The sequence below is a fragment of the Notolepis coatsorum genome, assembly GCF_963971535.1.
Source record: "Notolepis coatsorum genome assembly, chromosome: 7".
In the NCBI taxonomy this organism is placed as follows: domain Eukaryota; kingdom Metazoa; phylum Chordata; class Actinopteri; order Aulopiformes; family Paralepididae; genus Notolepis; species Notolepis coatsorum.
Window position 1 is genome coordinate 133,607,714 of NC_140171.1, and position 144,179 is coordinate 133,751,892.

At 45.4% G+C, this 144,179-nt stretch overlaps 2 protein-coding genes across 3 annotated transcripts; one reads left to right on the forward strand and one right to left on the reverse strand.

Annotated features, from left to right (window-relative positions):
* Positions 1 to 18,682: 18,682 nt before the first annotated feature.
* On the reverse strand, positions 18,683 to 96,228 carry acox1 (acyl-CoA oxidase 1, palmitoyl). 2 transcript variants are annotated; one of them, XM_084319085.1, is made up of 14 exons: positions 96,027 to 96,228; positions 87,112 to 87,271; positions 76,201 to 76,361; positions 72,903 to 73,010; positions 72,465 to 72,584; positions 55,424 to 55,539; positions 54,431 to 54,600; positions 53,668 to 53,830; positions 52,281 to 52,471; positions 50,768 to 50,947; positions 50,056 to 50,161; positions 35,956 to 36,099; positions 24,956 to 25,162; positions 18,683 to 23,463 (listed from the first exon to the last, which is right to left on the reverse strand). In XM_084319085.1, exons 1-14 carry the CDS (start codon positions 96,133 to 96,135, stop codon positions 23,413 to 23,415), a joined length of 1,986 nt encoding a protein of 661 aa, XP_084175211.1. In that variant the 5' UTR covers positions 96,136 to 96,228; the 3' UTR covers positions 18,683 to 23,412. The 2 variants fall into 2 exon arrangements, with proteins under 2 accessions (XP_084175211.1, XP_084175212.1); XM_084319086.1 differs by lacking the exon at positions 76,201 to 76,361 and adding an exon at positions 79,212 to 79,372.
* Positions 96,229 to 125,003: 28,775 nt separating this feature from the next.
* Positions 125,004 to 138,076, forward strand: ten1 (TEN1 subunit of CST complex). The gene is made up of 3 exons (XM_084319374.1): positions 125,004 to 125,186; positions 127,557 to 127,714; positions 137,576 to 138,076. The coding sequence occupies exons 1-3, from the start codon at positions 125,098 to 125,100 to the stop codon at positions 137,725 to 137,727; spliced, it is 399 nt and encodes a 132-aa protein (XP_084175500.1). The 5' UTR covers positions 125,004 to 125,097; the 3' UTR covers positions 137,728 to 138,076.
* Positions 138,077 to 144,179: the final 6,103 nt, after the last annotated feature.

Below are 144,179 nucleotides of genomic sequence, written 5' to 3' on the forward strand. Positions count from 1 at the left end.
GTGTCATTTATTATCCTTTTAGCACAAGTGACAGCTGTCAGATCTATGCCGTGCTAAACTCTGACAGCTCCTCGTCACCAAACATTTTATCAATGACATTCCACCAGCGCGTCTTCTCTAAGCCCAACCCCCAAAACCAACCTCATTAAAGTGACAGTGCCCCATCAATACATCAAAACAATCTAATGGTGAATTATGTCCATAGCACCCACTACATACGTCCCCCCAGAATTCATCATAACAAAAGAAGTCAATGAACAGGAGGGCGGAGAACTCTGCCATAACGGCTCCGCCTGACCCCTGTAGCGGCCGGCGCCGCTGTAGGGAAAACCTTAAGGGCCCTACGGCCACTCGGGCACAGGATAGGTGGCAAGGGGGTCTCGTGGGCCTTACTCGGAAGACAGGGCAAGGTAGGGGGTCGTCCCCGCCGTGGGGGCTGGGCCAGTCCAACAGGTTTGCCCAAGTCCACATGAGCCGGTTTAAGGCGGTCTATGGAAATGTGTTCCAGCTTCCCGCCCATGTCCACAACAAAGTACTTGTCTCCAGCCTCCTGGACACGGAATGGACCATCGTATGGAGATTTCAAGGGGTCCTGGTGGGCATCGTGACGGATGAAAACATATTCCGCTGACTGCAGACTTGTAGGGACGTGCGACCGGGGAAGGCCGTGCTGTGAGGTGGGGACCGGTGTGAATACCTTAGCCTTCTCCAGAAGAGCTGTCCGCTGCTGGGCTGCACACCAGGGGGCAGTAATGTTAGGGATGAAATCCCCTGGCACCCGCAGAGGCTGACCGTAAACCAGCTCGGCCGAGGAGGTCTGAAGGTCTTCCTTGGGGGCCGTCCTGAGACCAAGCATGACCCACGGGAGCCGGTCGACCCAGCCGCTGTCAGTAAGGCTGGCCCGAAGTGCTGCTTTCATTGAGCGGTGAAAACGCTCGCATAACCCATTGTCCTGCGGGTGGTATGACGTAGTCCGGTGTAGCTTCACGCCCAGGCTCTTGGCGACCGTGTTCCAGAGCTCGGACGTGAACTGTGGGCCCCGGTCTGAAGAGAGGTCGGCTGGAGTGCCAAACCGGGCGACCCAGGTTCCAATAAAAGCCCTGGCCACCTCGGCGGACGTCGTGCCTGACAGTGGAACTGCCTCTGGCCAACGGGTAGTCCTGTCTACCATAGTAAAGAGGTAACTGAAGCCGTGTGAGGGGGGCAGGGGGCCCACTAGGTCAACGTTCACGTGGTCGAACCTCCTTTCAGGTACAGGGAAGTGCTGCAGGCGGGCCTTGGTGTGACGGTACACTTTAGCGCGCTGGCACTCCAAACAGGAGTCAGCCCAGTCTCTCACATCTTTTCTAAGCCCAGGCCAGACAAACTTGGCGGACACTAGCCTCTGCGTAGGTTTCTTTCCCGGGTGGGAGAGGCCGTGAACAGCGTCATAAACACGCCGCCTCCATCCTGTGGGAACGATGGGGCGGGGCTGTCCCATAGAGACATCACACAGGAGTGTGGTGCCAGCGCTGTCAAAAACCACATCCTCTAACCGCAGGCTTGAGGTGGCTGACCTGAAATCTCGCACTTCAGGGTCGGTAGCCTGGTCCGCCGCCATACCGGTGTAATCCAGCCCCAAGTGGATGGCGCCCGCTACAGCCCGGGAGAGGCAGTCTGCGACAAGGTTTGCTTTACCTGCCACATGTTGAATGTCAGTAGTGAACTCTGAGACATATGAGAGCTGTCGCTGTTGACGGGTGGACCATGGCTCAGACACCTTGGCCATGGCGAACGTCAGCGGCTTGTGATCCACGAAGGCCGTGAACTGGCGGGCCTCCAGCAGGAAACGAAAATGGCAGATGGCAAGGTAGAGGCCGAGGAGCTCCCGATCAAAGGTGCTATACCTCCGCTCGCTGGGGCTTAACTGGCGGCTGAAAAAAGCGAGCGGCTGGCAAGCCCCGCCTACCCACTGCTCAAACACTGCGCCCACGGCAAAATCTGAGACGTCGGTGGTGATGGAGATTGGGGCCTTAAAGGAAGGATGTGCCAGCATGGTGGCGTTGGCTAGGGCAGCCTTGGCATCCAGAAAAGCTTTGTCTCTCTCTGCAGACCAGTCGACAATATGTTTTGGTGCTTTACCCCTAAGGGCCTCATACAAAGGCAGCATAATCCGAGCCGCCTGGGGAATAAAGCGGTGATAAAAGTTGATCATTCCGAGAAACTCCTGCAGTGACCTAACCGTGGGCGGCCGGGGAAAATTCATCACCGCTTCCACCTTCATGGGAAGAGGGACCGCTCCCTCTTTAGTGACTCTGTGCCCCAGGAAGTCAATGGTCGACCGCCCAAACTGGCATTTGGCCGGGTTGATTATCAGTCCATGCTCATTTAGCCGCTCAAAAAGCATCCTGAGGTGGGACATGTGCTCAGCCTTAGAGGCGCTGGCTATGAGGATATCATCCAAGTATACAAAAATAAAATCCAAGTCTCGTAGCACAGAGTCCATAAGGCGCTGGAACGTCTGTGCAGCGTTTTTGAGGCAGAATGGCATGCGCAGAAACTCAAATAGTCCAAATGGAGTTATGACTGCTGTTTTGGGGACGTCCAGCGGTTGGACGGGCACCTGATGATACCCACGCACAAGGTCCACCTGGGAAAACATTAATTTCTCTGAAAGGCGGGCAGAAAAGTCCTGAATGTGCGGGACTGGGTACCAGTCCGGCATCGTAGCATCGTTGAGCCGGCGGTAATCCCCACACGGGCGCCACCCCCCTCCCGGCTTGGGGACAATGTGGAGGGGGGAGGCCCATGGGCTGTCGGAGCGACGGACAATGCCGAGGCGTTCCATGTTCTCGAACTCTGCCTTGGCAATGCTGAGCTTGACCGGGTCGAGGCGCCGAGCCCGGGCATAGACTGGAGGGCCGGTCGTGGCGATATGATGTTCCACTCCATGCTTGGCTGTAGATGATGAGAACGTGGGCCGCGTGAGGCCCGGGAACTCGGTGAGAAGGTGTTGAAACTCATCTGCGGCGGAGAGCATGCTAGAGAGTCTGATGGAGTCTGCACCCCCAAGCGCACCAGCATAAGAGCAGAACATAATGGCATCAATTAAGCGGCAATTTTTAACATCCACTAACAGTCCATAATCACACAAAAAATCAGCGCCTAGAAGAGGGACGGCTACATTAGCTGTGATAAAGTCCCAGCCAAACCGTTGGCCACTAAAACACATTTCGACATACCTGGTGCCGTATGTGCGGATGGGGGTGCCGTTGGCGGCCTCCATGGGGGGTCCGTGTCCGCCGGATAGGATGTCCACTCTAGAAGCCGGCAAGACGCTCCTCTGCGCGCCCATGTCGCACATGAAACGCCGCCCGGAGATGGTGTCCTGGACAAACAGTAGCCTGCCAGCCTGACCGACGCTCATGGCCACTAACGAGCGCCGGCCCGGGCATTTCCCGGCCCACTGAAGCTGCACGGCGGGCGGCACTGCTTGGCTTTAGGTCCAAACCGTGCATGATAATAACACAGCCCCGCGTCACGCTGCTGGCGAGGGGCTGTCGCTGCGGCGGCGATATTCCAGTCTCCCGGCGGTGAAACAAAGGCTTGGGTTGGGAAAACTGCCGCTGCACAATGCTGTTGACCAGCCAAAAAAAACGTATCAGCCTCCTCGGCCAGAGCGCGGCAATCGTCTATAGTGGTGTTGGCCAGAGCAGCCCGAACCGGAGAAGGCAGCTGACGCAGGAAAAGTTGCATGAAAAGGAAATCAGGCTTGTGCTCTCCCAATAAATCCAGCATCCTATCCATGAGCTCCGATGGCTTGCTATCACCGAGCCCTTGCAAAGAAAACAACCGACTGGCCCGCTCGGTATCGGAAAGTTCGAATGTCTTTAACAGATGAGACTTGATCATGAGATATTTATCTCGAGCCGGAGGGTTCTTGAGGAGGCTCACCACTCTGCTGGCTGTCGAACTTCCCAGGGCTGACACCACATAATAATATCTTGTGGTATCCGCTGTAATCTCACGCAGCTCGAACTGTGCCTCCGTTTGCGCAAACCATGCCGAGGCTGACGACTCCCAGAACTCAGGTAATTTCAGTGAAATTGCGTTCGTAGACATGTTGCCGCGGAAGCGTCTTCAAAACTTATAACAGGGTCACCAATGTAGAAATCGTCGGAAAGGAGAGACGCACAATTTCTATCTTGCGACAACACCAAGTAGTGTGTCATTTATTATCCTTTTAGCACAAGTGACAGCTGTCAGATCTATGCCGTGCTAAACTCTGACAGCTCCTCGTCACCAAACATTTTATCAATGACATTCCACCAGCGCGTCTTCTCTAAGCCCAACCCCCAAAACCAACCTCATTAAAGTGACAGTGCCCCATCAATACATCAAAACAATCTAATGGTGAATTATGTCCATAGCACCCACTACAATAGGATAATTTTTCGGATATGATAACTCTAACCTACATCATTTTGGATTTCAAAATGGCAGATTTGACAATTTTTCACCCCTTCGCAGGGCCGGACTGGGGGAATTATTCAGGCCAAGAAATATAGCCCAAGTCAGGCCACTTTTTAAGCAGGGGGTCTGGGGGTCCCCCACCAGGAAGATTTTTGTTACAAAGACTTAATTCCCTGCATGCTGGTGCAGGAAATTTAAAATGTTTACCCTTTAAATGCCATTGTTTGTGATGGCATCACAAATTATTGTTAAAAAACACACAAACATTTAAATATTTTCAATATATCAAATGCAAAGTGGATTTTTCTGGGGGGGATTATTACAGGCTAATAATAGTTATAATCATCATGTGTCAATGATTAGCAACAACACTGATTTTGATGGATTTTTTGTTTTTGTAATGTCAGACTTAACAACTCTTATCAGAAAAGTGAGAGTATTTTATTTTAAATCTGACATTACAAAAAAAAAAAAAAAAATTGTTATGATCAGGACTGAAGTTGAATAAAATATTTATGGAAAAAAAAGTGACATGGGATGATGATGATGCATGGTAACGTTAGCTATGTTAGCTAGTAGTTTTTATTTCTCTCTCCCTCTCTGCTCCACTCTTCCTCCTTTTTTCACTGTTGAAGTGTTGAAACATTTAATTTCCAGTAATTTCCATCTGACTGTTCTGTGAAATACAAACAGTCAGCAGTATGTATTTTTCTCTCCCTCCCTCTCTGTCCACCCTTCCTCTTTTTTCCACTGTTGAAACATTTCATTTCCAGTCATTTTCATCTGACTGTTCTGTGAAATACAAGCAGTAAGCAGTATGTATTTTTCTCTCTTTCCCTCTCTGCTCGACCCTTCCTCTTTTTTCACTGTCCATTTTATATAATGGTTATAATGCTTGACATTTTTTGTCTTTCGCTGTCTCTCCCTGTCATTTTGCACAAGTGCCTTCTGGAAGGATGCTCCTTTTCTCTCATTAACTTATAGGTTAACCCAAAGTCTTTAATTTGTTGAAGAAGACGATACTTTTTAAGAATCGTGCCTGATGACACACTCAGTGCTGCTTTTTTGGCGCCGTGGGCCAGGAGTTTGTTTGTTTGTCTTCAGATCTCTTCTGAGGATGTGGTGGAATAGAAGGGCCTTTTGGATTTTCTGATTCCTTACTTTGCTTCCTGATAGCATATTCTTTGTGTGAGGTTTCTGTCCTTGCTCTCTCACTCGTTCTGTTCCTTTAACCACCTCGCTCTGTTTTCATTTGTTTTTTCTGTTAATTATTTCAATTCCCTCATTCACACGCTTCTCCCCAGTGACGTCATCAGAGACGTCGCTGATTGGTTCTCTCAGGTCCGCACGCTTTTCAATCACATTCCCCAGCTGTCACTGCTTGTCAATCAATCAATCCCTTATTATTTATACCCCGTTTCTCCACTCTAAGTTTGTTGGATCGTCTTGATTTTTTCTCTGGTTGCATTCTCCGTTTTTGCTGCTGCTGCTGCTTTTGCTCTCTGTGCTATCTCCAGGATTTTTCCAAGAAGCCTTCCTCTTGGACACCTGTTCCCGTGGCGCGCGCTCGCTCCGCTGTTGTTCCAGCACCATTACGCATTACGTCTGGGTGAGTTTTTATTGACTGTCTTGATCTATTCCGTTTTTCGTGTGTTACTATTACACTGAAGATTACCACCTTTTTGTCAGACAGTCACTCACCCAGCGTTCCCTTTTGTTTGTTCCCTCTGGGATAATATTTTTGGGACTTTTCTTCTCCCTCTGTGTGTTGCTCACACCGAAGATATTATTTCACATTTGGATTGTTTTTGGACTTCACTACTGTGTGTATATTACACGAAGATATTCACTTGGGACTGTGTTTGGAATTTTGCTCACTGTGTGTATTACACGAAGAGATTCACTTGGGATTTGTTTTGGAATTGTGCTCACTGTGTTTAATTACACGAAGATTAGTTCACCCTGTTCTCCTGCTCGTTCAACCTGCACTGTTGTTGACTCGTTCCCTCTCTCCCTCTCTCGGTCTCGCAACACATCGGAGATTCTGCCGAGAGAATTCTGCAGAGCGGTTCTGACGTCAACATCTGCTATTCCCAAACTACCACCACGGGAGAAGCTGCAGAGCAGCAGAACTTTTGCCCCCTGGCCTATGTACCTGTCTTGTTGACTTGCCTATCCTGTCAAATAAACAAGCCCTTGTATTTGGCAACTCTGAATTCCTACTCTCTTGTGTCGTGCGTTTGGGGTCGGTGTCAAACCATAACACTTTGTTTCTGTGCCTGGAGAGTCCAGTGGTGATGTATTTGTAGCCTTTTTTCAGCACATTATTGTTTTTCTCAGGTTGTTTCGTTGCTTTGTTACATTTGTAATCTTCTCTTTAAAAGTTTGTATTTCTCTTGAATGCTTTTTTCACGTTTTACTTTGTTTCTGTTCCTGTCTGAGAGACTCTCTGCGCTGTCTGGCATTGTTATCTAGAATATCCTAATCTGGGGGGGTGTCTGCCTCCAGCACCTTCACGGGACCTTTTCTCTCTGCACCTTTTATGGACATCTCTCCAATATTTTCTCCGATACCTCTGTGCCCTGTCTCCCATCTTGTCTATTTCTATTACTTTTTTGTCTTGAACCCTCTTTTTTCACCCTTGTCTTTCCTGCTCTTGCAAGGTGTTAGGTTTTTCAGTTCATTGATGTCGAATATCTTATATATATCTAAAGGCCATAATGTATAATATGCCTGTGAACGTCTGTGTCTCTGCCTTCTCCCTCCCTGCGTGTGGCGTGACCTGCTGACCTCTGGCTGTAGGCTCCTTCCACACACACCCACACACACAGGGCCCCCTGTACAACCTGACTGTCTGTGGCTCCCTCCTCACACACGCACACACTCCTCCTCACACGCGCACACGCACACACACTCACGTATACACACGCGCACACATCTCCCCCACCCAGCTGTCAGGGCCGTGATTTGTGGAGATGTTGTTCGAGACTAGGGGTCTCTCCTGGTCTACATCTGGAACCCATTAGCCCCCCTTTCTGAAACAAGCACACACACCGACTAGCACACACACACACCACACACACACACACACACAAATACATATACACACATACACCCCTCCCCTCCTCCTCTGTATAAATGACATGTAGTGTGATGTACTCTCTCTCTTCTACTGGTGCGAGGAGCGGAGCCTGTGCGGGCTGCAGGAGAGTTCTCTTCTCTGTGTGACCAACAAATAAAAGCTCCGTTTGAAATACTCTGTGTTCCGCGAATCTTTTGGTCGACTGGTCCATAACCATATCAATTAAGAACTCACGAGGGACAGGTTATCCCTTTCAAATGGAGGTTCCAAAGTGAGAATTGATGTGGGCCAGCCGCAACCAAGGACGGGACGAGGAATGGAGACACGGAGGAGAAGACGATGCAGAAGATCCAGACATTCACTACCAGCTGTCTGCAGCGCGTCTGAACCAGGGGTGAGAGCAGCAGCCCCTCAGACGTCCGTGACGAGACCACCAGACGACCCTCGACGGTGACAGGCAGGAGGAGACGGAGGACAGGCCAGGATGAAGAGAGGCAGACCGGAGGAGATGGCAGCTGAGCAGCAGAGGCCGGAGATCATCGACAGCAGCCAGGCACCGCAGATCATAGGCACCGCAGATCATCTACGACAGGCAGATCATCCACGACGAGAACGGGGGAAGTGGCAGCAGGAGAGACACTGAGCTGAGCTGGAGTGACGTGGGCTGGCTGGCGAGAGGTGGAGGGGACAGTCCAGAGACACTGGGAAGGCAGCAGACCAGAGGAGACACGTTTGTCTAGGGGGCCGCACCCTGGGACGGGGACCAACTCAGGAAGGGGCCCTTGCCCTCTAGAAGACGGGGCCGACCCAGGTGGGCGGTGTACTGTAACAGAGGGAAGGTAGCGCCCTGATGGACGTTGTGTGTGCCTGAGTAAGGGGGGTCCCACAGGGGTTCCGTGTATCGTCTGAAAAAACTGCAAGAATCTGTGTTTCTCTCTTTCTTCTCTCTCTCTCTCCCGCTCCCCCCCTCCCTCTATATCTCTCTCTCTCCTCTCCTGATGTTGTTATCCCGTCTGGTATTAGATGTGATGCATGTAATGAGGTGACAATCGACGGGTACAGATCCATCAATGAACTGTTGTGTTGACATATTGATTTATATGTCAAAAGGGGGAATTGATAGGTTTTTCAGTTCATTGATGTCGAATATCTTATATATATCTAAAGGCCATAATGTATAATATGCCTGTGAACGTCTGTGTCTCTGCCTTCTCCCTCCCTGCGTGTGGCGTGACCTGCTGACCTCTGGCTGTAGGCTCCTTCCACACACACCCACACACACACAGGGCCCCCTGTACATCCTGACTGTCTGTGGCTCCCTCCTCACACACGCACACACACTCCTCCTCACACGCGCACACACACTCACGTATACACATGCGCACACATCTCCCCCACCCAGCTGTCAGGGCCGTGATTTGTGGAGATGTTGTTCGAGACTAGGGGTCTCTCCTGGTCTACATCTGGAACCCATTAGCCCCCCCTTCTGAAACAAGCACACACACCGACTAGCACACACACACACCACACACACATACATACACACACACAAATACATATACACACATACACCCCTCCCCTCCTCCTCTGTATAAATGACATGTAGTGTGATGTACTCTCTCTCTTCTACTGGTGCGAGGAGCGGAGCCCGTGCGGGCTGCGTGAATATTAAAGGCAACCAACTTGTGTTCGGCTTTTCTCTGATTGGCCGCGCCCCCCCGCCCCCACGCGCAGGCAAGCGCACGTCCCAAATGAAATCCAAGGAGCAAGCGAGCGGCAAGCGAGCGGCAGGCTGCTGTTCCAACCAACTTGTGTTCAGCTGCGGTAGCAGTGGACATACAGTACACCTCCTATCTATGTTGGGATTATGTTTGGTCATGACAAAACAATAAAAATCGCTGACAGAGCTCTCATATTTGCGAATGCATAAACTATATCTTAAATTATGGCGGATATAGTTTATGCATTCGCAAAATATGAGAGCGCGCCGCTGTCATTGAAGGGCTTCCTACAACAGAGCACCGCCGCCGCCGCTGCAGGAGAGTTCTCTTCTCTGTGTGACCAACAAATAAAAGCTCTGTTTGAAATACTCTGTGTTCCGCGAATCTTTTGGTCGACTGGTCCATAACCATATCAATTAAGAACTCACGAGGGACAGGTTATCCCTTTCAAAGGCATGTTTGCTCTCTTCGTCACTGTGTAATTCTTCTCTTCTTTCATTGGTACTCTCTATTTCTTCTCCTTCGCTCCTCAACTGACAATTTTTGTCTAGCCATGCTTTCCTATAATACAAAAGTCATGAAAATGTATTAGAATAAGATTATAAAATCAGGTGTCTATTTACTAAACATGATTGATTGATTGACATTAAAGCTGCAGTGCGTAGTTTCTACAACTAGATGTTGCAAACATCTTCACACTGGCTTGTGCAGACAAAATCCATGTTCAGTGGGAGAAAATTCAAGAAGACAGTCATTCCAATAATCCTAGGGTATATTACAACTGATAAGATTGTGACAACTGACTAGCAAAGAATTATTCTGATGATCACTCCATACCATAATGTATTACACTATGGATGGAAAGTCAGAGAAAGGATGATGCAGCAATCTAGACATGCATGAACCAGTCCTATATTAAGAATTATTATAAAGATATTAAGATGAAATATCCACAGTTTACCACCGTGCACCTTTGCTCTGATGATCTAAGTAAACAGTATAATAACAAGAATAACTGTTTTCTTCTGTCTTGTATCCCTTCTGGGATATGAAAGGGCAACATGGAACTCCTTCCCCGCTCTATAAGAGGCAAGAGTGTAGATGTTTGGTAGTGAAAACTACACACTGCACCATATTTTACATCAATCAATCAACGTAGACAAGTGATATATTTATTTATTAACACATGTGCTGGGAAAGTAAGACAATTATTCAATAAGCAGACCACAGCCTGCCCATGCTCTAAAAGTCAGAAGTGTATTGTAATGCATGATATTATATCCCCTGAAATTTCGTTGTATACTGTGCAATGACAATTAAAAGTCTATTCTATATATGCACTTCTGTGCAGATAAAACTCTGAAATAACATTTAAATCCTTTACCATGTTCAAAAATAGTATAATAATAGCATATTATGAGGTTATTGATGGATTTGTCAACTCCGTCAGCTTACACGTCAACTCCGTCAGACACAAAATCTGATGGAGTTGACGTCTGACAGAGTTGACAAAAGGGCACACATTTTCTCTCCAAGCCTGTATTGTGCACTGCAGCTAGCTAGTTTTTTGGCAGTTGCTAGCTGTCTTAATAATCTCACTGAAACACTTGAATTCAATCCACTATTGTTTTTTAAAAGTATAATAACGGAGAGACGGTGTTGACACAGCTGTGAGCATCGGAATATTGACATTGTTTGTCTAAAATATCAAAAAGTGTAAAACTTACCAGACCATGTGTGGTAGTGTTGCATTCACCACATTCAGGGGAAGGAAAATGGGTACTCAGGGATAGAGCTGGCCATGCTATTGCCTGATTTAATTAGGTTTATGAAAAGGTCTGACAGAGTTGACATAAACTGAGGACACAACTTTGATAGGTAGATTTCTATGGACTATATTATTTGAGTTTCATGGCATGCATTGTTTTATACATGTATAACCCTTATCTTTGATTTGATATGTATGTTTTCACAAGTGGAGAGGTCTTTCAAGCTTTTTTGGGCTGGTCAATAATGTGACCCCTTGCTGAGGACAAGTTATATACTCGTACTGGCAATCGCGTCTCGCTCTTCGCCATATCGAGATATACCTCATCTCCTGTACCTACTGTACTACATGAACGAAAACAAAACACCCTTGCACTTGACCAGGCCCCGCCCCAGTGACCTCCTATAAGTCACCAGGCATGGTCATACTCGCCCTTCCTCTTTTTTCGTTTTACATCATGGACGTGCTTTGCACCCTGTGTAACTAGTGTTATGAAATGCAAAGAGAAATTGAACAATGTGTTATGGTTTGTAAACAACCCCAACAGCATGATACAGACAGGTAGTTCAGAGTTAGCCAAAAACGATGGGCGTATTTATTTCACAAACAGAAATGAGCAAAAATAACGTAAATGCATTCAGGGGGAATGTCCTTTAGCAGAGTAGGGCTCTGCGGCTCTGCTCTGCAGCTTATTGATAATCCACTCGTGGAGAAAAAGAAAACGGAGAATGTCATTAATAGAAACGTAGGGATTATGAGGCAGTCCAGTAACAAGGCAGAGTCCAGTACCCAAAACAAAGCGACAATTCTTCAGTGTTAAGGAACACACAAAAAACAGATGAAGGTATTGAGTCCAGGAATAAAAATGAGGATATCAGAGCATCAAAAAATAGACTTCCAAAAACTCACCAAGGGCAAAGTGTAAATACGAGCCACGGGTCCACGGAGGCAGAGAGAGGTAACAGCGGCAACTTCCAAGGGCATTCTGGAGAAACACACAAGAGGAACAAGCAGTAGCTGGTGGTGACCAAAACGACCCGACACTGAATGTTCAGCAAACCGTGTATAAGAGGACTCCCGTCGAGCTGATTGGAACTCCTCTCAGGTGCGTGATGGTAATTGGCACCTGGAAGCGCGCAGTACTGGACCAGCCCTCACACAATGTTGGGTTTTCGCCGGAGATTTTCCAGCCCCTGGAATCTTCTCGGCATGTTCCAACGACGCGTCGGGCCTGTCCTGTGGTTTCATCGTCTTTTGACAGCAGATTGAGGGACGTCACGCGATGTTTAGCTATCGGGCTAACTCACGTCCAGGTAGGATCTGCGCCACTAGGCATAACAATGCTGGCGTTGGTGATGTTGCTAGAGTTGTCCCGGGAGACAACCGAGTTGTGTATTGGCGCAAGGGGCAGGATATCTGGGTAAACGTTGTTGTTTTCCCGGTTATCCTGAAGCGTGCGGCTAACGCTATGCTATATGCTGGGTTACTGTTTCTGTTTTGATTCCCCGCTGAGGGATGTCTTTCTAAAAGGTCTTCCCTCCTCTTAACCATTCATGCTGACGGTCAATCGGTGTCTACTGTTGGGAGTATTGTGGGGGCTTGTTTACCTTTTTTCATGGGTGAATGGGCTGAGGTCTAGGGCTGGTGTGATTTTTGTGAATATTATGAATGGTATGCAGGAATGGTTTCTCTGGTCCGCATCCCCTTAACGTTGTGTGTATGGGCTAGCCCATTCTACAGTGTATTGGTGGTGTTTCTAGTTCATTTATTCATTAACCCCTTCATGGGTGCACACCACAGTGGAGGTTGCTGGTTGCTACCACCACTGGTGCTCCGTGTTTATGAAGCAGGTGGCATCAGTCCTTTGCCTCTGGCATGTTGAAACAGTGCCCCGCCCGGCCGACGCTATGAGGTGAGTCGGCCCGGTGGGTGGCTGGTGGGCTGTTATGCCTATACCGCCACGGTATAGAATTAGCAGCGATTAGTAACTTTGTTCGCATTGCTGTTTTTTTCTGTCAAAAATGGTGTCTGGTGGCGGGGCAATGAGGGCCAGCCGACGTCGAAACATCGTGCGAGGTTGTTGACGTTATTAGCTTTGACCTAGCCGCAAGCTATAACCGCAGGGAGGGCTAGGATGCTGTCAACGCTTGTTTACAGACATCTTGGTTGGTTTAGTCTCCCTTTGAGGGGGTGAGAAGTTAGAAAGAATTTTTCCCTCCTCAGGGCTCCCCTCTCTGCAGAGGATCTTTGGTCTTCCGCTGGAGCGCGGGCGGTATTTGACCTAGGCCCCACACCGCCTCACGCCGCGCAGCCAGAGGTGAGAGCACGGCCTCGCCAGCGGCTGTGGCGAGGCCCTCGACCAGCGGCCATGTTTCCCCCGCCTGAGGTACCCTAGGCTCAATGTCAACAGGTGTCTAAAAGGCCGACAGCCTTGGCGGCCGAGGGATCGGCTACATTAGATGAGCACGCCCTAAAAAAACGTCGCCGTCCAGCTGTGTGCAGCCCGCTCTCCGGTCACTCCCTCCCCCAACACCAGTGGAAAAGGGGCTCTGATTTGTTTCCTTTGGCTGCGGGCCGCGTGGCTTCTCATGGGGACAGGGGCTGACACCCAGTTGATGGCTGAGACTGGGTCTGTCCGTGAGAATGTTGTGCTGTCAAGCGGCTCCTACACCATAAGCTGTGTTGGTTGAGCCTGGTGTTACGTCTGTCAACTACAAGGGTTGTCAGCAGGGGGGCTCGAGACCTTTTGAGGCAAACAGTGCGGGCTTCCCCGACCTCGCTTTGCCAGGCCGGGTATCACGTTGGTGCCTCCCACTCCTGCAAGATTGGCAGTGGTCTCGCAGGTACGTGTGATTTGGGTGGTAGTAATATCACTGCAGGGCTACAGTGTGTAGGAACCCATGGGGGCCTCACACCTTGCATGTCCAGCTGCAGAACAACTCCTCAGCATGTTCTGGAGGGGTGTTCAGTGGGGGAGCTTTTGTCACCTAGTATGATGTCAGCTTCCCCCGTATCAAACCGGCCCTTTCTGTCGGGGTCCCCCCTTGGGTGCGATTGCCTCGTGGGTAGTGTTAGGGTCCGGTGTCCCGACTCCACGGAACGCTCTGCTCGGACGGTTAGCAGGTCCAGGGTTGGCTACGCACAGCGGGTGGGACCGGGCCGCCTATCTACAGTTCCTAGCGGACCTGCGCCAAATGGTGGCGGGTGCGTTTGGGAGTATCATCACATATGGCTACAGCAGTACCATGTGTCGAGGTGGATGGAGAGAATGCTGAGGCGGGGACTTGTATTTACACAACCCCACCCGTTTTCAGGTTTGGTACAGACCCTATTGTCAGGGTCACCAGCAGTGACAGCTCTGGTCAACGATATCCAATCTCTGTGGGCGAAGCAAGCCATCGTCATGGCGTTTCCTCCCGGTATTCTCTGGTGCCCGAGAAATCGGGAGGGGGGGGGTGTCAGACCCATGCTGGACCTGTCCCATGGGAAGGTTCAGCATTTTGGACCGTCTCCTACCTGTTGAACACTGTCAGGCCTGGTTCTCCTCCATAGACCTGTAGGATGCGTATTTGCATCCCCGATCTTCCATCCTAGGGTTTACCTACGCTTCTTTTGCAGGGTTTAGCGTATGAGTACCAGAGGCTGCTGTTCGGCTTTTCTCTGGCTCCCCGCATCTTCACCAAGTGCGTGGAGGCCGCACTGGGGCCTCTGCGTCGTCAGGGGTTACGAAGTGTATTCTGCCCTGACGACGTTCTGGTCCTTGGCGGTCAAGGTGGATCGTCAGGTCTCATACCAGGCAGGTGGTGGAATTCCTCACCAGCCTGGGGTTTGCTGTAGACTGGAAGTAGAGTACTCCTCTTCCCAGTCAACGGGTGGAGTATTATGGGCATCCCTCTCAGAGCATGTTGTCGACACGCTCGGGAGGTTCCGTCCTAGGACGGTTACGCCGCTGTCCGTGATGCGCCTGCTCGGGATGATGGCATCTGCTCATTCCGTGGTCCCTCTTGGCCTCCTCTTCACCTCATGAGGAGGATACGGAGGTGGTTTTTCCAGTATGGAAATAGACCCGGTGAGAGGCAAGTGGAAGCGGCTAAGGTTCCTGTGTCAGTACTGGGGGACCTCGCCCTCTGGGGACACGTCGGGCCAACGCAGTAGGGGGCAGCTGGCAAGACCATGCTTCCCGGTCTGCGATACGTTCAATGTGTTGGTCCAAACGGTGTTTGATCAGGACGGACAATACGACGTCAGCGTCGTATATCAACAGACAGGGAGGAGTATGCTCCCCCCGTCTGCACCGGGCGGCGGGCGGCTGGCTATGGGCGTTCTCCATCTGCGCAGCCTGAGGGCTCTCCACTTCCCCGGCAGGGTGAATGTGGGTACAGGTGTGATGCCGCGGGGCGGTCCTCACCCTGACGAGTGGGGATTACGTCCGGACATAGTCGGGCAGGTCTGGGACCGATGCCGTGGCCGCCTGGGATTCTTCCCCCCATACATCTGATAGGTAAATTGTTGGAGCGGGTACGTTGGGAGCGCAGGACCTTGATCCTGATTGGAGCCGGACCGGGGCGCAGCTGTGTGGTTCCTGGTCCTGATCCAGCTCTTGGTAGCCCCGCCGTGGCCTGTTCCTTGGTCATCGCGGGCCCTCTCTCAAGCGCACAGGTCTCTGTGGCAGTCCCTGTGCTGGGCCAGCCGCTGATGGTTTGGCTGGTGAGAGGGTGAGTCTGGAGAGGATGGACCCTTCTGTGGTCGACAGCATCCGGATCGCGCATGCTCCCTCCACTATCGCAGGTTACGCGGGTAGGTGGCGTATTTTCCAAGAGTGGTGTAAGGTGGGGGGCTGGGACCCGGTGTCCTGCCCCCTGTCCTTACCTTCCTTCAGTCTATTTTTGATAGACTGTCGGCTTCGACGGTGAGGGTATATGCTGCGGCTATATCCTCGTCATGAGGGGTTGAGGGCGTTACGTCAGCCACCCTTTTGTGAAGCGTTTCCTGCTCGGCGCTCTGCGCCTTAAGCCGGTGAAACGTTCTGTCTCCGAGTTGGGACCTTCAATTGGTCCTCGGCCGGTTGTCCGAGGCCCCGTTTGAGCCTCTTGAGCAGGCGCCTTTGGAACAGCTGTCTTCAAGACTGCATTCCTGCTGGCCATCACCTCCGCTGAGCGTGTGGGTGAGCTCTGTGCTCTCTCTGTGTGGCCTGAGTGCTTGTCTATTCGTGTCAATAGCGGTGCGACTCTGAGGCCTAATCCAGTCTTCGTGCCAAAAAATATCCGGAGTTCTTTTCGCTCCAGGGATATTGTGGTTCAGGCGTTTCATCCGCCTCCTCACGCTGGTGAGTTAGAGGCGAGCCTTCACCTGTCGTGTCCAGTCCGGGCTTTGGGGGTTTACCTCAGCCGGACTCAGGACCTCAGGGCTACTGATCAGCTCTTTGTTTGTTACGGTGGCTCTCGCGCTGGTAAGGCGCTGTCGAAACAGCGCCTATCACATTGGTTGTGCGAGGGCATTGCCCTTTGCTACACGTTGGCTGGGCTGGCCCCCCCTGGCACTCCACTCGTGGAGTGGCGGCCTCTGCTGCCTTGTTAGGGGGGGCCTCGGTGGAGGCCGTCTGTGCTGCGGCCTCCTGGTCGCCTATTGCTTATTAACAGCGAAGGAGTGCGCCGAATGCTTCCGCGTTTTCCCTGATTGGCTGCGACACGCCCCGCGGCAGGCGCGGCAACCGCAGAGCGGAGCGGCAGAGCTTGCGGCATTATTTAGCCCTAAACCGCCATGATTCTCATTCGAAGCTTAGCTCACCTGGCAGCGCGGCAGTCCTGCGGTCCGTTGGTTTCAAGTTCGAATCCCATAAATTTTTTTTTTAACATGTATTCTTTCGCCGGTTAAGGTTAGGCATGGTTAAGGTTAAGGTTAGGCATTGTTTCGGAGTTGGTTAAGGTTAGAACGGTTAAGTTTAGGCGCTGTTAAGGAGCTGGTTAAGGTTAGAGTTTGTCTTAGAGAATGGCAATATTCTTTCTATGGTTAAGGTTAGGCATGGTTAAGGTTAAGGTTAGGCATTGTTTCGGAGTTGGTTAAGGTTAGAAAGGTTAAGTTTAGGCGCTGTTAAGGAGCTGGTTAAGGTTAGCGTTTGTCTTAGAGAATGGCAATAGACAGCCTATTTCCGCACTGCCGCTCTCTCGCGCTGCCGCGGTCACATGGTCACATTGTCACATTCTTGCACTCCTCCGCTGTTAAAAAGCAACACGCCTCCTGGTCCTCCCTGGGTCCCTTCGTTAGTTTACCTCATGGACATGACTGGGGGTTCTGTCTCCCAGGCGGTTCTGAGACCTACCCTGCGTCCCGCCCTTCGGTGGGTTAGCAGGGTTGTGTGGGTGTGTGCCACGAGGTGTTGTCACACGTGGTCCCTCCTGTGCTGTGCATTTTAGGGGTTTCTAGTTCCCTCTTTTTCGCACTTGGGTGGAGTTGACTGCCGCCCCCTCTTCGCTAGGAAGGGGGGGTGACGGGACTCCCCTCCCCCCTGGTGGTAGGGCTTGCGGGTCCTCAGGGGGTGTATTCCTCGGGCCTCGCGTCTGCTCTGCCCCATATCTCGATATGGCGAAGAGCGAGACGCGATTGCCAGTACGAGTATATAACGATAGGTTATGTACATAACCTAGTTATATGAGTACTGGCTGAGCGTCTCGCTCTTAGCGCGCCCTGAGGTCCCTTGAGGGGTTTTTTCCCTGATGGAAAACTTTTCCCGAGGAAGGGCGAGTATGACCACGCCTGGTGACTTATAGGAGGTCACTGGGGCGGGGCCTGGTCAAGTGCAAGGGTGTTTTGTTTTCGTTCATGTAGTACAGTAGGTACAGGAGATGAGGTATATCTCGATATGGCAAAGAGCGAGACGCTCAGCCAGTACTCATATAACTAGGTTATATACATAACCTATCGTTAATTAACATGGGAGCTTCTAACCACAGATTATACATTTAAACAAATATCCCCCAAAAAATATATATGTGCTAAAACATAACATCAGTATACACAATACCTTTAGATGTAACTTTGCGAGTATGTCAATCATTATGAATTTCTTAATTTTTTATATAAATTCGACTTTTCTATGTAGGACATGTTTTGTCTCAACTCTCAAGAATCAGTGATATACATTTAAAAAATAATATGTTTTGCCGACAGCAATATGTAGAGGACTAACGTGTATCTGTGGCACTGTAGACATGTTTTGTTGCACATTGGTTGGTCTAGAATAGACAAAGGGGGATCAAACCATAGATGTCTAGTATTAGCACTAGTAAACACCAAAACAAACTACAAGCCAAATAAACGAGTGTCATTCATTTGTATAAATAATATAGGTTATGTCACAAGTTAAATATGTCAAACTAATGTTTTGTATAGCCTATTTCTCCCTCGATTTCGTATTTTTTTTTAATAGGTTTCAAATGTCAGTGCACACAGATTCAGAGTTTTATTTGCCACATGGAAACAATACAATCATAGTTTTTCATACAAAATCATAAATACCATACCATGGGCAAAAGGAGCAGGAAGAAGAATCATTCTTACCTGCCCCTTATTCCTAAACTAAACAAGTATTACTTGATGGTCGGCGTACAATGTCAGTGCACAGGCACAGGCCTACATCAAATAACGTGCTTATGAAATTGATCGCTGGGGTGCTCATCTATGATTGCAGCAGGCCATCTAGTGGTTAAAAATACACTGAAATAATATTGTTATTTAAACTTTTTATTAGAATCTGCATGACAACCAATCAAATAAAATACATTTAATTAAAACCATTATCATTAAATTAATCGTTATCTTTACATTATTAAACAAAGGTCACAGATAAAACAAAACAGCTTAGTTTGTAAGTGGTAATAGTAATACAAGCCACAGTAGGCTATATCTACAACAAAAATCTGAACAAAATCGCAATAGAAACAAAAAGAAACGTGAGAACATTCTGTTAGTTACATTAGAAGAAAATGTTCTTGGGCATAAAATCTCCCAGAAATCATCTTTACATGTGTACTAAAGGCTAAATGACAGTGATAGTGGATGCATATAAAAATACATATTTTTTGACAAAATTCTTTCCATCAGGGAAGTTGATATGTGACCCTTGCAAGCTATAATTAAGCCCCACATAGTAGGGAGGATTCCCATGCGTGTATACAGTAAGCACTTAAAGATATAATCCACCTGTTTTCAGAAGCCAATCTGAATGATTACAAACTGGGAGTCATTACATTCAATTCCCATGTTGTTAAGTATTCTGACAGCTAGGAGGCTGTTTAAAATGGGCTACTTTTCCAGACGTGCTTCAAACCCCATTGACATCCACTAGCATTGCAAACAAATGCAAACAATTTATCTTTCCGATATCTCAAAAGCCAGCACACTGCAGGGTGCCAGTGCTTTATGGATTAAATATATATATATATTTTTTAAATAGCTTATAAAAAAAATCAAAGAAAATCAAATGGCTTCTTAAAGTGGGTGGAGCATCCCTTTAAATAGAAAGGCCTCTTTTTTTTCAAAATCACAAGTATTTTGTGTGCACGGCACTTTATTTCAGCACAAACATCCCTGCTCCTACCGACGGTACGTTGCCAAACACAGAGTCAGAGATTTGAAATGTACATGACCCAGAATTATTTCATCTGCCTTTACTTTGAGCACCTCCACAAAGCATTACATCAAAAACATGACAGGGATCAAAGTTGGGCAGATTAGTCCAGTCGAATGATTGATCACGTTAGCAGCACATTAGATGAGTTATTAAGGAGACAGGGGGAAGGGAAGGAATAAAAGCAGATTTGATCCATCTGTGGAAAAACAAAAGTAGATCATGTACAACAGCATGCTGCTTCAAGACATTTAATAGTGTAGACCAGCGGTTCTCAAACTACTGGTCGCGACCCAAAGTGGGGTCACGTGGGTGGGGTCGTGGGTTGCGCATTGGCAAGTAAAAAAACAAATCTAATTTTGTGTGCGTTTTTGTGTTTTTTTTTAAATTTAAAATTAATTTTTGCAACATATTTTGGCTAAATATGCCTCGTTTTATAAATGTGTATTGATAACATAGTGCTGTAATAAAATGTTCTAATAAACGTGTGCTTTTATATTTGATATTCCTTAATTCCATGTTGAAATTACGCGATACATTAACACATTCCCCGCCAACGAGTATACTCGTTATTGGGAGCCAACGCTTGAACGCCAACGAGTATACTCGTTATTTGATCGTTTTTCCTTTTTTTCGATTGTAATACCGTATTCTATTCAATGTCAGGGACCTGTATGTTGCCGTTAGAAGGCATACTGCGACCCTGAGGGTGCAGTACCGGCCAGATCCACCCAGGTGGCAGTATCGAGAGTGCAGTAAACGCTGTTCCGCGTCTATACTTTCCGTAGCCGCATTTCTGGCAGACGTTCTCTGATTGGCCGACGCCAGTTTCTACACTGGTTAGGCTTAGGCACTCTTCTAAGTTGGTTAAGGTTAGAGTTTGTCTTAGAGCGTGACGGCAAGTTCTTTCGACGGTTAAGCTTAGGCACTCTTTCGAAGTTGGTTAAGGTTAGAGTTTGTCTTAGAGCATGCCGATAGAACGCCAGGTAGTTTGCAGGCTGTTCGACGCGGAAATGGGCAAAGACACAGCTCGTCACGCTATTGGGCAAACATGTCAGTGGCCAATCAGAGAGCGTCAGTCAGTGCCAATCAGAGAACGTCTGCCAGAAATGCGGCTACGGAAAGTATAGACGCCCCTGTTCCAGACCCTGTGTCACACTTAATGTCTCCGGGCGCACTTTTCTAGTACAGGGAAACCTAGGGCTTCACTCGATCGCATTGAATCGTTTTCGGGGCCCCCGATCCATATGTTGTGGTGAGTTATGTCGTGGACCAAATGGACATTGGATGGACCAGATGGCGATCAAACAATTGGAATATTATTTTTGGAATACTCCCGATCACAGGTAAGGACTATCTGACGTCAATTCTGGCTTGATCGTGCAATGCTTTTATACCGATCGAGCTGATCAACGTCTTTAGTGTTCAATACGAATGCCGTTACTGGCAATCTAATAATCAGATAATAATAATCAATAATTCATGATGAAACATAATACCTATTATATACATTTGATTTGGGAATAGTAGCATGTCCAGGCAAGAAACGGCAACACTTTTAGTAGGATTCACGTTTTAGGCTATACAGTAACTCAGCCTTTCGGGAATTACCCCAGACCACTCTAAAACTATACTTATATTCACCACGGTATAACACGGTGAATGTATGGATGAAAAAAAAAAAAAAAATCACATATTGAACGATAGATAGTTGATGTCAAATGGGCCATAGTATTGTATCCATAGCTATAATATAGAATATAGTTATAGCTCTACAAACAAGGTGACGCACTCCTATATTTTAAAGCGTGGCATTGCTACAACGGGACACGTGTAATGGCTGGCGCCCAATGTGTTAAGTGTGGGGTCACCAAAAAAAATCCTAAATAAAATGGGCTTGTGGTATAAAAAAAAGTTTGAAAAAAAAAAAGTGGACACACTAGGCCCTTTTCACAGCAGCCATTTTGACAGTTTGTCACAGTAGGGTAAACACAGGTGTAACAGATATCGTTATTTCTGGCTCCGTTCCCGGAGTGCCAGGGCCCTGGTACTGTGCACGCTGGTCCACTGGAATGGCTCAGGCACAAACTAAATCCAATGGAACCATAACTAATGTTGTACACACAAGAATGGCAGCTGCTAAAAAGGGTCCATGTTTTTTGGACAATGTCTCGACCTCACCTGTGGTCTTCGTCATGTGCCAGGTTGCACCTTACCCAGATCAAGTGAGGTGTCCACACTGTTAAATGTCTACCCTATCAAATGTCTTGGAGCAGCATGTTGTGCAGATCTATTTTAGTTTTTCACCGTGGATTCTGTGATTGTAAGGCCAATGGAAATAAGTCTGACTTTATTGTGTGATAATTCCTCAAACAATGCAATGCATGTGATGGTTGTGGCCCAATTGGGTTTTAAATCATGTGTGTATTTTAACATCTGTTTAAATAAATTCATTCATTCATTCATTCATGGTACATGGTACATGGTACATACCAGGATTTCCATTATCTGGCAATTACAGTTTTTTTTTTTAAAGGAAAATCTTTTGAAATGCAACATATTTAAATCTCTCCGGTCATAATTCCAGAGTGGGCGAAAGTATCCCGCTTGATACCTGTCTCCAGTGTTTCAACAGAGAGGGGATTCTTCCTCGGTTTTTCTGCTGCTGTGTGTGTGTCGGGTCAAATGAAAAGAGAGACCACTTATTTCACTCGACTCAGCAACACAGGCAACAGTCCTAGTCTTCCGTCAACAACGTTACGGCTAAGCTAGTCTGACACTCAGACTTCAGGGGCGAGTTATGCCCGTCAGTCTATTGATGGGACTTATTCTATTTGAAATATAATTGTATAAGCAAAAGTAGCCTACTTTTCAATAAAGAATATGATAAATCGACATGCCTTGATGATCATTCATTGTATAGCCTATCAATTGTTTTTAAGCTCAATAAAAATACAGATAATATTTGACTGGAAGTTCTCCAATTTTGTCCGCGACATTGGAATCTTCCAGGACACAGGGACCGGCACCATTCCCAAGTTTAGTGCAAACTCTGGGGGCCTGAAGTGTGAGCCGATCCTTGGAGCATAATAATGGTAACGTCCAGAGGTCCAGTCCAATAATGCAGTGATATAACGATGGCCAGAGAGGACCAAGCAACCTTATTGTACAGAATAACCCTGGTACATACGCAACCTTTTGAAGCAATGTAGGCTGACAATAATTAGGATGAATATAATTTTGTATCTTATCCTTCCGCTATGTTATTCACATTGACTTTGTCCCAACAATTTGCTGAGGGCCATAGTGCTCCTCTACACTACTTCAACATGCTGCACACTTATCCGCATCGCGTTTAGCAGAAGTGGGGAGAAGGGAATGATCCCTAGTAGGTACTGTACTGAGGGCAGGGATAATGATCCCTAGTGAACACTGAGGGCAGGGTGAATGATCCCTAGTAGGTACTGTACTGAGGGCAGGGAGAATGATCCCTAGTGAACACTGAGGGCAGGGTGAATGATCCCTAGTAGGTACTGTACTGAGGGCAGGGAGAATGATCCCTAGTGAACACTGAGGGCAGGGTGAACTTCACATCTGAGAGAGACAGGAGGAGGAAGAACAGGAGGAGAGGGGAAAATGAATAGACTCTCCTGAATGGTGGATATACTGTAGCAGCTGACGGCAGGTGGCAGCCATTTTAGGGCCATGTGGCCCTACTGTGCTTCCCATCCCCATATACGTAGCTAAGGGGTCAAGGGTGAGCTCACAACTTGGACTGCAGGGGCTTCAAGTATTTGTAGTAGGACTCATGGACCTGGGGATGAGAGAAAGGAGAGTGTCAGGCTTAAAATCATGTATAGACATGCGTGAATGCACACAGTTTTGGGGGTGATAATTGAATCATTCTGTCCGTTTTGATTGTTAGTCCGATGTTTTCGAACCTGTCCGTCATACAACGGTACATTGGGAGTGTTGTACAGATTCATATTTAAAGTGACAGTGTGTCTTTTTCTTTTATTATTATTTATTTATTATTACTATACTATTTTATTTATTAAATATATTATTTATTTATGAATTAAATCAAGTTCTGGAGCGTGTACAGAGCAAATTGAGACTAGGGATGCACCGATCCGACTTTTTCAGTCCCGATACCGATACTTGGGTTTGGGTATCGGCCAATACCGATACCGATCCGATACCCATTGTCCAAATATATTTACCAAAAAAGTTAAAAAAAAATTCATTTAATCCAAGTTTATTTTTTATTTTTATTAAAATATATTTAGTTTTTAAGAATTGTAAAGGATCACAAGTGTGTTTTTGATTTGTTGTAAACAAAGACAGAAAATAAACTTCATTCATTCTATTAATAAACTGTATGCCTCACTGTCACTGTGTGGAAGAGACTGGGATCATTCTTTTGTGCAAGGCAACATCAGGCTTGACTTAAAACATTACTTTCCTAACTTAGTGAAACTAAATGTAACAAATTAACACATAGATATAAATGTACTGAATGGTTATTTCTTATTTTATTTATTATATAAAAAAATTAAAAAATATTAATAGAAAAAAATCTCATATATCGGTGCATCCCTAATTGAGACCCCCTGCACTTCAACACAGCACTCACCTTCGCTGTTCCAGCCTCAACTGCATGGCGTAGTGTTGTGTCTCACCAGACCGTTTGAGGCTAGAGCAGCGAAGGTGAGTGCTGTGTTGAAGTGCAGGGGGTCTCAATTTGCTCTGTACACGCTCCAGAATTAGATTTCATTAAAATAAAATAGAATAATAAATAAATATTAATCAAATAAAAAGTCACACTGTCACTTTAAATATGAATCTGTACAACACTCCCAATGTACCATTGTATGACGCCGGACAGGTTGGAAAACATTCATCTCAAAACGGACTAATCATTAATTATTATTAAAAATTAAAGATACATTGTCACTTTAAAGACAGTAGAGGTTCACTACTTGTATCACATTCACCCTCCCACTGCTTTCCATTGATTTTACAACTGCAAATACATTTTGCAGTCTGACATTTTCCAAAAATTAGTTAAATGGCTCTTCGTATCAAGGGTTCTTATTTTAAACATTATTTCCTGTATTGACTTTTAAAGATTGAAAAACAATTTGTCATTCTATTTATGAAAAGTTGAGACACACACACACGCGCACACACACACACACACACACACACACACACACACACACACACACACACACACACACACACACACACACACACACACACACACACACACACACACACACACACACACACAGAGAACAGACCTCTGTCTTGTTGAAGGGGGAGCTACGGGCCCATTCAAACATGTGCTCATAGATGTTTCCATCATATCTTCCCAGGACAGAGTTGAGCATCTGGTCGCGGTAGTCAAAGGCATCCACCAGGGCGACAGCGTTGGGCCTCAGTTGGGACAGCAGCTCCTTTAGACGGAGAGACACCTGCAACATCTGGGGCACATTCAGAAGACCGGCCTGGGGGAGGAAGATGGAGGAATTAAAAGAAGCAGTTTGAGAGTTCTCATGTCATACAGACGAACAGACATGTAACATCCATGGCACACAGAGATCACTAGAGAGAGCAAAGGAAGCTTGAACATTCATAGCCATTATGTGCACAGGGGATGGTGTGGTGGGCCAGGTGTGGGCCTCTGGGTTCTACTGGGCTCCTGTCGGCTCAGCGGGCCGGGCCGGGCCTGGACGAATGGATGGAGAGATGGAGGACGAGAAAAGTGAGTTGGGAGTTGTGTTCAGAAGGGCAGAGTCCGACAGCTTCTGAGCAGCCTGGGGAGGGAAGGAGGAAGAGACAGAGGGATGGAAGAGAAGGTGTGCTGCTGGGAAAACGAGAGGGAGAGAGGGATGGAAGAGGAGGTGTGCTGCTGGGAGACGAGAGGGAGAGAGGGATGGAAGAGGAGGTGTGCTGCTGGGAGAGAGGAAAGGCATCAGCCTTTTTGATCCAGTTATGAATGTGAATTTAACAGAGGAGATAATTAACTAGAGATTAGATTCAATCTACGGGGGTAGATGTAGCTGCTGCACAGTATTTCCCATACATCTACAGTGGAAGACAAGATTGAATAATATAAGACCACAAAGTAACCCATGTCATTATGGTGAATAGTATCTCACACAAACAAAGCCCCTGTATTGTCTACTGGAACACAATAAGGACATTCAGGCTAATGTGTAACACAGTTCAGTAGCTGCTTTCTTCCTCGAAAGAACTGACGCGGACAGGCTGTATAGGGTCAGGTATCAAGAACTGGTTCCAAACTGTAAGAAACGTGAACTGCATTGAGCCGAACCTGTTGCTCTGACCTAACATTACATCACTGGTTATGTGTAACGATATACTGACAGCTTTTATATGAACAATAATCCTAGAGGCAAGTTCACAGAGCAGCCTAGCCTACCACCTCCAGTTCATCCCCAGATACCCCCTATTAAAGAAAACTCCTTTCACTCTAGCCATGGAGGGGAAGATGAGCACAGAAATGAATGAGTGGATGAATGTCAATGAGCAGTGATTTATGGTGAAAAGGTTACATCCCTTGGCGACTGTTGTCTCCTTCCTTATGTACTACTAAGCAAGCAAAATGCATTATCCATAGCAATTTCTTATGAATTTAATAAGCCACCTCTGATATATTCCTGTCATAATGCATGAGAAATGATGACAATAACTAAAAGGGTACAGCAAATGAAGAGAAAAATATAGTTATAGATTGTATAGCTTTATGCTCTGCTCTATTGGAACTATCCCTTTATCCATTCTAACAATGAAAAACTTTCTCCACATGTACACACCTATTTACCTCCGCCTGGCCACACCCACATCCGCTCCTATATAAGCGGGGTCGTGGCCACACAATCAGCTCCTTCCCTACTTTCACCACGAAAGTGTCTGTATACACCACTTTAAGTTTAGTGCCAAAAGTAGTTTGTTGGAAAGGAGCTACGTTGACATTGTATCTTTGTTTTTTCTCTCTCGCTATTTTTCGAAAAAACAAAGAGATAATGTCTTCACCGTCGGAGGGTCTAGACCAGTGGTTCTCAACTGGTCTAGCCTCGGGACCCAACATTTTCCTTAGTCATTAAGTCGCGACCCAAATTTTTTAACCACTATGATTTATTTCAAATTTTCTTTTTTGCAGTAATACACAATCTTTCATGCACTGTTAAAAACATGAAATAAACACAAAAAAGTGCAACAAAAGTGCAACTAGGGCTAAAAACCCAATTAAATTAAATAATAATAATAATAAATAATATATGCTTCTTAGCAGACTTCTTAGCTTAACATAACAGACCTACAGTAAGTTTGGGGGAACTAATGGGATAACTGGGGTTGCAACAAAAGTGCAACTAGGGATAAAAACTAGTGCTGTCAGGCGATAAAAAAAAATCGAATTAATTACAGGATTTGTAATTAATTAATCTAATTTATCGCATTTTAATCGCATAACCATTTTAGGCCTGATATTCTATATTCTATAATCATATTTCAAATTGCATGTGTCCGGATGGCATAATTCAGTACTGTATCTACAAAACCTTCTGTTTAATCATCTTCCATTTATTCGTTTGCTTAGATTTTTCAGGTCTGGTCAATTTTAGCATGGTGTTATTCACAGTCAGAGATAAAAAAAAAATTATTGACATTCTCATTTGGTTCATTACAATTTACTCAAGCCTAGTAACATACACAGTATTTCTGACACTGGGAATACATTCCCTGAGATCCATAGATGTCCTTAGAATCAGATACCAAGAACATGCAAATGGACCATATTAAAAAAAAATAAGTCTGTAAATGTGTATTCTACGTTCTTATGGAAACATTTTTAATTTTGAGTTAATTTTCATAACGCGATAATTTGCTGTGTAATTAATTTATCTAATTAACGCGATAAACTGACAGCCCTAATAAAAACACAATGAAATAAAATAATAATAATAAATAATATATGCTTCTTAGCAGACTTCTTAGCTTAACATCACAGGAAACTAATGGGATAACTGGGGATGTTGTTTGCTTGGCCGATCGGCAGATCGGCCAAGAGGGAGGGGCGCGCCAAACAGGAAGTGCTCATCCATATGTCGTCCGGGCACTCGCGATCGGTAGCCGGACTCCATCTCAACACACTGGATAATCAATCGCTCGCCCTAACTCAATAAACAACGTTATTTGGACGTATATAGTATTATACAACCTGGAAATGGTTCATCAGGATCAACATCCCATAATCGAAAACTGTCTACTCCACGCTGATCGTCCAACGGCGCGAGGAAGATACGGTGGGTTTCAACGTTATTTTCTAACGTATTCTATACTAACTGATCTGATGATCATATGACCCACACTAGATGAATGGTATAACGTTGCCCACGGAATTATAAATGCCCCCTCGCCCATCCGGTCAATATCAGATGATACGTAGTAACTTCTAGAAGTACCTCCAGTTGAAATTTTTCATATGGCACCGATCGCTACCAAACTGTATTTGATCATCAATATAGTGCATTTGGGGCTATAAATCAAGTTCTGGAGAAAGCTGCAGAAAACGATAAAAACATACTTATACTTTAGACCGTATTTTAGTATGAATATGTGAATGAAAAAGTATAACATTGATACACCCTGAACAATACATATAGGACATTGAATGGGCCATAATAATGTCAATTTAGCAATAGAATTAAAAAAGTTATAGCCCTGCAAAGAAGGGGAACTTCTCCATAGACAAATAGAGCTGGCTAGGGATGGTAAATTATGAATTTAACTAATGGCGATCAAAGTGTTAAGCTAAGAAATTGTGCAATACTCCAATTCAGCCATTGGCAATTCAGCCGTTGGGTGGGGGGCGCTGTTGAGCGGGCCTGTGACCGGACCTGAAAGCGCCCCTGGCTCTGTGGCTCTGCAGCTGCATGCTATTCGCAAATCCAGCATGAGCCAGCTCCCGCTGCAGCCGTCGTTATCAGAACACTACACACATATCATAATGTTTACAGCAAACTGTAGTTGATCACCAGGTATGTTTTATTAACGTAGAATAATTCATATATATATATATGCGCGCACTGACAGTCGGCTAATTGACATTTCCTGTGAAAAAAATAAAATCCTCTCCGTCCCGTTTGCGTCCCAAAAAAGATTTCTGTTTGTCCCAAATCAATATTTGATCGTCCCCGGGACAACGGGACATCGTTAGTCTCGAGCCCTGGTTGGCGCAGCCACTGCCGGCACCTGTTCCCGATGACATGATAGGTCATCTCAGGCAACGTCGTCCTGTGAGAGACAGGCGTTGTCTGCCCATTCTTCCCATCGATGAAGGCTTACGTGGCGCGGGGACAGGTAATATCCTGCATCGTTGGCCTTACCCCCTCCTACGTGCCAGTCACGCGGGTGGTGGGTTTGGTCCAGGGGCTAAAGGACGGGGTGCCTCGACTTGATAGCCCGATGGCATCCATCCTTTGCCCCGAGATGGTGTGGGAGCCATTAAGAAAGCCAGTTCCCTAGGGGAAGTCGGCTAGGCAGTTGGCTTCATGGAGTGACCAGGTGTACATCGCCTCGACACAGAACCTGGCTGCAACCTCCAACATTGCGCAGCTGGCGCGCTACAGTACATGTCGGGGCTGATGGCGGGCGGGGCGGTACTAGATGACCATCAACGGTACCTCCATGCCCAGGTGGCTGGAGCCATCCTGCATCTGACCCAGCTGCAGGCGATAGCCGCCGGGAAGGTGCGCGCCATGGCCACTCTCATCCAGCGCCACCTTTGGCTGGAGCAGGCGCGGGTGCCGGACCAGAGGAGGATTCCACTGCTCACGGCCCCCCTCTCCGATGCTGGACCTTTCGGGTCGGCTATGTAGCAGATGACGGCAGCCTGCAGAGAGATGGAGGAGGAGCGTTCCGTGCTCCAACCCCATTTTCCCCGACCCGATGCCACCGGTGACGTGAGGAGGAGGCAATGCCGGCAGAGGTCTGCGGCCGTCGCCACCGTCACCACCGCCACTGCTGGGCCTTCTGCGAAGAAGGCCAGGAGTTGAGGAAGTGCCGCTACCGCTGCAGCCAGTCGTCCTGCGCCCGGGGGGAATGGTAGGGATCGACGTGACCAGGAGGCTCCTCAGCACCGTCCCTCCGGGCCGGCCTCCTCGTGGGGGCAAACGGCGTTCTGCACCCGGCAGGCGACGCTAGTGACTCCCCTGTTTGCCCCCCCCCCCCCCCAAAATATGATTTTGTTATTAAATAAAGGGTCCCTCCTGGTGAGGGACTGTTTTTTGTTACAAAACGTGTGTTTATTCACTATATATTTGGGGATACGGTGTGAACTGGGGTTGTGTTCTTGCTTAGGGAGTGGTGCAGTTTTCTCTGAAAATAGTTTTTTGGTCGCTATTATGTATGACTTAGCAAGGCCTGTAGCTAGCACTTGGTCGAGGACTTGTGTCTTCTCTCGTCATAAAAGACGGCGTTCTTCTTGCAGTAGTAAGAGTGAACTTTTGCCTTTTTTATTGTATGAAGGGGGTTGTGTGTGTTCATGTTCTATGTTTAAGTAAACGTGGCATTGAGTCCACAACTGGGTTGAGTGTTAGCCTGCAGAATTTTTTTTTTTTTCTTTTTTTTTTTAACATATATAGCTATTGTACCAAGGTCCTTTGGACCCTCTCTTTAGTCTGTTGTTTTTTCTTTACTTTAGGGTAAAGGTATAAAAATGCAGGTGGCAAGTTTTTCGCACATGAGCCTAAGGCCCTAAGCCTTGTATAAAAGCCAGTTTTTTACACAAACGAGGTTATCATCTGTGGCTGGCGTGCAGAATGTGAAGCTATTACCCTAACAGGTATATGCGCTTTCATATAGCGCGCTAAACAACTGGTGTCATGGCGCTGCTTTGTTGTTGCATCCTATCAGGGGTGAGGGGTCATATGGGGTGAACTGATAAACCCCTCCCCCCCTTTACTGATTGGCCAGGGGGTTGGGCCTCCTGTCTGTCAGTCTCCCTGTCGGGCTGTGGGGTCAGCGCGTCACAGGGAGGGGGAAGGGGGGGGGGTTCCCTGGTTCCACTCCATATTAGGATGGGTGGGTCACAGGATTTCCCCGGCCATGGAATACGTCACTAGGCGCGTTTTCTATTGGCCATGAGACATCCGTGAGTTTTCAGGCTCTGTGCTGCAGACCGCTGTCATTGTCAAAGTTGGATGATGCGATGCATTCGAAAACGGTTTGTTTTCTGCTCTGCTCTCTATTAACACTTTCCGTGCCAGCAGGGGGTGCCAGAAATAGGTGCTTGAGTGCCAACGCTGTAGTCAATGGAGGGCGGTCATATTTGCGAACGCATAAACTATATCTTAAATTATGTGTCTAATACGCCCGTCGCGTATCAATGACTTGTTTGCAGTCAACATTGTCGAAACGGATGTTTTTTTAATCGGTTCATTTCCGTTTTATACCATTTTGAAAAACGCTCGTTTTTTGAAACTTTCAAACAAAAAAAAAGATTCTGCAGGAATCGCGATTTACTGTAATACACAAATTTTTCTGCCTATTTATGAATCGTTTTCAAATAAACGCTAGATTATCAATAGTATATGTGTACTTATGCACGCTATAGAAGCGGGCTGAAAAAATCGATTATCTTATTTCCTGATCAGCACACACACACTCACAGCCACACACACACATATGGGACACGTTGATATATAGGTGAAAACAGCTCTGATTATCCCAAGACTGGTAAAATAGATTCCTTACCTCAGATCAGATGTTCTCCAAAAAGATTATTCCAATTCCTGGTCGCCATTCCAAATATCGATCGCGTTTATTGATCCAACACTGGGTGGTCGAAACACATATTCCACGCTGTTCTGCGGCTCGGCAAGTAAAATGTGGAATCCGGACTCTTTTTTTCCCATCCATTTCATTCAGTCCAATCCAATGGGGTGCAATACCATCCAGAGAGACGATAGGGGGCGGTATTTTCCCTGTTCAAGCTCAGACAGATCCCCACTGGTAACGTGAGGCTAGATTGATGAAAAATTCATGGAAATCGATAATAATTAAAAAAAAGATAAAAAAAGAGATTTCTCGTCGGTTGGCACTCAATGCATGGCATGAACTAACGAGATTTCTCGTGGCTGGCACTCAAAGTGTTAAAGTGTGTATTGGGCCTTTGGCAGAATTGACAGGGTTTACCCTCAGACGCGTCATATGAGACCCATGTCTGTGTCTTATAGACCGGCTTCCTGCTGCTCGTCTCAGACAGCATGGAGGGAACGTTGTCTGGTGTTTATTATTAGAATTCACCATTGATGTGTTTCGGGTTCTCGACGTGCATATAGCGCTGGCCCTGGGTGCTTTCAATGTGGAACCACGTTATGGGCTGGCGCGCCTTGGTTGCCCAATTCATAGAAACAGCGTTTTTTTATGCAGGCGGCTGGGAAGGAGATTTTATCTCTACCGAGCGCCAGTGCACTAGGTTAGACTTGACGGCTCGCGTGCATCTCCGGGGGGAGATGACGGAGTAGATCAATACATTGGCGGAGGGGTCTCACACCCATGAGGTGGGCCACCAGGAGCAGTGCATTTGCGTACTGACCGTCTTGGTGGCGCCCTCTGTGATGTTTTGGATCGACACGCGTACCTACCCCCCTCTTAGGACTGGGGATGAAGGCGTGACTAGGACGCGGGACTGGTTATGGTTGCTTAACTGACCCGCGACTGGTTCTGGTCGCGGGTCAGTTAAGCCGTTGTCCGCCGGGGCGCAGATCTGCTGTTCTAGTACCCCGAAGGACTTTGTGCTTTTCCGGGGGGAAAATGCCGGGTCGGGCCGGGCGTCGCGGGGATTGATGTCGTGGATGTGTGTGTCATATGTATGCCAGTATGAGTTGCCCTTAACAGTGACGTGCTTGGTCCATACTGTGTTGTACCTTGCGCTGTGTTAGGGGGCCTGGTCCTTCTCCATTTGTTTCACCCCTCCCTCCCCCTGCTGGGCGGGGATGGGAGGGGGCTGTCGGGGAGGTTGCTGTCAACCCCTCTAGGCATCCCTGTGTAGGTCCCGGTCCACCAGGCCCAGGTCCGAACTCGTTCTCGTCGACTTGTTGGCCTGGGTTAACCCTTTGAAAACTGAAACACTTGTACTGCTTGTATAGCCTGTGTATACACGGAGTTATGTTTCTGAGTTTTCTTTACGGGTTAAGGGAACAACCGCCTCCTGTTAAACTAAACATAGGGGGGTGGTTGGTTCTCCGGTGTGTTGGTAGCAGAGTCGACTCTCGGGTTGAGGCCGGGCTTGACCCAGTCTGCCCGAGAGTATGACCCCGCATCTTTCATGACGTCTGCCAATTGTGTCAGCCTCTTCTTTGAACCTCGACCCCGCTGGATTGGGGGGTCGGGTTTGTGGAGGTTATGACATGGTGCACAGCATACCTAACACCCCTTCCGCCGGGATACTGTTCTTGCAGTAGACCCTTTAGGCGCCTGTCTAGTCCGCAGTGCTCCAGGCACAGGTCGAGTTCTGCTCTTAGGGCCTGTTGCCTGGATTGAGGGATCAACCTCCTTGGGGGTTGTCTCCCCGGCACGCCGACTGGCCCCGCAGTGTTGTGGGGGGGTAGCCTCTTGAGGAGAGTGCTTCAGAGCGGCGTGCCAAGAGGGGAAGGGCCTGCTCTTGATTTGGGTCATGTCCGATACGCTGGCGATGTGGGGGGTGGTGTCACCAGTGACTGTCTGGTGGGGTCTCGATGCCGCGGCCTCGTTGGCCTCACCAGGCCCCTTTTTTCAGGGGGTCCTAGTCCTCAGGTTGTCCTAGGGCTGGGACCTCCTCCGCGCTCCGCTGCTGCATCCTTGCCACAGGGTTGGGTTATTGACCTTCGACCCCGTGATGTTGGGGGCTGTGACTTTTTTTTTGCTTCCCGTCCGTTCCCTGGTGGCATGTGGGATGCGCGCCCGAGTGGTCGCGGGTCCTTCTGAATGAAGGTCTGCTCACCCTGTGCGTTTGAGGTGCTAAACCCTCTTCGCAGAGTCGGATCCGATCTCCCTCCCATCCTCCACTAGGGAGGGCCGGGGGGCTCGGGTCCTCCCCGGTTCTGATGGTTGTAGGGGGCCTCAGCGGGTACATCTGTCGAGCTTTTCGCTCTGCTCAGCTCCTGTGTTCCAATAGAGCAGAGCGTAAAGCTATACGATCTATAACGTATGGTTATCCTATAACCCTAGTTATATGAGTATAGCGAGCGCTCTGCTCTGACTCACTGACGACACCATGGTCTTCGCCTTCGGTGGTGAAAGACTTGGGAAGGAGCTGATTGTGTGGCCACGACCCCGCTTATATAGGAGCGGATGTGGGTGTGGCCAGGCGGAGGTAAATAGGTGTGTACATGTGGAGAAAGTTTTTCATTGTTAGAATGGATAAAGGGATAGTTCCAATAGAGCAGAGCGCTTGCTATACTCATATAACTAGGGTTATAGGATACCCTTACGCTTTGTGTCATGGTTCACAATTTACTGACTGTTACGAAGGATCAGATTAAACCGAATATATATATTTATTGATTGATATATATTGCATAGGATTTGTATATCGTCTGATATCCCTTGTGTATTCTTTGTACATATACACGGAATATCCCTTTAACCTAGTACAGACCATAATATTTCGTTCTCCTATTGGACAGCGGTCCCTTAGGCGCCACTGCCATACCCCCAAGGTCTAGTTCAAAGTCACCGCCAAGGCTTGCCTGGACATGCCCGGTTTGGCGCAAGAATACGAGACAGGAATAAGGCTGGTACTAGATTATTCACTGTACGTATAAATACGTCGCAGGTGGATACAGCAGCACTTAGCCTAAAGTCAAGTTAACCTAGAAACGTGTTACCCTCAAAACGTAAAGCCTTCATCACGAGTCAACGACCAAGTGAAGTGAGCAACCGTGCATCTAAATAGAGCACTTATAACCGCGTGCGAATAGGATAGTAAAGTGTCAGAGCTTAGTGGAATAACGTCAAGTTCGACCTAGTTAATGTGAAGTACCGCGCACCGGAGAATCTACACCGGTGAATGCAGAGCCCTTTCCAGCTGGATTATTGCTTTGGTCCTGTGGCTGTTGGAGCGGAGGAGAATCGTCTACACCCACTACTGTGTGGGATTTACCCGTGAGGAACATCACTCGAGCCCGTCTCTAGGAGAGGCTGGCCGGCTTTCACCTATGCTGCACGCATAATTGGATTACAGCTGCTGCTTTCGTCTGCCGATCAAGGGAGTAATGTACCGTCTCCCGTAGCTGGAGTTTATTGATTCCCCGTTGATCCAGACTTTGCATTCGAACATTTCCTCCCCCTGCTGGCCTACAACCGGAGGGACCCTACTAGTATCTCCCGCTGCCCTACTAGTGTACCATAGATATAATTCCTATTGATACAGGTGGTATTCATTATCTCCTGCGTAATATGATAATGGACTTACGTTATTGATTTACTCACGCACATTCTTCGCCTTATAAGCGCGACTCTACGCAAAGTATTGTTATATACTATCATTGCTGCTAATAAATATTATTATAACCCAGATTTGTGTGGAACCGTGTCATTGTGGAGGTGTTCATATCATATACCTGTGTACTGTATGGCCAGTAGTAATGTACATAAGACAGTAGTGGTTTAATGATACCATACTTATTAATACAGTCAGGGAATTGTACCCCTCAGTTACACTGACTATAGCCTAAATCTGCCAAGAATAAATGGTAGACTAGTTTTTATTCTTGATATTTAATTATCTAACAGAATCAGAATCAATCAAATCCAGACGATACCCAACCATAGTTATGTAGCTCTTTGCAGCAGTGTAACAACTGTGTAACATTTTACCCCAATTATGATCATAGTAGTAGTAGTAATTGTAGTATTAGCAGTAATTGTTATAATAATAATAATAATAATAATAATAATAATAATAATAATAATAATAATAATAATAATAATAATAATAATAATAGTAGTTATGGTATTAGTAGTAGTAATAGTAATAGTTATAGTAATAATAGTTGTTATGGTATTAGTAGTAGTATTGAAATAGTAATTGTTATAGTAATAATAGTAACAGTAGTTGTAGAGTAGTGGTAGGTATGGTATTAGTATTGTATTAGTATTGTAGTAGTAGTAGTAGTAGTAGTAGTAGTAGTAGTAGTAGTAGTAGTAGTAGTAGTAGTAGTAGTAGTAGTAGTAGTAGTAGTAGTAACAACAATAGCAGTAATAGTAGTAATAATAATAGCAGTATTACCTGTAGGAAGTCACCAGAGTTCTGAACGATGCCGTGCAGGGCGTACAGCAAGGCCAGGGAGGACAGCACAGAGTGGATCGCTGTGTCTCCAATATCACCCATTTTGGTTGTGAACAACTTCACCACCACATAGTGACAGTGGGCCTGGAGGAGAGAAAGAAATATGGTGAATTGAAAATGGGGGACCCTGATGTAAACAAGACGAAAGTCTTTCTCTTGTCTGCATCCCCTTAACAATTGTCTGTATTGAGCCGTACTGTATTGTACCCATTCTGCAATCTGTTAATAAAGTTTTCAATCAATCAATCAATCAATAGAATGGACTACATGGAGGGATGAGGTCCAACAAATATTGAATGGATATCATTGAATGAATACTGAATATGATTTTCCATGTGCCCCTCGAAAATAAATCAAAGAGAGCATCCTTTGTGATATAACGCAAAATTTTTATGTCTTTTTACTGAACATTGAGAAACTCAATAGTCTGTTTTTTTTGTCATTATGCCCCTCATTCATATTTATAATCATAATTGATTTGGTCTGCCAACTGACTTGACAGATGATCAGATCAAAGCACATGTTGAACTGTTTATCCCCCCTGTGACAAACTGCAAGGTACACTTCCCCTCCGCTCCACAAGGAGACACCACCACAAAGTGTTCAGTGGCACCTGCGGTAGCACTGACCTCACTTCCTCCCTCACTTCCTCCCATTACACCCAGGACGCCTGTATTCTTAACCCAAACGGTGCATGCTTCCGCGTTCCCGTTTTGCGCTCTGATTGGCCACTGATGTTTCTGGTCGCACCAATCGTGTGACGGCAAGTTCTTTCCCCGGTTAAGCTTAGGCACTCTTTCGAAGTTGGTTAAGGTTAGAGTTTGTCTTAGAGCAGCGGTTCCCAAACTTTTTTGGCCGTGCACCCCCTGTCACCTCCCGACCTAGCTGATGCACCCCCCAATGGGTTTCTGTTAGAAAAAATTGTTGCTGGTCTCCGTGCACAGATTTTATTTTTTATTTGATCTCTTCCCACAGCGACTATGGATAGGGAATTTTTTTTTTTTTTATCCACTTGTTCTCCCATTTTTCTATATTTTCTCCCATCCCAATTTCGTATCATCCAATTCAACCCTCCCCTGTCACGGATGCTGTTTCTTGCCTCCCACAAGCCGGCTGCAATGTGGACTAAGTCATACATAGCACAAGTCCCCTCCGGTACTTGAGGTAACAGCAGTCGCATCTTTTCACCTGCGCAGCTCGATCTCTCAGTGGCGAGGAGTAACGCGTGGGAGGCTCACGCTGCCCCCGACACTTCCTGATTCTACTGCGCAGGCGCACCAACCGACCTGTAGGAGTCGCTGTTCACAACGCCCGATCCCCACCCATCAGTTTCCCACCCCCTAATACGGCCAATGTGTATTAGTACGGACGACCAGCTAAACTGAAAGCAAATGTGGAGCGCTGGGCTCGAACTGACGAGCCCAACGTCTCCAGCATTTCGTGGCGAGCGCCTTGCCCACTACGCCACGTAGCCGCACGGATAGGGAATTTCTTTATTTAATTAAAATGTTCACGACAACATGGATGCATGTACTCTGCCAGCATGTTTAATATCCATAATACTAAAGGTTTGACTAAGATTTTTATGAAATTTTATTGTAATTATTTTTTTTTTTTTTTTAATAATCATTTTATTTTCTTTACCACCATTAGCCTTTTTATGTCACGCACCACCTAGAGGGCGCTTGCGCACCACAAGGGAGGCGCGCACCACAGTTTGGGAACCACTGTCTTAGAGCATGGCGATAGAACGGTTAGGGTTAGGGTTTGCTGCTGGTCGAGGCGGAAATGGGCGCGTCACGCGATTGGGCGCACACGTCACATGACCAGAAACGTCAGTGGCCAATCAGATTAGCCAAACGCATGAACCGTTTGGGTTAAGAATAGACGCACCCAGGACTCTCTCTCTCATTCTCCCTTTGTCTTCAACACATGCACAGCAGGCCTGTGAGTTTGCTGTGTGTTGCCAGATGTCTGCCATGCGTCTGTTGAACTTTGTTAAGTCCCAGTGTTTTCTTTACTATGTTTAAGAACAGATGCATTTGTGTTTATATGTATGTTTTGATTTGTTTAATATTATGAAGTTCCTAAATATGTGGCTAATTATTATTCAAATATACCTAAATTATATACTATGATTTAAAGGCAATATTTATGTTTGATGTATTATCTGGCATGATATTTGAATCTGTTTCTTTGTCTTTACTCAGAACCAGTCATAATCTGCCCTTTGGACTCAGGAATTCTCTGAACAATAAACATTACCCTCTGGCACCACCTTTCGAACATTACCCTCTGGCACCACCTTGTGGTTTATCGGGGAGTGAACTCCTCCTGTCTACTATGACCTCAGTCCTTGTGTTGTTTTGTTTACAATGTTTAATTCCTGCCTGGCTCAAGACCTGGCTGCCTATTGGTATGTGTCCCTATTATCCCTGTTAGTCTAGTGTCCTTGTATTTAGTGTCTAGTTTGTTCCCTCTGTATATTCATGCTCCTGTGTGTGTTGTGCACTCTATTCCCCGGTCTGGTTTAATGTTGGTGTCACTGTTAATGTCAGCAGGTGTGTCGTGTTAGTAATCAGTGTGATTAGTCCTCCTATATATTTTGTGCTGTCCTGTTACTTCCCTGTCGGTTTGTAAACGTATCTTGTGTCGTCCGTTGTTGTCAGAACATTGTTATTATTATACCATTGTGGTTGTGATTCAGCACCCTTCCGTGTGTCTCTAATTCGTACCCTTTGTTATATAATCATTATCTGCCAGCTTAGGCTGTGGTACTCGTCTTTATTGTTTTGTTGTTGTAGTTGTACTCCAAAGAAGTGAAGTAAAGCCTCTTCTCAACTACACCCCGCTTGTGTCCTGTCTCTCTCTCATTCCTGTATTGCGCCTGGGTCCATTTACATTTACATTTAGTCATTTAGCTGACGCTTTTATCCAAAGCGACTTACAAGTTCTGTACGATAAGCCATCGGGTCCACACACCAACAACGAGATTCTTACAGAACCATGGCAATCAACCTGAAAACAGCATACCATCATTATCCAGCTAAATAAAATGGATATTGATTGCAACCCTTCTTCTCCTGGTGGTTTGTGGCTCCAGTCTGAACACCCCCAGTTATTAATCAGTAAACAGAGAAGCCTCGTTCAAATAGCATGCATGCCTCTTGGTCTTTTGAGTGGTTCTCAAAGTGGGGTCCTTGAGAGGGTTCCAGGGGGTCCCCAGAAAAATGTGGAATAGTTTAATTTCACAAAACCTTTATTCACAATAAGTCAGACTAATGAGAGAATGTATAAGAATGACTATTTTGATCATAGGTTTCACTGTCTCCTCTGTTATCTCCACACCTACAGTATAGACAGTTGTGCAATTCTGGAATAATATATTTTCTCAGATGCGGGTCCCTGGAACAAAATCTTATCAAATGGGGATCCCCTGGCCTATTATGTGTCTATTTGGGGGTACTTGATGTTAAATAGTTTGTGAACCACTGCCTTACAGTATGGGGTGTGGCTACTAGTTGAAATTTGAGATTTCTATCCTGTGTCATATTACTATACAAAGTGCACCTTCCCGGCCTTGTTGTGTGATTAACCCCTCTACTGTTGCTCAGTTCTCTGTTGCTTTTAATAATACAATCGAGAGTGTCTCAGAGTTCTCCGACTGTAACACAGATGAGATTAAATCCAGATTTCACTCCATCTGTCAAAACACGCTTGACATTGGCGCCCCAAGCCAAGAACCGAGCCATGGGTGAACGATATAACTTGGGCTGCCCGACAGGAATCTAGGAAAGCTGAACGGAAATGGAGGAAAGATAAGCTGCAGGTTTCTTATGATATTTTAAAGGATAGTTCTTGTAAAGCCCAGAAAAATAAGTATTTTGCTGACATTATTGAAAACTACAGTCACAAACCCTGTGTCCTTTTTAACTCAATCAGCGCCTAGAGGTCGCTGTTTACCTTGTGGTAAGAAGGCCAGCGCTTTAAAGAATAGGGGTACATGGCGGTGTTTGCAGGGCTAAAAACTATATTAAATATTATAGCTATGGATCTAATAAACACGTCGATTGTCAGTGAGTTTCTTCCGGTCAACATGCAAAAAACAGATAATTTTTTCATACATTTCCGTTTTATACCGTGGTGAATATGAGTATAGTTTTAGAGTGATCCTGTCTAATCTCAAGAAACTCCAGCAAACCGTGCTTCAATGCATTTCCTTAGAAATCGTGCCATTTCTCGCTTGATTTATGAATCATTCTGAAATAAACGCTAGATTATCTGTATTATGTTTAATCATGCACGCAAGAAAGGGTGGGGGGGGGGGGGTTATATGCTTCGAGCGCCACCAACGGCTTATATTACACAGTACATTACAGACACACGCTCCGATGGTGGCGAAAAAATCATCTGATCAACGCAAGATTGGTAACATATAGTCCGTACCTCATCTGATGTACTGCAAAAAGAATAATCCAATTCCTGATCGCCATTCCAAATATTGATCACGGTCGTCTTTCCAACGTTTATGCACCAAAACACATGAATCCACGATGCTCCAGTGTCCCCAATCCGTGTCTTATAACGTTAGTCATACCCAAGAAGGAAAAGCCGGACCGGACTTCTTAGATCGATGCAGCTCAACCCAGAGGGATTGCAATGATGTGCAATACCGGCCGCAAGGCGTTAGGCGGTGGTATTGGCCATTTGCGATCTCAGAGCCATTCCCAATGATAACATCAGGCTGGATGGATGAATTATGAATGGATATGGATACCATTTGTATGCTGATGACACAATTGTGTACTGTATTGCAGACTCTGTACAGTTGGCCTTTGAGAAATTGCAACTTTCCTTTTATGCTCTAGTCCAGTGGTTCCCAACCTTTTTCCCCCCAGGGACCCCCAAACATCTCTGATGAAATTCGCGGACCCCCTCCTAATAAGATACCATAAAATACTTTTTTTTTTCATTTTAATAACAAACTGCTTATACACAGGCATATGCATCACAATTAGACCCACTATGCTTCTTTGACTTGTGCCTTCAATCAACAAATCTCATCTTGCACCATATGCATTTCAAAATGTTTGGCCAATATTCAAATGCTGTATTCATCCTCTCAAATCAGGCCCTAATGGTGAACGGTTTGCATTTATGGAACAAATCAATGCAACAAATTAAACTAAATATGAGACAGGAAATTCCAATCAGTAGCAGAGAGAATCTGTCCTAGCTGGGTTTAATACCTTTTTTTTGTCATTTTAATAACAAACTGCTTATACACAGGCATATGCATCACAATTAGACCCACTATGCTTCTTTAACTTGTGCCTTCAATCAACAAATCTCATCTTGCACCATATGCATTTCAAAATGTTTGGCCAATATTCAAATCCTGTATTCATCCTCTCAAATCAGTCCCTAATGGTGAACGGTTTGCATTTATGGAACAAATCAATGCAACAAATTAAACTAAATATGAGACAGGAAATTCCAATCAGTAGCAGAGAGAATCTGTCCTAGCTGGGTTTAATACCTTTTTTTTGTCATTTTAATAACAAACTGCTTATACACAGGCATATGCATCATAATTAGACCCACTATGCTTCTTTGACTTGTGCCTTCAATCAACAAATCTAATCTTGCACCTTATGTATTTCAAAATTGTGGCCAATATTCAAATCTTGTATTCATCCTCTCAAATCAGGCCCTAATGGTGAACGGTTTGCATTTATGTTGAATGAAGTAAGAATCCACTGCAGTAAAAATATCCTCACCTCGAGTGGTGGTAGTAAGGTTGACTGACATGAGAATGTCCTGCTTCAGATCCTCATTTTCAATATATTGCACATAAACGATGAGCACAGCCTCGTCTGCGACAGTTGTAGTTTCATCAAGTTGTATGGCAAATGGACCCTTTCTAAGCTTTTCTGACAGCTGCTGCTCGCAATCACTTGACATCTTATCAATTCGGTATTTCAATACATTGTTCGAGAGTGGTACTGATTTTAGTTTATCCGCCACCTGTGGGCCGCACAGTTTCTAAACCATTTTGATGCAGGCTGGTTTGATGAGCTGCTCGCCAATATTGTGCGGTTTCTTTGCTTTTGCAATTAAAAGCGAACACTCAAAGGAGGCTTCGGTAGCCTTCTGTAAATCACTGCCACCCCTGCTCCACGCTACTCTAACATCAACAGGCTTGTTCGCCTTGAGAGACTGTTCTTTCCTCCGAAAAAAGTCTGGATCCTTCCCAACGGTTTCTGGGTGCTTAGACGCCTGATGTCTCTTCAGCTTGCTGGGCTTCAGGCTCGAGTTTGCCAACTTTTCTCCACAAATCACACACTCAGGTCGTTTGTCTGGTCCCTCAGTGAAGCCCATGGTGATGTAATTTTCACGATTGCTGTAGGTCCTAACTTTTTTTGCAGATGAGCTGCCATCATCTCCTTTTCGTTTGTCACACATTTTCGCCTCTGGCGGCTGACTGCAGACGAGCCGAGAAAGTTAACTAGCGTGCTAGGCTAGCTACAGAAAGTGATACAGTCAACTGATTCGCGTTTTAGCGGCTACCCGGTAGCCTACTGTTAATGTTCAAAAATCATGTCTAGATGTTTATTTATTTATCTTTATTTTTTTATTGTAGTGGAGAGACTATTCATGCTTCTGATGATAAAAAAAAAAAAAAAAAAAAAAAAAAAAGACCTCAAATCATCTGTGGTCTGGCGGACCCCCTGCGCCCCCTGGCGGACCCCCAGGGGTCCGCGGACCCCAGGTTGGGAATCACTGCTCTAGTCTACAGGATGCCCTTACTAGTCTTAAATTGGTTCTTAATGCTAGTAAGACAAAGTTTATGTTGTTTTCAAGAGCAAGGAATATTAACTTTGATGATGTGAGGATATCTACTGTCAGTGGCTCTTGTATAGATTGAGTCACTGAGTATAAATATCTTGGCCTGTGGCTTGACGAGAAATTAACATTTAAGTTCCATGTGGAAAATCTTGCCTCTAAACTGCGACAGAAAATTGGTTTCCTGTACAGAAACAGATCCAATTTTCCTCTATTTAGTAGAAAAAGAATTGTGGAATCAGTCTTCTTATCAGTTTTGGACTATGGTGATGTAATTTATAGGCATGCTGCAGCATCAACTCTTAAACCTCTGGATTCTGCATATCACTCAGCTCTCAGATTTATAACTGGTGACAGATATGATACTCGCCATTGTGTCTTGTATGATAGGGTGGGTTGGCCTTCTCTTGCAGAAAGGCGCAACAAACACTGGTATTTATTTATTTTTAAAGCCCTTATTGGTAAACAACCTGTTTATATCTCCTCACTGTTAGATTGGAATATTGGAACCTATTCAACTCGATCGAATGATTGGATGGATGGTTCCTCAAATTTGTTCTGAGCTAGGGAAGTCAGCCTTTTCCTTTGATGCCTCTAACTCATGGAATGTCCTTCAACTCACGCTGAAATTGGAGGTTCTCCCTTCCCTTGGAATGTTTAAATGTATGATTTCAGACCATTGTGTGAATACCTGTAACTGTTTTAGTTGATATTTTTTAATTATTTTGAAACGTTAAAAAAAATAACTTTTTATTATGTACTGTACAATCGTCGTTTCTGTAAATGAGGGAAACCTCAGATGCTTACGATTTTAAATAAAGGTTGAAATGAAATGAAATATAGCGAATAAAAGAAATAACGATTAAAACCCGACTGTAACTGAGGGGTACAATTCCCTGACTGTATTGATAAGTATGGTATCATTAAACCACTACCGCTTTATGTACTTTAATTACTGGCCATACAGTACATGATATATAAATATAATGAACACTTCCCACAATGAACCGGTTCTACACAAAGTTGTCTTTAAGTATTTATTGCAGCAAAAGGTACATAATACTTCTCGATTATACTTTGAATGCACTTGTAAGGCAAAGGAATGTGCGTAGGCAAATCAACAATGAATGTCCATTCTCTGGTTACGCAGGAGGTAATTATACAACCTGAATCTTAGGGAATTATATCTATGGTACACTAGTAATATATAGCGGGAGATACTGGAAGGGTCCCCCTGGTTGTAAGCCAGCAGGGGTAGAAGATCTGTCGGTAGTAGAGAGTCTGGTCAACGATGACTAAGGAGACTCCAAGTACAGGAGACGGTGCAATAGCCTCTTGATCCACAGACGAATACAGCTGTTCTCCGTAGACTGTAGCTCCACAGTGAAGAAAGCTAGCCGGCCTCAGGCTCTCTGAGGCGCCGACTCGACTTGGCTCCTCTCGGGGTAAATCCAACACGTGCAGGCGTCGGCGATTCTCCGCTCCATAAATCACAGGACCAAAGCAAATATATTCCAGCCGCAAAGGGCTATGTAGTCGTCGGGTAGATTAATCCAGTGTACATGTCCACACGGTTCTCGTCTAGGTCTCCTCGGGTGAAAGCGCCATGAAAGCAGCCCAGCCTGGATAAGAACTCTAGCTAATACGAGGAAGCGTTGGGGATGCTGGTCACTGTAGAACTTTAGCCGCACGATACACTATACACAAATAGACTATCACTGACTTAATAGAAATATGTCGCACTCGACGGTATAGCGCCAAACTCTGACAATTCAGTTATTAATTCGCACGCGGTCTCAATGCTCTATTCTGGGGCCAAACAGGCCATACTTCACCGCACGTTGTATCGTGGGTGAGGCTTCAACTTATTGGGTAACTCTTGACTTCTGACTAAGTAAGACTAAGTGCTAAGTGCTTCTGTATTCACCTGCGCCGTATTTATATGCACGGTGAACAAACTAGTGCCAATCTCATTTCTGTCGCGTATCCCTGGGCAAGGCCGGGCATGTCCAGACATGTCTTGACGGTGACTTTGAACCTGACTCCGGAGGCTGGTCCCTGGCGCCGGTGGACCGCTGTCCAATAGGAGAATGAAATATTATGGTCTGGGCTAAAGGGATATTCCGTGTATATGTACAAGGAATATACAAGGGATATCAAACGATATACAAATACCATGCAATATATATCAATAAATAAATATATATATTCGGTTTAATCTGATCCTTTGTAACACCGACTTTTCTCGTCATTGGCGCTGAAACAGTTAACACTCTCAAACTCTTCGTTTGAACCCCCCCCCAATCCAGCTGTAGTGTAGCCTCTGCCGAAACATGTGAAGCGTTTTTTCATTTCTTTGTTGACAAGATTGCAACTATTAGACTAACTATCATTGGTTCGGCCCTCCAACACAGTTACATTTCAACTGGCCTCGCGTCTCGCTCTGCTACTGAGATAACCTCTTATCTCCTCGCACCTAGCGTGCACACGAAACAAAAACAAATGCACCCACTTGCACGTGACCGCGCCACCCCCATGCGTCCCTATAATATATATATATATTATATTATATATATATTATATTATATTATATTATGACGCCGGAAGTGGTCACGCCTCACCCTTCCTCATTTCTAATCCAATGGGGTACAGTTACACAGGGAGAGACAATAGGGAGCGGTATTTTCCCAATGGAGCTCAGAGAGAGTTTGGAGCACTAACGTGAGGCTCGATTGATGAAATATGAATTCAAATCGCTAATAAAAAGAAAACGACAAACAAACGCTATATAGCGTTGCTGGCATTCAACGGGCGGCATGAACTAACGACATAAAGCGTCCGTGGCACTGTGACCTCCTGGGCCTAGAGTTCCCCCTCTGACAACCTTTTTTAGATACTGGGAACCCTGCTCCGTCGACAGATACTACACCAGGCTCACCAAACACAGATGCAGAACGTGTGGTGTGGGAGCCGCTTGACAGCACAGCATTCTCACAGGCAGACCCAGGCCTAGCTAGCAACTGGGTGTCTTTTTTATTATTTACATTTAAATATTTTGTTATCTCATTCATTCCATAAGAACGTAGAATACACATTTACAGATTTTTTTTTAATATGGTCCATTTGCATGTTCTTGGTATCTGATTCTAGGGACATCTATGGATCTCAGGGAATGTATTCCCAGTGTCAGAAATACTGTGTCTGTTACTAAGCTTGAGTAAATTGTAATGAACCAAATGAGAATATCAATAAAAATGTTTTTATCTTCGACTGTGAATAACACCATGCTAAAATTTACCAGACCTGAAAAATCTAAGCAAATGAATAAATGGAAGATAATTAAACAGAAGGTTTTGTAGATACAGTACTGAATTCTGCCATCCGGACACATGCCATTTGAAATATGATTATAGAATATAGAATATCAGGCCTAAAATGGTTATGCGATTAAAATGCAATTAATTAGATTAATTAATTACAAATCCTGTAATTAATTAGATACAAAAATGTAATCGCCTGACAGCACTATCAGCAATAAAAAAGCTTTAATAAGTCGCTTAGTTCATATTAGAAGAACAATAAAAAAACACCAACATGTTACGTCCTCTCTATCGGCCTTCTTCAGGGCATACAAACAAATGAGTGAAGTTGAACTGAGCTATAATGGAGAGAGAGCACTGAATCAACTAGAGAGTCGCTGGATATACAGACTCAAAGCCATCCAGGGATAAATGATACCATAAATATGGTTTCTTTTTTGTAAATATGGGAGTATCTTTCTACCTGTTTTTGTTGATGTTTTTTGCTATTCTAGTTTAGAAATGTGTATATACTGTAGCTTCCAATTGAAGTGTTATGTAACCTATAATGCAGGAGGTAGCCTGTCAGTTTTACTTTAGATGTTAGAGGACCTCTAGAGGCATATTCAATTATGACAGCTAGACCTCAGGCTGACTAAGTGCTCACACCTGAGCTTGTTAAAGTAATTAGCACAGCCTCCTTTAGATTATAGCTCAGTTAATTTCTTTGTATGCCCTGAAGAAGGCCGATAGAGGCCGAAACATGTTGGTGTTTTTTTATTGTTCTAATATGAACTAAGCAACTTATTAAAGCTTTTCTATATATGAAGAGTGCCTGGAACTTCTTTGTTTTTCACACTACAAAGACGCTGCAGCCCCCCTCTTGTTCAAACTCTAAAACCCCTGTTAGACTGTCTCAGTGACATAAAAGCTTGGCTGGCTCTCCAAGGTCAAGCCTCTTCTCTCTTTTAAGGACTTTGATAGAGTTATGCATGCCTTTGTGAAAACACGGCTGGACTACTGTAACGCGCTCTACGCTGGCGTTGGCCAGGCCTCGCTGTCGCGTCTTCAGCTGGTCCAAAACGCTGCTGCTCGGCTGTTGACAGGGACACGCAAACAGGAGCACATCACTCCTGTCCTCGCCTCCCTTCATTGGCTGCCTGTGCAGTTTAGGATACATTTTAAGATCCTGTTTGCATATAAAGCAATACATTGTCTGGCCCCACCCTACCTCACCGAGACACTGCACCCCTACACCCCATTACGGTCTCTGAGGTCTGCTGACCTCAAACTTACAAATAAGTTTGATTTGATCTGACCAGTCCCTCCTTGTTGTCCCCAAATCCAGGCTAAAGAACAGGGGGGACCGTGCATTTATGGTTGCAGCCCCCAAACTCTGGAACGAGTTGCCCCCTCCCCCACATTAGGCTGGCCCCAACGCGTGTAGTCTTTTACCAACAAACTTGCAGTTCCGCGTTCGGGTTCTGCGATCTGATTGGCCACTGACGTACGCTAGTTCTGCCCCCCCAACTCCGCGGCGGTAAGTTCCCTACGCTAGTTCTGCCCCCCCAACTCCGCGGTAAGTTTCCTAACAGCTGTTTCCGCCTATGACTTTATGTGCGGTAAGTTTATGTGCGGTTTATGTCTAATAAACTAGACTAAATATAGCCTATAGAACAGATTTTTACAGCCTAATCTAAAACAGATTTTTTTACACATTGGTTCAAACATGATCACGGAAGGTGACAACCCTAACATGTCATGTTGTGTCACAACAGAATGAGTAGGTGAGTGTTAGGCCTACAGAAAGTGTAATCTATTGATTGACTTGCATGACCTAGTCAATTCGGTAGAAGAGTCTGGTGGGCGAGATTATGCATGACCAGCCTGTGATCTAAAGAGCATATTACCTACAAATAGAATGCTCATGCGGTTTTTAGGCTACTGGTAGGCTATTCTTATGCCATGCTCACTCCGGCGTTAGAAGGTAGCCTAATAACTGGCATGTTTCAACACCAGTCGTCTGATGTGGCTGCCGTTCTTATGGAGCTCGATATTGAATGGCTACCTGTCAGCTGCTCAAACCTAGATACAGTAGAAACAGCTCGAAAGCACACATGGCTACACTCTGTATGCAGCAATGACCGCCTCCTGACCTTAGGCGGATTATAGCTACCCGAATAATCAAGATATTAACACATTCCCTGCCACGCAATTTGAGCATCTTATACCATTCTCTGCCAGCACTGTAAGTCTATGGAGATGTTCACCTTCTTTGCAGGGCTATAACTTTTTAAATTGTATTGCTAAATTGACATTACTATGGCCCATTCAACATCGATTATCTATCGTTCAGGATGTAGGAACGTTTTACTTTTTCATTCATACATTCATATGAAAATACCGTCTAGAATATAAATATGTTTTTATCGATTTCTGCAGTAATTCCTAGAACGTGAGATATAGGCATAAACGCATATATAGATTATCAAATGCCGTTTGTTGCCGATCCACGCTATATTACAAATTTCAACTGTACATGATCCTAAACGTTATGACGTTTATAATTCGTTTATAATTCCGTGATCGTCGTTAAATGCTTTATGTAGTATGGGTGATATATTGATCAGAGCAGTTTGCATGGATAATAATAAACAAACAGGCTGAAAGTAACGTCAGCGTCCTCTTACCGTTCGACGATGAGACTGGAGGAAAAAGATCCCACTTATTTGACGGCGATCGCCTAAATCCATTTCCGGTTTGTATAATCATAATACACGGCCAAATCGTATCGATTATTGCGATCGCTACACACGGACGTGTGTCTACAGTCCCGCAACAATATGCGAGTGGCCGGACGCATTTTGGAGACGCACCGAGATCGACTCGTCCATTTCCGGTTTGGCAACTCGCCGATCATCCACCAGGGGGCAGTATTGAAGCGTTGCAGAGTTGTGCCGGCTCACACTGCATCAGACCAGGGAGGGAAATATGAATAACATGGCGAAAAAATTTAATATGATCTCAATAACGTCGTACGTCGTGGATTGGCAGAATTAGCATGAACTTGAAACACGTTTTACGACGTTTTTGGCGCAGGATGTGTTAAAACTCACTGCTCGTCCACCCAACGTAAACAGAGCAGAGATAAGCTTCAAATCACAGCAAGATCGCGCAATAATGAGGTTGTGTTTTGAACATTTATGTTGTGTTGATGGAATCACGTTAATATAGAGAGATGAAAACAATACGTTATTTCGATTGATATGAATTGGATAATGCTAGCAGGCTGCAGGCTGTTAGAGGCTATATTTACTATATTATTGATTGATTGTGAAGCACTTTGGTCAACCTTGTTGTTTTTAAACGTGCTATATAAATAAAGTTGGATTGGAAAGTATGTACTCACATCTGATGCTCTGACCGGGTCGATGAACCACTGCCTTACAGTATGGGGGGTGGCTACTTGTTGGGTATGTACTGTACTCACATCTGATGCTCTGACCGGGTCGATGAACCACTGCCTTACAGTATGGGGGGTGGCTACTTGTTGGGTATGTACTGTACTCACATCTGATGCTCTGACCAGGTCGATGAACCACTGCCTTACAGTATGGGGGGTGGCTACTTGTTGGGTATGTACTGTACTCACATCTGATGCTCTGACCAGGTCGATGAACCACTGCCTTACAGTATGGGGGGTGGCTACTTGTTGGGTATGTACTGTACTCACATCTAATGCTCTGACCAGGTCGATGAACCACTGCCTTACAGTATGGGGGGTGGCTACTTGTTGGGTATGTACTGTACTCACATCTGATGCTCTGACCAGGTCGATGAACCACTGCCTTACAGTATGGGGAGTGGCTACTTGTTGGGTATGTACTGTACTCACATCTGATGCTCTGACCAGGTCGATGGCGCTGTTGTTCCAGGCGTCCTCCTGGCTCTTCCTTTTTTGCAATTCTTGCTGGATGCTCTGAGCTGCCAGCTCCACCAGCCTACACACACACACACACACACACACATTTGAATACTTTATTTAGTTCCACAAATTATATTACATAAACAGGGAATCAAATATATCGGGGCCAAGCAGCACTGAACACTTAAGGGTACACATAGCACCTCCTTCTCCACACGACTAAGCCGCCAATAATAGCTGAGACAGAGCAATAACACACACACACACACACACACACACGCACACACACACACACAATGCTATTAGTATAACCAGTGAGCAATTTAATAAAATCAACAAGGGAGACTGATAATAAAAGTCTAAAATACTATTTCCCCCCCCACGTATCCACTCAAATTAATCTATGGTTAAAAAGGAGCATGCATTCCATAATTTGTGCAAACAAGGGGATATAATTCCCCTTCATCCCTCCTGCAATTACCCCTTGATTATAACATCACTTGATACATTTAAAATGTATACTCTTTATTCCTTCAAAAACAGGATATCTCTCTCTCTCTCAATCTAAAGCTATAGAGAGAAAGAAGGGGCGTCTTGACAGCTCACCGTGCTAGTCGCCCTCCCACCACTACTGCCACAAACACACAAAATCGTCCCCTTTTTTGGGGTTGGCTGCTCTTACGTGGCAGCTCGTAGTTTGTAGACCTCCACCAGGCTGGCGAGGTCGTTGATGTCGACCACCGTGGGTCTGGCAGAGACGGGCTGTGGTTGGAGCCGGAGCTGCTCGGCCTCGTTCAGGTAAGACACTATCCCACTCAGCTGGTGGCCCGCCCGCGCCTGCCGGTAGCTCTTCAACAGGTATCTGTTCGCAGAGGTCAGAGGTCAGGAGCCGGACATGCACATATTATGGGTTGGGGGTTAACCCTTTCACTGCCACATGACAGCCGGTTAACCCTTTCACTGTGACAATACAGACGGTTAGCCCTTTACTATTACACAACCGACGGTGATGCTCCATTAGCATCATTAGCTCCACATCCGCGTATGCTGTATGTTGCTGTATATGGGTATGTTGTGTATGTCATAAATGCCATCATGAATAAAAAATGGGGGACCCTGATGTAAACAAGACAAACGTCTTTCTCTGGTCTGCATCCCCTTAACAATTGTGTGTATTGAGCCGTACTGTATTGTACCCATTCTGCAATCTGTTAAATAAAGTTTTCATTCATTCATTCACGCGAACCGCTTCGGATCCAAATTACTGGCAGCAAAAACAAAGTCTACTGAAATACACTTTTCAGAGGTCTCCCTAAAAAAACACAGAGAGGCTTCAGCTCATCCAAAACTCTGCAGCCTGACTGCTAACCAAAACCAAAAAGAGAGAGCACAGTAGTCCAGTCTTAGCTGCTTTACACTGGCTTCCTGTAACATTTAGAATTTACTTCAAGGAGGGCGGCTAAGTGGCGCAGTGGGCAAGGCGCTCACCTCTAGTGCAGGAGATGCTGGGTTCGAGCCCAGCTCTCGACATTGCTACCAGCTTGGCTGGTCGTTCATACTAACACAATTGGCAGTGTTAGGGGTGGGAAAGCTGGTGGGTGGGTCCTGGTCGTTGTAAACAGCGACTCCTACAGTTCGGTCGGGGCGCCTGCTCAGCGAGGAAAGGATCTAGGCCGCCTAGACTCATTACATCAACACTGATTATTGTATTGTAAATGAGGGCTATTTTATTGAACTATTTTAATCGCACTGCAGTACTGCATCATTTTACTGTCTATTCTATTTTATTGCACTTTTTTTTACTGTCTATTCTACTTTATTATTTGTATTATGATTTGCCTTACCTGCTATCTTTTTTATGCTCGTTTTATATGTCTGTAACCAATTATGTTTTATATGTCTGCACTTCACATGCTCATTTTATGCCTGTTCTTTTTTCTTTACTGCTGTGAAGCACTTTGAGCTGCAATTTCTGTATGAAAGGTGCTATACAAATAAGGTTTATTATTATATTACTTCATAGGATAGATATCAATAACATGTTGGAAAACACGATACATTGGTGTTCCTTTTTATTGTATTAATGTTTATTTGTATTTATTCTAGTGTTATACTGTATAGTGTTTTTTTTCTTTTAGCCAATAAACACCAGCGTCCACACGTTACCATGGATCCACTGTGTACAATCACATTACCTGGCCGTCTGCAGCATCATGACAGTGTTCTCTCCCTCGTAGGTGCAGGTGGGGGTGAAGGTGACGTAGATGTCGGGCAGGGCGCTGCAGCGGGAGTAGCCATGACCCCCGCACGACATGCGACACACCTCGATGCCAGCGTTGGTTGTCCAGGTGGTGAAGGCCTTGAGTCCTGCTGACAGGGCATGGAGCTGGAGGACAGAGATATCTCATAAGCCAATGGTATCTTCTCTTCTTCTTCATTTTGGTGAGTTATTGATAAAAGCTTTTAGTTGGGCTTATTTGGCGAGTACTAGGTATAATATTTACCGTAAGAAACGTCAACTATGTTACTATTGCTGCCAACAATGGTGCCATAAAAATGTGTATGAACTCGGCCAGTCAGTGAAGGACCTTGAGGTCAGTGAAGGACTGTGAGGTCAGTGAAGGACCTTGAGGTCAGTGAAGGACCTTGAGGTCAGTGGAGGACTTTGAGGTCATTGAAGGACTTTGAGGTCAGTGAAGGACTGTGAGGTCAGTGAAGGACTTTGAGGTCAGTGAAGGACTGTGAGGTCAGTGAAGGACTTTGAGGTCACTGGAGGACTTTGAGGTCAGTGAAGGACTTTGAGGTCAGTGGAGGACTGTGAGGTCAGTGAAGGACCTTGAGGTCAGTGAAGGACTTTGAGGTCAGTGAAGGACCTTGAGGTCAGTGGAGGACTTTGAGGTCAGTGGAGGACTTGGAGGTCAGTGAAGGACTTTGAGGTCAGTGGAGGACTTTGAGGTCAGTGAAGGACTGTGAGGTCAGTGAAGGACCTTGAGGTCAGTGAAGGACCTTGAGGTCAGTGAAGGACTTTGAGGTCAGTAAAGGACTGTGCGGTCAGTGAAGGACCTTGAGGTCAGTGGATGACTGAGGTCAGTGGAGGACTTTGAGGTCAGTGGAGGACTTTGAGGTCAGTGAAGGACTGTGAGGTCAGTGAAGGACCTTGAGGTCAGTGAAGGACCTTGAGGTCAGTGGATGACTGAGGTCAGTGGATGACTTTGAGGTCAGTGGAGGACTTTGAGGTCAGAAACACACAGCAGTGCAAGCGGTTATATTATTTACTATGAGAAGTTACCAAAACATTATTAATAAGCCAAAAAGTCAGTATAACCTTATAAATCCCACAGACAAGTAAGAAGAGGACAGTTATTTTGGATGGAAAACCAAGCGACCAATATTCAAATATTTGTTAAAATAATTTCTTTTCGCCTACAGTAGATGCAAATAAAGTGTGCAAATATATCCTTTGAACAGTCCAACACTTCGAGAAGACAGGGAAATTACCATAATCCAATCTACTGCACAACCCCGTAAATTCCTAAAATTATACACTGTGTCAGTATCTCAGAGAAAAAGCTTCTACTGTACCTCGGGCAGTTCACTGAAGTCCCCCTGGCTGATGTCCCCAGTGATGCGGTGGTACACAGAGTTCATGTACTGGCCCACGAAGTAGAAGGCATACGCAGTAGCCAGCAGAGGGAGCAGCTTGTACTGCTGGGTCTGGTAGTCCAGGATCTGAGGCTCAGGCTCTCTGCAAGAGAGGTTTCATTCATGACATTATTTAATGGGACAGGCTTCAGTCTAACAGAGTAAGGTTCCATTTACGGCTCGTTTAATGGGACAGGCTTCAGTTGTCATGGTTGACTCACAGCTGATTGGCTACCTCCGGCTGTCCATCTATAGGACAGGTAGATGCTAGTAAGTGCCTAGAAACATTCAACTATCAATAGGTCTGATGCATGTATTGCATTTCATTCTTCGATTTATAATCTGATGATCCAATGAATTATAAGTCATTTAAATGCCAAGTCAGGAAACAACCTTCTTTTTTAAGACATTAATTTATACATAAATAATGTTACCATAATGTTTTATAGGGCTATAACTCCTAGAAGATTATTACAATAAATGGTGAGAGATCCTAGGACATAAAACTGTGTGTCCATGTATGCATGCACTTATGTATGGGTCTTCCTGTATTCATTCATGTATGAATGCTTTTGTTTCAGTAAAGTAGGAGTGGACAATGCGGTCAAAGACCTCAAGTGTACACTGGTTGTTTGCTCTGTGTGTGTGTGTGTGTATGCGTGTGTGTGTGTGTGTGTGTGTGTGCATGTTCATAATAACTAACCCCGGACGGATCTCGGATTGGTGTCGGACGACGCTGTAGCGAATAGCGATGGTGCAGGATTTAGAGAGAGCCTTGGCTGACTCGCTTACGATCATGGACCGGATGAAGACCATGGTGCCATAGGTCAGCTTTGAACTGGGGGGCTTCACATAAGTACCGTCTGGCTCCACCTAGTGGATAACATAGACACAACACACAGTCACAAAACTACCACCCTAGTGGACAGAATTAAAGGAGACATTATTGTGCTTTTGGGGGTTTTCCCCTTTCCTTTAGTGTGTTATTTAGCTGGAGGTGCATGTAAAATGTCTGCTGAGTTACAAAGGGAGGTACTCTTTAGTCTTTTCTTCTGTAACACTTGTGCACACTTGTCAAAATGGCGACTCGCTTGTAAACGTTCTCTTTAACCAAAATACGATTGTGACAACATTTTAGGCAAGAAATAGGATATAAAATTGCTGGTGCGTGTGCACTCACACTATACATGATACAAATCAAATCAAATGTATTTGTAAGGCCCGACAACACATGTTAATGTCCCCATGGGCCGGTCACGTCTTCTTTAAACAAGTCAAGAAGAAACATCACAATAAATCAAGAAGAAAACAAAAAAACACCATGAAATCCAAAATAAAATGTAAAATAAATAAATGAATGCAACACTCCCAGACATACCCCACGCGAAGGTAAGGAAAAACTCACTAAAAACCTAGCAATAGGAAAAAAGCACCACAGGCAATGTGGAGGGTAAGTAAACTCAAGTAAACCTAATACACCTGCAGCATATAAGGACGTATGTCAACTGCACAGATAGTATCTCTTACAGGCTCACTTACATGATCAAAACCACTTGCAGAGTGATTATGCGACACTTGCGTGCAACGCAACCATGCATCGCTTCAACAAACGTAAAACAAGTTGTTAAAATAAGTGATTAAATACAAATGTAGCCTCAGTGCTGTGCCTACATTGAGTAAGTGAAGAAAGGCTCACCTTAGAATACTTCATCAGCATGTTGTCACGTGGGATTCGTACGCTCTCCAGTTTAAGGTAGCCATTGTCTACTTCATCAAAACCAAACTTGGGGCCAATGTCTCCCACCACAATGCCTGAGAGAGAGAGAGAGAGAGAGAGAGAGAGAGAGAGAGAGAGAGAGAGAGAGAGAGAGAGAGAGAGAGAGAGAGAGAGAGAGAGAGAGAGAGAGAGAGAGAGAGAGAGAGAGAGAGAGAGAGAGAGAGAGAGAGAGAGAGAGAGAGAGAGAGAGAGAGAGAACATGTAAAATAAAAGAGTGCTTACTTTATTACTAGAACCACATGATAAAGACTAGGGGTGCATAATTGATTATTGGAAGTGTTACGGACTCTGTCCTTATTTCATTCCTTATTTCATTATGTATGCATGTAATATTATATTGTATGGGTTATTATGTATATATATAATATGTGTTATGTATGTAGGCAGGTTGTAGTGTTTTCTTGTCTCCCTCCTATATAATCTATCTACCTCTCAGGGTCAATCACCATTCCACTCCAACCAACAGAAGAAGCAGCAGCAACCACAGCTGAGGCTCATCAGCCTAATTGGCCTCCACATCCCTTCATATAATCCCTGTGTATGCATTGTTAGCTAGAGCTCTGTCGGTGTATGTGGGTAATTATATCTGGTGGTGTTGTGGTAGAGCTCTCATTGTTTTTTTGTGTATGAGCTAGTTAAAGCTCTGTTGAGCCCATGTTTAGTGCATGAGCTAGTTAAAGCTCTGTTGAGCTCATGATTGGTGCATGAGCTAGTTAAAGCTCTGTTGAGCTCATGTTTTGGAGCATGAGCTAGTTAAAGCTCTGTGGAGCTGTTGTTTGTGTGAGAGCTGGTCAAGGCTCTGGTTTTCTAGCAATTCCCTATAGTATTGTACCGTTTTGTGATCCTGCCTGTTGTACATTTCTGTTTTACCCATAACCTGTTTCTGTATTTATGTATTCCTCATCACCCAGCTTATGGTGATTGTTTTTCTTATATATTAACCTTTTGTTTCGCACACAGGGACATTGAGGGCAGTGAAGATACCCTGGGGTCTACATCTGCATCACGTAGGAGAACTACTGTTAAAGACACCAGCTTAGAGTGAGCACCACCTCCTGTACTTTGGGCCGTCCGCGCCTGTAAAGGGGGGGGGGGCTTTTGTTTCATTTTGATATTATTTGGTGCTCACTGGTAGGTCCTCTTTGCTCTCTGTGTTGCTGATCTCATTTATGTAAAATAAATATTGTTATTTTACAATCTGTCTATGGTGTTTTGTGTCACTGCATCCTCACCTATCCTGTCTGTGGCCTAGTGTTGCGTCTCCCCACGGGGGCACGTAACATAAATGGGGGCTCGGTAGTTGGGCGACAGACATTTGGTGTTGGTGTGCGGTGGGCACGTTGCTTGGTTTTGGTTTTGGGTGGTAGTTTATTAGGTGTGTTTTTGGTGTGTGTGTGCACTGGTCTGGGTAGGGATGTCGTCTTTTGGGGTGGAGGTGTTCCTGGGTGATCCCTCGGTTGATCGTTTGGATCAGTGTAGGAGGGAAGACTTGTTTGCCATCGCCTCGCATTTTCAGGTCGCCCTTTCTAAAAGTTTGGCAAAGGCTGACCTGAGAGAAGAGGTGGTGCGCATATTGGTGTGGAACAAGGTGCTCGGTGTCGGTGAGGGAGCGTCTTTTGTTTCTTCCCCTCTAGTCACAGACGAGGAGGGCGAGGAACCTCCGGTGGTAGACCCGGTTAAAGACGGGGTAGAGGATAAGCCTCCCCTTTCGGGTGTCACGTCTCCAGTGCACGGGCAGCATCTTTCCCTAGTGGGGGTGCTGAGGAGGACAATCTTAAATTGAGTTTAGCACGGTTGCAATTTGAGGAGAGGAAGGAGGAGAGAGAGGGAGAATATAGGCATCGGTTAGCTATTAGAAAAATGGAGCTGGACACTGAGAACCGCCGGGTGGATGCTGAGAAGGAGGTTAAGTTGAAGCAACTGGAGCTCGACGCTGCTAAGGCTGGGAGTCCTGCTCAACCCTCTTCCACGGCTGTGGGGGCTTATGATGTAAGTAGGCTTATTTCTTTAGTACCTCAATTTCGTGAGGCGGAGGTAGACTCCTATTTTAATGCTTTTGAGCGGGTGGCTACGTCTTTAAAGTGGCCTAAAGAGGTCTGGGCTCTCTTACTGCAATGTAAGCTAACGGGAAAAGCCCAGGAAATTCTGTCTGCCCTCCCTCTGACTGACAGTTTGTCGTATGACTTGATCAAGACGGCGGTGCTTAGAGCCTATGAGTTAGTGCCAGAGGCGTACAGGCAAAAGTTTAGAACTCACAGAAAGTTACCTGGCCGGACTTTTGTGGAGTTTGCTCGGGAGAAAGAATCCCTATTTCATCGGTGGTGCAGGGCTTGTGATGTAGCTGATTTTGATTCTCTGTCGGAATTAATGTTACTGGAGGAGTTTAAAAATAGCCTAAATGACCGTTTAGTGACTTATCTCAATGAGCATAAAGTTGAGTCGTTGGCACAGGCGGCGGTGCTCGCTGATGAGTTTGTGCTTACTCATAAACAGTCATTTGGTACACTAAGACAGGAGGATAGAGGTTTTTATCCCTCTGCTCGGGCTCCAGCTAAAGTGCACACTAGCCCACCACGTTTGTTATCTCCCCGCTACAGGGAGGAGCGGGAATGCTATCATTGTCACCGGGTGGGTCATATTAGAGAGAACTGTCAAGCGTATAAACGCACACAGTCTACGCCAAGTGGTCGGCCAAAGGAGGTTGGTTTGGTGCAGACGGTGATAGTTCCACAGTCAGTAGTCCCCACAAAGATGTGTGGTGACCTGGAGCCCAGTTACGAACCGTTTATGTTGGACGGCATGGTTTCTCTCAGTAGTAGTGAGTTGGACCAGCGTCCGGTGCGCATACTGAGAGATACTGGGGCAGCGCAGTCTTTTATCTTGTCGGACGTGCTACCGTTTAATCATGAGTCATCAAATGGCTCAAGTGTGTTGGTGCAGGGGATCGAGATGGGTTTTGTGTCGGTGCCCCTCCATCTGATACACTTAAACTGTGGTTTAGCACAGGGGGTGTTCAAAGTGGGCATTCGCCCGTCGTTACCGGTACGGGGTGTCACTTTCCTGTTGGGTAACGACATCGCGGGTGGCCGAGTTATGCCCGTTTTGGAGGTTTTAGAGCGCCCTGAGGTTTTGCGTCCAGATGTGTTGGCGCAACAGTTCCCCCAGGTATTTACAGTTTGTGCAGTCACCCGTGCTCAAGCACGTAAGTTGGGTGAGGTAGTTGATCTGTCGGAGTCTGTGCTAGCTACACAGTTGTCTGGCGCGCCTATTTCCCCACTTATGTTTGTTCCACCTGCTATAGAGACGAGTGACAGTAATGCGCTTCAGCAGGATACGCTCACCTCTGAGACAACGCATTTACCCATGACTAGAGGTAATCTGATCGTTGCTCAGAAGGAGGATGCTAGTTTAGCTAAATGTTTTGCTGCTGCTCTTGCCCCAGAGACAGCTAAGAACAAGGAGGTAGCCTATTTTGTTGAGAATGATGTGCTAATGCGGAGGTGGAGATCACGGATGGATTTTGGTAATGAGTGGAGTTATGTTACCCAGATTGTTGTGCCAACACCGTATCGACAGTCTGTTTTGTCTTTAGCTCACGATCATCCTTGGTCGGGACATCTAGGCATCACCAAGTCCAATGACAGGGTTTTGAAGCACTTTTTTTGGCCCGGGTTAAAGGGGGATGTGACCAGATTCTGTAATACTTGTCATGTGTGTCAAGTTACAGGGAAGCCTAATCAGGTTATTAAACCTGCCCCGCTTCACCCAATCCCAGCGATGGGGGAGCCGTTTGAGCATGTGATAGTGGATTGTGTTGGTCCCCTGCCGAGAACGAAGTCTGGTAACGAGTTCCTTTTAACAATTATGTGTGTAGCGACTCGGTACCCTGAGGCTATTCCTCTTAGAAAGATAACATCTCAGTCTGTAGTGAAAGCTCTGATCAAGTTTTTTTCTACGTTCGGGCTGCCAAAAGTCTTGCAAACGGACCAAGGTACAGTACTAACTTCCTTTCAGGAATATTTGAGCAGGTGTTATCATCATTGTCTATTTCTCACAGGATCTCAAGTGCGTATCACCCTGAGTCGCAAGGTGCCCTGGAGAGGTGGCATCAGACCTTCAAGTCGGTGTTGCGCAAGTATTGTATGGAGAGCGGCAGAGACTGGGATGAAGGTGTTCCCCTAGCTCTGTTTGCTGTGCGAGAAACAGTTCAGGAGTCACTGGGTTTTAGCCCAGCAGAGCTGGTGTTTGGGCATTCAGTGAGGGGTCCTTTGAGAGTATTAAAGGATCAGTTAATGGGGGAGGCTCTGCACACCGTACCTCCAAAGAGAGGGGTTTTGAACTATGTGTGTAGATTTAAAGAGCGGCTGCATGAGGCGTGTAGTATCGCTAAGGAGAGTCTCTCTGCTGCTCAGGGCTCAATGAAACGGCAGTTTGACAAAAAAGCGGTTCCACGTTCTTTCCAGTCTGAGGACTTGGTTTTAGTTCTGTTCCCCATCCCTGGCTCTTCTTTGAGTGCTCGTTTTTTTGGCCCTTATGCTATCGAGCAGAAATTGAGCAATACTGACTATGTGGTCAGGACGCCTGACAGGCGAAAGAAAACCTGTGTTTGTCACATTAATATGTTGAAGCGTTATCTTCCCAGGGACAACCTGCAGCTGGAGAAACAAAGTACGCCCCCAGGGGCCGCTGTGGGAGCTGCAGTAGCAGGAGTGAGAGGAGTACCAGTGACTGTGGTTGCTGTTCCTTCTACTCTGCCAATGAGTGATGAGGATGGTTTGAATGGTTGTGAGGTCCAGCAGCAGACTCCTCGTTTATGCAACTCAGAGATGTTGTTGATCCTTCCCTCCCTGATGCCACACTTGGGTAAGGAGCAGGAAGCTGACATGGTGGCGCTCATTAGCAGTTATCCCATTTTGTTTGGGGATGTCCCAACCCGCACTACCGTTCTGGAACACGGCATTGATGTCGGTAATGCAAGGCCAGTCAAACAGCATCCTTATAGGGTAAATGCGGTAAAAAGGGAAATAATGAAACAGGAGGTGGCATATTTACTGGAGCATGATTTGGCTCATCACAGTTTGAGCCCGTGGAGCTCACCATGCCTGCTGGTTCCGAAACCAGACACCACTCATCGGTTTTGCACTGATTATCGAAAGGTAAATGCAGTAACCATTCCTGATTCTTTTCCTATGCCGCGCATCGACGATTGTGTAGAAAATTGGATCTTTTAAAAGGGTACTGGCAGGTGCCACTCTCGCCAAGGGCCTCTGAAATATCTGCGTTTGCTACGCCCGATGCTTTCCTGCAGTATTCTGTGATGGCGTTCGGGATGCGTAACGCACCGGCTACGTTTCAGAGGTTGGTCAACATAGTGTTGGGGGATGTGCCCAACTGCACAGCATATCTGGACGATGTGGTGGTGCATTCAGTGAGTTGGTCTGCTCATGTGAGCTCATTGAGAACCGTATTCCAGCGGTTGGCAGACGCTTCTCTGACACTGAACTTGGCAAAATGCGAGTTCGGTAAAGCGACAGTGACCTACCTGGGGAAACAGGTGGGCGGTGGTAAGGTGCGTCCTCTAGGAGCCAAAATAGAGGCCATAACCATGTTCCCAGTACCGACCACACGACGGGAGCTACGTCGTTTTCTTGGGATGACGGGTTACTACAGGGGGTTCTGTAAGAATGTTTCCTTGGTTGCAGCCCCCCTGACTGACCTAATCAGTCCCTTGGTGCCATACCAGTGGACGGGCAAGTGTCAAGCGGCTTTTGAGAGCTGTAAGGCCCTTTTATGTAGTGCTCCGGTTCTTAATGCTCCTGATTTCAGTAAGCCTTTTTCTATTGAGGTTGATGCGAGTTGTGTGGGTGCTGGTGCGGTTCTGACGCAGGTGGATTCCGAGGGTTTGGTCCATCCTGTGGGCTACTTCTCAAAGAAGTTTAGTGGCAGCCAGACACGCTACTCAACAATAGAGCAGGAGACGTTGGCATTGCTGCTGGCGCTCCAATTTTTTGAGGTCTATGTGGGATCGAGTGTGGAGCCTGTGGTGGTCCACACAGACCACAACCCACTTGTTTTTTTGCACCGCATGTATAACCACAACCAGCGGTTGATGCGGTGGTCTCTGCTTATGCAGGGGTATAACGTGGTGGTCCGGCACAAGAAGGGCACGGAGAATGTGTTTGCCGATGCCCTTTCTCGGGGGTAGCCTGTTGAAACAGGTGTTTTGCTATTCGGGATGGTTGGGTGTTTGTTTTTTTTGTTCTATGGTGACTGATGGTGTGTGTTTTCGTCGGCCATGGGCTGACTCCTTGGGGGGGGAAGTGTTACGGACTCTGTCCTTATTTCATTCCTTATTTCATTATGTATGCATGTAATATTATATTGTATGGGTTATTATGTATATATATAATATGTGTTATGTATGTAGGCAGGTTGTAGTGTTTTCTTGTCTCCCTCCTATATAATCTATCTACCTCTCAGGGTCAATCACCATTCCACTCCAACCAACAGAAGAAGCAGCAGCAACCACAGCTGAGGCTCATCAGCCTAATTGGCCTCCACATCCCTTCATATAATCCCTGTGTATGCATTGTTAGCTAGAGCTCTGTCGGTGTATGTGGGTAATTATATCTGGTGGTGTTGTGGTAGAGCTCTCATTATTTTTTTGTGTATGAGCTAGTTAAAGCTCTGTTGAGCCCATGTTTAGTGCATGAGCTAGTTAAAGCTCTGTTGAGCTCATGATTGGTGCATGAGCTAGTTAAAGCTCTGTTGAGCTCATGTTTTGGAGCATGAGCTAGTTAAAGCTCTGTGGAGCTGTTGTTTGTGTGAGAGCTGGTCAAGGCTCTGGTTTTCTAGCAATTCCCTATAGTATTGTACCGTTTTGTGATCCTGCCTGTTGTACATTTCTGCTTTACCCATAACCTGTTTCTGTATTTATGTATTCCTCGTCACCCAGCTTATGGTGATTGTTTTTCTTATATATTAACCTTTTGTTTCGCACACAGGGACATTGAGGGCAGTGAAGATACCCTGGGGTCTACATCTGCATCACGTAGGAGAACTACTGTTAAAGACACCAGCTTAGAGTGAGCACCACCTCCTGTACTTTGGGGCGTCCGCGCCTGTAAAGGGGGGGGGGGGGGCTTTTGTTTAATTTTGATATTATTTGGTGCTCACTGGTAGGTCCTCTTTGCTCTCTGTGTTGCTGATCTCATTTATGTAAAATAAATATTGTTATTTTACAATCTGTCTATGGTGTTTTGTGTCACTGCATCCTCACCTATCCTGTCTGTGGCCTAGTGTTGCGTCTCCCCACGGGGGCACGTAACAGGAAGACTGTATTGACCAACATTGGCAAAAAAAAATAATTATTATTATTACAGCTTTTTTTTCTGGCCATGCAGGACCGACAGAGGAGAGAGGGAGAACGGGAGGAGAAGCAGGGAGGACATGCGGCAAATGGCCACCGGGACTGGGAATCGAACCCGGGGCGACCGCTTGGCGACTCAGCGTGCTATATGGTGTGCTACTGGAGCACCCTGTACAGACAACTTTCTTAAGTGTTTTTTTAGACTATGGGGACAGTATTTACATTTACATTTAGTCATTTAGCTGACGCTTTTATCCAAAGCGACTTACAAGTTCTGTACGACAACAAGTCATCAGGAAGGATACAACTCTATCAGCTGAGTAACAATGTTCATCAAAGTGTTGCATGTTACAGTGTAGGTTAGTTTATTAGGAGTGCATGACAGTAAGGTTAGTTAGGGTTAGATCTTTTTTTTTTTTTTTTTTACATGCATGCTGCCTCCTCTACATTTTGCTGTGTAGACAGTTCTTTGTGTTTTGTACACATCACTGTGTACTTTAGAATTTGGTTTCGTGGTCTACACTAAGACACCAACACTGGTATATCTTCATTGGGTAAACTCTCCGGTTATCTACGGTCACTCGCCACCAGTTTGTTGTCATTGTATCTCCTCTAGGCGGCTGATCTACAACCAGGTACCCAGGATTTGCTCGGGACTTGGCCTTTTGGCCTTCTCCTATTCTGCGCCCCCTGGTCATGGAATAACCTCCAGAACACACTACAGCGTCTTTGAGCATTTGGAAAAGCGCTATATAAATCCGATGTATTATTATTATTTTAATTATTATTATTATTATTATTATACAGCTTAACGATTTTGTTTGGAGTTCAAAGCGATGATAAAAGAAAAGTGAAATTGCTTTTCCTGAGCTGGATTTTGTATTGTGCATCTGTTTTTAACATACTATATTGTATTGTTTTGTTTTGAACATACTATATTGTATTGTTTTATTATTGAGTTTTTCTGGATGCACAGGCCAAGTGAACAAAAGAATCACACTGACAAGGACTGTTGTTTTAAAGAACTAAATAGATTTCAGTTTTAGGGCTGCTCGATGATGGCAAAAATCATGATCACAATTACTTTTGATTGATAATGAAATCACAATTACTCATTGATTTGAGAACATCATATGATGACGACTGAATTTGTTTTATCTTTCTTCTCGACCAAAGGCTGTCTTTCGGTCATTTTCTACAAGTTCAGTACTGGCATCGTTATCGGTCGATGCGAGTTGGGAAAAATCGGATATCAGTATCAGCCAAAAAAAAATTTAAACATCAGTGCAGCCCCTCAAAGACACACACATGCGTGTGGTACGTGTATTTGAAGAGACAGACGCGTGTGTGGTACGTGTATTTGTTCCGTGACTTCACAGTACTGATATCACGGTTTGGTACATCCAGCCATATGACGAATACTAGTTTGGTCCTATTCTGCGTCCGTTATTATGCTACATGCAACAAGATGCAAAAAATGCAAAGCTGATTCTAAACCGAGTTGCGCATAATTTTGGAATCATTAGCGTTGTCATCCATTTACATTTAGTCATTTAGCTGACGCTTTTATCCAAAGCGACTTACATGTTCTGTACGACAAGTCATATTTGCCCATATTTGACACACCACTGCACCATGTATGAAAACCTTAATTTGCCATCTCCCACAGTAAGACGACAGCAGGACTGGTTACAGTTCATTTTTAAATGTATTCACTTCAATTATCCGCAATATCTCAAACAGTATATGAACCCTTTCACCTCTAGACATCAACTGAGACACTGTGCACAGCAATTTTTTTAAGTTCCAACAAATGTAACTACCTCAGTTGGCAAAAAAGCATTCATGTTCAAAGGTCCATCTGACTGGAATAATCTTCCAGTTCATATTCGATCTATAACATCCTCACAACTGTTTAAAACTGCGCTGTCCTCTCACCTTGAGATTACTTGTTCATGTTTCCACCAATAATAGTATAACAGATCTTTGAAGCAATCACTTTGTTTGTTTGTCTTATGTTCCTCTTGTTTGATGTTGTTTGAACCTGTTTATTCCAAATAAAGAATTTCAATATCAGGAAGGGCACTATCAGCTGAGTAACAATGTTCATCAAAGTGTTGAGTGCTACAGTGTAGATTACTTTATTAGGACAAGTGCATGACGGTAAGGTTAGTTAGGGTTAGATTTGAATAATTTTATCTTTTTTTAATAATTTTTTATTTTTATTATTTCAGATAATGGTTGAAGAAGTGCGTCTTTAGTAGATGGCGAAAGATCGGACGGGTTTCGGCTGTCCTAACTGGGGTGGGTAGTTCATTCCACCATTGTGGGGTAAGGACTGAGAATAGGCGACTTCTCTTTGATGACCCTCCCGGAGCTCGGATAGGAGTAGGTCTGAGGCGGCCAGAAGATGCATGAGAGCAAGTGGAGTTACGCCAAAATAACCAGTGGAATAGTCATGCTTTTACAATCAGCAAGAATAATAAACTTATTTTTAGTGACAGGAATATTAGTAGCCTATACAAATAGGTGGTAAAAGTTAACTTTTTGTACTGTATGTACAGTATATCCAGTGCCTATGAATCGGGGTAAGAGTTTACAGTATATGTATATGGTTTCTCACCGCTTGTGAATTGAGTGCATATTAATATGTAAGGGATAATGTATAGCTACGAGGTCATTGTCGCAAAATAATTGACCGACAAGGATTTTAAAATACCGAGCCGCCTCAGCGAGGTGTTTTAAACGTCAGTGAAGGTCAATTATTTTGCGATGATGACCGAGTATAGCTATACATTATCCCGCTTATTACATGGCTAACTTACTAACAATATACCTAATTCATTTGACAAATCGCAGTTGTTCTGTGGCTCTGTCAGCCCAAATAAAGTGATTATTATTATCGCGGGCAGCCCGGCAGGTGTGTCTGATTGGCTGCACTGAAAGGGGTGTGTGTCAGTGGGGCTTGATTACTCCAGCTGCGAAAAACAATAATCACCGGTGGTTATCGAAAAATAATTCACCGCTGTCGGGGGCTATTGACCAATCACAAGCAAGCATTTCGGCGAATGTGAAAACGCCATGTAATAAATAATGTTATGGAATGTATATTGTACTATGTATGATTCCATATGATTAGGAATGCGGTATGTTATGTTTGATAGAAAGTATATTGTCACTTTCTGACTTTTAATACCACTTGGTTGCTTGTCTGTAAATGTCTGTAAAAATCTGTTGTCATTTATATGTTACGTGTGGACCCCAGGAAGAGTAGCTGATGTTTTGCATCAGCTAATGGGGATCCTAATAAAATCATGAATCATAAATAATAATAGAAAATGTGGATTTATTTTTCATTACCAACTTTCTTGGCAAGGATAGCAGCACCGGGTAAGAATAACCTGTAATAAGCTACTTTGAAAACAGTGCCGTTCTGGTCCGTCTCCCGGGATTTTCCAGGTTCGGGTCCAGCATATCTCGGTTGTGCCTGGGTCTGGGACTCAGCTGTCTTTGTAATCGCTAGTCATACAAATGTATATATATTATCTCACTTCTTCTGATAATGTTTATTGTAATTGGTTCATGGTACACTACAAATGCAATGTAACTATCAAATTCAATGTAACTATCAATAGACAATATTGATAGTTATATATATATTTTTTTTTATTTCAAAAATGTATTTAAACTCGAAAGGTTTCCCTCATTTACAGTCACGTCAAGTGTACATACATAAAAAAAATAAAAAAAAGGCATATAAAATCACACAGCATCATAACAATAAGACAACGAGGCGAGACAAAGGAAAGGATAACAAATCATTTAAAACCTGTACAACTTGATTGACAATGGTTGGAGATCAAGGTTTTAAATTCTGCAACAGAGGGGAGAATCTCAAACTTTAAGAACTGTTTGGAGTTCATTCCATGAGCTAAGGGCATCATAGCAAAATGCAGATTTACCCTGTTCCGAGCAAACTCAGGGGACCTTACCCTTTCACTGCAGTACTACCAAATGGTAGTGCTGCACCTCGTGTACCCGCCCACCTGCCTGACCACTCCCACATCCGCTCCTATAAAGCAGGGTCATGGCCATACAACAGCTCCTTCCCTACTTTCACCGCCATGAAGTCAGTGTATAGCACCGCTTCAAGTTTAGTGCTAAAGTAGTTAGTTTAGTTATAGGAGCTGTGTTGGCATTTTCTTTTGTTTCTCCCTCTCTCACTAATTTACGGGAGAAAGAAAGGATAATGTCGTCACCACCGGAGAGTCTAGAAGATGATGATCATTCTGACCTCCACCGGCGCTTCGCATTGGGGCAAGCGTCGCTGAGCAGTCCCCGCCGGCATTGTCTCCGGCTCTGCAGCTGGATGCTATGCCTCGAGAGGTGGTCGGCTGTGTGAGAGCTGACGGTCTCTCTGGGCGGGTGGTGTTTTGCGACGCGGGCCTCAGGTGTGCAGTTGTGAGGGGGCAGCTGCACAGCTTGCGTAAGGTCGGCTCCAGGCTAGAATCCCTTCGTTGCCTCTCCATAGCGGCATGGAGGGGGTTCTAGTTTGATGCCCCACTATAAAACAGTGCTCCTCCTCAGAGAGGTCGTAGCTTTGTTTTCTTGGGGCCGTGATTCCGAGTCTGCGGTTAAAGTCCCCGGGTCTCTGAAAACGGATACCCTCGCTGGCCCCGCTTTTCAAGACGAAAACACCCGGCACGGAGGATGCGAGCTTGGCGTTTCATTATGAGAATATCTCCGAGCTCAGGACTGCGGCAGCCCGCGTACAACGGGGCTTACTGCCGATGCCGCTGTGTCTGGTAAACACCGTTCTGTGAGAGGGACGTGTGTTGCCTTTCCCTTTTGGATAAAAAGAAGGAGAGACAGCGGCTGTCTGAAGTGTTAGCCTGTATCGCTATTCCTCACGCTATACAGCTTCAGTAGTAGCCGTGTTAGCTTGCTACTGCGTTAGCTGGTGGCTATCGATAGCCGGTAAAATCCATTGGCGCTAGCCGTGAGGAAGTAGCGGGCCCTGAGCACTCCGACTACGGCGTCATCTCTGGCAGAAGATGTCGTCGGGCCTGCACCATGATCGGCCGCAGGATGGGGGCGTCGCGCCGGAGCAAGGCTCCAGCCGTCGCCGCTTCTGGCCCCGCCAGCGAGAGGCCTCGTCAATGTGGTGGACCAACCTGTTGCAGCCATTTCATCCTGCGTCCGGGGGTTCAGGTAGGAGTCCGTAGGACATTACACTATGCCCCACTCTTCCTTCCTCCCCCTCCCGAATGTTTTTGGTTAATAACGATGTCTTTGTTTAACAAAACGTGTGTTACTTCACTGCATTTGGGAGATACGACGTGTGCTATGTGAACTCGCAGCTACAAATGCTGGGGTTGCTTTTTCTTGCTTGAAGTGTTGTACAGTTTTCTTTGAAAATTGTGTTGGTCGCTATTTTGTATAGCTTAGCAAGGTTGTAAGTTCTAGCATTTGGCCAAGGCTTATGTCTTTCTCTCTACTTAAAAACAGCGTTTTTATTGTATGATGAGAAGTTGTGTGTGTGTGTTTCATGTAACGTTTAGGAAACATAGCTTGAGTCCACAACTGGCTGGGTGTTAGTCTACAGAGTTGTACATAGTGGCATATGACCAAGGGCCTTGAGTCCCTCTCTTAGCTTGATATTTGTTCTTTGCTTAAGGGTAATGATAAAAAGAATGGGTGGCAAGTTTTCACACATAAACCAGAGCCGTGGATAAAGCCCGTTTTTTACACAAACGAGGTTATCGGCTGTGGCTGGCGTGCATGATGTAAAGCTTTTACTCTACAGGTAAGTATGTGCTTCATCTGGCGCGTCATGCACCTGGTGTCACGGCCTTGCTTTCTTTTGGCGTCGTATCAGGGGTGAGGTGGTGAGGGGGTGGGTAAAATAAACCTCTCCCCTCCCGGATATAGTTATATCCTTACGAAGTTTCAGAGTCTCCTCCTCAGAGAGTCTTGGTCCAATCTGTTACATGAACCTTTTTCAATTGTTTACTCACGTTGAGGTCTCTCTGGGAAAACCGCTGTCTTCCCCTGTCTACATAAGGAGCAGAATTGACAGTTGTTATTCCCAGGCTCGTCATGTGCGGACCCGTGTCTGTGTCTTGTAGACCGGCTCCCTGCTGCTCGTCCCAGACAGCAAGGGGAAACGTTGTGAGGCTCTTTCTTGTTGGAAATTCGCCGTCACTGTTCTCGAGTTCTTTGCGAGCATATACGCTGTTTATGAAATCAGCCTATGGTCTTACGACACCGATCAGCGCCGGCCCAGGGTGTTTTTTCAATGATTGAATATGCTTTGTGGGCCGGCGCGCCTTGGTTGCCCAACATCATAAAACTGCGTTTTTTTTATGCAGCGGCTGGGAAGGAGATTTTTTTGTCTCTACCGAGCGCCGGTGCACTAGGTTAGACTCGACGACTCACGTACATCTCCGGGGGGAGATGACGGAGTAGATTAAACATTGGCAGGGGGGTTCACGCCTTCGGGTGGGCCACCAAGAGCAGTGCGTTCGCGTACTGACAGTCTTGGTGGCGCCCTCTGTGATGTTTTGGATCGACACACGTACCTACCCCCCTCTTAGGACTGGGGGCGGCGGCGTGACTAGGACGCAGGACTGGTTCTGGTCACGCCGGACCAGATCAGTTTAACCCGTTGCCCGCCGGGACGCAGATCTGCAGTTCTGGTACCCCGAAGGACTTTGTGCTTTTCCGGGGGGAAAATGCCAGGTCGGGCCGGACGTCACAGGGATTGATGTCATGAATGTGTGTGTCATATGGATGCCACCACGAGTTGCCCTTAACAGTGACGTGCTTTGGTCCATACTGTGTTGTACCTTTGCACTATGTTAGGGGGCTTGGTCCTTCTCCATTTGTTTCACCCCTCCCTCCCTGCTAAGCCGGGGATGGGAGGGGGCTGTCGGGGATCTATGCATCCCTGTGTAGGTCCCGGTCCGCCAGGCCCGAGTCGGGCCTTGCCCTCGATGACCTGTTGGCCTGGATTAACCCTTTTGAAACCTGAAACGCTTGTACTGCTTGTATAGCCTGTGTATACGCGCAGTTATGTTTCTGGGGTTTCTTAGTGGGTTAAGGGAGCAACCGCCTCCTGTTAAAATAAACATAGGGGGGTGGTTGGCTCCCCGGTGTGTTGGTAGCAGAGTCGACTCTCAGGTTGAGGCCGGGCCTGACCCCGTCTGCCCGAGAGTATGCCCCCATTGTTTAGGCCCTCACCTTGTTTAGGCCCTGTCCGATACACTGGCGATGTGGGGGGTGGTGTCACCAGTGACCGTCTGGTGGGGTCTCGATGCCACGGCCTCATAGACCTCACCAGGTCCCTTTTTTCAGGGGGTCCTAGCCCCGGGGTGGCCTGAGGCTGGGATCTCCTCCGCGCTCCGCTCGGGTCCGATCCCCCTCCCGTCCCTCGCTAGGGGGGGCCCGGATCCTCCCTGGTTCTGATGGTTGTCGGGCTTACGCTCTGCTCAGCTCTTGTGTTCCAATAGAGCAAAGCGTAAGCTATAACGAAATATAACGTAGGTTATTCTATAACCCTAGTTATATGAGTAATAGCGAGTGCTTTGCTCTGACTCACTGAGAACCCCACGGTCTTCCGTTTCGGCGGTGAAAGACTGGGGAAGGAGCTGTTGTATGGCCATGACCCCGCTTTATAGGAGCGGATGTGGGAGTGATCAGGCAGGTGGGCGGGTACACGAGGTGAAAGCTTTCATTTAGGTTATGATTAAAGGGACAGTTCCAATAGAGCAAAGCGCTCGCTATTACTCATTGATTGATTGATTGATTGAAAACTTTATTAACAGATTGCAGAATGGGTACAGTACAGTACAGCTCAATACATACAATTGTTAAGGGGATGCAGACCAGAGAAAGACTTAGGTCTTGTTTACATCAGGGTCCCCCATTTTCAATTCATCATAACATATATGACATACATGACATACAGATAGACAGTACTGCTACATCTATACATTTATGACATACCAGATTTGCAAATACAGTAGTTTGTGATACGAAAAGAGTCCAGAAAAGAGAGTATATACATTTGACGTAGAAACTGTACATTGGAGGAGGTTGGGTAGGTGGGGTGGGGTTGGGGGGGTGGGGGGGACTGTACATTGGAGGTGGTTGGGTGGGTGGGGGGAGGGGGGAGGGGGGGTTGGGTAGGAGGGGTGGGTGGGTGGGGGACACTGTACAACTGTACAAGCAAAACTGTACATTGGAATATTGACAAAACCATACTTGGTCATTTACTGTACATTGGAGGGGATTGTGTTAGGACATTTACAGGGGCCAGTTTCGAATTGCAGTCTCCCGTAGGTGTTCTTTGAGAGTGTTTTTGAAAGTGGGTAGTGATTCACATTCCTTTACAGCTTTGGGTAGGGCGTTCCACATTGATGTGGCATAATTGCGAAACGTGTTTAGTCCCTTGTTTGAGCCGAATCTGGGTTTAACATGATTTGTGGAGCTCCCTCTGGTGTTGTGATCGTGGTATTCACTGACCTTTGGGAAGTATTTTGACATGTACATGGGTACCTTGGTCATGTAGTGTATCTTGTAGACCAGGCCCATTGCAAGTTGCTGTACTCTGTCGTCTACTCTAAGCCATCCTAGGTTGTCAAAGTGGGCAGGGGTGAGGTGGGTTCTAGGAGTAAGGTCAAGCAGTAGTCTGACCAGTTTGTTTTGAGATGTTTGTAATTTAGTTTTTAGCGCCTTTGAGGTGCTTTGGTACCATGAGGTGCAAGCATAGTTGTAGTACCCTTGAATGAGTGCTCCTGCCAGAATCTTCAGGGTATTCTTGTTTACCAGTGAGGAGATCCGGTACAAGAATCGAGTTCGTTGGTTGACTTTTTTTTATTACATTGGATGCCATTTTGTCACAGGAAAGATTTGCCTCTAGGATGGAACCCAGGTAGGTAATTTATTCTTTCCTTGTGACAATATTGTCACCCACTGTAACTGAGAAGCCGTCGGTCTTGCTGAGTTTGTTATTTGAACCGAAGAGAATGGACTCTGTTTTGCCCATGTGTAATGATAGTTTGTTATCAGCGAGCCATATGCAGATTTTGCCTAGTTCTGAGCTGAGGGTTTTTTCAACCTGTAACTTGTTCTTGTCAGAGACCAGCAGGGCTGAGTCGTCCGCAAACAGGAGGGGGGGGGGGGATAGGGTACCGTTTACCTCCACCATCTGCTCTCTCCCCTCCAGGTAGGATTGCATCCAGCTCACTGATAGACTATCAAAACCAATTGCTTTTAGCTTGTCAATCAGAATGGTGTGATTGACAGTGTCGAAGGCCTTTTGTATGGTTATAGAATAACCTTTGTTATGTTTACTGCTTATGTTTACTACAGAGCCAGGCTGTACCAACTATCTCAGGGGGGACCATACAACAATAGGTGGAACTAAGTATAACTTGCACTACAGTCCATTCAAAATAAATAAAAAGAAACCTTGCCTTAGGCATTCAGGATATTTGTTGCTTTTTTCGTGTTGTACCGAACTGTGACCCCAAAACCGAGGTACGTACCGAACCATGTACCATTTACACTCCTAGTGATGATGGTTACCTGGCAGTGGTTCGTGTGTTGTCATGCTGCGTAGGGGCACAATGAAGGCGTGCAGACCACGGAATTTCCCCTGCGTGTGAAGCTGAGCCAGGACTATAGCATGGTTCGATGTCTTACCCACTGGAGAGAGAGGGGGAATAAACAGAGACCACAGTAACAAACTGGATTAGCAGCAGATCTGTGGATACACATTTAATTGGGGATAATCTGCACTATTGCCCCTGAACGACTCTATCAGACACTTGGGCAACCTCATTAAACATCCTAGTAGTTCAGAACCTCATTACATTAAACATCCTAGAAGTTCAGGACCTCGTTAAACATCCCAGTAGTTCAGGACCTCATTAAACATCCTAGTAGTTCAGAACCTCTAGATGCTCGCAAAGTGCCGTAACTTGTGTGCATGGGGCCGGGGCCCAATTTCGTGTTTGTACTTACAGCCTCCAGGCCACCATTTGATGGAGGTGACTGTAGGACTGTTCATTACAAACTCCTGTGTTGCTGGGTCGTATGTGGCGGTCGTCTCCAGCCCTCTGAGGTGGGTGCCTTATATGAGTGGACACACACACACACACACACACACACACATAATGTACATAGAGAGTAAACAGAGTAAAAGAGTAAACAAGTTATTGAGAGGGAGACAGTGTTATGTCTGGCTGTATCATCACCAAACTAACAACAAATCTCTCAAATCATATGAATAGAATGTAAGTGCCAATATGATATTTTAACAGACAAATTCTGTCAGTAATTATTCATGCATAAAAATGGATATAAAACTAAAACATGAAGTATAATCACTGACAAATGAATTCCAAAAGTGCCAAAATGATGGACAAATGTAGTGGTTTAGCCCTTGCAGGTGGATGACAGATCTCAATTTATAAAAAAAAAAAAAATACGACTTGTCGAATGACGAAAAACAAGAGCACTTGAATCTATTCCAAAGCAAATGGCCCCAAAAGGAACAATGAAGAAGGGATTCCCCAGTCCCAGTTTGAACTGGGAACATGCAGGATGATCCGAGCAGCCTTGCACACACACACTGCCAGAGGAGCAGAGCACCCCCCTAAAGGAGGCCACGCAATGTGACGCTCCGATGAACAAACACACATGCTATGCACCCTCTCTCGTTGACCAATTACAGGTTAGTAACCTCAGTATGAATAACATCATACGAAGAAGAACGCAAGGAGGTGAACGTAGGGATTCATAGACAAGTTAGACAATATAGCCTAATCCCAATATAATATAGACTGTCAATAGATCATGAAATATCCACACAGGATACATTTGTATTATTAATTTAAACAACCAACTTTCAGTGGAACTGTTTTGTTGATTAGTGAACAGTGCACACTAATCAACAATTTCAGTTTCCACATCAATGTAAATGTGTCAGAGTTAGCTAATGAGCTAGTTCTCATCCGTAGTCTCTGCCTAACATGCATGTCTTTATGGTGTGGGAGGAAACCGTAGTACCCAGAGGAAACCCATGCAAACATGGGGAGAACATGCAAACTCCACACAGAAAGACCCCCTGCCAGGACCTTCTTGCTGTGAGGCAGAAGTGCTAACCACTGTGCCACCATGCCGCTAGAACATCTACAGCAGCAGATCAACTTAAGAGATAGCATGTAGCTCCTTGGTGCAAAACAATGGACCACAGTGAGGTGTTGATAAGAGGGTGAAGAGAGACTACAAATAAAGCCCAACAGAGAACTGATCTATAATCACTGCTTAGGTCACACACCACCAATATGAAATCCAATATTATGTTGGAGGCAAAATAGTCTCAGATCAGCCCTCTGATTTTAAGATACTTTATGCCTGAGTTTCTTGGACTTTTTCCCCAAACAAAAAGTAAACAATTCTAAAACCCATAAGACAAATGCATTCTCTGCAACCCAGTCTCACGAAAACAAATTAGTGCTCTCATTGTGTGGGAACAGGCCTGAAGCCAGACCAGACACAAACCTGAAACCAGATCAGAAAAAGGCCTGACATGCCCCCATTTTATGTTCCAAGCCCCAGTCAAATAGGCTAAATCAGGATTCCCACAGACATTGCAAAATAAAAATTAAAGAACGTTCAAGTACTTTTCCAAGCACTATTTTTCATTTTTAACTCTTTCTGTGGCAAAAACGAGAATTCTTGTGTTTCAAATCCAACCGTTCAGCGGCAAAATGGAGAAAACTTGTTTTTAGATCCTTTTCACTTTTTTCGATTTCCCCATTCTAAACACTCGCACGGACCTGCCTGTGTCTCCCTGGCACCACTGCCTACTTTAAAATTGCAATGGCAATCGAATCCCGACAGGTGGCAGTATCGCCTACCTTTTGAATTGGGTGTCTCTCTCTCTCTCTCTCTGTGCCTTGGCTGCAGGACTCCCCTCCCCCTCAAAGTGAATCAGAACAGCCATCTGTCGGAGATTTGCTCGCCTGTAACCTATTGTTTCCCGTATTATAGCCAGCTCCAATGCACACGAGTAATTGCGATCGTGATGGAACTACATGGATTATTCATTTTGGAGTACCTTCTGACTAAGGTAAGGTATATTTTACCGAACCTAAAACATGCTTTTGTATTGATCACAGCGTCATATTTTACCGAACCCCTTCCTTGATGATTTTGTGAAGAAACAACCCAAACGATTTGCGCATATGCATATAACACGTCATATCCCACTATCTAGAAAACGAGACTAGATTATTTCTTTTTTTTTTACCTACTTTTTCTCCTCCTTTTTTCTGTGATCTTTCTCCCATCCCAATTTCCTCTCGTGCCAATTCTCCCTCCCCTGTCCTAATCGTTGCTCGCATGTGCCCCCCACTGGCTGGTCGTAGGGAGGATAGAAGCCCATCACATGTCCCCTCCGATACATGTGGAGGCAGCCAGTCACTTCTTTTCACCTGCCAGCGAGGTGTAACATGTGGGAGGCTCACACTGCCCCCGCCGTTTCCTGTTTTTTGCTGTGCAGGCGCCCTGACCGACCTGTAGGAGTCGCTGTTTACAACGACCAGATTACCACCCATCGACTCCCCTCCCGCTGACTCTGCCAATTGAGCCAGTATGACGGCCGGCCCAAGCCGGAGGCAACGCTGACATCCGGATTCGATACCGGTGTCTCTTGCGTTGGTGACGAGCGCAATGTCCGCTGCGCCACCCAGCCGCCTGAGACTGGATTATTTCTAAACGGGGCGATGTTTAGCGTGGAATAGCTCACAAACGAAAGTATGTAGAAACAAACTGGTTTGTCAATGTTGGACTATAAACAGTGCCTGTCAAATGAGCCATACTATTGTCTCCATAGCTATAATACAGAACACACAATGGGTCCACAAACATCGCGAAAATGGTCAATAACGCTGGTGCCGTTGAGTAAAGATGGGAAAACAGCGTGGCGCTCAATGAGTTAAAATGCAGGTTTCTTTTATTGGAAAAAAATCGGATCCAATATTTATGGCTTAAAACCAATTTCTGACAATTAGTTACACTTTATATATAAAAAAATGCAATTTCTTGATTCAGAAATTTTTTATCATGGATGAACAAAACTTTCAATGCGAATGGTTGATTTGAATTTCAAGGACTTTTTAAGCGCCTTGTTAAAAAATTGGCTGTTTTCAATGAATTCCAGGCCTTGACTTTTTTTTTTTTTTATCTAGCACTTGTGTGAACCCTGCTAAATGCTGCCTCGTGCATTGAGTCGGTTGGCTCATTTATTTTTTACCATGGCCCATCTCAGTTTGAGCATAGGTGCCGATGATCTCCAGGTTCCAGGCGGACATGAAGAAGCGGTCCATCTGTTCTGGGGTGGCCTGGTTGAGCAGTGTGGGCAGGAACATCCCCAGGTGGAGGTCCAGGGGCTCTGGCCGACCACGGTGCACACAGCTGGGCCGGGGGCAAGTAGTGAGGAGGTGTGGTAGGAGGGAGACAGCAGGGTGAAAGGAGGGGGGGGGGGTTATGGATCCCCACAAAGGGGCAAGTGGTGAGGAGTTGTGGTAGAGTTGTGGTAGAGTTGTGGTAGGGGACGACAGCAGGAGGAAAGGGGAGGGAGTTATGGAACCCCACAAGGATAAACAGATGAATGTACAGGTAGGGGGTGACATTTGTATTCAGATTGGACGAGGTAGTGGGAGGAAGGTGTTGAAAAAAGAACATTTGCGGGGAGAGAGAGATGGGAGAATTGAAAGCATACAGTTGAAGAAGAGAAGACAAAAAGCTTGTGAGCATGTCATGCACATTGATTGCCAAGTGCTGATTTCAAACACATTCATAACCTGGCTTTAATCATACCATAACAACCTCCCCCCAGAAATTATAATCATCTCCCACGCACCACAAGCGTTTGAATTTATATCAACACATTAAAAAAAATGTTTTTTAAAAGGATTCTTTTTTTAAAGCGAACACAATTAGCTTAAATTAAGATTCATTATTGAAATGGGTTGGATAAACATTCATGAGCGGTAAATGAAGGAGGCCAACATCCACCATGCTAATATGCAACCAGCAATCACACCCAAGCAAAGCCTGGAGAAATGGAAGAAATCGATTAAAAAGTTTAACCCCAATAGGTTAAAAGAAATGAGGGTGGAGCCAAAGCTGTGTTGGAAAGGACCCATATGTTATCATTATGGCTTGCACTGGTTGTCACTTATATGCCAGTATCTGTCCCAACAATGACAAAAAGGTTTGTATGGTATTTCAGAGTTGGCAGCAGTCAATATAAAAAATGTCATGTTGATCCAGCACACAGTGGCATATATACTAATTTTGCGTCCAATGAAATGCTTTCTAGAATGACATTTACAGCACAAGCTGTAACCAAACTAGCACTCGGCCTCTTTAACTAAATTGAACAAATGTTTGATTAATACTAATGTTACTAATGTTGCGTAACGTTGCTAACATACATTGCTTACATCAGCTTGCTAGCTAATGGGTTGACCATAATGCACATTCAGCACTAGTGGCTACTGTAAATGCCAATCAATATCCACGACAGGTCCCTCCCTAGCTTCCTGTTTTTACAGGAAACGCAAAAATATGTGGAATCAAATAGCATTCTGCTGGCCGTTTCATGGCTCACAGATGACCCTTACCCCCTGAACCTGGTCAATCATTAGCCAAAAACAGAGTAAAAACCCATAATCAAGTGCCAGTCTGCCCATCCTTCTTGTAGATATAACAGTGTTGTGGATGGGATGGATTTCCGGAACAATGTCCACCTGGCGCATGTGACGGGAAAAGAAACTGGCTTGGCCTACATTCCTTCTCACACATCACAGATTTCTCCGCCTCTCGAATAACAAAAGGATATTCAGAAGCTGGAACTCAATCTTTTTATAGGCTACTGTGTGATAATTTTTGCAGGACAGCTTTGTGTCCCGTCTGCCTTGTGACTTGGATGAACAGCAGCAAGTGCTTCGTTTCAACCGCTCTCACCCAGTTATTCAAACGCAGTCTGAGTCACTGATCGAGTTGTCAGCGTGGCTTCTTTCCTTCGAAGTCAGTGGTTCTCAAACTACGGGTCGCGACCCAAAGTGGGGCCGTGGGTAGGTGGGTTTTGCATTGGCATTTTTTTTTTAAAGAATCTATAATCTTTTTTTGGTTTTGTTCTGGCAACATATTTTGGCTAAATATGCCTTGTTTTATAAATGTGTATTGATAACATAGTGCTATAATAAAATGTTCTAATAAATATGCATGATCAAGTTCAACAACGTGTGCTTTTATTTTGATATTCCTTAATTCCACGTTGAAATTACATGATACATTAAGTGTGGGGTCGCCAAAGAAAATCCTAAATAAAATGGGGTTGTGGTATAAAAAAGTTTGAGAACCCCTAATGTCATACGCTGAAAACATTTAAATCTGTTGAGTTTAAGTCAAGCCTAATCACTGTAAATCACTTAAGGTAGTCCAGATTAAGAGTATCAAGGCAAATGCAATCAAGCAATCAATGCACACAAGCTTCATGACTCATTAGTAGGTAATTTACAGTAGAAAAGGTGGAGAGGAAGGAGGGAGATGGGAAGAGGTGGAGCTAATGATATTAGTGAGGAGAGGAGCTCATGGAATGGAACTAAGCCTTGATATAGTAGAGTTAATGGTATTGGTGGGGACACTGGGGAGAGAGGAGCTCATGGAATGGGACTGAGCCTTGATATCAGTCAAAATATGAAGGCCAAAGAAATCTTTAAATTAGGTATTTATTTAACCACCTTGACTGTTAGTTTCATTATGCATTATGTGTTGAGTACTGACTTTTAATAATTTTTGTTTTGCAATAATAAAAAAAATATAAAAAAAAAAGAATTAGGTATTTACACATTGATTTAGACTCAAAATTAAACTATGGAAAAGAGTATCATTCAGATCTAAGACAAATCAAGCCACCGTTAATCATTCAAGCTATGTTAGTTATTTACTTATAAAACTATTCAGCAGCTGCTAATGCTATATCTAGTTGTTAGAACGCACAATGAAGCAAACGCACAACTACAATGTTTCTATAATTTGTTGAGATCTGTCAAACACCTACAAGAAAGCAACCTCCTGTGAACGTGACAGTAGTCTATCCGCGTTCAAATAGGCACTAGGCCAACCCCTCAAACATTTGCACAATCGGTGCATCATTTTGGCAACAATATAAAAGCATAATAGGGACCTCGTTCTGAGTTTCTGTTTGAAGAAAAAACAAAATGGGTGAGTCAAGAGGCTAAATTCAGGACTGACCGTGTCCCATCTCAGTTTGGGCATAGGTGCCCAGGGCCTGGAAGGACTCAGCCAGAGGGACCCACTTCTTGAACTGCTCTGGGTCACACTGGCTGTACAGGGTTGGGAGAAACATGACGAAGTGGAGCCCTAGGGCTTCGTGGTAGTGGCCCCGCATCACACTGAGAGGAAGGGAGGGGCACAGGCATTCAGTAATATACTACATATGATGTATTTAATCAATAGGGAGGAACATAGCTAAATGCAAACTGAAATTCTTATTACCATGATCCCCAATTTTTATCTGCTGGACATTATTCTTGAAATTAAAAAGCTGCTATAGATTACTTTCAGCCACTAGACATCGCACTAGAGCACCAGCATGTTATTTAGCCAATCAGGTGCATTCCATGTGGGGGAAATGGGAAGTAGGATACATGTCTGCAATATGTAAACAACAACATTAATTTTGGACCCGCCAAATTTATTTTTATTATAGAAAATTATTAGAAAATAATAATAATAAAAAAATATAAAAAGATTACTCTACATAGAAATGTTATCTATGGCACCTTCAACATTCTTTAAAATTACTATTATTAGCTCCGAATGGTTACAGCAGGCAAAATGTTTCCAAATAAATGGAAGCCTATCCTCTATGAAGAGCTAGCCAAGATGTGGAGCATCGAACCGCCTCGGCCCAGTCCTTCACACCAGCGGCCATCAGGCTCCACAACCAGGGGCTGAGGACTATTAGGAATGTCTGACCCTTAACCACTAAGTGTGTCTGACTCTTAACCACTAAGTGTGTCTGACCCTTAACACATTGAGTGCCACGCCCCTTCCGGGAAATTAGGTCTAGATTGCCAACACTTTAATCAATGGGAGTATGGGGATATTTGCAAACGCTTAAACTATATCTTAAATTATGGCTATGGGTCTAATACACCCGTCGCTTATCAATGACTTGCTTGCAGTCAACATGTACGAAACGGATTGTTTTTTCATCTGTACATTTCCGTTTTATACCGTTTTGAATACGAGTATAGTTTTGGAGATTTCTAGTCATTCCAGAGAAAGACACGATAATAGCCCTTTAGTGGAATACACAAAACACGTTGTCATTTTTCAGCTGATTTATGAATCGTTTTCAAATAAACGCTAAATTATCGATAGTATATGTGTCCTCATGTACGAAGAGAAGCAGGGTCTGAAAAATCGCTTCTCCGTACTTTGGTCGGCGCGAACCTCACACACGCACACACACACGCTCCGATGGCGGAGAAAGGAACATCTGATTACCCCAAGATTCGTAACATAAAGGCCTTACCTCACATCTGATGTCATGCAAAAAGATTAATCCAATTCCTGATCGCCATTCCAAATATCGATCGCGTCCATTGATCCAACGTTATAGTCCAAAACACATAATCCACAATGCTTCCAGTCCCCCCAGTCAATGCAATAGTATCCAGCTGCATGCCCGAGAAGTAAAACCTGGACCGGACTTATTTTTTTGATGCACAGTCCCAGCCAATCAAATCCAATGATGTGCAATACCATCCGGGAGACGATAGGCGGCGGTATTTGCCCTTTGCAAGCTCAGACCCATTCCCAATGATAACGTCAGGCTGGATGGATGAAAAATGAATGGATATCGCTAATAAAATAAATAACGATTAAAACCCGACTATACTCGTGATTGGCACTCAAGCGATGGCGAGTTAACCCGACTATACTCGTGGTTGGCACTGAATGGGTTAACCACTAAGTGTGTCTGACTCTTAACCACCAAAACCTGCACAGACTATAACGTATATTATGACCAATTGGGTACAGACCTTGTGCACCTTGTGTATACCGTTTACTTTTACTCATAGTATATATATTCAGATTAAAGAAATGTATTGGCCATTATTTATTGTAGTGTATATTATGACCAATAGGGCCGCATACAGACCCTCATCTGCACCTTTGTTAACCCTTTCAGTACCACACTACAGAAGGTTAACCCTTTCACTACCACACTACAGACGGTCCGTCTGTAGTGTGGTAGTGAAAGGGTTAACCTTCTGTAGTGTGGTTGTGAAAGGGTTAACCCTTTGTCGCGTGGCAGTGGAAGGGTTAACCTTCTGTATTGTTTCAGTGAAAGGGTTAACCCTTTGGTAGTGTGGTAGTGAAAGGGTTAAGTTGTCTCCACAGTGCAGTTGTCTCCACGGGGAGACCCCAAATGACCCAAGTGACTCCTGAATTATTAGGACAGCTCTACCAATCTTCATGAAAAAGGCCCAAAAAAAACATAGTGGCACCTGAAGTACAGTTGTTGTTCACTTCACAAGCTGGTAACATGTTATCTCTTTTCTTCCCAGACAAGGTCAGGCTGTGTTCTACTTCTATCTATATAGCTATCACCGACATCTAAGAAGGGAGATCCCCCATTGAACGGCCCTTCTAAGGTTTCTCCCCTCCACATTGCCTGTGGTGCTTTTTTCCTATTGCTAGGTTTTTAGTGAGTTTTTCCTTACCTTCGCGTGGAGTATGTCTGGGAGTGTTGCATTTATTTATTTTACATTTTATTTTGGATTTCATGGTGTTTTTTGTTTTATTCTTGATTTATTGTGATGTTTCTTCTTGACTTGTTTAAAGAAGATGTGTCCGGCCCATGGGGACATTAACGGGTGTTGTCGGGCATTACAAATAAATTTGATTTGATTTGATTTAGAGGGTCATTGACACTAGGGGTGGGGAGAAAAGTGATTCTCAGATGCATCGCGATGCGGACGTGGACGATTTTTTTAACGTAATGTTGACTGAACTAAAAAAGGTGGAAAGCGAAACTCAGAAGTGCAGTGCCACCCGGTTCAGCGTGCAAAATGGACCTCCAGAGCAACTCCAGACTACCCACAAGTCTCATTACACCGGAGTGAGAAAAATTAAGTTACAGACATGCCCCCTTATGAGTAGTGTGGTAGTGAAAGGTTAACCTTCTGTAGTGTGGTAGTGAAAGGGTTAAGTGGCTCTCATAAAGAGGCGTGTCTGTAACTTCATTTTCAGCTAATATGCATAAACAATGACAATACCCGTATATCTTATCTTATATTAGACTCTTATAAAGGGTTGAAACCTCCACCACTCTGAGACAAACCATACTAGACTCTTGAATGATTTTGTATTTTCTCTCTCTTATGAGCTCATAATACCGTTTTATAACCAGAGTGGCAGACTCCTGTATTTCTTGTGACAGTTGCGATTGGAGGATCAACAAAAGAGGGCAGGGCTTGAGATACATCAATACAACAATACTGAGGTATTTTTTTTTTTTTTTTTTACAGTTGTTTTACAAACTGAAATAATTGTTCTTGTTATTACAGAGAGAGTTAAAGGTACCATTGGGTACAAATACCGAATTCCAGGAACTGGTACGGATACCGGTATCGGTTCAAATGTGAATGACAACCATAGTGCTGCTAAGATCTTTATTTGTATTATCTTTACATAATTACAGTGTAGGTTATTTTACTACAGTATTGTCAATGTATCTACAGTATGTTGATTCCTTTGTGAAATCCAATGAAACTTTTCAGTGAATAGGCAGAAGGTGAAGCTTTACGTCCCATCATACAACCTACAGGGTTCAAGGACTTTTAAGTACTTTTCCAAGCACCGTTTTTCATTTTCAAGGATGTCACTCGAAGGATACAATTCACTTTTAAATGCAGTTTTTTAAGCATTGTGCGAGACAGCGACTCATCCGATAAAAAATTTAAAACATTAAAGGTCCCCTGTCTTATAAATTGCCTTTTCCAGTGTTTTGCATTGTTTTCTAGCAATGGGGGTTTGTATCAATGGGGTCTGTGTCTCTAATTCTCATTTTGGCAGATTGCTCCATTTTGATCTGCATAACTAACATAACTCTATGGTTGTAGCGCACTCAACAACAGAGCGAGTGGAAATACTGACACTTCCTCAAACGGGTTGACGTGGCGTGGGTGCCGACAGAGAGAGCAGAGAACGAGCGAGCGAGAGAGAGGGAATTGTGTAACATTGCCCAAATAGTGAAAGGAATAGCAAAACATGGGACCTTTAAAATTAACAAAACATTCAATGCGAATGGTTGATTTGAATTTCAATTACTTTTTAAGCACATTGTAAAAAAAAATTGCTTAAAAAAATATCAAGCATTTTAAATTGGGGCTGTCAGTTTATCACGTTAATTAGATTAATTAATTACACAGCAAATTATCCCGTTATGAAAATTAACTAATTTTTTTTTCTTTTCTTTTCTCATTCATTCCATAAGAACATAGAATACACATTTACAGACTTTTTTCCATTTGCATGTTCTTGGTATCTGATTCTAGGGACATCTATGGATCTCAGGGAATGTATTCCCAGTGTCAGAAATACTGTGTATGAGAATGAGAATATCAATTAAAAAAAAATTATCTTTGACTGTGAATAACACCATGCTAAAATTTACCAGACCTGAAAAATCTAAGCAAATGAATAAATGGAAGATGATTAAACAGAAGGTTTTGTAGATACAGTACTGAATTCTGCCATCCGGACACATGCCATTTGAAATATGATTATAGAATATAGAATATCAGGCCTAAAATGGGTATGCGATTAAAATGCGATTAATTAGATTAATTAATTACAAATCCTGTAATTAATTAGATACATTTTTGTAATCACCTGACAGCACTAATTTTAAGCACTTCAAGGACCTTGTGCGAACCCTGAACCTATAACCTTTGACACAGTTCCAACATCGCCCTGCAAAGGGGAATGGCTCTGTGTTTCCTACAGTGCTCTGTGACTTGCTCATAATGAAAACTTTACAACTAGGCTATTTGGCAGGATGCCAAGTGAATGGCCAATGAGTAAGCATGAGCCTGCAGTGCCTTGAGTTCACCAGAGCTTTGGCTTACTCATTAATAGTATTCACTAGGCCTGTCCCCGACTAAGGATTTGTATAGTCGACTTTGATTGGCCAAAATGTGCCGATAGTCGACTAGTAGTAGACTACCCCCCAAATGCTAAAGAAAATTTATACATTTTAACAATCGCCCCCAAAAGTAGTAATTTTAGTTTTCGTTTTTGAGGACTGCATACTTTTTTTGCAATACTATACTTTATACTTATAGCACATGCATGAGCCTGGTCTATTTTGAAAGATGACATTCTGAAGTTTCTGATACAATAAAGAAAATTCACTTTTAGTGCTAATGAAATAGAGTAACATAGGTCTGAACTTGAGTTGTAGAAAAACTTTTTACTCATGTTTTTCTGTAGTAGTTAGTAATCCAGAAGTAGCATTTCCAAAGAAATTGGTATGGCTGAAAAGACACCCTGGGTCCATAGCCTTATGTCTTGTGTAGTACATGTCCAAATTTAATAAAAAATCCGTTCAGAAATTAGTGATTAGAAGCGGTTTTGGTAAAAGGTGAGAGAGCTCAGAAAACGATTTTCTCATAGACTTCAATGCATTTGACAGAGAATTGTCTTCCTGTTTTGTCTCGTGACTTTTCACCTAGATCCCTGATTCGCTCATTCCCATGTGGGGTACCATTGGAAAGCCCTACTCATTGGTTACAACCCTGTCCAATCATTTTCGAGATCGCCAAATGATTGACGGAGGTAGAGGCTCGAGAGTCAGCAGTGGTCTTTGAAAAAATATTTACAAATTTACAAATATCCTCCTCCAGATTCCTGAACGCGTGAAGCGGTCTCCGTAAGTGGCCAAAATTATCGCAGCTGGGTTCCCATGAATGAAAAACGTTGCTCATTCTTAAACTGGAAACGTGTTCTCATACACCTTAATTTGCATAGAGAAATGCCCCGCCAGCTCCTTATAAGGAGAGGCTATCCATTGCGTCTGCTTTGTGCTGACCCTTATGGGGGAAATAGTCAACAGGTAGAGCGGAAGCGATTTGCAACTGATCAAAAATAGATTCGATTAAAATGAATTGTCATTATACAGTACAAGTACAATACAACATCCAACCATAGTGCAAATGTAACAGTAAAGTGCAATAGTAACATACAATGCAAAGGTGATTAAACTGCGTATAAAATATATAAATACTACTGAGTAATTGTATGTTTTATTTGGGCCAGGGTGGCTGCCAGCGATTCCATCACCACCACGGTCCTATCCTGGCTGTTAGCGAACCTCTCCAGGCTGTTGGCGACCCTCTCCTGGCTGTCCAGCATCGCCAGCACGGGCATGCGTGGCACCGCTGCCCCCCGTCCACCAGCGCTGCCACGCGTATTCTCTGACATATTACTGAAGTGATGTGTTTAGTTCTTGAGAGAAATTGTGAACTGTAGGCGGCCGGGTAGCGCAGCGGACTAAGCGTCTGTCTACCACCGCAGAGACACTGGTATCGAATCCAGCGGTCAGCGGTGCCTCCGCCGGTCGTCATACTGACACAATTGGCAGTGTCAGCGGGAGGGAAGCCGGTGGGTGGTAATCTGGTCGTTGTAAACAGCGACTCCTACAGGTCGGTCAGGGCGCCTGCACAGCGAGGAAGGGATCTGGGTGAGGTAGTGTGCCCTCCCACGCGTTACACTCACCCAATGAGAGTCCTCGCTGCCAGGTGAAAAGAGGCTGCTGGCTGTCTCCTATGTATCGGAGGAAGCATGTGATAAACTTCAGGGCTCCCTAGACCGGCAAGTAGGGGGGAAATGTGCGCAACAACCAGGAAGGGGAGGGGGGAATTGGCATAACGTCAAAATTGGGATGGGAGGAAAAATACAAGAAAAATAGGAGGAGAAAAAAGAAATTGTGAACTGTATCTAATAATAGTGACAACATCAAGTAAATCAAATTCATGTTTAAAAGGCTATATTCATCCTACATGAACGGTCCAGGCGATGCTGGACAGCCAGGAGAGGTTCGCTAACCGCGGTGGTGATGGAAGCGCTTGTTGGAATGTAAAACCAACAATAAATAATATCATGGAGAACAAGATGGTATATGGAATATTAATAGTCCACTATAGCTACATCCACGCGATTAGGTTCAGTTCTTATTTATTTATTTATTTTCGGACATGGTTCGTTGAGTCATGAGTCATGACTATATACGGTATGTAAACGTGATTATTAATTATACAAATATTGTCGTATTTATTATCCTTATAATTATTTCATTCCGCGGATGTCTGTCGCTTTGCCATTACTTTCTCTCTCAACATTTAGTGGGTAGATGACTAGAGTTGAAACTAGAGTTGCCTATATTGCCGGACTCAACAGACCCAGGCTGTATATATCCGTGTTTTAGGATCTGGGGGTCATACTGTATGGTTTGGCTTATCAACTATCTAAATAATACATATTGATACCATTACTAGGAATCTAGGATATCACAAATAGACTAAACATTTATCATATAATCTGACAAGCTGTTGAGTTCATGTTTTTAGTTTTGTGAGAATAACTTAGTGTTATGAGAATAGTATAGTTGAGTCCACAGATGTTACATAGAAGGCTTCATGAGAATCAGGCGAATAGTGGAGACCAACTCATTTATATCTGTAGGCAATGCATACTCTATCTTTAATGAATTTTATGTTGCTTCCAGTGAACAGTAGATAAACTGAGAGAATGACAAAGCAGTTTTGCCTGGATGATTGCTGATAGCATATAAAGCATGGGATGTTGGATGTTGTTGTCAGACACTTTAAAGCAGGTGAAAGGTGATAACAGTGGGTTGGAACTAGAGGTTTCTCAAGAAGTGGTGTAAACAAGTAAAGTTCAAGTAGACCACGGCCTGAATAAATGAATGGGGAGTAGAATTCAAGAAACTCTGCACTACTCTGAAAATTCTAAATGATGATAAGAATAATGAAGCCCAATGAAGAAACACAAAAGCCTTCAGCAGAGCCTCCCCTATCTAACCATTTAGCCTCACCTCTTATAGCAGTAGATCTCCTCTGGGTCTGCAATACCATACTCCCTGAGCTTCAGAATCATCTGGGCGCTCTTCTTCACTGCCCGGTCGTAGCGCTCACTGCGAGACAGGAAGTTAAGGTCCTCGTGATGAAAGTCTGGGTCATTGATCACCAGTGATTCTACAGAGGACAGGGGATATTGTTTTATTGTTTTATTGTGGATCCCCATAGTCTACACCAAAGTGAGACTACTCTTCCTGGGGTCCAAACATTAAAAATACAAACACACACACAAAAAAGTAAAAATATAAATATAAAACCACAAACATTGAAGTACTCACAAGAAAACATCACAACAAACAAAACAGTGAATAAAAGATTCACTCAATATTCATAAGTTAGATATCACAATTCTCCAACCATAAAATACAAATTACATAGTCAGTCCATATGAACAAAACAGTTCAAAATCATTTATATGATTTTAACTCATAATATAGCATAACTTTTCTCAAATCACCGATCACCTTTATATTTCCATACTAATTTCCATAATAGGTCAATGACCAAAATGTAACTAATTATTCATGAGTGCAATTTTTTACTTTTTTTTAAACATAAATTTGTTCCTTACCATAGTTATATTTCTGGGTATTTTATTCCAATAAGCAACTGCTCTATACATTACCGTCTTTTTCAGAGCATTTGTTTTTGGTAGAGGTAAAGTAAAGCATGAATCTAATGCTTGCCTTAAGTTGTGCTATATCCATGTCTCATATTAGTTGGGTACAGTTGTGAGTGAAAACCCTCCGGTTTCCCAGTATTACAGATATTAAACAAAAAAGTTACCAGGCTACATGCCATCCTCTATTTCACTGTCATCCAGGTCAGCGAGGCATGCATCACTCCAACACTACTCCTCACAGAGCAGCGCAGAGCGAGGCGTGCCGCCCTGTTCTGAGCGAACTGGAGTTTGTTCAGATCAAGCCTAGAGGCATTAGACCATATAGTAGGACAGTAGTCCAGGCGAGATAAGACCAAAGATTGTAGTACAAGCTTTGCTGTACCATTAGTCAACAGATTTCTACACCTTCTGATCATTGAAGTACCACAGCCCATCTTAGCCACCATATTGCTAATGTGTTTCGACCAAGAAAGTGTTTCATCTATTACAACACCCAGCAATTTTGCCTCACTGACCTGTTCGATATCAGCACAGTTCAGAACTAGATTTAATTTAGGATTTGATCTAGATGTATATTTTGAGGCTATCATTATACTCTTGGGTTTTGCAACATTTAACTTTAACTTATTTTCACTTACCCAGTTGGAAATTAGCACTATCTCATCTCACCTATTAACAGACTCAGATTTTTACGCCTCTACGTACACTGTAGTATCATCTGCATAGATCTCCATTGATGCATTATTAAGTACTAATGGTAAATCATTAACGAAGATTTCATACAATAAGGGACCCAGGCAACTCCCTTGGGGCACTCCGCCATGGAGTTCCCTCATCTCCGATAGTGTGCCATTAAACATCACGCATCGTAGTCTATTAACACTATGGCGACCGGAGCCCCTCTGCGATTTATGCCTCAGAGGACAGAGGATTGTTTACAAACCGATGTACTTTCTAAGAGCTATATATATCATTTATAGTATTGCTATCTGTCCATTCTCATTGTCACTTGAGTGCATAAACCATGCCTTCATAATGGCTTAAAGAAAAAAAAAATCCATCGGTTGGTTGTCATTTCATAGCGTCGTGAATATAAGGTTTATCGCGCTTTTCGTTCTTTTTTTCAGGAAGCTAGAAAATAGGCTAAAACGTTGGCGCCGTTATATCAAACGCCGTTTCTGCTGTATATATACGAATGAAATAAAACAAACTGCGTAGCATCCGGACTATTACAGAGCATCTATGGATGAAATGGGGGCGGCGGGGAACGCCGATTAGTATTATTGATTAGCAATAGAGTGTGCGTTCAGGTAGCCAATGTCAGTGGTCTATCACGTTAGGTTTTAAAACAATGTCCAATCCAGCTGTAATTTGGGGTAATAGTATCCTACCGTCAGGCCATGTGATCGCCGGCAGCATTTCTTCATTAGTCATCGGATTCTGGTAAATCGATATGTACATTGGCTAATCATAAATGAAAATGGCGCCCCTAAGCGGATCTGGCCGGTAGTGCATGTTTCGAAAATCAAATATGTGGGTAGGTAATGGATCTCGATAGCGGACGTTAATAGCGTTATAAATATGGAATAAAACAATAACAACTTGCCACACGATATACGTGGATCTGATCCACAACGCATGGAATCGAAACACGTATATACTCGTGGACGGACGGCATAGTGTTAAGTAAGTAATTATTTAACAACTTAATAGCACTTTCATTGAATTTATAAGCTGAAAGTTTCATGAGCAGAAGTTCGTTAGGGAGACATTTTGAGGTAAAGTGGTTTTGATGTCACCACATCTGAGGGAGGAAACACTTGACACTACAGACGGATTTAGTGAGCGGCTGAGCGCCCTCCCCGTGTCACCCGGCGAGGTCAGAGCGGGGTAGAAGTTAGAACAGCCCTGTGCTGGATGCTGCTAACGACAGCTTGATACTTACAGTAGCTAACAGGGTTCCCAGACATTGCGAAATGAAATTCAAGGACTTTCAAGTACTTTCCTAAGCACTATAAAAAAGGGCATTTAAAAGGATACAATTCACTTTTAAATGCTGTTTTTATAGAAAAAGAATCTGATCCAATATGTATGGCTTAAAACCTATTTCCGAAAATTTGTTACACTTTAAATAAAAGATTAGAATTTCTTGATTCAGAACAATTTCATCATGGATGAAGAAAACTTTCAATGCGAATCGTTGATTTGTATTTCAAGGACTTTTTAAGCACCTTGTTAAAAAATGGGCTGTTTTCGGGCGGCTATGTGGCGTAGTGGGCAAGGCGCTCGCCACGAATGCAGAGACACTGGGATCGCCTGTTCGATCCCAGTGCTCCACATTGCTTTCAGTTTAGCTGGTCGTCCGTACTAATACACATTGGCCGTATTAGGGGGTGGGAAACTGATGGGTGGGGATCGGGCGTTGTGGACAGCGACTCCTACAGGTCGGTTGGTGCGCCTGCGCAGTAGAATCAGGAAGTGTCGGAGGCAGCGTGAGCCTCCCACGCGTTACTCCTCGCCACTGAGAGATCGAGCTGCGCAGGTGAAAAGATGCGACTGCTGTTACCTCAAGTACCGGAGGGGACTTGTGCTATGTATGACTTAGTCCACATTGCAGCCGGCTTGTGGGAGGCAAGAAACAGCGTTCGTGACAGGGGAGGGTTGAATTGGATGATACGAAATTGGGATGGGAGAAAATATATAGAAAAATGGGAGAAAAAGTGGATAAAAAAAAAAATTGGCTGTTTTCTTTTTTTGATCTACTTTTTTCTGTATTTTTCTCCCATCCCAATTTAGTCGTTATGCCAATTCCCCCCTCTCCTTCCTGGTCGTTGCGTGTATTTTCCCCCTACTTGCCGGTCTAGGGAGCCCTGAAGTCTATCACATGCTTCCTCCGATACATAGGAGACAGCCAGCAGCCTCTTTTCACCTGACAGCGTGGACTCTCATTGGTGAAGTGTAATGCGTGGGAGGATCACACTACATTCACCAGTTCCTTCCCTCGCTGTGCAAGTGTGCAGGTGCCCTGACCGACCTGTAGGAGTCGTTGTTTATAACGACCAGATTACCACCCACCGGCTTCCCTCCCGCTGACACTGCCAATTGTGTCAGTATGACGACCGCCCATGCCGGAGGTACCGCTGAGTCGCTGACAGCCGGATTCGATACCAGTGTCTCTGCGGTGGTAGACAGACGGTTAGTCCGCTGCGCTACCCGGCCGCCTGTAAAAATGGGCTGTTTTCAAGGAATTCCAGGCCTCGACTTTTTTTTGTCAAAGATCAAGCACTTTAAGCACTTCAAGGACCTTGTACGAACCCTGCAAAAAGCAGGTGACCCTGTGCTTCAATGGATGCCGTTTCACTTGGGATTCTGTGGCACAGCCCCTGCTCACAGCTGAGTTCTTCTTGCACCATCATGGGCCTTTTTGTGGACATTGGGTCTCATTCCCGAAAATTTTCCAAAGATATATTCTGGAAGACTTATCTTGGAACCACTGAGACATAATCTATGACAAGTACACTCTGAGTCCTGAACGTGCTGGAGATATGTCTTAAGTGGCTGAAACGGTTGCAGAAATTATATGATCTGATATCTGCTTGGAGAATGGCATTCTGTCGTAAACTCCAAAGCGCGTTCCCGTTCAGCTCATTTGCATACAAAACACTGCCTCCATAGTTCCTTATAAGGCAACTGGTGACGCAGCTGTGTGAAATGGAATGGCGGAAGTGCTTTGCGAGCCGCGTGATTACGAAACCTAGCGTCAGTCAGTGCCAATCAGAGAGCGTCTCCGAGAAATGCGGCTAGGTTTCGTAATCACGCTTGCGCCCATCAAAACTAGATTAGATGAATGTATTGGCATCATATACAGCTCGCGGTACACACCTGCCGCAGCGCGCGCGCACACACAGACACACACGCGCGCGCGCGCGCAGTACTGTATATGAATGAATGAATGACATAATATATATAGCCTACGGCGGGCGTAATGAATGAACGCAGTATGGCTTATTATTCCATAAGCCTATAGGCGACTGTTCATTCGTAGGCGCACACAAGACTTGTCTATTTCCACCGATTAGCTTTAGTTCTTATTTATTTATCCACTGTAATTTCAGTGTTGGTGTATAGGCTATATAGTGTATTTCAATATAAGTTTAATTGATTAATGATATATTCGAAGGAATGCAGGTTTATAGCTATATCAACCCCCTCCAATGTACAGTAAATGACCAAGTATGGTTTTGTCAATATTCCAATGTACAGTTTTGCTTGTACAGTGTAAGTCTATCCCCCACCCATCCCTACCCAACCTCCTCCAACAGTTTCCACGTCAAATGTACTCTCTTTTCTGGACTCTTTTTGTATCACAAACAGTACTGTATTTGCAAATCTGGTATGTCATAAATGTATAGATGTAGCAGTACTGTCTATCTGTGTCATGTGTGTCATATATGTTATGATGAATTGAAAATGGGGGACCCTGATGTAAACAAGACGAAATTCTTTCTCTGGTCTGCATCCCCTTATGTAATTGAGCTGTACTGTACTGTACCCATTCTGCAATCTGTTAATAAAGTTTTCAATCAATCAATCAATCAAACAAAGGTCTGTCCCATTGTATACCAATCAATGGGATACATTGCATGTTGACCTGCATTCTTTCAAATGTATATAATTAATCATTAAAACAGATGTGTAACAAATAAGAAATACAAATTCCACAGAAGGCATTAAATTATTATTATTTTCAATCATTTCACAATAATTGCATAATTGTGTTTGAATATCTGAGTAATTATTTGTCCAAGATAGCTGATTCAGAGATATGGTTAATCCAGCTGCCCTGTGATCAGATGAATCCATATTATTTATTTTTCCGACATCAAATTCGTAGTTTCTTATCGTACAAATATTGTCATATTTATTTTAATTATGATTAAGTAATTAATTCCAAGGAGGCATGTAGCGTTGACGTGAAGGAATCACTATGAGAACACAGTCTGTCAAGTTATAATAACATTTTAAATTAGTCAATCAATCATGAGATTTGATTGTGGGCTGAGAGCATATTTAAGTGTGCTCCTCAGCACTCTTAGATCTGCTCTCAAATAAGATCTCAGGAAAATTTGAAGACTCCCACTCCCAGCCCCAATATGTCTTAAATAGGCTGAAATCTGGCTAAGACGAAATATTTTGTCGTAACTTCGTTCGAGAATGAGACCCATTAACTCCCCGCTAACAACGAGTTTACTCGTTATTGGGCGCCATGCGTTGAACGCCAACAACGAGTAAACTTGTTATTTGGTCCGTTTTTATTTTTTTCTATTTGAATATTCTATTCAATGTCACGGACCTGTATGTTGCCGTTAAAAGGCATACTGGGACCCCGAGGGTGCAGTACCGGCCAGATCCGGCTAGGTGGCAGTATCGAGAGTGCAGTAAACCCTGTTCCAGACCGTGTGTTACGTTTAAATCCTTCCGGGTGCTAAATTTAGACGGAGCTGAGTAAATCGCTTCATCAGACCACTTCGAAACGCTTCTGGCACACTCTACCCATAAGTTGTGCCAAATTATGTCCGGGACCAGATGGACACCAATACTGGAAATTGCGATCAGACAATTGGAATATATCTATTATATACATTTGATTTGGAAATAGTAGCGTGTCCAGGCAAGAAACGCCAATGATTATAGTAGAATGTACATAGCGCCCTATAAACCAGCTTTTCAGGAATTATCCCGGATGCCAACACCCAGTGGTGTTCCACAAGGAAGCATACTAGGACCGCTACTGTTCCTAATTTATGCAAATGAAATGTCGTCAGCTTGTGACTGCAACTTGTTCCTGTTTGCGGACGACTCAGCCCTGCTGGTCTCTGACAAGAACAAGTTACAGGTTGAAAAAACCCTCAGCTCGGAACTAGGCAGAATCTGCATATGGCTCGCTGATAACAAACTATCATTACACATGGGCAAAACAGAGTCCATTCTCTTCGGTTCAAATAACAAACTCAGCAAGACCGACGGCTTCTCAGTTACAGTGGGTGACAATATTATTGTCACAAGGAAAGATGAAATTACCTACCTGGGTTCCATCCTAGAGGCTAATCTCTCCTGTGACAAAATGGCATCCAATGTAATAAAAAAAGTCAACCAACGAACTCGATTCTTGTACCGGATCTCCTCTCTGGTAAACAAGAATACCCTGAAGACTCTGGCAGGAGCACTCATTCAGGGGTACTACGACTATGCTTGCACCTCATGGTACCAAAGCACCTCAAAGGCGCTAAAAACAAAATTACAAACATCTCAAAACAAACTGGTCAGACTACTGCTTGACCTTACTCCTAGAACCCACCTCACCCCTGCCCACTTTGACAACCTAGGATGGCTTAGAGTAGACGACAGAGTACAGCAACTTGCAATGGGCCTGGTCTACAAGATACACTACACGACCAAGGTACCCATGTACATGTCAAAATACTTCCCAAAGGTCAGTGAATACCACGATCACAACACCAGAGGGAGCTCCACAAATCATGTTAAACCCAGATTCGGCTCAAATAAGGGACTAAACACGTTTCGCAATTATGCCACATCAATGTGGAACGCCCTACCCAAAGCTGTAAAGGAATGTGGATCACTACCCACTTTCAAAACCTCTCTCAAGGGACACCTACGGGAGACTGCAATTCAACACTGGCCCCTGTAAATATCCTAACCCAACCCCCTCCAATGTACAGTCATTTACCTAGTATGGTTTTGTCAATAGTCCAATGTACAATTTTGTTTGTTTGTACAGTGTCTCCCCCCCCCCCCCCCCCCCCCCTCAATGTACAGTTTTGCTTGTTTATACAGTGTGCCCCCCCCCCCCCAACCACCTCCAATGTAGATTACCCAGTATGGTTGTCAATATCCCAGTGTACCCAACCCCCCCCACCCAACCTCCTCCAATGTACAGTTTCTACGTCAAATGTATATACTCCCTTTTCCTGACTCCTTCTGTATCACTAACAGTACTGTATTTGCAAATCTGGTATGTCATAAATGTATAGATGTAGCAGTACTGACTATCTGTATGTCGTCATATATGTCCTGATGAATTGAAAATGGGGGACCCTGATGTAAACAAGACGAAAGTCTTTCTCTGGTCTGCATCCCCTTAACAATTGTGTGTATTGAGCTGTACTGTATTGTACCCATTCTGCAATCTGTTAATAAAGTTTTCAATCAATCAATCAATCAATCAAGCAGCCTGCCCCGACCTGCAGCTGAATCTTCTGGTAGCAGTCTAGTAGTCTAGACACGGTAATCTATAACTACTTCACCATCATTGTTGTTGTGCCGTTAACAGTAGACATCTATCTGCATGTTGAGTCTAATGGCAAGGCAAGTTTATTATTGAGTCTAAACATGTCATGTGAATAAAATAGCTAAATATGGACAGAAATCCCATTTATTCCATAACTGACAGGAAGAACATACTGGATCAAATGATGAACTTGTAAGATTCATCTCATCCTTTCAACAGATGAACTTTTAAATTGATCTCCACCCAAAACTGTGTTTATAGGAACAAACGTCAACTACAACACATTTTGCGTCAACTCAGCCAGAGATGTTTTGTTTTTCTCAACAACATGTCAACAAGCAACATGTTAACAGTTGCAATGTCCTTGAGTATCCTTTAATAATTTATTTTCCTACAATGTGAAATAAGTACCAAATATAATATCATGTTTTTTCTGTTCATGACTAGCACTAGCTTGTAATAACAATTCATTCAAAAACATTAACGTTACTCTTCCACCTACACAAAAGCTAGTAACGAGGATACTACAGTACTAGTTACTACTAGTACCGTTATTACTAACGTTAGCTAGCTTGATTGATTGATTGATTGAGAACTTTATTAACAGATTGCAGAATGGGTACAATACAGTACGGCTCAATACGGGGATGCAGACCAGAGAAAGACTTTCGTCTTGTTTACATCAGGGTCCCCCATTTTCAATTCATCATAACATAATATGACATACATGACATACAGATAGACAGTACTGCTACATCTAGACATTTATGAAATACCAGATACATCAACAACACAGTTGTCCAAAGCTATTCTGTTATTTACTACACTATTAGCTGGAATGGATATCGTACTTTAGCTACTGCACACAATGCCATTGTAAAAGCAGCGCCGTCTGTCAGCAAGAGATAATAAGGCAAAGCCAGCGGACGTTCACTCACCAATCTCTCGCCTCCTGCGGGTCTTCTCCAGACCACCATCCAAAATGTTGGTGAGTTTCTCGACGTCAAAAGTGGCATTTTGCCGCTCTCTGAGAATGTCTGGATTCATTGTTTCGTTGTATCCCAGACCAAAAGCAGAATCGCCGATTACCTAATATTTATGATGTGAACTATAACGTCGTCGTAACCCACTGAGCCCTCAACCTGCTTCACCGGTGTCAGCCCAGTTATGATATTCTACTTCCGGTCTGACAAGGATTCAAGTCTTCAAAATAAAGGTCCCCATCGCAATTTCGAGGTATTCTGCATAAAATGTTGACGAAGCAGTTAAAAGGCGGCGCGTATGTAAGGCCAGGGGAGGCACTGCCGACCCAAAGAGATGCTTCCAGCTGCAGCCGTTCAGACCAGCGCTTACAAGCCCCGCACATACAAGCCCCGCACATAGCAACCCCTCGCTTCCATTGGCTGATTTTGGTGACGTGATTTGGGTCCCACCCAATGGCTGAGGTTCTGCAGACGCCTCTCTGATTGGTTGGGCTCCATTTCTGCAGCCCCCTCTTTGATTGGTTGAGCGAAGCCCCTCTCTGATTGGTTTAGCTCGCCATGCGGTAAAATGCGGATGTAATGTTATCATCTCAAGAAGATACAAATAAATATACTACCAGATTCGCGTTTATAACGTTATTTCGCGTGACTTCGCGGTTTATTCATAACGTTATGCACATTTCACAACACAGCCAGCTGTCAGAAACTGTACATTGTAACGTTATATGTTTATTCACGTAACGTTATTTCACGTGACGCGTTCAACTTGTTTACACTCCCCACTTACTGAAACTGTACCATGACGCACTCCCCACTTAACCCAGTTAATGCCTTAACTAGACAGTTAACAATATAACATTTAGATTAATTAACCCAGTTAATGCCTTAACTAGACAGTTAACAATATAACATTTAGATTAACACAGTTAATGCCTAACTAGACAGTTAACAATATAACATTTAGATAGAGAGGCTGGTGGTCAAGTCAAGAGTTTTATTTGTCACAAGTTGTTTATTTGCATACACGTTTATGGGACAGTTTTCTACACCTGACTGAACGGTCTGGGGACAAATGATTAAGGTGGGGTTACAATGATATCAAGGATGAATATGAAAAAGGGGATCTGATCTGATGGTACTTGTACTTTATAATGTGTTATATATGTATGTACATGGATTTTATGTCCGGATGGTATATCTATGGAATGGTCACTGTCTCTATCACACTCTCATATGCGCATGTTTAGCCGCATACAAGTATCTAGGATACACATATTCGTATGTGTACATAATAGGTTTACACACACTCATATGCACAAGGCTAAGTTATACATGTCAGGGGCACACATACATGCACATACTCACTTATAGGAAATAGGCATACACACACCTACATATACACATAGTTGAGGTATAGGCTCTCACTGACACATATGGGGGATATACATGTACATAGGAGACACACACATACGTAGCTGAGACGCACATATATATGCACACCTGAGATATACACTCACATAGGGGGCGGAGGCACACATGGATACGAGACACACACAAGAGATAGGAGTACAGTCGCATACCTGGAAGATGCACACACACACACATGTGAGGCATGTACACATGCTTACGTGATACACGTACCCACATACATATGTTGGAGACACACATGCATGCATGCTATCATGCACACCTACATGTGTCTGGGACGCTTTCTCTCACATGCAATATGGAGAAGGGTGGCATCCCGATAGAGGATGCAGCACATACCTGCTCGCAGGTAGATCGGTCTACATGCAAAGTATATATATCAGGGATGTATACGCACAATGTATAGTATAGTATTTTTCTTTTTTTCGTAAGTCTTTTTTATTTTCCATGTCAGTTGTTAATGTATTTGTATGAGTCCTTTACATGTTTTGTATGTTCTTACAAAAAAGAAAAAGGCAAATCTTGGAAGTTGCATATGGTGATGTGGAAAGAGATGTTTTGAATATTGGAGAGATTTGTGCAAAAAATATCAAAAAAAAAAAAAAAAATGAAATGCGGGTGGTCGTGCCCGCAAAGATGTGCATAATACAATAGTAATAACATATAATAGAATCCAATAGAACGACATTGTGCAATAAAACAAGTAAACAGAGTAGGGCATATCGGTATATGTACATAAGTTATTTACAGAGCATGGTAGGACATGCTAGGTCCTGTGGTAGTGCAATATTAGCTACGGATGAGGCACTGGGTCTTTATGTACATGCTATATTGGTGGTCAATGTCACTTCGGATTGCTACGACACATCTCTACTGCTTGTGACAGGCTGTGGTGCGTTCCAGACTTTACTCCTGTTGGGAAACTATAGCGATGGTCTGTGCTCACCACACTTTTCTTCGGCCTCCCCGCAGCGAGCCGTCGTCGACCCCCGAGCTTCATTTTAGGACGGGCAACAGAGGTGGGTTGAGCCGCTATACTTGGCCCAGCACGGTTAGCGACTCGCCTGAGTGCGTGTGCACGTTTTGATGCATGGCTGATACCAGAGCGGCCGAAGGTGTGTAGCGCTGACAGCAGCTTGGAGAGATTCCCCTTCAGCTGATTGAAGGTCTTTATCATGGCTTTATCATCACCACCCTCTGTAGAGCCTCTTGCTCTGCCTTTGTGCAGCTGGATAACCACACAGACTTCACACAGACTGTCTGTACAATACTGCTGTAGGCCTATAATACTTATGTAAATAAGTAAGGCAATTGAAATATATCTGCAGTACAGCTCAATACACACAATTGTTAAGGGGATGCAGACCAGAGAAAGACTTCCGTCTTGTTTACATCAGGGTCCCCCATTTTCAATTCATCATAAATGTACAGTTCCCTCCCCCTTGTATATATTTACTGTATGTCACAAATGTAACAGTACTGCATGGTCTGCATCCCCTTAACAATTGTGTGTATTGAGCTGTACTGCATTCTGCAATCTGTTAATAAAGTTTTCAATCAATAAATCAATAAATCAATAAATCAATCAATCAATCGGTCACTGTACCCATTCTGCAATCTGTTAATAAAGTTTTCAATCAATCAATCAATCAATCAATCAATCAATCGGTCAGGTCACGTGTACCCATTCTACAATCTGTTAATAAAGTTTTCAATCAATCAATCAGGGCCTGTGGTCACGTGTACCCATTCGGCAATCTGTTAATAAAGTTTTCAATCAATCAATCAATCTGTTAATAAAGTTTTCAATCAATGAATCAATGAATCAATGAATCAATGAATCAATCAATCAATCCCGCAGTGCAACGTGACCCAAATCATACGGCAATCTGTTAATAAAGTTTTCAATCAATCAATCAATCAATCCCGCAGTGCAACGTGCAACGTGACCCAAAATCACGTGACCAAAATCAGCCAATGGAAGCGAGGGGTTGCTATGTGCGGGCTTGTATGTGCGGGGCTTGTAAGCGCTGGTCTGAACGGCTGCAGCTGGGTACTATTGGACCCAAACGCCCCAGTCTGCGCATTATTATAGGCAGCCTAGGCTACGATGTGTGTGTGTGGGCTGCTGCAGCCGGCGGTGGTGACAATCAGTGGTGCGTTATTGAAATCATCAGGGGTTTGCACGCACCGCGTGCGCGCGCTCCCGCGAATGCGCATTTAATGTCCCCTCGCTTGAGCACAGACTAAAGACAGTGCCTAATTGCCTCTACGAATGGAATGTAACACATGTCTTCACAACAAGTTAGGTGTGAATGTATCTGAGAACGTATTTAACACACCCAGGGGTGTAGCTCCAGATTCTGGGCCCCATGAAAGAATGTATTTGTAGGCCCCCAGTGAATGCGAGCGCGCGTAAGCGCGCGAGCAAAAAAAATTTTGGCCATTTTTTTATTGATGAAAACGCATAATATGGTTTTTACCTATACATTCGGATCAGCAGTTCAGCACCTGCACTGTTGGTGGGTGAGCCTAGTAAAGGATGTCGCATCGCGTTCATCTTCAATGAATGGACCAATGCAATAGTCTACCAAAGCCCCCCCTCTCTCTATATATATCTCACACACACACACACACACACATACACTTCAGAAACAAACATAGTATCAATGAGAGCATCAATAATACACCTGAGTGATGTCTAGTAAAAAAAAAAAAAAAAAAAAAAATGTTGGGCCCCCCCCCCAGTGCTGGGCCCTTGGAATCATCCTAAGCTACCCCCCCCCCCCCAGCTACGCCCCTGAACACACCTGACGACCGGCGCTATTGATATGCAAATAGCGATTACTTATCATGGGGTGGCACGGAATGCAACCCCGTCCCATGAAGAACGCATGCCTGGTGACAATACGCAAGGGTCGGCCAACCAAGGTGTCAATCGGCAGTAGGTGTGGTGGCCGTTAACATTCCAGACTGCAGGCAGTAACCAATCACGCTGCATCATCAAACTAACCGATGCCAGTCTGGTCTTCAAAACCCTCCATGGTCTAGCCCCACCCCCACTTTCCGATTTTTCACCTCCAGGTTCGCGTGTAGTCTTTTACCAACAAACTTGCAGTTCCGCGTTCGGGTTCAGAACTGTTGCACCGGGTGGCGTCTATTCGAATCCTAACGCTAATTTCCATTAAGGACAAGTACATTTAGCAAATCAGCCCTCTCCGTGAGAGCTGTCAAGACCTGGAACTCCATTCCAAGTTACATGCCGCCTGGGCATAACACGGATCACCTGAGGCCGAGGGCATGATGAGACTGAGGCCCCGTTTAGACGGAAACGCTAGCAGGTGAATCCGCAAAAATATTTTTGCTGATGTGCCTTTCGTTTATACGGAAACGGCGTTTTTATGGGGTGAAACCGCAAAAAAGTGAGACTACCTTCCAGGGTGGAATTCCTAGAAACGCAAAAGCTTTGCGATCTCGTCTAAACTATCAAAACGTATAAATCTGTTAAAACGATGACGAAATGGTTGTCACGGCTCTGGTCGCGCGTACTGCTTACGTCACAGGTAGCAGGTATGCGCCAGTAGCCGAGACGTAAACAAAGCAAGTATGTCTGACTTATATCAACGGAGATCACCTGAAGGCTACATTGGCAGTACTTTTAACCCTTTCACTGCCACACGACAGAAGGTTAACCCTTACTATCACACAACCGGCTGTCGTGTGGCAGTGAAACGGTTAAATACACAAGAATCTGTCCCGCGGCGTGAGACTCCGTGAGTGGACCCACTGTCTGTGAGTGACTCTGCTTTGGTGCAATCACATTCCCCATCCACAGTCTGCGAATCAGAGGCAGAGTAGGGCGGGTCTTCACAGCACGTCATGTGACATATGCGCCAATCGTGTGACAGCGGGTCTCCGTCATTACAGCGTCGTCTGCACGGAGAATTCCACTCCAAAACGCTCGTCTAAACGTAAAATTAAAAGTGAAACCGCAAGATGACTTTTGCGGTTTCTGTTCACAAAACGCTCGTCTAATAGGCGGTTAGGTGGCCGAGCGGAGATTGCGTTCGTCACCAGCCCCGGAGCTGAGCTGGATTTGCCTGTTCGAATCCAGCTCACAGCTCCGGGGTTGTCACCAGCTTGGCTGGCCGTCTGCACTGATACAATTGGCTGTATCAGAGGGTGGGAGAAGCTGGCGGGGTGGGTCCGGGTCGTTGTAAACAGCGACTCCTACAGTTCGGTCGGGGCGCCTGCTAAGCGCGGATTGGATGTGAGGGGGATAGTGTGGTCCTCCCACACGCTACGCCCTCTCAATGAGAATCCGCGCTGCCAGGTGAAAAGAAGCGGTGATTGGCTGGACGTGTGTCGGAGGAAGCACGTGGTAGCCTCCACTCTCCCAGATGATCTGACTGTGGGGGGTAAGTGCGCAGCGACCAGGAAGGGACTGGGAATTGGCATACGACTAACATTGGGATGGGAGAAAAATCGGAGGAAAATGGAGGGGGAAAAAGACCAATAAAAAAAAAAAAGAAAAAAACGCTCGTCTAAACGGGGCCTGAGTCAGAGTTAATCAAACCGTGGAAACGTTTTAGAGCTACTATGTACATTGTTTTCAAAGCATGATGAGATCCAAATTACGGAAAACGTTTCCTTCATTGCCGTCGGCACTGCAACTTGTGAACGGCCTTTCCCAATGAGGCGCATCCGAAAGAACAACAATATGCGCCAGGAGAGACGGTCAACTCTGAGTCCACTTCACATTGAAAGTGATCTCACAGACAAACTTAAAGCCGAAAAGATCATTGATGCGCGAAACGTCGCATTTTTTGTTGTTGCATTAACACATTCCCTGCCACCACTTTGATCATCTTATACCATTCTCTGCCAGTACTGTAAGTCTATGGAGATGTTCACCTTCTTTGCAGGGCTATAACTTTTTTAATTGTATTGCTAAATTGACATTACTATGGCCCATTCAACATCGATTATCTATCGTTCAGGATGTAGGAACGTTTAACTTTTTCATTCACACATTCATACGAAAATACCGTCTAGAGTATAAATATGTTTTTATCGTTTTCTGCAGTAATTCCTAGAACGTGAGATATAGGCATAAATGCATATATTAGATTATCAAATGCCGTTTGATACCGATCGACGCTATATTAAAAATTTCAACTGTACATGGTCCTAAACGTTATGACTGAGCATGCGCGGGTGAACGGGGGGGGGGGGGTCGTTTATAATTCCGTGATCGTCGTTAAATGCTTCATGTAGTATGGGTGATATATAGATCAGAGCAGTTTGTATGGATAATAATAATCAAAAACGTTGAAACTCACGGCAGCCTCCTCTTAGCGTTGGGTGATGATACTGGAGCAAACAGATCCCAGTTATGTGATGGGGATCGAGGCGATCCATTTCCGGTTTGTATAATAATAATAACAGCCCAAATCATGTGGATTATTGAGTTATGGCAACGATCCATATCCACGGTGTGTGTCTTGAGTCCCGCGACGATAAACCAGTGGCCGGACGGATTTAGGGGACGGACCGAGCTCCAATGAGCATATCCGGTTTGGCAACTCGCCGATCAGCCACCAGGTGGCAGTATTGAAGCGTTGCAGAGTTGTTCCGGCTCAGACAGCATCTGACAAGGCTCTGTGAGTGAAATATCAATACCATGGCAAAAATATGAAATATGATCAGAATAACGTCGTATGCCGTGATCTGGCAGAATTCGCATGAACTTGAAACCCGTTGTATGATGTTTCTGGTGGAGAAAGTGTTAAGGTAAGACAATGGTTAATCATATTGGATGCCTTCATTTGAACAATTAATTTGCACTATATGAAATGAGTGGGGCTCGCTGTAGTAGCCTAGTAGACGTGGGTGTGTAGTATGACATCAAAACCTGGACAGCACCGTTTGCGTGCAAGCAAAAAAGAAAAAGGGAACATTTTGCTCGCTCCGCGCGGGGTCCCATCCCATCTATAGCCTACCCTAATGTTCAGCTCACCCGCCGCCTATGAATTAAAGAGTCGCCTAAGCTTAACCAGTGATAAACTAGGCGTTAGGTAGTTTGCAGGCTGTTCGACCCGGAAATAGGCGCAGAACTTGCCATCCCACGATTGCCGCACATGTCACATGACCTGGCCAATCAGAGCGCAAAACTCAAACGCGGAAACACAAATTTGTTGCGTTTCGCGTAGACGCCTCCCGGACGCGTGCTCCCGCGCATGCGCATAAATGTTCCCTCGCTTAAGCACAGACTAAAGACAGTGCCTAATTGCCTCTACAAATGGAATGTAACACATTTCATTCACAAGTTCTGTGTGAATGTATCTGAGAATGTATTGAACACACCTGACGACCGGCGCTATTGATATGCAAAGTAGCCCAGGTGGCGAGTTGGCGAGTGCAGCGCATTCCTGTGTGCACGCGAGTGCCGTGCGCTGTATTGCACATCGTTGCGGACAAGACCACCCGCATTTCATTGTATACCTGTATGCCGTGACAATTAAAACTCTTGACTTGACTTGACTTGACTTCTGCTCACAAAACTTTGGCTGCACTGTGTGCAACCCCGTCCCATGAGGAACACATCACTGACTATCGCGATACTTGTGTCACGATACGATAGTATCGCGATACTAAATATATCGCAATATGCTGAGTATTGCGGATTTTATTTTTTTATTTTGATCAAATTTAATTTATTCCCTTTTTTCAACTGCAAAGTAAAACTTTGTCAACATGTTTTATCTAATAAAATAAAGTTCAGTCTGTTCATCTCACTTCAATCATTTTTATTGCAGAACATGGTATTTTCTCAAGCAAACAGATGTAAACACAGTAATCTGTGTTGCATGTACCTGACAAACTGAACTGTTTGTATTACAGTCATATTCCAACTTAACTGAATGCACATGTGTGTGTGTGTGTGTGTGTGTGTGTGTGTGTGTGTGTGTGTGTGTGTGTGTGTGTGTGTGTGTGTGTGTGTGTGTGTGTGTGTGTGTGTGTGTGTGTGTGTGTGTGTGTGGACTACTGTACTATTACAGGTATTGAAATGAACAATGCAACATCCTTATACAAAAAAAAATTAAATGTGTATGAATAATTAAATATCGATACTTGGCGTCCCTGTATGGATACAGTATCGCCACGCAAAGTATCGCGATACTACTACGTATCGATTTTTTCACCCACCCCGAAGAAGACAATTCCTCTCTGTGCGTTCAGTTAAACACATAAATAAACCCAACTATATTTACACACAATTGGTTGACCCAATTGATTATAGATTCAATTTGATTTTGATTTAGATTCAAGTTGCAGAGTAAATTAAAAGGCTACGGTGAAGAGGTAAGTTTTTAGCTTACTTTAGCTTATTTTTTAATATTTAATGAGCTAGCCTCCCTAATGTCCATAGGCAGGGTGTTCCATAGCTGTAGTGAATAATTATTCAGCAAATGCTGATGTGAGTTTTGAAGATGTTTCAAAGTGAGTCAATTATTATTAGTAATATTATTATCATTATTAGCCTATTATCATCATCTTCTTATTCATCATGTTAATGTGACTGTCATGTCCATTGTATATTACAATAAACACCAATAAACACAAAATATACGACGATTGTATTCATTTTATTATACAAATGGTAATTTTATACCAGTAAATGTTAATATTTACATAATAATGTATTATTGCACACAGTTAATTCATCACACATCTGTAACTGGGCACACCACCTAAAACAACCACTGACACTCTGACATTCACAATATTTGGAAGAGTGTAACATTTACTATTCCTGTTGGTAAAAGGCAAAGCTGAAATATCATAATTGTGGGCAATGGGGTATGGAACGCCAAAAGGTTCTCTTTTACGCCCCAATTACCCATGCGTCACAGTCAATAATCACCGCTAATATACACCTAACGCCATTGAATGAGTGCCATCAGGGGTTGCATTAAAGCTCCTGACGATGTTCTTAAGCATCGGATGGCCCGGCGGCGGGCCGTCACGCACTTGTGTGCACATCGCTGCACTTTGCTCTCGTCTGTCTGCTCCGGACTGCGTTTTCACCGATCAACCAATACATTGTTGGAAAGTTGACAAGCCGTTCGGACGAGTGACCATGTCCGGTTGTGAGCTGTCCTGAACTGACCAGTCACTGCTGATGCCGAAAATGACCGTTTGTACCACCGTTTGTAGCCAAGGAGTGTCTGCTCCAAATGATGGCTTGTCAAATGACGCTCGCCGGATGTTTCGTCTTGTAACTCGAGAATGGAATCACGCAATAGGTTGAGTGTGGTGACGATCGAAAGGCGGCAAATTCAACTTTCCAACAATGTATTGGTTGATCAGCGAAAACACAGACCGGAGCAAGCAGACTGGGCGCGACAGCCCTTATACGGCCCGTTGGGCGTTAAGAGGTTAATTAACCACTAGGCCACCACCACACATTCTACCTTGGTGCCGACAGTAGTACATAATATTGGCACAATCAAAGGAGATCGGTGTTGGATTGGTAGGGTCTGTCCTTATTTTTTATTGATTGGTGGATTCCAATCCACAGGGCGGATACCATTATCAAACGTAGCCAGACATTTAATAAATGCCAGTTAATGAACGTCATCAGGAGCTTGTATATGCCAGACAGCACCACACGTTCATTGAATGCCTGCTGGCGTTCATCCAACGGCGCTAGGTGTATATTATCATTGTATTGTATCATTGCTATGCCGATGATACTCAACTCTTCCTCTCCTTCCCTCCCTCAGATATCCACGTCTCTGAGCGGATCTCGGCCTCCCTGTTCGACATCTCCGCCTGGATGATGACCAACCACCTCAAACTGAACCTAAGCAAAACAGAATTGCTCCACCTGCCGGCCAAATCCTCCCCCCTGACCGACCTTTCCATCACAGTCGAGAATGCAGCTGTGACCACGTCCCCGACCGCCAAGAACCTTGGTGTTGTGAAGGGCCAGATTAAACCGAATATATATATTTATTTATATATATATATTTAATTGTATTTGTATATTCTCTAATATTCCCTGATATCCCTTGTATATTCCTTGTACAATATGCATTGAATATCCATTCTAGCCTACTGAACATCCCATAATAGTCTCCATTCTACTATTGGTCGAGACCTTGGTGCCAGGCTGCCATACCCCTCAGACCCAGTTCAAACGTACCGCTCCACATGTACGAACAAGTCCTAGTTCCGCGTAGGAATCTGACTACCGCACCACTAATGGGACTATTTGTTCATAGTGCGTATATATACTGCGCTACTAAAGTAGGACTTCCTTTTCAGTCCAGTTTCTTACCCTCCAATAGAGTCACAGACGTAAAGCCTCCCCGCGACGCCACGTGTGGGAGTAAGGCCAAGTTCGCCTACCATCGGTATTGAGACATCGTGTATATTAATATTTGAATAGTCATATTTGGCACTATATCGTCGAGTTGGACGTAGTCTATTAAGCTAATAATAGTCTGTTAATATATAGTGCTTCGTGCGGTGAGAATACTACCGTAGTCAGTACCCCATCGTTTCGGGCAGAGAACTGGCTGCTTATCCAGGGTGGTTGACCCCACGTGAAGCTGCACCCGAGGAGCCCCAGAGCCGACGAGCGAGTGGACCTGTATACCGGATTATTCTACCGACGACAGCCCGCCTTCCCAGGCACGGATTATGCTTTGTATACTTTGATTATTCCATGGATAAAGACCCCCGACACTGCCGTGTGTTGGAACCCCCCCCCCCTGGAGAGGACGCAAGGTGAGGAGACGCTCTGCAAGACGAGGTCGCTTCACATCTCTCCTCCGTGGACCGGATGACGCCGGCCCACAAAGAGTCCACCTGCTTTCATCTGTGGTCCAAGGATCGCCGGCGCATTGAACGGCACTACAGTGGGTTCACCTGGGATACCCTTGGCCGGATGAGGCAGCCGGATTCTACCCCCCCCCCCTTCCTACTCCTGTCGGCTTACAAGCGACCGGATTAACCCCCCCTAGTGTATCCAGTATATAATCATTAAAGTATCATTGCTGTTATTCCTTAAACTATTCCAGGTCGTATATGTACCACCTGCGCCTTCAGAGATTGGACATTCTCTATTGATATACCGACGAATACTCTTGCCATAAAAGTGCATACTAATTTCCATTCATAAATGTGATTGATTTGATTAAGTGCTTGCTCTACACACCATCGCTGTGTAGAAATAAAGACCTATTTCTAATTCGTACATTTGTGTTGGATCCGTTTCATCTACGTGACAGTGTTCATCATAATATATTTATGCCGTGTACTGGGTGGCCGAATATTAAGTACAAAGGTAGTGGTAGTAAGTATCATATCTAGTAATACAGTCAGGGAATTGTACCCCTCAGTTACAATTGGTCCTTCGAGCCGGAGGGTAATTAGTGTAATATTAATATAGTGTTATTAATATTGAAATGGCCTATGATGAACACTCCACGAAACGATCCTCCTAACCAACGCCCGCAGCGCGAACGACGGCTCCCTCAGTACTTAGAGGCTTACGCTGTCAGTCAACAACCTAGTCTTCTACTAACAGTAAACGCGGTAAAACTAGAAAGTAAAAGTATGTCTAACCCCAACGCCCAGACTACCCCGACCATAGAGGCCCCTACGGGCTCAAATGTAACTGACCAAGTTCACGGTGGGGACCAGTGGGAACCAGACATGACTTCACACCCCGCCAGTACTGAAGAAGTAGTCCCCGATGAGTCCCGGGAGGAATACAACGCTACCGAGAGAGAACTCGGCACGGAAGAAGACGGGGAGAGCACCGTGGAGATAGAGCTCCAAGGCTCCGCAAGGAGTACCCCGAGGGAAGGCTCCCCTATACAACCGCCTTCTCCCAGCGAGGCAGAGAGGACCCTACAGCAGGCCTTCCTCATCAGCCTGAACGCCGCTGCTGAACGCGACCGACTGCAGATCCAGCAGCGGAGCGAAGAAGAGCATATACGTCTAGAAATAAGACGCATTCAGAGAGAAGAGAATGTGGCCCAAGACCGAGCAGACAGCCAGCGAGCAGCTGCTGGTGCTCTACGGGACGCAGAGCGCGACAGACAGCAAGCGCAACTAATAGAACAGCTGATCAGACGGACAACACCCTCTCCCTCCGCCAGAGGCTCCAGGAACTCGTCTAGACACACCTCCAGGGCGGCATCCCCTAGCCGAGTAAACAACCCTGAACTTGACCAACAGACGAGGTCTATACCCCCCACAGACCACCTCCCCCCACCGGTCCAAGCGAGACCTAGCAACCGGGAAGGAGCAGCATATCCTGTGGAGAGGCTAAACCAGAGACTACAAGCACTGGATGACCTAACTGAAGACGAAGAGGAAGAGGAGGAGAACCACGCCCGACGACAGCACAGTACTCTACCGGACCAGGAGGTCCGGTACAGCCCAGGCTATACTCCCGCGGAGCTGCGCTACAGACCCCCGACTCTATACCCGGGTGAGCACGACGCACGACCCGCACCGAGGAACAGCACCTGGACAAGCGGGCCATGGTACACTGCCGGTACCAGCCCATACCAAGGAGCGGGAGGAGACTCGCCTAGGAGGCCTCTCCCCCAACGCTCGCCGATGTATCCACAGTCAGCGTCATACATTGGCACGCCTATGGTACCCGACTTCACCCAAGAGAACCGGGCCCAGTATACGGAACTCCGCATGTGTCTGGAGACCATGTTGGTGGATGTATTACACATCACACACTGATGAAGGCCGGATGGCCGAAAACGTTTTGTCACACACTGATGAAGGCCGGATGGCCGAAAACGTTTTGTGTCCTTTGAAAATAAAAACCAACGATATTCAGAGTGCGGTCCCTACCTCCCTTTTTTGTATTGGATGAACGCCATAAATACGCCATCCTACTGAAGCACTTAAAGGTGCCCCGCGCACATAATATAGCGCTCGCCTACGCGACTTCCACCACCCCATACACAGCAGCGCTGGTAGCATTGGACCAGAGGTATGGGCGCATATGGGATTACGTGATCCAGGAGATCCGACACATCGACCGCTTACCCCCAGCAATAGACAATCGAGCACTGGACGACCTGTCCATCAGAGTGCAGTCCCTGGTAGGGATGTTGGGAGCGCAGAGAGAGAAGGGGAGGCATGAACTTTACGCCAACTCAAATGTGGAAAGGATCTTGGAGAAGCTGCCGCCCGCTCGACAGGAGCGTTTTAGGCGACAGAGGGACCACCGAGACCCGAATGGCCCCGAACCGAACCTCCTCGATCTAGCAGACTTCCTGGCGAGAGAAGTCAGCAGCCTACGGCTAGATACATTCGGACGGAGCACCCCTGGCTCCAGAGAAGGAACCAGACGACTAAATGATGGAAGAAGATCGGTGACTGTGATGCACCAATCGGAGTCAGTACCGAGCAGCAGGAGCCACAGTACCCCCTCCAGAACGGAGAAGTGGAAGATAGTGTGCCCCTACTGTGAGAAAGAACACTGGCTAGCGCAATGTGACTCCTTCCCCAAGCTGAACGCGGAGGAAGCAAGTCAATGGATAAAGTCCAACAAGCGCTGTTTTCGCTGTGCGCGCTCACACATGGCAGCCGAATGCCGCTTAAAGAAAAGGTGCACCAAGTGCGATGGAGCCCATCTGGACATACTTCACGACAGTAACAGACGGCGCCCTTCACCCGCACCATCCAGCAGCAAAGCGAGCGTCATGTACATCGATCCCGCCAGCAGCAGTGGAGCCTGAGTACTCCTAAAAGTAGTGCGTGTGACACTAAGCTACCAGAATAAAGTCCTGGACACTTACGCCGTCCTCGATGACGGGTCAGAGAAGACCCTTCTGCTCGCCTCCGCTGCGGCCCAGCTAGGGCTGCGGGGAAGCGAAACCCAAATGACAATTCGGACAATAAGACGAGATTTGAAGACGATAAAGGGCGAGAATGTCTCATTCTCTATCGCAGCAAGCGGCCAGCCTGAGCGACGGTACCAGATTACAGACGCTTTCACCAGCCAAGAAATAGGACTGTCGCGGTACACATACCCCGTCGCCAAGCTGATGGAGAAATATGCACATCTGCGCAAGTTACCGATCCCGCTCATAGACAATGCTATGCCGACCCTGTTGATAGGCTCCGACCATGCAGACCTCATTGTCCCGATAGACCGGGTTCATACCGGACCCCGAGGCTGTCCTGCAGCAGTCGAGACCCGTTTGGGATGGACTCTCCAAGGCCCGCTCGCCAAATCTCTCAACCGAAGTACAGCCACTAGATGTCTCCACTCCCGAGTCACAGAGGGAGAAACCGCACTCCTGCAACACGTAGAGCGGCTATGGACCTTGGAACAAATGCCCTTTAAGAACGGAAAGAAAGACATTCGCTCTAAAGATGACATTTACGCCATTCACCTCCTCGAGACAGGGACCAAGAGAGTCCCGGTCAACGGCGTGTTGAGATACGCCACGCCACTCCTGCGGCGAGAAGGAATGCCTACTTTCCACGCCAAGACAGACGCCACAGAACGGTACCTGCTGAACACGGAGCGGCGCTTAGCCAAGAACCCCGCCCAAGAGAGTGTATACCGCGCTGAGATTGAGAAGCTCATCACAGCGGGACACGTCACAAAGATGGACATTAAAGAGGCTGACCAGACCACTGAATCGTGGTACGTGCCTCACCACAAGGTCCATCACAACGGTAAAGACCGCATAGTATTTAACTGCAGCTACCAGATCGGATCCCAAAATCTGAATAAAGAGTTACTGCCCGGTCCCACACTCGGCCCCTCCCTACTCGGCGTTCTACTCCGCTTCCGCCAGGAAAAGGTGGCCATCAGCGGGGACATTAAAGGAATGTTCCTGCAGGTGAGACTAGTAGAGGCGGACAAGCCCCTGTTACGGTTCCTATGGAGAGAGAAGCCAGGAGATGAGCACCCAGCCATCTACCAATGGGAAGTCCTCCCCTTCGGAACGACGTGCAGCCCCTGCTGTGCTACATTTGCACTACAGAAACATGTAGCAGAGGACCCAGCAGCGGACGAAGAGGTCCGACACAGCGTAAAGAACAGCTTCTACGTAGACAACTGTCTACAAAGCCTTTCAACCCAGGAAGAAGCCGAGGCTCTCCTGATTAAACTCCGCGCCTCATTGATCAAAGGCGGCTTTGATCTCAGGCAGTGGGCCAGCAGCGATCCGCAAGTACTGCGCAGCCTCTCCTCCGAGGACAAGGCAGCCAGCAGCGAGACCTGGATGGCTACAATCCCGGGAGAAGCCCAGGAGATGACCCTGGGATTGGTGTGGCGATTCAAAACAGATTCGCTTCACTACAGACACAAGCCCCTGACTACGGAGCAGGGAAGGCCGGCGGCGGCGCCGACCACCAGACGGAGTGTGTACACAACACTCGCCCGACAATATGACCCGCTAGGATGTATTCTACCGTACACCACCAGGGCAAAAATGATTGTACGAGCATTGTGGGACAAGGACCAGGGCTGGGACGACCCCATTCCCGCACACCTTGCATCCACCTGGAGAGAGTGGGAGATGGAGCTCCACTCACTCCCAGGCGTTAATATGCGCCGAAGCTACTTCCCACCCACGGTGAGGCCAGAGACATGTAAATGGACTTACACGTCTTCAGTGACGCCTCAGAGGTCGCATACGGATCAGTAGCCTACTTGCGGGCCCAAGAGAAGGGGGGAGAGATCTACACAGCATTTGTCCTCGCCCGCTCGAGAATAGCCCCACGCAAGCAACAATCTATCCCACGTCTAGAGCTCTGCGCAGCCCTAGCCGGAGCGCACCTAGCCACGCTCATCCAACGTGAGCTCACCATACCGGTGTCTAGAACAATCCTGTGGTCAGATTCCACGACGGTACTCGCCTGGATCAAATCGGACTCATGCAAGTACAAAGTCTTCGTGGGAGTCAGAGTCACCGAGATTCAAGACTTAACCGAAGAGTTAACCGGAGAAACAGAGTGGCGCTACGTTGATACAAAACAGAACCCAGCTGACGTCATCACCCGGGGGATGCCCCTGGATGACCTCACCCGTCGCAATGTCTACAGTGACGGCCCCGCATTCCTAAGACTCCCGGAAGGACAGTGGCCCATGCCTATCCCGAGGGAAGCAAGTCCAGAGGAGGTGGAAAATAAGAAGTCTGTGTTCTGTGGATTGAGCACCGTAGCCTCCACCGACCCTAACATAGACGATTGCACGTCCATAGAGAGTGCACAACAAAGAACATTCCTGCGGTACCACCCGGAGTGCAAGTCCCCCGCTGATATGTCAGCAGCTAACTACGAGGAAGCAGAATTGCTTCTACTGCAGCGAGCCCAGAGAGACAATTTGACAGAAGGAACAGTCGTCATGATTATTGATCAATCACTGCCCAGAGCTATGTGGCCGGCCGGCCGCGTAAGCAAAGTGATCACCGGTGCCGACGGCAAGGTCCGAGCAGCTGAAGTGCTCGTCCAGGGTCGCACTTACACCCGTCCCGTGGCGAGGCTCATAGAACTGCCCCGACTCCCAGACACAATCGATGATGACCATGACCCTATAACCCTATGACTTTGTGAAGTTGACTGACCCCTACAGCAAACCCTTATGTGTAAATAGACAACGCGATTAATCTGTCTCTGTTTAACTGATTAGGTCTGGGACCAATCAGGGGGTGGCTGTTGTGAAGGGCCAGATTAAACCGAATATATATATTTATTTATATATATATATTTAATTGTATTTGTATATTCTCTAATATTCCCTGATATCCCTTGTATATTCCTTGTACAATATGCATTGAATATCCATTCTAGCCTACTGAACATCCCATAATAGTCTCCATTCTACTATTGGTCGAGACCTTGGTGCCAGGCTGCCATACCCCTCAGACCCAGTTCAAACGTACCGCTCCACATGTACGAACAAGTCCTAGTTCCGCGTAGGAATCTGACTACCGCACCACTAATGGGACTATTTGTTCATAGTGCGTATATATACTGCGCTACTAAAGTAGGACTTCCTTTTCAGTCCAGTTTCTTACCCTCCAATAGAGTCACAGACGTAAAGCCTCCCCGCGACGCCACGTGTGGGAGTAAGGCCAAGTTCGCCTACCATCGGTATTGAGACATCGTGTATATTAATATTTGAATAGTCATATTTGGCACTATATCGTCGAGTTGGACGTAGTCTATTAAGCTAATAATAGTCTGTTAATATATAGTGCTTCGTGCGGTGAGAATACTACCGTAGTCAGTACCCCATCGTTTCGGGCAGAGAACTGGCTGCTTATCCAGGGTGGTTGACCCCACGTGAAGCTGCACCCGAGGAGCCCCAGAGCCGACGAGCGAGTGGACCTGTATACCGGATTATTCTACCGACGACAGCCCGCCTTCCCAGGCACGGATTATGCTTTGTATACTTTGATTATTCCATGGATAAAGACCCCCGACACTGCCGTGTGTTGGAACCCCCCCCCCCTGGAGAGGACGCAAGGTGAGGAGACGCTCTGCAAGACGAGGTCGCTTCACGTCTCTCCTCCGTGGACCGGATGACGCCGGCCCACAAAGAGTCCACCTGCTTTCATCTGTGGTCCAAGGATCGCCGGCGCATTGAACGGCACTACAGTGGGTTCACCTGGGATACCCTTGGCCGGATGAGGCAGCCGGATTCTACCCCCCCCCCCTTCCTACTCCTGTCGGCTTACAAGCGACCGGATTAACCCCCCCTAGTGTATCCAGTATATAATCATTAAAGTATCATTGCTGTTATTCCTTAAACTATTCCAGGTCGTATATGTACCACCTGCGCCTTCAGAGATTGGACATTCTCTATTGATATACCGACGAATACTCTTGCCATAAAAGTGCATACTAATTTCCATTCATAAATGTGATTGATTTGATTAAGTGCTTGCTCTACACACCATCGCTGTGTAGAAATAAAGACCTATTTCTAATTCGTACATTTGTGTTGGATCCGTTTCATCTACGTGACAGTGTTCATCATAATATATTTATGCCGTGTACTGGGTGGCCGAATATTAAGTACAAAGGTAGTGGTAGTAAGTATCATATCTAGTAATACAGTCAGGGAATTGTACCCCTCAGTTACACTTGGTGTTGTCCTTGACGACCAGTTGAACTTCTCTGCTCACATCGCAGCGACAACCAGAACCTACAGATTCCTCCTGAGCAACGTCAGAAGGATCCGCCCCTTCCTGACAAAAGAAGCCACCCAACTCCTCGTCCAATCAACAGTCATCTCTCGCCTCGACTACTGCAATGCACTGCTTGCTGGCCTTCCGGCCACCGCCACCAAGCCTCTTCAACTCATTCAGAATACAGCGGTCCGCCTGATCTCAAACCTACCTAAGTCAGCCCATGTCACCCGACTTCTCAGGGACCTACACTGGCTCCCCATTGTCGCACGAATGCGCTTCAAGGCCCTTGACCTGGCATACCGTGTGGCAAAGGGAACGGCTCCCACTTACCTCCAGTCAATGGTCTCTAACTACACACCCTCAAGACCCCTACGCTCTGCATCTTCTGGCCGCCTCAGACCCACTCCTATCCGAGCTCCGGGAGGGTCATCAGAAGTCGCCTATTCTCAGTCCTTGCCCCACAATGGTGGAACGAACTTCCAACCACAATTAGGACAGCCGAACCCCATCCAATCTTTCGCCGTCGACTAAAGACACACTTCTTCAACCACTATCTGAAAGAAAAATAATTATAATAAAATAAAATAAATTCTAACCCTAACTAACCTTACTGTCATGCACTTGTCCTAATATACTTACCTACACTGTAGCACTCAACACTTTGATGAACATTGTTACTCAGCTGATAAGAGTTGTGCCCTTCCTGAAAAGTGTCAGCTAAATGACAAAATGTAAAATGTAAATGTAAATATTAACCGGCAATCTTTTACGTGACACGCGTGGGTAATTGGGGCATAAAAGATAACCTTTTGGCGTTCCATACTCCCACGACCTCTACTGTTCTTCCAGCACTCGTCCTGTGAAGAAGAAAGTAAAACGAAGCCTTGTTGCGGTTAGCTTTCAGGGTATGAGATGTTTCTAACATTCAAGAATGGTGTTGACGTGAGATAGCCAATGTCAACTTTAGCCCAAATGAGAATAAATGAAACATAGGGCGGACATAGCTCTGGTCAGAACAAGGGAGAAACACTATTGAACTACTGTCTACTGTCTCTAATGTTAGGTTATTCATATTGTACCCACTTAACATCAACGTTGGCAACATATTACATAACATATACAGATTGTTAATAAACTCACCTGCTTATGTGAACTCAAAGTTTGTGATGTGTTGCTAATAAACAGTTTGTGCAGTTTGTGAATGAGTAGGGAGGGGCGCCCTCTGCCTGTGATGCATGAACTTGCAGCCCGATGAACCAATGAACATTATTTTCTTTATATGATTATATTTGCAATAGCATAAAACGATAGGTTATGACTATAACCAAGTTCTGTTAGTTAGGGGCGATGCTTGGCATCACACTGCACTATCTCGCGTACGTGCACGCGTACTGAATAAACCACAAATGTACCTCTAATACCAGTATTAGTCTGACCACACCCCTCATCAGCTTACCTTCATAAGCAGGTGTGTGGTCACCTGCTCTCCTCCTTCCCAAGCTTTCACCACAAGGTGAGGTCAAGGGCTGCAGCGGCCGTCTGATGCCAAGCATCGCCCCTAACTAACAGAACTTGGTTATAGTCATAACCTATCGTTCTGTATCGTTAGTGGCTTAGCTTGGCATCACACTGCACAAGGGAGGCCAAGCGGAGCCACTGGCTGACAAATACACCCCGCTGACAGCCCCCCAAAACCATCAGAACAGGGAGGGCCGAGCCCCCCCGACCCCCCCTAATGGAGGGTATCCCCCCTATTAGAGGCTTCACGGGAAGGCGACGGACCCGACCGTGCGAAGAGGCACTCAAGCAACTTAACGCACAGGGTGAGCAGACCGTGGCTTGACCCCACGACTACACACACGCACAACCCGCATGCCACCCGGGAACGAACGGAGGAACAACCTCGTTACTGCCCCCAGAATCACGGGGTCAAGGGCAAACCCAACCCCGTGGCAAGGCCGTAGCAGCGGAGCGCGAAGGAAGACCCAGACCCACCAAAAGGACTGGACTCCCTGGAATGGGGGCCCGGAGAAGTCCATGATGCCAGCATCAAGACCCCACCAGGTGGGCACGTAGTGCCCCGCCCCCCACATCGCCAGCGTATTCGGACAAAGGCCCCCTAGTTACTGCACCTGGTAATCCCAGGCGGTATCCCAACCAAGTACTAACCAGGCCAGAACCTGCTTAGCTTCCGAGATCGGACGAGATCGGGCATGTTCAGGTCGGTATGGCCGTAAGCCGAGCGGGCCCCGTCCCCCCAACAGTACACCGCCTGGCACACTAACCCTGCAGAACAGACAGTCAGCATGGCCGTAAGCACACAAAAAAGGTTAACCAACGGAAGCAGGCAGCGCACCGGGGAAAAACCAGGCAACAGGCTGTTAACCCTAGCCTGGAGACTGCGGACGAGACAGGCGCCAGAGGGGACAGCTGAACACAGCCGCCCCGGCGGAAGGAGCGTAAGCTGGCGGTGTTGCATGACCAAGCCTCCATTTAAAAACCCCCACCCAGAGGGGTCGAGGCAGAGAAGGCTGACACGATTGGCAGACGTCATGAACGTGCAGGGGCACCCTCAAACGGTGAACCCGGGAGTTGACACTGCTCCAACACACCAGGGAATCAACCACCTCGGTGTTACCCAATGTGGTGGTTGTTCCTATAACCCCTCAAGAAAAAACTCCAAAACACACCTGCGGGTATACACCGGCTATACCGCAGTACAAGTGTTTCAGTTTCCAAAAAGGGTTAACCCAGGCCTACGGGTCGCAAACATCACTTCGGACCGGGCCTGGCGGTACGGGAAGCACAGGGTCACCAGAGGAGGTCAAAAAACCACCCCCACAGGCCCCTCTTCGCCATGCGTGAGAGAGGAGCGAAAAATAATGGAGAACCAGCCCCTAAGCACACCGTACCTGGTATTCCCCGGCGGTCTCCCAACCAAGTACCAACCAGGACCAACCTGTGTAGCGGCCGAGATCCGACGAGATCGAGCGCGTACAGAATGGCATGGCTGTAAGCCATGACGACAGTGCTGAGTAAAAACATACCCAACCAGGGTCTCCATAGCGCTTAACCCTGTGACACCCAGACCGACCTGGCATTTTTCCCCCTGAAAAAAGCCCAAGTCCCTCAGGGTACCAGAACAGCAGATCTGCATCCCCGGCGGACAACGGGTTCAACTGATCTGGACCAGCGTGACCAGAACCAGTCCCGTGCCCTAACCACGCCGACATGCCTACTCCAGGAGAAGGGCAGATATGCGTGTTGATCTTAACATGAAAAGAAGGCGCCACCCAGACGTTCGGACGAACCGCGCCTGGTGGCCCACCCCAAGGGCGTGAGACCCCACCACATATGTTCAGATCCATCCCGTCATCATCCCCCAGACATGAACGAGAATCCGTCGACAACCCACCCAGGTCATGGGATGTGGTCGTCGGAAGAGGAAAAACCCCCCTCTCAGTTGCTTTATAAAAACGCTGTTTCAACCACAAGCAACCAAGGCGTGCCAGTCAATCGCCTGTTTACAGCGAGCTAGCACTATACGTGCGTCGGGACACACCCCCATCAATGAACAGGCTATTTAGACCTGTCATTGAATCCCCAAGGCGCCCAGGGGAACGACAAGAGGGGTGTGACACTCCCTAACTCCAACACTTCTGGAATAGAAAGAAGGAAGTATCAACAGTATGTATCCCAGTCTACACAGCCGGGGTAAAATTTTTTCACATTTTTACATCCCACCACCCTCCCATAGGAAAGAGACGGGGATCCCCAGAGAGACTTCCCACGCGAGCTGTACAGATTGAAAAGAATATATTGCACCTTGAGCCATGTAAAAAACTGGTTTTAGGGCCTCCGGGGAAGAGGCACTGAACCCATACACACTCAATAAACGAATTGAATCGAATATACATACAATAGAAAAGGACCCTTCTAGAGGGTCCACTCACTTTGACAATCTGAGGAGGAAGGCTCTGTACTCTGATGGAGGCTTCCTCACATGGAAGAAGGAGTCCGAACTCACAGAAGGCCTGAATAGGCGCTTGGTGAGGAGGAGCCCTGACCACCCCCCTGAAAACAGATCCATCACATGGACCTGAACAGCACACGGAAGTCCTACCAACAGAGACGCGCACGGTGACGTACTCTATGGCGGGGGAATTCCTGCGGTGCACACGCCCAATATACCAGGCCGTGGGACCAGGAACTCCCTCCCCCCCCCCCCGTAACGTGCCGAACCGCCACGTGACGGGAACCTTGAAGGACAGGGGGTGTACCCCTGACCGACAGAACAATGGGGAGAGGAAAGGTTACCAGTTCACCCCTTTACGACCCCACACCCATGATACGATGTAACGACAAAAAGAGAATATGACACAGTCATAGTCAGCTCTATGAAGCGTTTCACAGCTCCACACAGCGCATGAGCTAACCTGCTATCTGATTTTTACTAAGGAAAAACACAGAATAGAGAGGGCTCTAAGAACCCCGGTCCAACATACACATGTGCTTCTGTGGCCAGTACAACCCAGTTGTAGGTCACATGACACACACAACCCATCATCACCTACAAAAAATGGCAAAAACACTCAACAGAGGAACGCCGTTTTTTTCACAATGAGAGAATACATCATTCTTGATTAGTATCGACCACAGGCCTTGCTAAGCACACATGACAGCAACCAAACCAATTTCCCTTTAGGAAATAAGTTTCTCCAGCAGATTTAGCACAACCTCAGCAATCAAGCTAAGAGTTACATCGCATCCCTACCACACAAAAGACACAATTAATGCACAACATGTCTGACAGGAGGATGAAAAAGTCCCCAGGGAACCGGGGGGGAAAACACAATCCTCCTATTTTACCCTCAATACGGCCAGTTAAAACAGGAAAACCTGTTAATGTGTGAACACACTGTTCATTGTCATTACAGTCTGAGAAAGAACATTCTTTTACTCACTTGTCACCAAGCATAGCTTCATAGGTTAGTTGCCTTAGTAGTGAGTACACGGTACACATAAACACCATGATGTTTCTCACACAACAACCAGATCATTACATCCCGTTTGCACGGAGAAGCTAACTGCCAGTGACAAAAACAGCGCACACATAACCCGCAACGTATCCTAAATGCATTGTAGCAACACACGTTTTGGGAAAAACACCGTTATTCACAATACATTTAGCAAAGTAAAACCAGAAGACGTGTTATGAGGTCTGGTCAACCCCGTTCCTACCCGGAACGCAGATCAGCGAAGTGCAGTCTCAAGACACCGTAGAAACACAGCCGTCCTGTGTTGTTCGATCCGGGCAGCGTCGCCGCTCTACCCGTCGCAACGGTCCCTTTGTTGATGCAATCCTTGCCGTCCTGGCTCAGGGCAGGGTCGACGAAAACATCCCCTGTCAAGGATGACGTCGTGGTCAAGAGTGTAAAACATGTTAAAATCAAAGCACGTTCAACAGAATAGCATCAAGCTAACGATCAGAAGCGAGCTCACGGCGGTGCGCGAGAAGCTAAGCTACCCCGCGCCAGGCCATGGCCATAGCAGCAAGCTAACGTTACCTAGCGACCACGACATGCTAGCCCCGCAGCTAACAGCTGACTGGCTAATGGTAGGCCCTAAGCAGGCCATGCAGCGATCCAGCAGGCTAACGCAGCAGTTAACAGCTGACTGGCTAACCGTAAGCTATGAACATGTAAACAATGACATAACACTCACCCAGACAGGCCGCCGTTCTGAACCTCTCCTCACTTTTTAAGAGAAAAGAGAAAACAAGATGTCAACACCGCTTCACAACGGTGACTTTACCACATCCGACGGAAATCAGCACAGTACCAACTGGCCTGTGTAGCTGACTTTGAACATGAATCTGCCGCTATCGCACATTACATGCACATATCCCCTCGTGAAGGAATACTCTCATTTGGATATGAAAGATGGGGCCTTAACACGGTGACAGAGAGAATCCACTCGTCCAGAACACACAGGGATCACCAGTGTCAATGGTCGCGGCCCACTAGTTAAAACTATAATGGTCTCCAGACCAAGGCCTTCTGTCGCCTAGGTGGCTGAACAAAGGACCCTAGCCTGGGGCCGGTTTCCATAAACTTTGTCAAGTAGCCCCCATAGCACTAACAGACAAGTGGAGCCCGCCAGCAAACACTACTCACCCAACCTGGAACGCACCGCTTCTCACAACAGCGGCATGTCCGACAGTTCAGCTGTGGCCTGACAGGTTCCACCCCAACAAACACAGCAAGGAACTGCAGTTGAGAAGCATGCAGCGGCGTGCTCCCAATACGAAAACCGGTGGAGGGTTTTTAGAATGATCATCATCTTCTAGACACTCCAGTACGAAGACAATATCGCCGTATTTTCTCGAAAAATAGTGAGAGAGAAAATAAAGATATGATGTCAACGTATCCTTGTTTCCCAAAGCTGTTCCTAATCCAATTTCTTCCATCATGGTGTCAAGTGTGGGGATCTACCGAGGCACTTCTTCCTTGTGGTGAAAGCGAGAAGGAGGAGAGCAGGTGACCACACACCTGCTTATGAAGGTAAGCTGATGAGGGGTGTGGTCAGACTAATACTGGTATTAGAGGTACATTTGTGGTTTATTCAGTACGCGTGCACGTACGCGAGATAGTGCAGTGTGATGCCAAGCTAAGCCACTAACGATACAGAACTGCAGTGCCGCAGCCCCATACATAGGAGGGGCCTGTACTGTGCGTTGGGGGCCTGTACTGTGCGGTGCACTACTGCGCATGCGAGAAACAAAGTAAAGTCATTCATAATCACGGCAAGGGCCTTCTTCACTCCTCCTCATCCTCTCCCACATTCACCACGGAAGCCTCACACCTTCTTCACTCCTCCTCATCCTCTCCCACATTCACCCACATTCACCACGGAAACCTCACACCCATATATGGGCAGCACCCCTTCCCAGGGTTCACATGCTGCCAAGCTCATCATCAATCAACACAGCTGTACCTCATCCCCTGATCAGCAAGACGGTACATCTTCCTGCAGATCCTGACCAGACCAGAACTCGTCGTAGTGTTAAACTAGCTACCTAGGTACAACGACTCAACCTAAAGCCTTGCTAACCTGCTCGTGTAATTATTCCTTGCTCTAACCTTGTTTCTCTGTGTGCCCAGGACCTCCGCTCCAGTGCACCCCCCTGCTTGGACATCTCGTGCTGCACAAAGAGTCTCCTGCTCTCTCTTCCATGACACAGACCTGTGTCTTCTGCCCACAGCTGCACTGGGAGTGCACCTGTCCTCACCCCCCAAGAGAACATTCCCCAATACCTGTCTGTTGCACATTTCTGGATGTTATACCTGTCTGCTTGGGGAAATACAATTAAACACCCTAAAACACTCCATTCTCTCTTCTCCTGTGTTCAGCTATTGGGCTCCGCCTAAACCCATTCTCACATCTAGTCTCAGGGTTAAGTTTAGGGCAGGCCCTCATCCAGGTTAAGCTTAGAGTAACAGTCAGGGCTGGTAATCCAATTGATATTCAGTTTAAGATAAAAAATGCTAGTCTATAGACAATTGGTTGCATTGAATGCTTTATTTGGTTACTCCTAATCCAATTGATATTCAGTTTAAGACTAAAATATTTTGGACATTAGGTCCTATTTTCCGTATGTTACTTTATGTTCCATATGCTACTTTATGTTTCTAGTGTCCTATACTATATGTTACTTTGTTTCTCGCATGCGCAGTAGTGCACCGCACAGTACAGGTCCCCAACGCACAGTACAGGCCCCCAACGCACAGTACAGGCCCCTCCTATGTATGGGGCTGCGGGCCTGCGGCACTGCAGTTTTACCCTACTCTATATTTGAGCAGTGTTGGGCAGTAACAGGGGCACGTCCCCAAGGACTTCAAAATTGCGAGAGTGACCCCTCTACACAAAAAGGGCAGCAAATTAGACCCAGGCAACTACCGTCCTGTTTCTATTCTTACCTCCATCTCGAAAGTCATGGAGAAAATAGTCTACGAACAGGTCGAAAAGTACCTGGCGGAAAAAAACCTAATCTACGAATTCCAATCTGGCTTCAGAACGTCCCACTCCACTGACACATGCCTCCTCTATTTGAACGACCACATCAAACAAGAGGTGGACGCGGGCAAATACTGCGGCATGGTCATGCTGGACCTACAAAAGGCCTTCGACACTGTCAATCACTCCATTCTAATGGACAAGCTAAAAGCAATTGGTTTTGATAGCCTATCAGTGAGCTGGATGCAATCCTACCTAGAGGGGAGAGAACAGATGGTAGAGGTAAACGGTACTCTATCCCCCCCCCTCACAGTGAGCTGTGGTGTTCCACAAGGAAGCATACTAGGACCGCTACTCTTCCTAATTTATGCAAATGACATGTCGTCAGCCTGTGACTGCAATTTGTTCCTGTTTGCGGACGACTCAGCCCTGCTGGTCTCTGACAAGAACAAATTGCAGGTTGAAAAAACCCTCAGCACGGAACTAGGCAAAATCTGCATATGGCTCGCTGATAACAAACTATCATTACACATGGGCAAAACAGAGTCCATTCTCTTCGGTTCAAATAACAAACTCAGCAAGACCGACGGATTCTCAGTTACAGTGGGTGACAATATTGTCACAAGGAAAGACGAAATTACCTACCTGGGTTCCATCCTAGAGGCAAATCTTTCCTGTGACAAAATGGCATCCAATGTAATAAAAAAAGTCAACCAACGAACTAGATTCTTGTACCGGATCTCCTCTCTGGTAAACAAGAATACCCTGAAGACTCTGGCAGGAGCACTCATTCAAGGGTACTATGACTATGCGTGCACCTCATGGTACCAAAGCACCTCAAAGGCGCTTAAAACAAAATTACAAACATCACAAAACAAACTGGTCAGACTACTGCTTGACCTGAACCCCAGAACCCACCTCACCCCTGCCCACTTTGCCAACCTAGGATGGCTTAGAGTAGACGACAGAGTACAGCAACTTGCAATGGGCCTGGTCTACAAGATACACTATACGACCGGGGTGCCCATGTACATGTCAAAATACTTCCCAAAGGTCAGTGAATACCACAACCACTACACCAGAGGAAGCTCAACAAATCATGTGAAACCCAGATTCGGCTCAAACAAGGGACTAAACACGTTTCGCAATTATGCCACAACAATGTGGAACGCCCTACCCAAAGCTGTAAAGGAATGTGAATCCCTGCCCACATTCAAAACCGCTCTTAAAGAGCACCTACGGGAGGCTGCAATTCGAAACTGGCCACCGTAAATGCCCAAAACCCCCACCACCTCCTAATAGACAGTCTCCTCCCCACCGCATGTATATATTCCCTCCCCGCCGTATGTATATTTCCCTCCCACCCACCCACCCCCTCCTAATGTACAGTCCCCTCCCCATCATATGTATATACTCTGTCAGGATCTAGGGGTAACAGTACTGTATATTTGAATACCGCCTATGTCACAAATGTATCAGTACTAAATACCTATATGTCCCTATGCCATAAATGTCATGTATGTTGTGTATGTCATAAATGTCTATATGAATTGAAAATGGGGGACCCTGATGGAAACAAGACAAACGTCTTTCTCAGGTCTGCATCCCCTTAACAATTGTATGTATTGAGCCGTACTGTATTGTACCCATTCTGCAATCTGTTAAATAAAGTTTTCATTCATTCATTCATTCATTCATTAACACGTTAATTTATCAGTAACAAGTAAAGTAAGGTTTGACTATTTCCGAAATAGTAATTACATTACAGTTACTAATCTAGTAACGCTGCATTACTCTGTTGCCAGAATGCTAAGTGTTTCTTTTGTACGTTTATACGTGGCCCTCCTTTATTTATGCAAGAAGAGACCTTCCCTTATCACAATTTAGTACATGTGTAACTTTGTACTAACTTTGTACTTCACATTGTATCAATCCTACTTTCTGGCCCTATTTTACATGGAAAATTAACAGTATTATTATGATTATTATAATTGTTTACATATTATTCTACACTCATGTTAATGTAGAGGTTCCTCAAACTATTGTGATTATTATTAATATTTAGTTTTACTGTCAGAGACGTGGTCCAAAGCAATAATGGATTTGTGTCAATATCAGCACTTTTAATTTGAAGGCTAAACCTTTCGACAGGAAGTCTTAAACAAACTAGCTAGTAGCTTGACCTGCACCAACCTCAGCCGGACCGATTTTTTTTTTGCAAGTTAAATTTCCTCAAGTCAAGGACGGAAGGTATTTCAAGCACGTGATACATAACGGAAGTGACTCTTATCTGCTTATGAGGAGGAAAACCCGAAACAGCAGTCTCAATGTTTTCAAAGTGTGTAAAATATACCGGAATTTAGTCTTTCTGAAGTCTGAAGATGCTCCCTGCAGCGGCAGTATTTCGTTTCCCCTGGGAAGTCAACACCGGTGCAGTGCAGGACGGAGAGTCGATGAGAACATTTGGCAGGTGAGTAATGGATGATGATTCCTTCATCGCCAGATTCGCCACCACCATCATCATTATCAATTAGTCAAGCGTTTACCGTTGTAGTTGCAATGCCAGGGTAGGGTTTATGTGACAGGCGTTGTACTCTTAACAGTACTGTATATTTGTAGATCTGGTATGTCATAAATGTCTGGATGTAACAGTACTGTCTATCTGTATGTGACGTATGTCATATATGTTATGATGAATTGAAAATGGGGGACCCTGATGTAAACAAGACGAAAGTCTTTCTCTGGTTTGCATTGTGTGTATTGTTGAGCTGTACTGTATTGTACCCATTCTGCAATCTGTTAATAACGTTCTCAATCAATCAATAAATCATGCACTTTTCAAACATAAAAGTAGCTCATTCAAAACGAGTAAAATGTAGTTATGTATGTAGGTATGTTGGTGATTGTGATTTGTATTGGTTATTATTGGCCATAACCACAGAAAGATTCAAAACTCTGCAGCTAGGCTATAAGTATGAACTAGAACCAAGAGGATCTATTGGAATTATGTCCCAAGAACATTACGATCATCTTCTACTGGAGTCTGGTTATTGAAGGTTCCCAATCCCAACCACAAATCAAATCAAAATCGGCGATGCATGAAGTATCCACCAAATCTATGGAACACGTTTGGGAGGCTAGATCACTAAATATTTTCAAAAGTAAGCTAAAAACGTACATATTCACCTTAGCCTTTTATCCTTAGACTCATTACATCCAATGATCCACACGATTTTAGATAATTGTACTGTAAATGAGAGCTATTGTATTTTCACAGCACTATTTTATTCTGTCTATTTAGTTAACTCTCTGCTCCATTTATGCCTGTCTATATTTATGCCAATTCTATGCTCATTTCATGCCTATGTCTATTTTATGTTTACATTACAGCTGTGAAGCACTTTGGGCTGCACTTCTTGTATGAAAGGTGCTTCACAAATATTTAGCATTATTATTATTATAACAGAAATATTAATATCATTTATCGGTATCGGCCAAGATTTTCATATCTGCGCATCCCTACTGAAAAGATACAATAAATGCCTAAAATGATACAATACTGTCTTCTTTACAAGGCATAAAAGGAGCCTATGTCTGCTTTTTGTATGGTGTATACTAGGTAGGTGTAACTTAAGTTAACTACCTGCAGGGGCTTTCTGCCTGTCAAACCTTCACCGTTGCCCTTGACCTGCACTTACCAACAACCAGGATATGGTGTAATGTATCCCATATACTGTAATAACTGTATCCCCCTAATAGGACTCAAGTGTAAAACCGTGTGGTGCTGGGCAGTGCAGAGAGTGGATAGGCTCCCCATCAGAGATATTTAGTTGAGTTTGACCCACAACACCTACGGCAGGCAAGCTCAACAATGAATTCCACTGTCAACAACACCTCACCATCCATACCTGCCCCCTATCCTCCAAACCCTGTGCTGGGATATTGATATCCTACAAACGTTGGTTGGACTTTGAAGATTGCATAGCTGTAATTCTGCTCATATAAAGCATGTATTAGGCATAGTTTATCTATCATTGTCATCATCATAATCCTCTGTATTAGAATAGAATTCTCATTCAAACAACACTACTGATTGGTAATTTGACCAGTAAATGTAGTACACCAACCTAATATGATTGTCATGGAGTGTTTATCTTTTTCTTTTCTAAACACAAAATACTTTTTAAATGATTCTATTACAAGCTTCAGCAAGAATCCTCAAATTTCTATTAAGGACAAGGGCATTACTAGACTGAATATTCCAATGGTAGTAATGTTGGACATTCCATCTTTCTGAGGCTCAGGCACTCTATTCTGCATTATTTTTTTTCCTAGCCGCATTTCTGGCAGACGCTCTCTGATTGGCCACTGACTGACGCTCTCTGATTGGCCACTGACATGTTTGCCCAATCGCGTGACGAGCTGTGTCTTTGCCCATTTCCGCGTCGAACAGCCTGCAAACTACCCGGCGTTCTATCGCCATGCTCTAAGACAAACTCTAACCTTAACCTACTTCGAAAGAGTGCCTAAGCTTAACCAGTGTAGAAACAGGCGTCGGCCAATCAGAGAGCGTCTTGCCAGAAATGCAGCAACTGTTTTAGCGGTACCGAAGAAGATTACCATGATACATTATAGTAACGTAAGTGAGCAGAAGTGCACTTTCTATACATCTATAATTCTATATCATCATCATCATCATCATCATCATCATCATCATCATCATCATCATCATCATCATCATCATCATCATCATCATCATCATCATCATCATCATCATCATCATCATCATCACTCACCAGTGTTCCCTGCTTACCAGTTTTAACTGTTGTTCATCTTCCAGACTTGTGTCTTACGAACCTGCAGAGTCGAAGGCTACTCTGTCAGCCCAGCATGCCTCAACAGAGCACCAGGTGGCCATCCAAACCATACTTGTGGAGCCCTTTGACCCCATCATCGGGGCCCAATATATAGTTCTGGGTGAACTTGAAAATGCTGAAGGTAAGGCCCCAATTGTATTTATTCATCTGAATTATTGGCTGTGTGTAAGTAAGTAAGTATGTCTTTATTTGTATACAGTAGCACCTTGCAAAGTACTTCACATGATACAGAAATAATACAAAGTATTGTATTACATAACATAGGGCTGTCTTAAATACTTCGAAGCTTCGTTCGATGGGCATGGGATTCTAATATGAAAATAAAATTCGAATAGATTAAAAAATCAATTTTATTTTTTTTGCAAAATCAACTCTGCCTCTCTTTGTTAACACTTTGAGTGCCAACGATGAGATTACTCGTCTTAACTCGCCATGCGTTGAGTGCCAATGATGATTTTCTCGTATTTTTCTCGTTATTTCTTTTATTAGCAATATCTATTCATTTTTCATCCATCCAGCCTGACGTTATCATTGGGAATGGCTCTGAGCTCAAAAAGGGCAAATACCTCCGCTTATCATCTCCCGGATGGTATTGCACATCATTGGATTGGATTGGCTGAAAAAGTGCATCGAAAAAATAACTCGGGTCCAGTGTTAATTTTGTCAACTAAAATGATGACGAAAGATGTTCGTCAACGAAGGTTTTTTTCATGACGACAACGAGACGTGACGTCACGTTATTGGAGACCATGTGACGCTAACGAGACTAAATAGTTTATTAAATATCGTTGACCACAACTGAGGACACAAAAATGTCATTTACAAAAACCAGGACGAAATTTCTCTTCATGTATGTTGATATTGTTGACTAAAACAAGATGAGACAAAATAATTATAACTTTTCTTAATGCCATCGTCCCGAGTAGAGCAGTGTGACGGGGAGCTCTGTTATTAGCATTAGCTGAAGAGCTATTTGAAAAGCTAGTTTTAGCTTAACGTTACCTTGGCTAAAGTTGGGACTATTCATAATCCAGCTCCAGACCTGCAAGCAAAGTACAGCAAGTTGGCAAAGGAGTATTCCAAGGTAAATCACTTTTTCACCAGTAACGTTACATTGTTTGTATTTCCATCTAGCTCGTGTTAACTAGTGGCTAACCTAGCTCACGCTAATGTGGCTAACTGATCGACCTCTCGCACACAATTAATGACATGTTGCGGACAGCCATACCAGTGACAATGTTTAGCTTTTAGTGCCAAATGATAAGAGTCTGAGGCGGAGTCTCAAAAGAGAATGTTGAATAATTATTGTGCATTAAAAATCACAACAGAGCCTCTACTAGCTAACCTAAACGGAGCCTTCTGGAAGCAAGTGCAACAACGTATAATGTGTGGAACCAATGTGCCAACAACCTTTCCGTGGGTGAACTCATTGAGCACAGTTGTCATTTAATGATACTAATACTAATCTATACAATCACCTGTTGTTGAATAAATACTAGTGCTGTCAGGTGATTAAAAAAATTTATCTAATTAATTACAGGTTTTGTAATTAATTAATCTAATTAATCGCATTTTAATCGCATAACCATTTTATGCCTGATATTCTATATTTTATAATCATATTTCAAATTGCATGTGTCCGGATGGCAGAATTCAGTACTGTATCTACAAAACCTTCTGTTTAATCATCTTCCATTTATTAATTTGCTTAGATTTTTCAGGTCTGGTCAATTTTAGCATGGTGTTATTCACAGTCAAAGATAACAAATGTTTTATTGATATTCTCATTACAATTTACTCAAGCCTAGTAACAGACAGATCCATAGATGTCCCTAGAATCAGATACCAAGAACATGCAAATGGACCATATTAAAAAAAAGTCTGTAAATGTGTATTCTACGTTTTTATGGAATGAATGAGATTAAAAAAAAAGAAATTATGGCGGTCAGGTGGCGTAGCGGAGATTGTGCTCGTCACCAATGCAAGAGGCTGCGGTCTCGACTCCCGGAGAGTCAGCATTGCCTTGGTTCGGGTTGATCGCTATACTAACTCGTTTGGCTGAGTTAGGGGAAGGGGAGCCGTGGGTGGGTCCTGGGCGTTGTGGACAGCGACCCCTACAGTTCGGTCGGGGCGCCTGCTCAGCGAAGGTAGGATCTGGTGAGAGGTAGTGCGGCCTCCCACACGTTACACTCTCCCAGTGAGAATCTGCACGGCCAGGCTGGCTGCCGGCTGGCTGCACATGCGTCGGAGGAAATCATGTGACAGTCTCCGGCCTCTCGGACCAACAGTAGGGGAAAGTGTGCAACAACCAGGAAGGGGGTTGGGAATTGGCATAACGACTAACAGTGGGATGGGAGAAAAATCGGAAAAAGAAGGAGGGGGAAAAAGATAATAATAATGAAAAAAAAAAAAAATTATATATAAAAAAATATAATAATTTAAATACATTTTTGGTAAATTTTCATAACGCGATAATTTGCTGTGTAATTAATTAATCTAATTAATGTGATAAACTGACAGCCCTAATAAATACCATTACTTTCTAGTTATTACTAAAAAATAGTATATATAAAACAGTAGCTGTAAAAAAGAAAAGTACATTAACTAAAAATAGACAAAAATGTCATCCGTTTTCGTCCACTAAATCTAGACTAAAACAAAAAAAGACTGACTAAGACTAAAATGCTCAGACATTTAGTTGACTAAAACTGACTAAACGAAAAATAAATGAAGATGACTAAATATGATAAATGAAAAAGGAGCACTTGACACATGACTAAGACTAAAACTAAAATGAAAATAGCTGCCAAAATTAACACTGCTCCGGTCCACGTTTTACTTCTGGGGCATGCATCTGGATACTATTGCATTGACTGAGGGGACTGGAAGAAGCGTTGATTATCTGTTTCGGAGTATAACTGTAACTGAGGGGTACAATTCCCTGACTGTATGGTTAGATATGATACTTACTACCACTACCTCTTGTACTTTAGACTCTGGCCACCCAGTACTAGGTATGAATATGTTGAACACTCCCACCTGATAAACGGATCCAACACAAATGTACCAAATCGAAAGTTTGAGTTTTAATACATAGCAAAAGGTATGTACAACGATCACTTAATTACATTTATGATTTGAAATAGTATGCACTTTTATGGCAAATGAGTATTCGTAGGTAGATCAATATCGAATGTCCAATCTCTGATTGCGCAGGAAGCAAATATACAACCTGGAATATTTAGGGAACAATAGCGATGATACTTGAATGATTATATAGCTGGATACACTAGGGGAAGGTTCCGACTGCTTGTAGGACAGCTGGAGGGGGGGGGGGGGGGTTAGAGAGTCACTGGCTGGATCCCGTCTGGCCGAGGGTATCTTGGGAGAGTCCACAGTTGTGCGACACGGTGCCCAACGATCCTCGATCCACAGATGAATGCAGTTGGACCCTCTGTGGCCGGCGTCCTCCGGTCCACGACGGAGAGACGTGAGGCGACCTCACTGTGCAGAGCGCCGTCTCACCTGTCGTCCTCTCCGGGGGGGGTATTTCCAACACACCGCAGTGTTGGCCTTTATCCATAGAATAATCAAAGTACTCAAAGCATAATCCAAGCCGGGGAAGGCTAGCCGTCGTCGGTAGAATAATCCAATATACAGGTCCACTCGCTCTTTGGCCTGGAGCTCCTCGGGTGCAGCTTCACGTGGGGTCAACCACCCTGGATAAGCGTCCAGCTGATGCCCGAAACGATGGGGGTGCTGATTACTATAGAACTCTTACCGCACGAGGCACTATATATGAATAGACTATTATTAGCTTAATAGAATACGTCCAACTCGACGATATAGTGCCAAATATGACTATTCAAATATTAATATACACGATGTCTCAATGCCGATACTGGGCCGAATTGGCCTTACTGCCCACACGTGGTTCGCGGGGAGGCTTTTGCGTCTGTCACTCTGTTGGAGGGTAAGGAACTGGACTAAAAGAAAGTTCTACTTTAATAGCGCAGTATATATACGCACTATGAACAAATAGTACCATTAGTGGTGCGGTAGACATATTCCTACGCGGAACTAGGACTTGTCCATACATGTTGAGCGGTACGATTGAACCTGGTCTGAGGGGTATGGCGACCTGGCACCAAGGTCTCGTCCAATGGTAGAATGGAGACTATTATGGGATGTTCAGTAGACTAGAAGGGATATTCAATGCATATTGTACAAGGAATATACAAGGGATATCAGGGGATATCAGGGGATATACAAATACAATTAAATATATATATATAAATAAATATATATATTCGGTTTAATCTGATCCTTCAGAACAGCCGCCCCCTAATTGGTCCCAACCTAATTAGTTAAGCAGAGACAGATTAACCGCACTGTCTACCACTCAAGGGTTCGCTGTAAGGGTCAGTCAACTCACAAAGTCATAGGGTCATGGTCATCATCGATTGTGTCTGGGAGTCGGGGCAGTTCTATGAGCCTCGCCACAGGACGGGTGTAAGTGCGCCCTTGGACGAGTACTTCAGCTGCTCGGACCTTGCCATCGGCACCGGTGATCACTTTGCTTACGCGGCCAGCCGGCCACATAGCTCTGGGTAGTGACTGGTCAATAATCATGACGACTGTTCCTTCCGTCAAATTGTCTCTCTCTTTTACCCACTTCTGGCGGGTCTGTAGAGACGGTAGGTAGTGCAGTAGGAAACTGCTCCAAAACTTGTCGGCTAATACTTGGCTGTACCTCCACATTCGTCGGCCGTTCGCTTCTTCAGGCCGGTACATTGTCTGGGGTAACGCGGGATCTAGCCGCCCCATCAGGAGGGTGTTGGGGGTGACTGGGTCGACATCTGCTACATCACTGGAGACGTAACCGAGGGGCTTTGAGTTCAATACTCCCTCAATCTCCGTGAGGACTGTCATTAGGACTTCTTCCGCCACAGTCTGGGCCCCAAGTACTGCGTACAGGGCTGTCTTTATAGAACGTACTTCTCGTTCCCAAGTTCCACCGAAGTGGGGTGCGTTTGGGGGGTTGAATTGGAAGTCAATCTGGGCTGGAGCGAGGTGGGTCTTAAGTTCTGGGCCCATAGCTTGGAAGCTCTCCCTCAGCTCTCTTTCTCCGCCTTTGAAGTTTGTCCCGTGATCGGACAATAATGTAGACGGTTTTCCTTTCCGTGATGTGAATCTTCGGAAGGCCATAAGGAATGAGTCTGTGCTCATGGTCGGAAGGAGCTCGATATGTATCGCTCTGGTGGTCATGCATTTGAATACAATACCCCACCGCTTCTCGGTGCCTCTTCCTTTCTTTATGTGCAGCGGGCCAAAACAATCCATGCCTGTTGAGTGGAATGGCTTGTCGCCGAGTCGGAGGCGACATGGAGGTAGGTCAGCCATCCGTGGTATGCTGGGCTGCGCGCGCCACTTTCGGCAGTCTAGACAGGTTCGCTGGAAGCGTCGCACCGCCTCTCTTCCTTGAAGTATCCAGTAACGACGTCTGATCTCCGCGAAGACTCTCTCTGCTCCTGCGTGGTGTACATCCTCGTCGTATTTCTTTATAATCAGCTCTGTGACCTTGTGTCGGCTGTTCAATACGATCGGGTACTTAATGTCATCCGGTAAATTGGGGGCTCTCCGCAGGCGACCACCCACTCTGATGAGGGTATGTGTGTCACTCTCGGGGGCCAGATGAATCAATCTGCTGTCTGATGGGACAGGCTTTCCTCCCTGTAGACAGTCTAGTTCATCGGGGAACGAGTCTCTCTGGGCTCGTTGCAGTAGAAGCAGTTCTGCTTCCTCGTAGTCAGCTGCTGACATATCAGCGGGGGACTGAATCTCTGGGTGGTGCCGCAGGAATGTCCGTTGCTGCGCACTCTCTATGGTAATGCAATCGTCTATGTTGGGGTCTGCGGAGACAACAGTGCTCAATCCACAGAACATAGGTTTCTTATTCTCAGCCTCCTCGTCACTTGCTTCCCTCGGGGTGGGCGTGGGCCAATCTCCTTCCGGGAGCTTGAGGAATGCTGGTCCGTCACTGTAGATGTTACGACGGGTTAAGTCATCTAGGGACATTCCCCGGGTGATGACGTCAGCTGGGTTGTGTTTTGTATCAACATAGCGCCAGTTTGCTTCTCCGGTTAACTCTCCGGTTAACTCTTGAATCTCAGTGACTCTGACTCCCACGAAGACTTTGTATTTGCATGAATCCGATTTGATCCAGGCGAGTACTGTCGTGGAATCTGACCACAGGATTGTTCTATGCACCGGAATGGTGAGCTCACGTTGGATGAGCGTGGCTAGATGCGCTCCTGCGAGGGCTGCGCAGAGCTCTAGACGTGGGATAGACTGTTGCTTGCGTGGGGCTATTCTCGAGCGGGCGAGGATGAATGCTGTGTAGATCTCTCCCCCCTCTTCTTGGGCCCGCAAGTAGGCTACTGATCCGTAGGCGACCTCGGAGGCGTCACTGAAGACGTGTATATCCATTTTACATGTCTCTGGCCTCACCGTGGGTGGGAAGTAGCTTCGGCGTATATTAACGCCTGGGAGTGAGTGGAGTTCCATCTCCCACTCTCTCCAGGTGGATGCAAGGTGTGCGGGAATGGGGTCGTCCCAGCCCTGGTCCTTGTCCCACAATGCTCGTACAATCATCTTTGCCCTGGTGGTGTACGGTAGTATACATCCTAACGGGTCATATTGTCGGGCGAGTGTTCTGTACACACTCCGTCTGGTGGTCGGTATTGCCGTCGACCTTCCCTGCTCCGTGGTCAGGGGTTTGTGTCTATAGTGGAGCGAATCTGTTTTGAAGCGCCACACTAGTCCTAGTGTCATCTCTTGGGCTTCTCCTGGGATTGTGGCCATCCAGGTCTCGCTGCTCGCTGCCTTGTCCTCGGAGGAGAGGCTGCGCAGTACGTGCGGATCGGTGCTGGCCCACTGCCTGAGATCAAAGCCGCCTTTGATCAGAGAGGCGCGGAGTTTAAGTAGGAGAGCCTCGGCTTCTTCCTGGGTCGAAACGCTTTGTAGACAGTTATCTACGTAGAAGCTGTTCTTCACACTGTGTCGGACCTCTTCGTCCGCTGCTGGGTCCTCTGCGACATGTCTCTGTAGTGCAAATGTAGCACAGCATGGGCTGCATGTAGTTCCGAAAGGGAGGACTTCCCATTGGTAGATGGCTGGGTGCTCATCTCCTGGCCTCTCTCTCCATAGGAACCGCAACAGGGGCTTGTCCTCCTCTACTAATCTCACCTGCAGGAACATCCCTTTGATATCCCCGCTGATAGCCACCTTGTCCTGGCGGAAGCGGAGTAGTACGCCTAGTAGGGAGGGGCCGAGTGTAGGACCGGGCAATAGCTCTTTATTCAGATTTTGGGATCCGATCTGGTAGCTGCAGTTAAACACGATGCGGTCTTTGCCGTTGTGATGAACCTTGTGGTGGGGCACGTACCACGATTCAGTCGTCTGGTCGGCCTCTTTAATGTCAATCTTTGTGACGTGTCCCGCTGTGATGAGCTTCTCAATCCGCTTTGAAACGTGGACACTATTCCAAAGCTACTGTTACAATATTTGGCTCACCTGTGAACAACTCCTTCAGGTGTTGTTCATTGCGGCATCTATAGGGAGGTGTAGTGGTTACGTCATTGTTGTTTCCGGCGCGGTCCACCTCGCTTGAAATTGCAATGTATTTCCAATGGACACATTTGTAAATCGTCTCGTTTAAAACAAATACAGCATGAACATTGGCATGGTGTACCTTTCTGTGTGTATTCATCCACAATATATAGCTCAACATGAAAAAATTCACAATTTACTCAATGGCCGCCAACAACGATTTAATATGTATTAATCCGCTAATCGTTGAACGCCAACCACGTAGATACGTTATTGGATCGTTATTTCTTTTCGCTATTTCCATTCATAAATCACCTAGGCATGCTGTGGTACTGTGTGGCAATGTGTCTAACTAACGAATGCCGTTATTGACAATCAATTAATCAGAAAGACCCCCCCCCCCTTTTCATGCATGCATGATGGAACATAATATACCGATCATATGCATTTGAATTTTTTATTGTAGCGTGTATAGGGACGAAATGCCAATGGTTAAGTATAATATGCGCTGCAGGCTATTACTAGCCTCTGCAGGAATTACCCTAGACCTATAATATTTAAATAGTTATAGCCCTGCAAACAAGGTAAGCGACTCCATTGGTTTAATGCGTGGCAGCACATAGTCATATCCCGTTCCCAGCGTGGGAGAGAGAGTTAATCGTAAAATAATTACGTATAATTTTATTTCAACCAAAAATGCTTAAACAATGTTAGTGATAGAAAGGAACTCATTTTGTGCAAACATTTTATGCTTGCCAATGTTCATGAGGCAGAATTATTACAATAGGCGATAATACATTTTCCCAATGATAAATCCCTATACGGGTGGACCGCGCGGGAAACTAAAGTGACGTCAGACTACACCTCCCTATAGGGGTTGCTTCGTGGTCAATTACCTTGCTGTGAAATTACTACTACGTTGTGGAATTTGCAATTTCATGATTAATGGTCTAGTTTATTGGCACAATATTAGGCTGAGAATATCCACACAGAAGATGTTAGAAGATACAAAGTGTCAAAGCTTGCGGGTTATATACTGAGTCTGATACACGCTGGGATGGGCATGACTTAGTAATATTTTGTTAAATGTCACGCTAACATCTAATGTGTCGCTTGCACGAGTAATGTTGACTAAAACATCTTATGCATCGCTTGCATGAGTAATGTTGACTAAAATGTCACACTAACATCTTATGTGTCGCTTGTATGAGTAATTCAAGATGCCACACTAACATCTTACAGTATGTGTTGCTTGCACGAGTAATGTTAACTAAAATGCCACACAAACATCTTATTGCTTGTTTTCTGAAAGGTATCTGAGGAAGAATTCCTCCTCTTCCTTTTTAGACACTGTATTATGGCACAATAGAGCAACTTTTCAGAAATTAAGATTATCAGAAAAATGCACCTCAGATGTTAGCATGGCATTGTACTCGGATGTGGTGACTTTCATGAGTTTATGGTGTTTAAGACCAAAGGCAGTGGTGAAAAAAAAAGAAAAACATAACTACCAACTTTTTCAGTAACGGTAAAACAAAAAAAATTAAGGATGCCTTGAGTTTTGTAGGCAAGAATGATTTGGAACCCACATGTCAAAAAGACTGGTATGGTCCCGTAACACAGAATTTTGAGTCATGAGCACTCACTACACAATGTGAGTAGAAAGAATGGTTGAAATGACATTTTATGAAGTCATTTTTCTGTGTTAAACATTTCCATACTATAATTCTATATGGTTAATGTAGATTTTAGAGATTAATTTGTCTCCAGAACTAAAAACTACTACTGTTGCAGAGTTGATCTTTTTCAGCCCAGGTTTTTAAACAGCTAAAACACATATGTTCAGACAGGCTTTTGGTCATATAGGCATTAGACACCCTTTGTCCTCACTGTTTCTATAGTTTTTAGTTATTGACTGATGATTTTATTTAAATTCTTTTTATTCTATTTTATTTGGTTCACTGTTTTTAACTGCTGTCTGTTGTTGTCATTTATTTCAGATTTTTGTTTTTGTTTTATATGTTATGCTGTGCTATATAAATAAAGGTCATTCATTCAGGTCAGGACCCCATATTAAAACTCAATCTCAAACCCTGCCCTCTTTTCTTTATCCTCCAATTACAAATGTTTGTTGTTTGTCTGAGGGAAGCAACAATTCTGATGGGAGGATCAAGACAAGAGGGCAGGGTTTCACCCTGAGACCCAGGATAATTAAAAAAGAAGACAAAAGATGGTACTCCTGTCATGTGGAATGTAAAAGAAATGGAGTTAATATGTTCTCATGTTGTATAAAGTATGTATAGGCTATTATACCATCATTACCATTATCATAATTCTCCTTATTTTATTTGTTCTCATGTCCTACCAACAGGTGGCGGTGTGATGGTCCATGTCCGTGTACTGAACTGTGTTGATGGAGTGAACCTCGCCCTTCTAGAGAAAGCCATCAATGAACAGAGGGTCTACTTTGAACAGAGGGATAACAAAGAGACTGATGCTCAACTACCTGCTGCCCCGACCTGACAAGGGTCCGTAATCATAAAGCTTCCCTTGGTATGAAAATACCTAGTCAAGGACAGGTTCTCACCCGGTGTGCAGAGGGAGGGGCGTGGAGTGAGCTTAGACGCCATGCCTTGAGATTTGTCTTGGAAAAGGCCACAATCTAGCAGCGGAGCGAGGTCGGGGTGTTGGTCCTGGGGGGTCCGGAGGTCCTGGGTTGGGGGGGTTGGAGTGGCAGAGGAAATGTATTTTGTGGCGTCTATTGTGGTGTTTGTAATAGTATAAGTAGATTTTTTTATGTTCTGTATCTATTATAATTTTTTATTGCTAATGTCATTATTGTTATTACTGTATTGTGTTTGTCTTGTTTTGTGTATACAAATATTTTATTAAAAAATATATATAAGATTTGTCTCAAATGTAAGCGTCGAAACAAAAATGTCCCTTTTAACTTTGTTCAAATCTAATTAAATTGGCCTATGGTTATATTTAACTCCTTTCTGTTTTAAGACAATGTAGTTCCTTAGCTCATATTACTTTCTCCTTGTGTATGATCATACAGAGACAGGGATTTTACGGTATAAAACATTTCTGAGTCTCAATAGTTAGTGTTCCTTGGAAATGTGTGTTTCAGGTAAATGTGTCATAGCACACCTTTTTTTAAATGTGGGGGAAAAAGAGATTGAGAAGATTCTAAATGGCCACGTCTAATGCTAAATACTCCTACCCAAACAGTCTGGGCTGACTTTAAGCTTGTTGGTTGCAGCCTATGGCTGTTCTGCCCCAAATCATTGAATTGGCTTCAATATTTTAATACTTCGTCTATGGAGGAATAACAGTATGTGTAACAGCTTATAGGATGGTACAGTTATGCTGATGGTGTGTAGACTCTCCCCAGATTTTGAGGCATCCATCACAATCCTTTTATAGTTATCAATTTGACACTTAGTGTTACAAAGGATCAGATTAAACCGAATATATATATTTATTTATTGATATATATTGCAGAGTATTTGTATATCGTTTGATATCCCCTGTATATTCCTTGTACATATACACGGAATATCCCTTTAGCCCAGACCATAATAGTTCATTCTCCTATTGGACAGCGGTCCACCGGCGCCAGGGACCGGCCTCCGGAGTCAGGTTCAAAGTCACCGTCAAGATGTGTCTGGACATGCCCGGCCTTGCCCAGGGATACGCGACAGAAATGAGATTGGAACTAGTTTGTTCACCGTGCGTATAAATACGGCGCAGGTGAATATAGAAGCCCCTTACCTTCCTTAGCATGTTACCCGATAAGTTGAAGCCTCACCCACGATACAACGTGCGGTGAAGTATGGCCTGTTTGGCCCCAGAATAGAGCATTGAGACCGCGTGCGAATTAATAACTGAATTGTCAGAGTTTGGCGCTATACCGTCGAGTGCGACATATTTCTATTAAGTCATTAATAGTCTATTTGTGTATAGTGTATCGTGCGGTTAAAGTTCTACAGTGACCAGCATCTCCAACGCTTCCTCGTATTAGCTAGAGTTCTTATCCAGGCTGGGCTGACCACATGGCGCTTTCACCCGAGGAGACCTAGACGAGAACCGTATGGACATGTACACTGGATTAATCTACCCGACGACTACATAGCCCTTTGCGGCTGGAATATATTTGCTTTGGTCCTGTGATTTATGGAGCGGATAATCGCCGACGCCTGCACGTGTTGGATTTACCCCGCGAGGAGTCAAGTCGAGTCGGCGCCTCAGAGAGCCTGAGGCCGACTAGCTTTCTTCACTGTGGAGCTACAGTCTACAGTCTACGGAGAATAGCTGTATTCGTCTGTGGATCAAGAGGCTACTGCACCGGCTTCTGTAAGTCTCCTTAGTCATCGTTGACCAGACGTCCTACTACCGACAGATCTTCTACCCCCCCGCTGGCTTACAACCAGGGGGAACCCCTTCCAGTATCTCCCGCTATATTACTAGTGTACCATAGATATAATTCCCTAAGATTCAGGTTGTATAATTACCTCCTGCGTAACCAGAGAATGGACATTCGTTATTGATTTGCCTACGCATATTCCTTTGCCTTACAAGTGCATTCAAAGAATAATGTAAAGTATCCTATGTACCTTTTGCTCCATTAAATACTTGATTATACCTTTGTTTGGAACCGATTTCATTGTGGGAAGTGTTCATCATATTCATATATCGTGTACTGTATGGCCAGTAATTAAAGTACATAAAGCGGTAGTGGTTTAATGATACCATACTTATCAATACAGTCAGGGAATTGTACCCCTCAGTTATAATTGGTCCTTCGAGCCGGAGGGTAACTAGTGTAATATTAATATAGCGGTATTAATATTGACATGGCCTATGATGAACACTCCACAAAACGGTTCTCCTAAAGTAGATCGCCCGCAGCGTAGACGGCAGACACCTCAGTACTTAGAGGATTACGTTGCCAATATACTACCCAGCCTTCTACAGACGGTAAACGCGGAAAAAGTAGATAGTAAAATTATGTCCGACCCTATCGCCCAGGCTACCCCGCCAATAGAGGCCCTAGTGGGTTCTAACGTAACTGACCAAGCTCACGGTAGGGACCAGGAGGGACCTGACACGACTTTACCCCCCGCCAAGACCGAAGAAGTAGTCCCCGGAGAGCTCCAGGATAAAGACAGCTCTCCAGGGATGGAAATCTACCCGCTACAAGAAGAGGAGAGCACCCCGGAGATGGATCTCCAGGACTCGCCACAGGAGAACAGATCTCCAACGAGTACTGCCAGGAGCGGATCACCTCAACCAGCGTCTTCCCCCAGCGGGGCGGACAAGATGCTGGCACAGGCATTCCTCGCCAGCCTAGCAGCCTCTACAGAGCGCGATCGACTCCAAGCACAGATGCTTAGCGAGCGCGAACATTCTTCCATGGAAAGAGAACGCCTTCAAGCGCAGCAACGGAGCGACGAAGATCGTATACGTCTAGAGATTAGACGCCTTCAGACGGAAGAGAATATGGTAAGAGACCGGGCCGAAGCAGAGCGCGCCGCCGCCGAAGCAGAGCGCGCCGCCGCCGAAGCCCAGCGCGCCGCTGCCGGTGCCCAAAGAGAAGCAGAGCGCGCCGCCGCCGAAGCCCAGCGCGCCGCTGCCGGTGCCCAAAGAGAAGCAGAGCGCGACATCGCTCTCACCAAGCGCGAAGCCGAGCGCGACCGATTACAAGCGCAGATAATGGAGCAGCTGATCACCAGGGCAACACCCCCTCCCTCCGCACGGGGTTCCAGGGCCTCGTCAAGACACGGGTCAAGGGCACCCTCCCCTACCCGATCAAGCGACCCTGAGCCCGACCACCAGAGAGAGCCTATACCCCCCTCCGAACTCCTTCCCCGACCGGTCCACGCGAGGACCAGCTACAAGGAAGAAACGGTCTACACCGCGGAGAGGCTAAATAGACGACTACAGGATCTAGAGGACCTGCCAGAGCAAGAAGAAGAGGGAGAGGAGGAGAGTCAAGCCCGACAGCAGCACAGAACTCCACAGGACCAGGAGGTCCAGTACAGCCCAGGCTCTACCCCCGCGGCTCTGCGCTACAGACCCCCGACTCAATTCACGGGTGAGCTTGACGCACGACCAGCCCCGAGGAATAGCACCTGGATACGCGGTATCCAGGTACCAGCCCACCAAGAGGCGTAAGAGGAGACTCGCCTAGGAGGCCTCTCTTCCAACGCTCACCGATGTGCCAGCCATCCATGGCATCATACATTGGCACACCGACGTTTCCGGACTTCACCCACGAGAACAGAGCACAGTACACGGAGCTACGAATGTGCTTAGAGACAATGATGTCCGATGTAGCTGACGAACCGTACAAGTATGCTATCCTACTGAAGCACCTCAAGGTGCCCCGAGCGCACAATATAGCGCTGGCCTATGCCACCTCTACTACCCCATACACAGCGGCTCTAGCAGCACTCGACCAAAGATATGGACGCATATGGGACTACGTAATACAAGAGATAGGGCATATTGACCGCCTACCCCCAGCCACAGACAATCGCTCACTAGATGACCTGTCTATCAAAGTACAATCTCTGGTAGGGATGCTGGGGGCGCAAAGAGAAAAGGGTATGCACGAACTGTACGCGAACTCTAATGTCGAGAGGATTTTAGAGAAGCTTCCGCCCGCCCGACAAGAGCGCTTCAGGCGGCAAAGAGACCACCGTGATCCTAACGGTCCCGAGCCATCCCTCCTAGACCTAGCCGACTTCCTGGCGAGAGAAGTCAACAGCCTACGGTTGGATACGTTCATGCGGAGCACCCCAAGCTCCAGAGAGGGACCTAGGAGAGCAAACGATGGCCGAAGATTGGTGACCGTCATGCACCAATCAGAATCAGTACCGAGCAGCAAGAACCACAGTACCCCCTCGATGAAAGAGAAGTGGAAGATGGTGTGCCCGTACTGCGAAAAGGAACACTGGTTGTCACAATGTGACACGTTCAAGAAGATGACCGCCGACGAGGTGGGTCAATGGATAAAGTCCAACCGACGCTGTTACCGATGTGCGCGCAGTCACATGGCAGCCGACTGCCGCTTAAAGAAGAGGTGTAGTCGGTGTGACGGAGCCCACCTAGATGTCCTACACGACAGTAACAGAAGAAAGCCTGCACCCTCAAGCAGCACAAAGGCAAGTGTTATGTACATTGACCCCGCCAGCAGCGGGGGGCGCCCGAGTGCTCTTAAAGGTGGTCCGCGTAACACTGAGTTACCAAGACAAGGTCATGGACACTTACGCCGTCCTTGACGACGGGTCAGAGAAGACCCTTCTCCTCGCATCCGCTGCGGCCCAGCTGGGGCTGCGGGGGAGCGAAAACCAGATGACGATTCGGACAATAAGAAGAGATCTAAAGACGATAAAGGGCGAGAATGTCTCCTTCACTATCGCAGCAAGCGGGCAGCCAGAGAGACGGTATAGGATTACTAATGCTTTCACCAGCCAAGAAATAGGCCTGTCGCAGTACACCTACCCCATCGCCAAGCTGATGGATAAATATGTGCACCTGCGTCAACTACCTATCCCGCTCATAGACGTGCCACCCCGACCCTGCTGATAGGCTCCGACCATGCAGACCTCATAGTCCCGATAGACCGGGTCCACACAGGGCCCAGAGGCTGTCCTGCAGCAGTCGAGACCCGCCTAGGATGGACATTACAAGGCCCCCTCGCTAAGTCTCTTAACCGAACAGCAGCCACTAGCTGCCTCCACTCAAGAGTGACAGAAGAAGACACCACCCTCCTACAGCATGTCGAGAGGCTATGGACACTAGAGACAATGCCCTTTAAGAACGAAAAGAAAGGCATTCGTTCCAAGGAAGACATTTACGCCATAGCACTCCTCGAGCAAGGGACAAAGAGAGTCAAAGTCAACGGAGTGATGAGATACGCAACTCCACTCCTGAGGCGAGAGGGTATGCCTACCTTCCACGCCCCAAAAGAAGCGACGGAGCGGTATCTGTTGAACACAGAGCGGCGCCTAGCCAGAGACCCCGCTCAAGAGACTGTGTACCGCGCTGAGATTAACAAGCTAATCACAGCGGGACACATAAAGAAAATTGACATTAAAGAGGCCGATCAGACGACCGAATCATGGTACGTGCCGCACCACAAAGTCCACCACAACGGCAAGGATCGTATTGTGTTCAACTGCAGCTACCAGATCGGATCACAAAATCTGAATAAAGAGCTCTTGCCCGGCCCAACACTCGGCCCCTCTCTACTAGGCGTGTTACTACGTTTCCGCCAGGACAAGGTGGCCATCAGCGGCGACATCAAAGGGATGTTCCTGCAGGTGAGACTAGTGGAGGAGGACAAGCCCCTGCTGCGGTTCCTATGGAGAGAGAGGATCGGGGATGAGCAACCAGCCATCTATCAATGGGAAGTCCTCCCTTTCGGAACCACATGCAGCCCATGCTGTGCTACGTTTGCACTGCAAAAACACGTCGCAGAGGACCCAGCAGCTGATGAAGAGGTCCGAAAAAGTGTAGAAAATAGTTTCTACGTGGACAACTGTCTGCAAAGCGTCTCGACGCCAGAAGAAGCCGAGGCCCTTCTACTCAAGCTCCGCGCCTCCCTGATCAAAGGCGGCTTTGATCTCAGGCAGTGGGCCAGCAGCGACCCGCAAGTATTGCGCAGCCTCTCCCCCGAGGACAAGGCAGCAAGCAGCGAGACCTGGATGGCGACCATCCCAGGAGAAGCCCAAGAAATGACATTAGGACTAGTCTGGCGCTTCAAAACAGACTCTCTCCATTATAAACACACACCCCTGACCAAGGAGCAGGGAAGGTCGACTGCACTACCGACCACCAGACGGAGTGTATACAGAACACTCGCCAGACAATATGACCCGTTGGGATGTATTCTACCTTACACCACCAGGGCAAAGATGATTGTAAGAGCGTTATGGGACAAGGACCAGGGCTGGGACGACCCC

Bases quoted from the DNA above. Each gene is read 5' to 3' on its own strand.
- acox1 (XM_084319085.1), bottom strand. From the start codon at position 96,135: ATGAATCCAGACATTCTCAGAGAGCGGCAAAATGCCACTTTTGACGTC. The intron at 73,011-76,200 runs GTAAAAAATAAA...CACTCATATAAG, and splicing joins TCAAACTGAGATGGGCCATG to GCACCCACCTCAGAGGGCTG. The intron at 50,948-52,280 runs GTAATGTGATTG...CTCTGCGAACAG, and splicing joins ATGATGCTGCAGACGGCCAG to ATACCTGTTGAAGAGCTACC.
- ten1 (XM_084319374.1), top strand. From the start codon at position 125,098: ATGCTCCCTGCAGCGGCAGTATTTCGTTTCCCCTGGGAAGTCAACACC. The intron at 125,187-127,556 runs GTGAGTAATGGA...TTCATCTTCCAG, and splicing joins TCGATGAGAACATTTGGCAG to ACTTGTGTCTTACGAACCTG. The intron at 127,715-137,575 runs GTAAGGCCCCAA...TCCTACCAACAG, and splicing joins TGAACTTGAAAATGCTGAAG to GTGGCGGTGTGATGGTCCAT.